This window comes from Schistocerca nitens, chromosome 8 (assembly GCF_023898315.1).
Source record: "Schistocerca nitens isolate TAMUIC-IGC-003100 chromosome 8, iqSchNite1.1, whole genome shotgun sequence".
Classification (NCBI taxonomy): Eukaryota; Metazoa; Arthropoda; class Insecta; order Orthoptera; family Acrididae; genus Schistocerca; species Schistocerca nitens.
This window is the reverse complement of record NC_064621.1, coordinates 634,625,227-634,769,405: the sequence shown is the minus strand read 5'-3', so window position 1 is coordinate 634,769,405 and position 144,179 is coordinate 634,625,227.

Here is a 144,179-nt window from a genome sequence, read left to right as displayed (position 1 = left end):
ATAAATTTTGCTTGTTAATAAACAGTCATAAATTTGCCTGTGATCAGTTGGCTCTTGCAATGAGCAAATACTGGTGAACTCCATAAGGGTAACAACCAGAAATTGTTTTCATATCAATGACACAGGAACCATTGTTTTTACTTGCTGACCGATTTAGGTCTACACGACCTTTTAAATAGGTGTCACAGATTGTGTGTTTTTTTTTCTCTCTTTGAAATTGGTAGATTGTAAAGATGTTTGAAATTATTGTGTTTTAGCAAGTAGCTGGTGACCTTTTGCCTTTTTCTTTACACTTTTGGTTTAAGTAGGGTGTGAGAAGCCTGCTTGGGAATGTCCTAGCATGGCCAGAAAATTCCCTGCACAGTCTTTTCCCGGAGCGTTGGGGTTATGAAAGGTCTCTGTTGGATTCCTTTCATGTTTGATTTCTCAAATTTGTTGTCATTTATGGAGTAAATTCCTCTTCCATATTTACTGTGGCGTTTCTGACTATCTGGGAGGAGACTGAGTAGTGGAACGTGTTACTTTTACACGTAAACAAGAACGATCTCTCACACTACTACACTTTAAAGCACAGTTTATATGTAATTCTTATATGTAATTCATGTCACACAGTCTCATACGGAACCTACATCCGCTTTCTTTTATATACTGTGTATGATAAGATACTGTCATCCCCCTTCCCTTCTGTGTGAGAGGATGAATGATCAAATGTGTTTGTAGCTGCATGCTTGAGGGTAGCAGACAAGGCTGTCTGCTAGAGAACAGTAGGACCAACGTTGAAACAGGTAGCTACGGTTCCTAAAAGCAGAGAGGTTTCCATTCTTAGTATGGTCCGGTCCGTCCCCTGTCATGTTGGTATAGGAAGCTGCCCCTCTGGCGCCTTCCGTTGGTCTTTGTGAGCGACTCTCAGGAGCACGCTGGGGAGTTCGGTGGTAGTTGGCAGTTGGAGAGTTGCACTCCAGCAGTAGGCAGTGGCAGTCTGGCGGTAGCGAGCGTCTGAAATGGTAAGATCTCCGGCTAAGCGCGTGTCTGCTAAGTCCGTAGGACAATGGATTTGTTAAGTTCAGCTTAACTGAGAATTTAATCACTTTTATTTCGGGTTTAGCTCTAAGATATCTAAGGTTATCTTAAATTGCAGCGTAGTGTAATTCTCGTGTGAGGTTCATATTATTTTCCGGGAGTTGCTTTGTTACTACTTTGTGAGTAAAGTGGAACCACGTGTTGATCAGTAACTCTAAGTAAGATCAATCTTAAATGCAAATGCTTGTGTGATTATAACGTCTCGTCTTGACAATATTTTGAATATAGCAACTTTTCTTTATGTTCAACCCACGTGGCATGTACTTTGCGAGACCAGTACCACGTGCTTATATAACTGTTTGACCCGTCAGGTTAACAGTAAGACATTAATAACCAGTTCAAGGTTTTTCTTTTGTCAATTGCTTTTCGAGCTAATTTATTTTATTATCAAAATTATTGTGGAGTTATACGCTTTCTGTAAACCAAGTTGACCACGTGAAGCATGTGGTGTAATCATCTCAAAGTAGCCCTCAGCTATTCTTCTTGGGAAGATTCCACAAAGAGTTAATATGAATTTAGTATACCAGTGTGTGGTAATTACATGACGGACAGGATTGTGCTACGAACTTAAACTCTTTGGGTAAAAATTTGAATCTGTTTGTAGTGATTAACTTTCTCTTGCATGTGTTTGAATGTTCTTTGTGTGTTGTTTTATGAATGCAGTGTTGTATCCAGTCTCCCAATCTTGACTCCATATTTTATGTGTTCAGTAAGATTCCAATCTCACATTTTCACAATCGTAAATAAGGCACCAGCTCAGTTATAACTCACGTATAATATCCTGAAATTTCAATGAACAATCTTTAAAATAAATTTGCAAATATAAACTGAATTCTTTCTTTTTATTTAAATTCTCCCTTTTATAAATATATATTACCGGTTGTTGTATGACTGTAAAAGATTATAATAAATGTTAGTCTGATTGGTAATGTGGTAAACCTCGACAAGATACCCAGTCCTGAAACAGTGTGCCTAGTAAACGCACGGTTAACTTCTCCCCAGACAGCTCACGGCTTGTAACCCGTTTTCATTATCTATTGGCTAGCAGTAACGCTTTTATTCTACTATTAGCATCCGATCTCAGCATACCAAATTCATGTAGCAATATTACACATGGCGACCCTGTTCTGTGATTCCGCTAGACTCTGGAATCTCTGATACGTTAGATTGCGAGCGTGTTATAATCTTAATTTTTTTTCCCTACAGCGCTCAAACAACTTCTGCGTCGTTCTGAGCAGACTTTCAAAAGATTCACGGCGTTGTTGAGCGGCGTTGTGTTGTTTGTCTTGTTGTTTTGTTTTCTATATTCGTGTATTCTATATGTGTGTGTTTAGATGTGTGTTTTTTTTTCTCTCACTTGTAATTGCCACTGTTTCGATCAAAGAAAAAAATTTGTTTCGCGTGTGAAAAAGTGCGTACTAGGTTGAGTATCTTTCGTGTGACTGTCGTAATTTTTGGGGGACACATTTATTGTGATTAGTGTGTTGCGTACTGGGTGTAAATTGCACTAATGCTGACACGTAACCAAGCTAAAAGTAAGCGGTCCGACAACTTAAGCAACATGGACCAAGGGGATAATTTGATTTCCAATATTAATGCGTCGGGCAGTTCCGAAAATACAATGGGAAATACTTCAGACGAAATGCAAAACAGCACGAACGGCCTCACATCAGAGCCACAAATTAATTTGCCTCCAACTAACCAAATTGATTTGGCAGAACTTATGAAAGCCTTATTGCAACAAAATAAAGAATCATCCGAAAAATCGATCCGCGAGCTAGGGGAACAAATGACGCGGAAAGCAGAAGAATCGTTCCGAGAACAAAAAGAATCATCAGAAAAATCGTTCCGAGAACAAAAAGAATCATCCGAAAAATCGATCCGCGAGCTAAGCGAACAAATTGACGAAAAACTAATCCAGCAGACAAATAAAGTCGACAAGTCGATGCAGAGAGTGTCCGATGATATCTCACAAAGAATAAACAATCTGGCAAGTGAAATAAAAAGTGATATTATGAAAGAATTAGGCCGTACATTTGAACAAATCGATGATCGTCTGCAAGCCTTAGAACAGAGTAAGCGGAGTGGCGATTCCGAATCTAAAGAAAGCGAAGAAAGGCTACTTAGGAATTTCCAAGAGCTGAGAGAAGAATGCCAAAGAGATCGCCAGCAGGTACTCTCGAGGGTCCAGGAGGCGGAAACGCATTGTCCCACGGTCGTTAGCAACACAATAGCGGACAACAGTTTAGCGATCCACGCGTTGGAACAGCAGGTCGGACAATTGAAGCAGACTGGGGCGGAGAACAAGAGACAAATAGATGATAAGATCGCGGCATTAGCGGACATTGTAGGCACGATGAAGCTGACGGAAAGCGAGAACAATACTACACCGGCAGCGGCCGCAGAGACCGAAGAAGTGCGTTCGCTTCTTAAATTTCAGAAGGGACAGTTTGAAGTGAACAGACAGCACAAAGCTGTAACAGGCGATTTACAAGAACGCGTGGCGCATCTGGAAAACCGCATGGCGTGTGATTCCGAACTCGCCAATAGCAATAAAAATAGCCGTACGAACAGTGCAGAGAGGGACTCCGGCCACGAGGGAGATTTTGACGACAGGGAAGAATGTAATTTAAGGGGCAGACATGAGACGAATAAAAACATACAAGGGCCTCGCTGGAAGGAAATGCGGGGATTTGATTTCAAACATTTCCTTACGGTAAGAAAGTTTGAGATATTCCGAAATTCTCAAAAAGGCATACATCCACGAGCATGGCTCGAGCAATTTGAGTTCTGTCTTCCTCCCGACTGGGCAAGTTCACATAAGATAGAATATATGTGTGGCTATCTGGAAGGCGAACCGGTGAGTCGCATGAGGTCGGCAGCGCGTCACTGCAACTCCACTCGGGAGTTTCGACAAGCCTTTCTCTCCGCATATTGGTCGGAAGCGGCACAAGATATGGTCAAACATGGCATAATTATGCTGCCAAATTTGAACCAGTCTGGTTTCGGCAGCCCTGCACGCCTATTCGACCACATGCTGCAGGCAAATCAATTTTTATACGACCCATACGGACCTGCGGAACTAATTAGGATATGCATCACCAAATTGCCGATGCACTTGCGGCACGTCATTCTTGCGGGACGATGCAAAGAGGACGTGGAAACGTTTAAAACGCTTCTCCAAGAGATGGAATACAATACAACAGAATGTCCGCCTAATCAGGCACAAAGTTATTACGGGGCACAGCAGCGCGATCGCAGTCGTGGCCGTATTACTAATCAACGGCGTGACTGGTCGTCGCGACGCGAACGAAACAATTATCGGGACAGGCCGTATAGAAACTGGGGTAACACTCGCGAGCACAGGTGGAACAACAGAAATGATCGAGGACGTAGACAAGATCGTGAACGCAACAGGTACGGCAACCAGCATCGTTACTACGATGAACACGGTGGGAGTAGGATTGTAGGCGGAGCCCCACATGATGTTGAAATTCGGCCGGCCAACCCTAGACATAATCCAGTAAATGGAAATGAACGAAACCGGCAATGACAAACGATCAGCCCAGAAGGCGCCAAATCGGAACAAATGAGCGACATGGCAAATGTGTAGAAAGGACAGTGAGAAGTAGAGAGGACGGAGAAGAGAAAGAATTGATTAGTTTAAATTTGTGACGTATGCATTTTGAATAATATGTTAGTAAAAAATAATGATAAAGATGTTTCTATGTGATGTTTCTAGCTTTTTTTTCTTTCCTTGTGCAATTAGGATTTAGGTTGGTTCCAAATGTGAAGATAAAAGGTTTCTTTGTGAACCAGTGAAATGCTGTTTATATATTTTTTGTGTCAATTGAAAAGAGTCGCTCCTGAGAGAAGCAAGATCGTTGCTGAATTAGTGCAAAAACTCAGGGGAATATCCGATCTGTGGGTATTATGGGTCTGGCAAACCCAGGTCCCCAGCTGTTATAGTTGAATTCTTTTATCTTGGCGGCTAGCGCATGCCCGCCCAGACGCGGGAGATTGCTGCGTTGCCAGTTGCACACGACGCACGCGCCAAGAGAAGCAGCGCCATAGTATAGCATAGTTCGTAAACTTACGTTTAGGGGGGAGCGCGCAGTACATGAAGTAAAGCCACCACGACCGCATTAACCCTTTCGCTGCTACAAAGACGTGCTCCCTGCATTCCGCGCTGTGCGCGATTTTATCACTGCACTGCTCGCCTGTGCAGACACATGGTGTTCCGACTGCTTTGACACTCTTATCATTCGATTCCACAAAAACTATTTGGCCCAAAAATTTGATTTTTACACATCTTCTTGACTGATACCTTCCCCCCATAAATGACTTAATTTTGTTTCGATGTTCAACGCAGTTATTATGCAGCATTAAATATAGTTAACCATTGCACGAAATTTTGAAGAGTTTGCAGAGGTAAAAGTTCATAGAGTATACTTTCCGTATGGTCGATTTTAGTTGCCACAATGTTGAGAATGAAATGTGGACAAGATACCCAAATTTCATATAAAATTTGCTGTGTAACAATATCTCATTTAATTTAAGTACCACATAGGTGTCGTATGTAATATTGAGAAATATTCCATCTTTCGCGACTGTAACAAAACTTTTATTTACACCAGGTACGTTTGGCTTTATTTTAAAGCACTTCAATCAATCAAAAGGCAGTACACAAAATACATTAAACAAAACTGTAGACTTACAAAAACATTAGGACTTGAATATACCGTCTATCAGTGAAGTCCCCTGAGCTATGTCAAATATAATTTTTGTGTGTGGCACACACAAACAACATTTATTTGCTAAAACACTGATCAGCCAACACAAACGTTGAATATTGTGTTACCGCAGAGCAAAACTACGAAAGGTGACTTGGCAATGGAGGAGACAAAATACTGTCCACTGAAGATGCTTCAAAAGAGAGATACGCATCTGGTCTAAATAAGTCGCTTATTACAGTTGCAGAAGAGGAATATATTTCAATAGCATTGGTAAAACTGCGACTGTGGAACAAAAATAAGAAAGACAACATGAGTACCATTGTGTATGTGCCATCCTTTCATTGATTGAAGTGCTTTAAAATAAAGCCAAACGCGCCAGGTGTAAATAAAACTTTTATTACAGTCGCGAAAGATGGAATATTTCTCAATATTACATACGACACCTATGTGGTACTTAAATTAAATGAGATGTTGTTATACAGTAAATTTTATATGAAATTTAGGTATCTTATCCACATTTCATTCTCAACACTGTGGCAACTAAAATCGACCATACGGAAAGTATACGCTATGGACTTTTACCTCTGCAAATTCTTCAAAATTTCGTGCAATGGTTTACTACATTTAATGCTGCATAATAACTGCGTTGAACATCGAAACAAAATTAAGTCATTTATGGGGAAAAGGTATCAGTCAAGAAGACGTGTAAAAATCAAATTTTTGGGCCAAATAGTTTTTGTGAAATCGAATGATAAGTGTGTCAAAGCAGTGGGAACACCATGCGTCTGCACAGGCGAGCAGTGCAGTGATGACAAAATCGTGCACAGCGCGGAATGCGGGGAGCACGTGTCTACAGCAGCGAAAGGGTTAATGAAGAGACAAAGCACTAGAAATTTCGAAAAATTGCATTCAAACGAATAAAATTCATTAAGTATGGCACTTCAATATTGTTTTTAAATAAAGAAAATATTACACACCTCACAAGGATTGAACTCATAACCTTTCACATAGAAGTCAAACACCTTCACCATTACACTAACACAGCTCGTCTATGTTACTTCCTACTTGAGAAGTATAACACGTGACGCAAAAATACTGACAAACACCGTTGGTATGACTATGAATATTCACACTTCGTCGAAGTACAATAGGAAATAAACAATTACCGCTGTTCTTTATTGCGAAAAAGCGGTTCGTGAGATTGATACAAACACCTTTCCTTGCTATCGCCTGAATTAGGAGTCTTATTGCTTGTTTTGTTTAATTCATTAATAGAATATGAAGCAAATGGTATAAAGAATGCTTTTTCCAAACTTTCTATAAAAGAAAGTCTGCTATCAAGACATTGCTTTTGTTCTATTACTTTATTTATGACTGAACGTTTCTAAAACTGAAGACACTCGTCCATGCTCTGCACTGCAGTCGAGATCTGGCAACGTCGTTCTCTGTTCATTGGCTGACTGTGTTTTGTGACGTCAGATGCGCAGAACGAACCTAAATTCGGCCGCCAACATAAATGACGCGCACTTTAGTAGCCTTGTTTCCGATTTTCTGCTTTCAGTGCTACTATCTATCTATTACTATTCTATATCTGTCTGTATAAATGAGGATCTCTTACTATAGTATGCGTGCTGTATGAATATTTTAAGATAGGAGAACTCTGAGAAAGGAAGGAGTAAGTTTAGAATCTTGAAAACAGGATGCGATAATACGATTGTTTAACCATTGGCTTCCCAATATGCAATGATTTGTTAATATTGATGATATATGTCTTTTTTTTGTTCTTTATAGCTGAGTACGTAAAGTGCTGTCTGTGGATTGCGTAAGTAGATTGATTCCCTTCAAGGTGAAAGAAGAATTGTGGTTTGTGTAATTTACGTGGCTCTGAAATATTATTGTGGTAGTCAAATACGAGCAGTTTTTCAGCAAATGGAGAATGGAACGGAAATATGGATCCTTTTTGTAGTCTTGATTGATGTTGAGCCAAAGCCTGAAAAATTATTCTGCGTTAATACTTGTCCTAGAAAAGCGACGTTTATGTGTTTTGCTGATGCTGTGACCATTACAGCCTACTGTTTTCGCTGGTGCGGGATGCACTGCAGCCTATATGATTTGTACTGTGGAAGCTTCCCTCTTGAAGGTAGAGGATGATTAAATAATTTTGATTATGGGAACGAAGGAAAGCTTGGTTTAAGGTAATAAGGATGAAGCAAAACATTTGTCATTTAAACTACAGGAGGATTCGGATCTTTTGTGTCTGTTGTAAGTTCAATATGTTAAGATGAAACTGTTTTACAGAATAGAGGTGACCACAATTTTGCCATTCATGAGAAATGAATCCAGAATAACCACCACAGGCGAAATAACTGATTTGGAAGCGAAAGGTAACGTAAGGAAGGAACGAAATCGAAGCAAAATGGGTAAGAAAAGTAGTATAACCTGTATAATGCAAATAATTTAACCTTCTCAGAGCCATCTGTGTGATTAATTCTTGTGATAACGTAATTTTAGATGAAATTTTCTTACTGTGTTATGTGTGAATATATGAGTATGATAAATGTATAATTGCGAGTCTCTTTTCAGGTGTGCGAACTGGTATAAATGTTTTTGCGTGTAAATAACCATTGTTCTTTTTACTGTGTATGTTTAAGGAAAGTTTCTCCATTTATCATGTGACAAGACGTATGCCGCGAGCGTCAAGAAGAGGGCGAATTAGAACATTGCTGTAATGGTGTAAACACTTTGTTGAAGTAGCATTGAAGTGGCTTGTGGGATTAATTAGTAGTGGATAGAAGTAGAATTATGAGTAATGCATGTGTATGGGTAGTTAGTTTGTAGAATAGACAACAGGTGTGCATGTGTGTGTGTAAATAACATGTGAACCCCATGCTCTCCTGACCTATACTTGCGCAAGGCATAACCCTATTCATTTTAGTGAATTAATAAGTAGCGCTTGATTTATTAAAACGTAAGTGAACCACATTAGTGATGTGGATTTAAATATGATATTGTCAGTCCATTTAAATTTTTATTTTACACTGTCAAGTCATTTCACTTTTATTTTTACATTGTCAAGTCATTTAAATTTTATTTTATATTGTCGATTCATCTAATTATTTTTATTAAAAAAATTTATTAAGTCTCACTTTGTTCTTAAAAATTGTGAAAGACAATACTAAGTGGTATTATGTATGACATTGTGTAATCACATAAGGATGATGAAAAATTTCTGTGAATGCAGTTGAGAACGTGAAAGCGAACCGGCAAAACTCTTAAGAGACAGCGGGAGCAGCCGGACTAGTCGTAAACTGGCGGGTTTCCCAGCGGGACACGCTGCCAGCCAGGCCACTTCGGGAGCGCGGCCGACTACAAAAGACGCGGCAAACACTTTCCCTTGTACCTGCTGCTAATGGGGGGCCGCCCCGGGCGACCCTTTCCTCGAGGCGATGACCTGAGATGGGCGAGCGGTCCACCGCGCGGAAAGCCATCTCCTGGCAACGCACCTCACGCACGCGACCGTGACGAGACGGCCGCGGTGTAACAACACAAAGGGCGTGGAGCCTTTCGACAGGTACTGTCCAAAGAAACTTGCAGACGTCAACGACGCCTATCGACATTTCCTGACGGATGCCTACTGTCAAGCGACAGTAAATCATGGTTCGATGTTCTCTGGTCGCTAAGGGTGGCACAAAAGAAGAGCCATTGAAGTGTCATCCTTGCCCAGGAATATCAACCTGGCGTGTCAATCGAGGATACCGCACGAATTTGACAACACAAACATGGAACCAAATCGAGATGTACGTGACACAGACCACCAAGAGAAACTTCATGAGAGGGCAGAGACGGCGGGATCGCACGCAACAGATGGACAAAAATCCCTACTGACAGCTGCGGCGACGAACCCCCTCCCTCACCCTTATATTGTGCCTCGGAACAGTGGAACTAGTGAGTGTATCAGTGAACAGTGATTATACGGTTCTTAGTTCAATGCATATACGTGTGTTTCTGTCACAGAAACTTTGACTCGTGTGTTTTGCAGGGACTCGATTTATTGGTGTTTATTAAACTCTGACTCTTGTATTTTGCAGGTGTTCTATATTTTTTTTAACTTTGACTCTTGTATTTTGCAGGTGTTTTATTTATTGGTGTTTTGTTTTAGATGTTGACTATTGTACTGTTTTATTGATCAATGTTTGTTCTTGTGTGATGTATTAGATTTGTGTTATTTTGTTTAGTAAATTCATTGCTGTGGCACTGCTTCCTTTATCAGTCAGATAGCTTTTCATTCTCATTGGACTGTGATCGATTAGCCTTTGCATGGGGCATATTTATTCTGAGGGACCCCTTAAGGGTAACAATCACATAATTATTGTAGTTTCAGTATAATGACACAGTGCTCATTGTTTGCTAACTAACTGAAATATTGTAGAGTGATTAAATTAGTGCCACATAGTTAGGTTAATTCTACAGATTATTAGTTTTATAAGATATAGAATTTTTTTTGCGATAACCGCTTTGTAAAACATGTTTTTTTCTCTTATATTTTTTTTTGCTTTTGCGGATTGTGCATTCTAATGTTCTGCTTTATGATACAGATGTTATTTCATGTTCTTTTTTAATTGCTGTGGCACCTTTGCTATTTTCATAAATTTTGCTTGTTAATAAACAGTCATAAATTTGCCTGTGATCAGTTGGCTCTTGCAATGAGCAAATACTGGTGAACTCCATAAGGGTAACAACCAGAAATTGTTTTCATATCAATGACACAGGAACCATTGTTTTTACTTGCTGACCGATTTAGGTCTACACGACCTTTTAAATAGGTGTCACAGATTGTGTGTTTTTTTTTCTCTCTTTGAAATTGGTAGATTGTAAAGATGTTTGAAATTATTGTGTTTTAGCAAGTAGCTGGTGACCTTTTGCCTTTTTCTTTACACTTTTGGTTTAAGTAGGGTGTGAGAAGCCTGCTTGGGAATGTCCTAGCATGGCCAGAAAATTCCCTGCACAGTCTTTTCCCGGAGCGTTGGGGTTATGAAAGGTCTCTGTTGGATTCCTTTCATGTTTGATTTCTCAAATTTGTTGTCATTTATGGAGTAAATTCCTCTTCCATATTTACTGTGGCGTTTCTGACTATCTGGGAGGAGACTGAGTAGTGGAACGTGTTACTTTTACACGTAAACAAGAACGATCTCTCACACTACTACACTTTAAAGCACAGTTTATATGTAATTCTTATATGTAATTCATGTCACACAGTCTCATACGGAACCTACATCCGCTTTCTTTTATATACTGTGTATGATAAGATACTGTCATCCCCCTTCCCTTCTGTGTGAGAGGATGAATGATCAAATGTGTTTGTAGCTGCATGCTTGAGGGTAGCAGACAAGGCTGTCTGCTAGAGAACAGTAGGACCAACGTTGAAACAGGTAGCTACGGTTCCTAAAAGCAGAGAGGTTTCCATTCTTAGTATGGTCCGGTCCGTCCCCTGTCATGTTGGTATAGGAAGCTGCCCCTCTGGCGCCTTCCGTTGGTCTTTGTGAGCGACTCTCAGGAGCACGCTGGGGAGTTCGGTGGTAGTTGGCAGTTGGAGAGTTGCACTCCAGCAGTAGGCAGTGGCAGTCTGGCGGTAGCGAGCGTCTGAAATGGTAAGATCTCCGGCTAAGCGCGTGTCTGCTAAGTCCGTAGGACAATGGATTTGTTAAGTTCAGCTTAACTGAGAATTTAATCACTTTTATTTCGGGTTTAGCTCTAAGATATCTAAGGTTATCTTAAATTGCAGCGTAGTGTAATTCTCGTGTGAGGTTCATATTATTTTCCGGGAGTTGCTTTGTTACTACTTTGTGAGTAAAGTGGAACCACGTGTTGATCAGTAACTCTAAGTAAGATCAATCTTAAATGCAAATGCTTGTGTGATTATAACGTCTCGTCTTGACAATATTTTGAATATAGCAACTTTTCTTTATGTTCAACCCACGTGGCATGTACTTTGCGAGACCAGTACCACGTGCTTATATAACTGTTTGACCCGTCAGGTTAACAGTAAGACATTAATAACCAGTTCAAGGTTTTTCTTTTGTCAATTGCTTTTCGAGCTAATTTATTTTATTATCAAAATTATTGTGGAGTTATACGCTTTCTGTAAACCAAGTTGACCACGTGAAGCATGTGGTGTAATCATCTCAAAGTAGCCCTCAGCTATTCTTCTTGGGAAGATTCCACAAAGAGTTAATATGAATTTAGTATACCAGTGTGTGGTAATTACATGACGGACAGGATTGTGCTACGAACTTAAACTCTTTGGGTAAAAATTTGAATCTGTTTGTAGTGATTAACTTTCTCTTGCATGTGTTTGAATGTTCTTTGTGTGTTGTTTTATGAATGCAGTGTTGTATCCAGTCTCCCAATCTTGACTCCATATTTTATGTGTTCAGTAAGATTCCAATCTCACATTTTCACAATCGTAAATAAGGCACCAGCTCAGTTATAACTCACGTATAATATCCTGAAATTTCAATGAACAATCTTTAAAATAAATTTGCAAATATAAACTGAATTCTTTCTTTTTATTTAAATTCTCCCTTTTATAAATATATATTACCGGTTGTTGTATGACTGTAAAAGATTATAATAAATGTTAGTCTGATTGGTAATGTGGTAAACCTCGACAAGATACCCAGTCCTGAAACAGTGTGCCTAGTAAACGCACGGTTAACTTCTCCCCAGACAGCTCACGGCTTGTAACCCGTTTTCATTATCTATTGGCTAGCAGTAACGCTTTTATTCTACTATTAGCATCCGATCTCAGCATACCAAATTCATGTAGCAATATTACACATGGCGACCCTGTTCTGTGATTCCGCTAGACTCTGGAATCTCTGATACGTTAGATTGCGAGCGTGTTATAATCTTAATTTTTTTTCCCTACAGCGCTCAAACAACTTCTGCGTCGTTCTGAGCAGACTTTCAAAAGATTCACGGCGTTGTTGAGCGGCGTTGTGTTGTTTGTCTTGTTGTTTTGTTTTCTATATTCGTGTATTCTATATGTGTGTGTTTAGATGTGTGTTTTTTTTTCTCTCACTTGTAATTGCCACTGTTTCGATCAAAGAAAAAAATTTGTTTCGCGTGTGAAAAAGTGCGTACTAGGTTGAGTATCTTTCGTGTGACTGTCGTAATTTTTGGGGGACACATTTATTGTGATTAGTGTGTTGCGTACTGGGTGTAAATTGCACTAATGCTGACACGTAACCAAGCTAAAAGTAAGCGGTCCGACAACTTAAGCAACATGGACCAAGGGGATAATTTGATTTCCAATATTAATGCGTCGGGCAGTTCCGAAAATACAATGGGAAATACTTCAGACGAAATGCAAAACAGCACGAACGGCCTCACATCAGAGCCACAAATTAATTTGCCTCCAACTAACCAAATTGATTTGGCAGAACTTATGAAAGCCTTATTGCAACAAAATAAAGAATCATCCGAAAAATCGATCCGCGAGCTAGGGGAACAAATGACGCGGAAAGCAGAAGAATCGTTCCGAGAACAAAAAGAATCATCAGAAAAATCGTTCCGAGAACAAAAAGAATCATCCGAAAAATCGATCCGCGAGCTAAGCGAACAAATTGACGAAAAACTAATCCAGCAGACAAATAAAGTCGACAAGTCGATGCAGAGAGTGTCCGATGATATCTCACAAAGAATAAACAATCTGGCAAGTGAAATAAAAAGTGATATTATGAAAGAATTAGGCCGTACATTTGAACAAATCGATGATCGTCTGCAAGCCTTAGAACAGAGTAAGCGGAGTGGCGATTCCGAATCTAAAGAAAGCGAAGAAAGGCTACTTAGGAATTTCCAAGAGCTGAGAGAAGAATGCCAAAGAGATCGCCAGCAGGTACTCTCGAGGGTCCAGGAGGCGGAAACGCATTGTCCCACGGTCGTTAGCAACACAATAGCGGACAACAGTTTAGCGATCCACGCGTTGGAACAGCAGGTCGGACAATTGAAGCAGACTGGGGCGGAGAACAAGAGACAAATAGATGATAAGATCGCGGCATTAGCGGACATTGTAGGCACGATGAAGCTGACGGAAAGCGAGAACAATACTACACCGGCAGCGGCCGCAGAGACCGAAGAAGTGCGTTCGCTTCTTAAATTTCAGAAGGGACAGTTTGAAGTGAACAGACAGCACAAAGCTGTAACAGGCGATTTACAAGAACGCGTGGCGCATCTGGAAAACCGCATGGCGTGTGATTCCGAACTCGCCAATAGCAATAAAAATAGCCGTACGAACAGTGCAGAGAGGGACTCCGGCCACGAGGGAGATTTTGACGACAGGGAAGAATGTAATTTAAGGGGCAGACATGAGACGAATAAAAACATACAAGGGCCTCGCTGGAAGGAAATGCGGGGATTTGATTTCAAACATTTCCTTACGGTAAGAAAGTTTGAGATATTCCGAAATTCTCAAAAAGGCATACATCCACGAGCATGGCTCGAGCAATTTGAGTTCTGTCTTCCTCCCGACTGGGCAAGTTCACATAAGATAGAATATATGTGTGGCTATCTGGAAGGCGAACCGGTGAGTCGCATGAGGTCGGCAGCGCGTCACTGCAACTCCACTCGGGAGTTTCGACAAGCCTTTCTCTCCGCATATTGGTCGGAAGCGGCACAAGATATGGTCAAACATGGCATAATTATGCTGCCAAATTTGAACCAGTCTGGTTTCGGCAGCCCTGCACGCCTATTCGACCACATGCTGCAGGCAAATCAATTTTTATACGACCCATACGGACCTGCGGAACTAATTAGGATATGCATCACCAAATTGCCGATGCACTTGCGGCACGTCATTCTTGCGGGACGATGCAAAGAGGACGTGGAAACGTTTAAAACGCTTCTCCAAGAGATGGAATACAATACAACAGAATGTCCGCCTAATCAGGCACAAAGTTATTACGGGGCACAGCAGCGCGATCGCAGTCGTGGCCGTATTACTAATCAACGGCGTGACTGGTCGTCGCGACGCGAACGAAACAATTATCGGGACAGGCCGTATAGAAACTGGGGTAACACTCGCGAGCACAGGTGGAACAACAGAAATGATCGAGGACGTAGACAAGATCGTGAACGCAACAGGTACGGCAACCAGCATCGTTACTACGATGAACACGGTGGGAGTAGGATTGTAGGCGGAGCCCCACATGATGTTGAAATTCGGCCGGCCAACCCTAGACATAATCCAGTAAATGGAAATGAACGAAACCGGCAATGACAAACGATCAGCCCAGAAGGCGCCAAATCGGAACAAATGAGCGACATGGCAAATGTGTAGAAAGGACAGTGAGAAGTAGAGAGGACGGAGAAGAGAAAGAATTGATTAGTTTAAATTTGTGACGTATGCATTTTGAATAATATGTTAGTAAAAAATAATGATAAAGATGTTTCTATGTGATGTTTCTAGCTTTTTTTTCTTTCCTTGTGCAATTAGGATTTAGGTTGGTTCCAAATGTGAAGATAAAAGGTTTCTTTGTGAACCAGTGAAATGCTGTTTATATATTTTTTGTGTCAATTGAAAAGAGTCGCTCCTGAGAGAAGCAAGATCGTTGCTGAATTAGTGCAAAAACTCAGGGGAATATCCGATCTGTGGGTATTATGGGTCTGGCAAACCCAGGTCCCCAGCTGTTATAGTTGAATTCTTTTATCTTGGCGGCTAGCGCATGCCCGCCCAGACGCGGGAGATTGCTGCGTTGCCAGTTGCACACGACGCACGCGCCAAGAGAAGCAGCGCCATAGTATAGCATAGTTCGTAAACTTACGTTTAGGGGGGAGCGCGCAGTACATGAAGTAAAGCCACCACGACCGCATTAACCCTTTCGCTGCTACAAAGACGTGCTCCCTGCATTCCGCGCTGTGCGCGATTTTATCACTGCACTGCTCGCCTGTGCAGACACATGGTGTTCCGACTGCTTTGACACTCTTATCATTCGATTCCACAAAAACTATTTGGCCCAAAAATTTGATTTTTACACATCTTCTTGACTGATACCTTCCCCCCATAAATGACTTAATTTTGTTTCGATGTTCAACGCAGTTATTATGCAGCATTAAATATAGTTAACCATTGCACGAAATTTTGAAGAGTTTGCAGAGGTAAAAGTTCATAGAGTATACTTTCCGTATGGTCGATTTTAGTTGCCACAATGTTGAGAATGAAATGTGGACAAGATACCCAAATTTCATATAAAATTTGCTGTGTAACAATATCTCATTTAATTTAAGTACCACATAGGTGTCGTATGTAATATTGAGAAATATTCCATCTTTCGCGACTGTAACAAAACTTTTATTTACACCAGGTACGTTTGGCTTTATTTTAAAGCACTTCAATCAATCAAAAGGCAGTACACAAAATACATTAAACAAAACTGTAGACTTACAAAAACATTAGGACTTGAATATACCGTCTATCAGTGAAGTCCCCTGAGCTATGTCAAATATAATTTTTGTGTGTGGCACACACAAACAACATTTATTTGCTAAAACACTGATCAGCCAACACAAACGTTGAATATTGTGTTACCGCAGAGCAAAACTACGAAAGGTGACTTGGCAATGGAGGAGACAAAATACTGTCCACTGAAGATGCTTCAAAAGAGAGATACGCATCTGGTCTAAATAAGTCGCTTATTACAGTTGCAGAAGAGGAATATATTTCAATAGCATTGGTAAAACTGCGACTGTGGAACAAAAATAAGAAAGACAACATGAGTACCATTGTGTATGTGCCATCCTTTCATTGATTGAAGTGCTTTAAAATAAAGCCAAACGCGCCAGGTGTAAATAAAACTTTTATTACAGTCGCGAAAGATGGAATATTTCTCAATATTACATACGACACCTATGTGGTACTTAAATTAAATGAGATGTTGTTATACAGTAAATTTTATATAAAATTTAGGTATCTTATCCACATTTCATTCTCAACACTGTGGCAACTAAAATCGACCATACGGAAAGTATACGCTATGGACTTTTACCTCTGCAAATTCTTCAAAATTTCGTGCAATGGTTTACTACATTTAATGCTGCATAATAACTGCGTTGAACATCGAAACAAAATTAAGTCATTTATGGGGAAAAGGTATCAGTCAAGAAGACGTGTAAAAATCAAATTTTTGGGCCAAATAGTTTTTGTGAAATCGAATGATAAGTGTGTCAAAGCAGTGGGAACACCATGCGTCTGCACAGGCGAGCAGTGCAGTGATGACAAAATCGTGCACAGCGCGGAATGCGGGGAGCACGTGTCTACAGCAGCGAAAGGGTTAATGAAGAGACAAAGCACTAGAAATTTCGAAAAATTGCATTCAAACGAATAAAATTCATTAAGTATGGCACTTCAATATTGTTTTTAAATAAAGAAAATATTACACACCTCACAAGGATTGAACTCATAACCTTTCACATAGAAGTCAAACACCTTCACCATTACACTAACACAGCTCGTCTATGTTACTTCCTACTTGAGAAGTATAACACGTGACGCAAAAATACTGACAAACACCGTTGGTATGACTATGAATATTCACACTTCGTCGAAGTACAATAGGAAATAAACAATTACCGCTGTTCTTTATTGCGAAAAAGCGGTTCGTGAGATTGATACAAACACCTTTCCTTGCTATCGCCTGAATTAGGAGTCTTATTGCTTGTTTTGTTTAATTCATTAATAGAATATGAAGCAAATGGTATAAAGAATGCTTTTTCCAAACTTTCTATAAAAGAAAGTCTGCTATCAAGACATTGCTTTTGTTCTATTACTTTATTTATGACTGAACGTTTCTAAAACTGAAGACACTCGTCCATGCTCTGCACTGCAGTCGAGATCTGGCAACGTCGTTCTCTGTTCATTGGCTGACTGTGTTTTGTGACGTCAGATGCGCAGAACGAACCTAAATTCGGCCGCCAACATAAATGACGCGCACTTTAGTAGCCTTGTTTCCGATTTTCTGCTTTCAGTGCTACTATCTATCTATTACTATTCTATATCTGTCTGTATAAATGAGGATCTCTTACTATAGTATGCGTGCTGTATGAATATTTTAAGATAGGAGAACTCTGACAAAGGAAGGAGTAAGTTTAGAATCTTGAAAACAGGATGCGATAATACGATTGTTTAACCATTGGCTTCCCAATATGCAATGATTTGTTAATATTGATGATATATGTCTTTTTTTTGTTCTTTATAGCTGAGTACGTAAAGTGCTGTCTGTGGATTGCGTAAGTAGATTGATTCCCTTCAAGGTGAAAGAAGAATTGTGGTTTGTGTAATTTACGTGGCTCTGAAATATTATTGTGGTAGTCAAATACGAGCAGTTTTTCAGCAAATGGAGAATGGAACGGAAATATGGATCCTTTTTGTAGTCTTGATTGATGTTGAGCCAAAGCCTGAAAAATTATTCTGCGTTAATACTTGTCCTAGAAAAGCGACGTTTATGTGTTTTGCTGATGCTGTGACCATTACAGCCTACTGTTTTCGCTGGTGCGGGATGCACTGCAGCCTATATGATTTGTACTGTGGAAGCTTCCCTCTTGAAGGTAGAGGATGATTAAATAATTTTGATTATGGGAACGAAGGAAAGCTTGGTTTAAGGTAATAAGGATGAAGCAAAACATTTGTCATTTAAACTACAGGAGGATTCGGATCTTTTGTGTCTGTTGTAAGTTCAATATGTTAAGATGAAACTGTTTTACAGAATAGAGGTGACCACAATTTTGCCATTCATGAGAAATGAATCCAGAATAACCACCACAGGCGAAATAACTGATTTGGAAGCGAAAGGTAACGTAAGGAAGGAACGAAATCGAAGCAAAATGGGTAAGAAAAGTAGTATAACCTGTATAATGCAAATAATTTAACCTTCTCAGAGCCATCTGTGTGATTAATTCTTGTGATAACGTAATTTTAGATGAAATTTTCTTACTGTGTTATGTGTGAATATATGAGTATGATAAATGTATAATTGCGAGTCTCTTTTCAGGTGTGCGAACTGGTATAAATGTTTTTGCGTGTAAATAACCATTGTTCTTTTTACTGTGTATGTTTAAGGAAAGTTTCTCCATTTATCATGTGACAAGACGTATGCCGCGAGCGTCAAGAAGAGGGCGAATTAGAACATTGCTGTAATGGTGTAAACACTTTGTTGAAGTAGCATTGAAGTGGCTTGTGGGATTAATTAGTAGTGGATAGAAGTAGAATTATGAGTAATGCATGTGTATGGGTAGTTAGTTTGTAGAATAGACAACAGGTGTGCATGTGTGTGTGTAAATAACATGTGAACCCCATGCTCTCCTGACCTATACTTGCGCAAGGCATAACCCTATTCATTTTAGTGAATTAATAAGTAGCGCTTGATTTATTAAAACGTAAGTGAACCACATTAGTGATGTGGATTTAAATATGATATTGTCAGTCCATTTAAATTTTTATTTTACACTGTCAAGTCATTTCACTTTTATTTTTACATTGTCAAGTCATTTAAATTTTATTTTATATTGTCGATTCATCTAATTATTTTTATTAAAAAAATTTATTAAGTCTCACTTTGTTCTTAAAAATTGTGAAAGACAATACTAAGTGGTATTATGTATGACATTGTGTAATCACATAAGGATGATGAAAAATTTCTGTGAATGCAGTTGAGAACGTGAAAGCGAACCGGCAAAACTCTTAAGAGACAGCGGGAGCAGCCGGACTAGTCGTAAACTGGCGGGTTTCCCAGCGGGACACGCTGCCAGCCAGGCCACTTCGGGAGCGCGGCCGACTACAAAAGACGCGGCAAACACTTTCCCTTGTACCTGCTGCTAATGGGGGGCCGCCCCGGGCGACCCTTTCCTCGAGGCGATGACCTGAGATGGGCGAGCGGTCCACCGCGCGGAAAGCCATCTCCTGGCAACGCACCTCACGCACGCGACCGTGACGAGACGGCCGCGGTGTAACAACACAAAGGGCGTGGAGCCTTTCGACAGGTACTGTCCAAAGAAACTTGCAGACGTCAACGACGCCTATCGACATTTCCTGACGGATGCCTACTGTCAAGCGACAGTAAATCATGGTTCGATGTTCTCTGGTCGCTAAGGGTGGCACAAAAGAAGAGCCATTGAAGTGTCATCCTTGCCCAGGAATATCAACCTGGCGTGTCAATCGAGGATACCGCACGAATTTGACAACACAAACATGGAACCAAATCGAGATGTACGTGACACAGACCACCAAGAGAAACTTCATGAGAGGGCAGAGACGGCGGGATCGCACGCAACAGATGGACAAAAATCCCTACTGACAGCTGCGGCGACGAACCCCCTCCCTCACCCTTATATTGTGCCTCGGAACAGTGGAACTAGTGAGTGTATCAGTGAACAGTGATTATACGGTTCTTAGTTCAATGCATATACGTGTGTTTCTGTCACAGAAACTTTGACTCGTGTGTTTTGCAGGGACTCGATTTATTGGTGTTTATTAAACTCTGACTCTTGTATTTTGCAGGTGTTCTATATTTTTTTTAACTTTGACTCTTGTATTTTGCAGGTGTTTTATTTATTGGTGTTTTGTTTTAGATGTTGACTATTGTACTGTTTTATTGATCAATGTTTGTTCTTGTGTGATGTATTAGATTTGTGTTATTTTGTTTAGTAAATTCATTGCTGTGGCACTGCTTCCTTTATCAGTCAGATAGCTTTTCATTCTCATTGGACTGTGATCGATTAGCCTTTGCATGGGGCATATTTATTCTGAGGGACCCCTTAAGGGTAACAATCACATAATTATTGTAGTTTCAGTATAATGACACAGTGCTCATTGTTTGCTAACTAACTGAAATATTGTAGAGTGATTAAATTAGTGCCACATAGTTAGGTTAATTCTACAGATTATTAGTTTTATAAGATATAGAATTTTTTTTGCGATAACCGCTTTGTAAAACATGTTTTTTTCTCTTATATTTTTTTTTGCTTTTGCGGATTGTGCATTCTAATGTTCTGCTTTATGATACAGATGTTATTTCATGTTCTTTTTTAATTGCTGTGGCACCTTTGCTATTTTCATAAATTTTGCTTGTTAATAAACAGTCATAAATTTGCCTGTGATCAGTTGGCTCTTGCAATGAGCAAATACTGGTGAACTCCATAAGGGTAACAACCAGAAATTGTTTTCATATCAATGACACAGGAACCATTGTTTTTACTTGCTGACCGATTTAGGTCTACACGACCTTTTAAATAGGTGTCACAGATTGTGTGTTTTTTTTTCTCTCTTTGAAATTGGTAGATTGTAAAGATGTTTGAAATTATTGTGTTTTAGCAAGTAGCTGGTGACCTTTTGCCTTTTTCTTTACACTTTTGGTTTAAGTAGGGTGTGAGAAGCCTGCTTGGGAATGTCCTAGCATGGCCAGAAAATTCCCTGCACAGTCTTTTCCCGGAGCGTTGGGGTTATGAAAGGTCTCTGTTGGATTCCTTTCATGTTTGATTTCTCAAATTTGTTGTCATTTATGGAGTAAATTCCTCTTCCATATTTACTGTGGCGTTTCTGACTATCTGGGAGGAGACTGAGTAGTGGAACGTGTTACTTTTACACGTAAACAAGAACGATCTCTCACACTACTACACTTTAAAGCACAGTTTATATGTAATTCTTATATGTAATTCATGTCACACAGTCTCATACGGAACCTACATCCGCTTTCTTTTATATACTGTGTATGATAAGATACTGTCATCCCCCTTCCCTTCTGTGTGAGAGGATGAATGATCAAATGTGTTTGTAGCTGCATGCTTGAGGGTAGCAGACAAGGCTGTCTGCTAGAGAACAGTAGGACCAACGTTGAAACAGGTAGCTACGGTTCCTAAAAGCAGAGAGGTTTCCATTCTTAGTATGGTCCGGTCCGTCCCCTGTCATGTTGGTATAGGAAGCTGCCCCTCTGGCGCCTTCCGTTGGTCTTTGTGAGCGACTCTCAGGAGCACGCTGGGGAGTTCGGTGGTAGTTGGCAGTTGGAGAGTTGCACTCCAGCAGTAGGCAGTGGCAGTCTGGCGGTAGCGAGCGTCTGAAATGGTAAGATCTCCGGCTAAGCGCGTGTCTGCTAAGTCCGTAGGACAATGGATTTGTTAAGTTCAGCTTAACTGAGAATTTAATCACTTTTATTTCGGGTTTAGCTCTAAGATATCTAAGGTTATCTTAAATTGCAGCGTAGTGTAATTCTCGTGTGAGGTTCATATTATTTTCCGGGAGTTGCTTTGTTACTACTTTGTGAGTAAAGTGGAACCACGTGTTGATCAGTAACTCTAAGTAAGATCAATCTTAAATGCAAATGCTTGTGTGATTATAACGTCTCGTCTTGACAATATTTTGAATATAGCAACTTTTCTTTATGTTCAACCCACGTGGCATGTACTTTGCGAGACCAGTACCACGTGCTTATATAACTGTTTGACCCGTCAGGTTAACAGTAAGACATTAATAACCAGTTCAAGGTTTTTCTTTTGTCAATTGCTTTTCGAGCTAATTTATTTTATTATCAAAATTATTGTGGAGTTATACGCTTTCTGTAAACCAAGTTGACCACGTGAAGCATGTGGTGTAATCATCTCAAAGTAGCCCTCAGCTATTCTTCTTGGGAAGATTCCACAAAGAGTTAATATGAATTTAGTATACCAGTGTGTGGTAATTACATGACGGACAGGATTGTGCTACGAACTTAAACTCTTTGGGTAAAAATTTGAATCTGTTTGTAGTGATTAACTTTCTCTTGCATGTGTTTGAATGTTCTTTGTGTGTTGTTTTATGAATGCAGTGTTGTATCCAGTCTCCCAATCTTGACTCCATATTTTATGTGTTCAGTAAGATTCCAATCTCACATTTTCACAATCGTAAATAAGGCACCAGCTCAGTTATAACTCACGTATAATATCCTGAAATTTCAATGAACAATCTTTAAAATAAATTTGCAAATATAAACTGAATTCTTTCTTTTTATTTAAATTCTCCCTTTTATAAATATATATTACCGGTTGTTGTATGACTGTAAAAGATTATAATAAATGTTAGTCTGATTGGTAATGTGGTAAACCTCGACAAGATACCCAGTCCTGAAACAGTGTGCCTAGTAAACGCACGGTTAACTTCTCCCCAGACAGCTCACGGCTTGTAACCCGTTTTCATTATCTATTGGCTAGCAGTAACGCTTTTATTCTACTATTAGCATCCGATCTCAGCATACCAAATTCATGTAGCAATATTACACATGGCGACCCTGTTCTGTGATTCCGCTAGACTCTGGAATCTCTGATACGTTAGATTGCGAGCGTGTTATAATCTTAATTTTTTTTCCCTACAGCGCTCAAACAACTTCTGCGTCGTTCTGAGCAGACTTTCAAAAGATTCACGGCGTTGTTGAGCGGCGTTGTGTTGTTTGTCTTGTTGTTTTGTTTTCTATATTCGTGTATTCTATATGTGTGTGTTTAGATGTGTGTTTTTTTTTCTCTCACTTGTAATTGCCACTGTTTCGATCAAAGAAAAAAATTTGTTTCGCGTGTGAAAAAGTGCGTACTAGGTTGAGTATCTTTCGTGTGACTGTCGTAATTTTTGGGGGACACATTTATTGTGATTAGTGTGTTGCGTACTGGGTGTAAATTGCACTAATGCTGACACGTAACCAAGCTAAAAGTAAGCGGTCCGACAACTTAAGCAACATGGACCAAGGGGATAATTTGATTTCCAATATTAATGCGTCGGGCAGTTCCGAAAATACAATGGGAAATACTTCAGACGAAATGCAAAACAGCACGAACGGCCTCACATCAGAGCCACAAATTAATTTGCCTCCAACTAACCAAATTGATTTGGCAGAACTTATGAAAGCCTTATTGCAACAAAATAAAGAATCATCCGAAAAATCGATCCGCGAGCTAGGGGAACAAATGACGCGGAAAGCAGAAGAATCGTTCCGAGAACAAAAAGAATCATCAGAAAAATCGTTCCGAGAACAAAAAGAATCATCCGAAAAATCGATCCGCGAGCTAAGCGAACAAATTGACGAAAAACTAATCCAGCAGACAAATAAAGTCGACAAGTCGATGCAGAGAGTGTCCGATGATATCTCACAAAGAATAAACAATCTGGCAAGTGAAATAAAAAGTGATATTATGAAAGAATTAGGCCGTACATTTGAACAAATCGATGATCGTCTGCAAGCCTTAGAACAGAGTAAGCGGAGTGGCGATTCCGAATCTAAAGAAAGCGAAGAAAGGCTACTTAGGAATTTCCAAGAGCTGAGAGAAGAATGCCAAAGAGATCGCCAGCAGGTACTCTCGAGGGTCCAGGAGGCGGAAACGCATTGTCCCACGGTCGTTAGCAACACAATAGCGGACAACAGTTTAGCGATCCACGCGTTGGAACAGCAGGTCGGACAATTGAAGCAGACTGGGGCGGAGAACAAGAGACAAATAGATGATAAGATCGCGGCATTAGCGGACATTGTAGGCACGATGAAGCTGACGGAAAGCGAGAACAATACTACACCGGCAGCGGCCGCAGAGACCGAAGAAGTGCGTTCGCTTCTTAAATTTCAGAAGGGACAGTTTGAAGTGAACAGACAGCACAAAGCTGTAACAGGCGATTTACAAGAACGCGTGGCGCATCTGGAAAACCGCATGGCGTGTGATTCCGAACTCGCCAATAGCAATAAAAATAGCCGTACGAACAGTGCAGAGAGGGACTCCGGCCACGAGGGAGATTTTGACGACAGGGAAGAATGTAATTTAAGGGGCAGACATGAGACGAATAAAAACATACAAGGGCCTCGCCGGAAGGAAATGCGGGGATTTGATTTCAAACATTTCCTTACGGTAAGAAAGTTTGAGATATTCCGAAATTCTCAAAAAGGCATACATCCACGAGCATGGCTCGAGCAATTTGAGTTCTGTCTTCCTCCCGACTGGGCAAGTTCACATAAGATAGAATATATGTGTGGCTATCTGGAAGGCGAACCGGTGAGTCGCATGAGGTCGGCAGCGCGTCACTGCAACTCCACTCGGGAGTTTCGACAAGCCTTTCTCTCCGCATATTGGTCGGAAGCGGCACAAGATATGGTCAAACATGGCATAATTATGCTGCCAAATTTGAACCAGTCTGGTTTCGGCAGCCCTGCACGCCTATTCGACCACATGCTGCAGGCAAATCAATTTTTATACGACCCATACGGACCTGCGGAACTAATTAGGATATGCATCACCAAATTGCCGATGCACTTGCGGCACGTCATTCTTGCGGGACGATGCAAAGAGGACGTGGAAACGTTTAAAACGCTTCTCCAAGAGATGGAATACAATACAACAGAATGTCCGCCTAATCAGGCACAAAGTTATTACGGGGCACAGCAGCGCGATCGCAGTCGTGGCCGTATTACTAATCAACGGCGTGACTGGTCGTCGCGACGCGAACGAAACAATTATCGGGACAGGCCGTATAGAAACTGGGGTAACACTCGCGAGCACAGGTGGAACAACAGAAATGATCGAGGACGTAGACAAGATCGTGAACGCAACAGGTACGGCAACCAGCATCGTTACTACGATGAACACGGTGGGAGTAGGATTGTAGGCGGAGCCCCACATGATGTTGAAATTCGGCCGGCCAACCCTAGACATAATCCAGTAAATGGAAATGAACGAAACCGGCAATGACAAACGATCAGCCCAGAAGGCGCCAAATCGGAACAAATGAGCGACATGGCAAATGTGTAGAAAGGACAGTGAGAAGTAGAGAGGACGGAGAAGAGAAAGAATTGATTAGTTTAAATTTGTGACGTATGCATTTTGAATAATATGTTAGTAAAAAATAATGATAAAGATGTTTCTATGTGATGTTTCTAGCTTTTTTTTCTTTCCTTGTGCAATTAGGATTTAGGTTGGTTCCAAATGTGAAGATAAAAGGTTTCTTTGTGAACCAGTGAAATGCTGTTTATATATTTTTTGTGTCAATTGAAAAGAGTCGCTCCTGAGAGAAGCAAGATCGTTGCTGAATTAGTGCAAAAACTCAGGGGAATATCCGATCTGTGGGTATTATGGGTCTGGCAAACCCAGGTCCCCAGCTGTTATAGTTGAATTCTTTTATCTTGGCGGCTAGCGCATGCCCGCCCAGACGCGGGAGATTGCTGCGTTGCCAGTTGCACACGACGCACGCGCCAAGAGAAGCAGCGCCATAGTATAGCATAGTTCGTAAACTTACGTTTAGGGGGGAGCGCGCAGTACATGAAGTAAAGCCACCACGACCGCATTAACCCTTTCGCTGCTACAAAGACGTGCTCCCTGCATTCCGCGCTGTGCGCGATTTTATCACTGCACTGCTCGCCTGTGCAGACACATGGTGTTCCGACTGCTTTGACACTCTTATCATTCGATTCCACAAAAACTATTTGGCCCAAAAATTTGATTTTTACACATCTTCTTGACTGATACCTTCCCCCCATAAATGACTTAATTTTGTTTCGATGTTCAACGCAGTTATTATGCAGCATTAAATATAGTTAACCATTGCACGAAATTTTGAAGAGTTTGCAGAGGTAAAAGTTCATAGAGTATACTTTCCGTATGGTCGATTTTAGTTGCCACAATGTTGAGAATGAAATGTGGACAAGATACCCAAATTTCATATAAAATTTGCTGTGTAACAATATCTCATTTAATTTAAGTACCACATAGGTGTCGTATGTAATATTGAGAAATATTCCATCTTTCGCGACTGTAACAAAACTTTTATTTACACCAGGTACGTTTGGCTTTATTTTAAAGCACTTCAATCAATCAAAAGGCAGTACACAAAATACATTAAACAAAACTGTAGACTTACAAAAACATTAGGACTTGAATATACCGTCTATCAGTGAAGTCCCCTGAGCTATGTCAAATATAATTTTTGTGTGTGGCACACACAAACAACATTTATTTGCTAAAACACTGATCAGCCAACACAAACGTTGAATATTGTGTTACCGCAGAGCAAAACTACGAAAGGTGACTTGGCAATGGAGGAGACAAAATACTGTCCACTGAAGATGCTTCAAAAGAGAGATACGCATCTGGTCTAAATAAGTCGCTTATTACAGTTGCAGAAGAGGAATATATTTCAATAGCATTGGTAAAACTGCGACTGTGGAACAAAAATAAGAAAGACAACATGAGTACCATTGTGTATGTGCCATCCTTTCATTGATTGAAGTGCTTTAAAATAAAGCCAAACGCGCCAGGTGTAAATAAAACTTTTATTACAGTCGCGAAAGATGGAATATTTCTCAATATTACATACGACACCTATGTGGTACTTAAATTAAATGAGATGTTGTTATACAGTAAATTTTATATGAAATTTAGGTATCTTATCCACATTTCATTCTCAACACTGTGGCAACTAAAATCGACCATACGGAAAGTATACGCTATGGACTTTTACCTCTGCAAATTCTTCAAAATTTCGTGCAATGGTTTACTACATTTAATGCTGCATAATAACTGCGTTGAACATCGAAACAAAATTAAGTCATTTATGGGGAAAAGGTATCAGTCAAGAAGACGTGTAAAAATCAAATTTTTGGGCCAAATAGTTTTTGTGAAATCGAATGATAAGTGTGTCAAAGCAGTGGGAACACCATGCGTCTGCACAGGCGAGCAGTGCAGTGATGACAAAATCGTGCACAGCGCGGAATGCGGGGAGCACGTGTCTACAGCAGCGAAAGGGTTAATGAAGAGACAAAGCACTAGAAATTTCGAAAAATTGCATTCAAACGAATAAAATTCATTAAGTATGGCACTTCAATATTGTTTTTAAATAAAGAAAATATTACACACCTCACAAGGATTGAACTCATAACCTTTCACATAGAAGTCAAACACCTTCACCATTACACTAACACAGCTCGTCTATGTTACTTCCTACTTGAGAAGTATAACACGTGACGCAAAAATACTGACAAACACCGTTGGTATGACTATGAATATTCACACTTCGTCGAAGTACAATAGGAAATAAACAATTACCGCTGTTCTTTATTGCGAAAAAGCGGTTCGTGAGATTGATACAAACACCTTTCCTTGCTATCGCCTGAATTAGGAGTCTTATTGCTTGTTTTGTTTAATTCATTAATAGAATATGAAGCAAATGGTATAAAGAATGCTTTTTCCAAACTTTCTATAAAAGAAAGTCTGCTATCAAGACATTGCTTTTGTTCTATTACTTTATTTATGACTGAACGTTTCTAAAACTGAAGACACTCGTCCATGCTCTGCACTGCAGTCGAGATCTGGCAACGTCGTTCTCTGTTCATTGGCTGACTGTGTTTTGTGACGTCAGATGCGCAGAACGAACCTAAATTCGGCCGCCAACATAAATGACGCGCACTTTAGTAGCCTTGTTTCCGATTTTCTGCTTTCAGTGCTACTATCTATCTATTACTATTCTATATCTGTCTGTATAAATGAGGATCTCTTACTATAGTATGCGTGCTGTATGAATATTTTAAGATAGGAGAACTCTGAGAAAGGAAGGAGTAAGTTTAGAATCTTGAAAACAGGATGCGATAATACGATTGTTTAACCATTGGCTTCCCAATATGCAATGATTTGTTAATATTGATGATATATGTCTTTTTTTTGTTCTTTATAGCTGAGTACGTAAAGTGCTGTCTGTGGATTGCGTAAGTAGATTGATTCCCTTCAAGGTGAAAGAAGAATTGTGGTTTGTGTAATTTACGTGGCTCTGAAATATTATTGTGGTAGTCAAATACGAGCAGTTTTTCAGCAAATGGAGAATGGAACGGAAATATGGATCCTTTTTGTAGTCTTGATTGATGTTGAGCCAAAGCCTGAAAAATTATTCTGCGTTAATACTTGTCCTAGAAAAGCGACGTTTATGTGTTTTGCTGATGCTGTGACCATTACAGCCTACTGTTTTCGCTGGTGCGGGATGCACTGCAGCCTATATGATTTGTACTGTGGAAGCTTCCCTCTTGAAGGTAGAGGATGATTAAATAATTTTGATTATGGGAACGAAGGAAAGCTTGGTTTAAGGTAATAAGGATGAAGCAAAACATTTGTCATTTAAACTACAGGAGGATTCGGATCTTTTGTGTCTGTTGTAAGTTCAATATGTTAAGATGAAACTGTTTTACAGAATAGAGGTGACCACAATTTTGCCATTCATGAGAAATGAATCCAGAATAACCACCACAGGCGAAATAACTGATTTGGAAGCGAAAGGTAACGTAAGGAAGGAACGAAATCGAAGCAAAATGGGTAAGAAAAGTAGTATAACCTGTATAATGCAAATAATTTAACCTTCTCAGAGCCATCTGTGTGATTAATTCTTGTGATAACGTAATTTTAGATGAAATTTTCTTACTGTGTTATGTGTGAATATATGAGTATGATAAATGTATAATTGCGAGTCTCTTTTCAGGTGTGCGAACTGGTATAAATGTTTTTGCGTGTAAATAACCATTGTTCTTTTTACTGTGTATGTTTAAGGAAAGTTTCTCCATTTATCATGTGACAAGACGTATGCCGCGAGCGTCAAGAAGAGGGCGAATTAGAACATTGCTGTAATGGTGTAAACACTTTGTTGAAGTAGCATTGAAGTGGCTTGTGGGATTAATTAGTAGTGGATAGAAGTAGAATTATGAGTAATGCATGTGTATGGGTAGTTAGTTTGTAGAATAGACAACAGGTGTGCATGTGTGTGTGTAAATAACATGTGAACCCCATGCTCTCCTGACCTATACTTGCGCAAGGCATAACCCTATTCATTTTAGTGAATTAATAAGTAGCGCTTGATTTATTAAAACGTAAGTGAACCACATTAGTGATGTGGATTTAAATATGATATTGTCAGTCCATTTAAATTTTTATTTTACACTGTCAAGTCATTTCACTTTTATTTTTACATTGTCAAGTCATTTAAATTTTATTTTATATTGTCGATTCATCTAATTATTTTTATTAAAAAAATTTATTAAGTCTCACTTTGTTCTTAAAAATTGTGAAAGACAATACTAAGTGGTATTATGTATGACATTGTGTAATCACATAAGGATGATGAAAAATTTCTGTGAATGCAGTTGAGAACGTGAAAGCGAACCGGCAAAACTCTTAAGAGACAGCGGGAGCAGCCGGACTAGTCGTAAACTGGCGGGTTTCCCAGCGGGACACGCTGCCAGCCAGGCCACTTCGGGAGCGCGGCCGACTACAAAAGACGCGGCAAACACTTTCCCTTGTACCTGCTGCTAATGGGGGGCCGCCCCGGGCGACCCTTTCCTCGAGGCGATGACCTGAGATGGGCGAGCGGTCCACCGCGCGGAAAGCCATCTCCTGGCAACGCACCTCACGCACGCGACCGTGACGAGACGGCCGCGGTGTAACAACACAAAGGGCGTGGAGCCTTTCGACAGGTACTGTCCAAAGAAACTTGCAGACGTCAACGACGCCTATCGACATTTCCTGACGGATGCCTACTGTCAAGCGACAGTAAATCATGGTTCGATGTTCTCTGGTCGCTAAGGGTGGCACAAAAGAAGAGCCATTGAAGTGTCATCCTTGCCCAGGAATATCAACCTGGCGTGTCAATCGAGGATACCGCACGAATTTGACAACACAAACATGGAACCAAATCGAGATGTACGTGACACAGACCACCAAGAGAAACTTCATGAGAGGGCAGAGACGGCGGGATCGCACGCAACAGATGGACAAAAATCCCTACTGACAGCTGCGGCGACGAACCCCCTCCCTCACCCTTATATTGTGCCTCGGAACAGTGGAACTAGTGAGTGTATCAGTGAACAGTGATTATACGGTTCTTAGTTCAATGCATATACGTGTGTTTCTGTCACAGAAACTTTGACTCGTGTGTTTTGCAGGGACTCGATTTATTGGTGTTTATTAAACTCTGACTCTTGTATTTTGCAGGTGTTCTATATTTTTTTTAACTTTGACTCTTGTATTTTGCAGGTGTTTTATTTATTGGTGTTTTGTTTTAGATGTTGACTATTGTACTGTTTTATTGATCAATGTTTGTTCTTGTGTGATGTATTAGATTTGTGTTATTTTGTTTAGTAAATTCATTGCTGTGGCACTGCTTCCTTTATCAGTCAGATAGCTTTTCATTCTCATTGGACTGTGATCGATTAGCCTTTGCATGGGGCATATTTATTCTGAGGGACCCCTTAAGGGTAACAATCACATAATTATTGTAGTTTCAGTATAATGACACAGTGCTCATTGTTTGCTAACTAACTGAAATATTGTAGAGTGATTAAATTAGTGCCACATAGTTAGGTTAATTCTACAGATTATTAGTTTTATAAGATATAGAATTTTTTTTGCGATAACCGCTTTGTAAAACATGTTTTTTTCTCTTATATTTTTTTTTGCTTTTGCGGATTGTGCATTCTAATGTTCTGCTTTATGATACAGATGTTATTTCATGTTCTTTTTTAATTGCTGTGGCACCTTTGCTATTTTCATAAATTTTGCTTGTTAATAAACAGTCATAAATTTGCCTGTGATCAGTTGGCTCTTGCAATGAGCAAATACTGGTGAACTCCATAAGGGTAACAACCAGAAATTGTTTTCATATCAATGACACAGGAACCATTGTTTTTACTTGCTGACCGATTTAGGTCTACACGACCTTTTAAATAGGTGTCACAGATTGTGTGTTTTTTTTTCTCTCTTTGAAATTGGTAGATTGTAAAGATGTTTGAAATTATTGTGTTTTAGCAAGTAGCTGGTGACCTTTTGCCTTTTTCTTTACACTTTTGGTTTAAGTAGGGTGTGAGAAGCCTGCTTGGGAATGTCCTAGCATGGCCAGAAAATTCCCTGCACAGTCTTTTCCCGGAGCGTTGGGGTTATGAAAGGTCTCTGTTGGATTCCTTTCATGTTTGATTTCTCAAATTTGTTGTCATTTATGGAGTAAATTCCTCTTCCATATTTACTGTGGCGTTTCTGACTATCTGGGAGGAGACTGAGTAGTGGAACGTGTTACTTTTACACGTAAACAAGAACGATCTCTCACACTACTACACTTTAAAGCACAGTTTATATGTAATTCTTATATGTAATTCATGTCACACAGTCTCATACGGAACCTACATCCGCTTTCTTTTATATACTGTGTATGATAAGATACTGTCATCCCCCTTCCCTTCTGTGTGAGAGGATGAATGATCAAATGTGTTTGTAGCTGCATGCTTGAGGGTAGCAGACAAGGCTGTCTGCTAGAGAACAGTAGGACCAACGTTGAAACAGGTAGCTACGGTTCCTAAAAGCAGAGAGGTTTCCATTCTTAGTATGGTCCGGTCCGTCCCCTGTCATGTTGGTATAGGAAGCTGCCCCTCTGGCGCCTTCCGTTGGTCTTTGTGAGCGACTCTCAGGAGCACGCTGGGGAGTTCGGTGGTAGTTGGCAGTTGGAGAGTTGCACTCCAGCAGTAGGCAGTGGCAGTCTGGCGGTAGCGAGCGTCTGAAATGGTAAGATCTCCGGCTAAGCGCGTGTCTGCTAAGTCCGTAGGACAATGGATTTGTTAAGTTCAGCTTAACTGAGAATTTAATCACTTTTATTTCGGGTTTAGCTCTAAGATATCTAAGGTTATCTTAAATTGCAGCGTAGTGTAATTCTCGTGTGAGGTTCATATTATTTTCCGGGAGTTGCTTTGTTACTACTTTGTGAGTAAAGTGGAACCACGTGTTGATCAGTAACTCTAAGTAAGATCAATCTTAAATGCAAATGCTTGTGTGATTATAACGTCTCGTCTTGACAATATTTTGAATATAGCAACTTTTCTTTATGTTCAACCCACGTGGCATGTACTTTGCGAGACCAGTACCACGTGCTTATATAACTGTTTGACCCGTCAGGTTAACAGTAAGACATTAATAACCAGTTCAAGGTTTTTCTTTTGTCAATTGCTTTTCGAGCTAATTTATTTTATTATCAAAATTATTGTGGAGTTATACGCTTTCTGTAAACCAAGTTGACCACGTGAAGCATGTGGTGTAATCATCTCAAAGTAGCCCTCAGCTATTCTTCTTGGGAAGATTCCACAAAGAGTTAATATGAATTTAGTATACCAGTGTGTGGTAATTACATGACGGACAGGATTGTGCTACGAACTTAAACTCTTTGGGTAAAAATTTGAATCTGTTTGTAGTGATTAACTTTCTCTTGCATGTGTTAGAATGTTCTTTGTGTGTTGTTTTATGAATGCAGTGTTGTATCCAGTCTCCCAATCTTGACTCCATATTTTATGTGTTCAGTAAGATTCCAATCTCACATTTTCACAATCGTAAATAAGGCACCAGCTCAGTTATAACTCACGTATAATATCCTGAAATTTCAATGAACAATCTTTAAAATAAATTTGCAAATATAAACTGAATTCTTTCTTTTTATTTAAATTCTCCCTTTTATAAATATATATTACCGGTTGTTGTATGACTGTAAAAGATTATAATAAATGTTAGTCTGATTGGTAATGTGGTAAACCTAGACAAGATACCCAGTCCTGAAACAGTGTGCCTAGTAAACGCACGGTTAACTTCTCCCCAGACAGCTCACGGCTTGTAACCCGTTTTCATTATCTATTGGCTAGCAGTAACGCTTTTATTCTACTATTAGCATCCGATCTCAGCATACCAAATTCATGTAGCAATATTACACATGGCGACCCTGTTCTGTGATTCCGCTAGACTCTGGAATCTCTGATACGTTAGATTGCGAGCGTGTTATAATCTTAATTTTTTTTCCCTACAGCGCTCAAACAACTTCTGCGTCGTTCTGAGCAGACTTTCAAAAGATTCACGGCGTTGTTGAGCGGCGTTGTGTTGTTTGTCTTGTTGTTTTGTTTTCTATATTCGTGTATTCTATATGTGTGTGTTTAGATGTGTGTTTTTTTTTCTCTCGCTTGTAATTGCCACTGTTTCGATCAAAGAAAAAAATTTGTTTCGCGTGTGAAAAAGTGCGTACTAGGTTGAGTATCTTTCGTGTGACTGTCGTAATTTTTGGGGGACACATTTATTGTGATTAGTGTGTTGCGTACTGGGTGTAAATTGCACTAATGCTGACACGTAACCAAGCTAAAAGTAAGCGGTCCGACAACTTAAGCAACATGGACCAAGGGGATAATTTGATTTCCAATATTAATGCGTCGGGCAGTTCCGAAAATACAATGGGAAATACTTCAGACGAAATGCAAAACAGCACGAACGGCCTCACATCAGAGCCACAAATTAATTTGCCTCCAACTAACCAAATTGATTTGGCAGAACTTATGAAAGCCTTATTGCAACAAAATAAAGAATCATCCGAAAAATCGATCCGCGAGCTAGGGGAACAAATGACGCGGAAAGCAGAAGAATCGTTCCGAGAACAAAAAGAATCATCAGAAAAATCGTTCCGAGAACAAAAAGAATCATCCGAAAAATCGATCCGCGAGCTAGGCGAACAAATAGACGAAAAACTAATCCAGCAGACAAATAAAGTCGACAAGTCGATGCAGAGAGTGTCCGATGATATCTCACAAAGAATAAACAATCTGGCAAGTGAAATAAAAAGTGATATTATGAAAGAATTAGGCCGTACATTTGAACAAATCGATGATCGTCTGCAAGCCTTAGAACAGAGTAAGCGGAGTGGCGATTCCGAATCTAAAGAAAGCGAAGAAAGGCTACTTAGGAATTTCCAAGAGCTGAGAGAAGAATGCCAAAGAGATCGCCAGCAGGTACTCTCGAGGGTCCAGGAGGCGGAAACGCATTGTCCCACGGTCGTTAGCAACACAATAGCGGACAACAGTTTAGCGATCCACGCGTTGGAACAGCAGGTCGGACAATTGAAGCAGACTGGGGCGGAGAACAAGAGACAAATAGATGATAAGATCGCGGCATTAGCGGACATTGTAGGCACGATGAAGCTGACGGAAAGCGAGAACAATACTACACCGGCAGCGGCCGCAGAGACCGAAGAAGTGCGTTCGCTTCTTAAATTTCAGAAGGGACAGTTTGAAGTGAACAGACAGCACAAAGCTGTAACAGGCGATTTACAAGAACGCGTGGCGCATCTGGAAAACCGCATGGCGTGTGATTCCGAACTCGCCAATAGCAATAAAAATAGCCGTACGAACAGTGCAGAGAGGGACTCCGGCCACGAGGGAGATTTTGACGACAGGGAAGAATGTAATTTAAGGGGCAGACATGAGACGAATAAAAACATACAAGGGCCTCGCCGGAAGGAAATGCGGGGATTTGATTTCAAACATTTCCTTACGGTAAGAAAGTTTGAGATATTCCGAAATTCTCAAAAAGGCATACATCCACGAGCATGGCTCGAGCAATTTGAGTTCTGTCTTCCTCCCGACTGGGCAAGTTCACATAAGATAGAATATATGTGTGGCTATCTGGAAGGCGAACCGGCGAGTCGCATGAGGTCGGCAGCGCGTCACTGCAACTCCACTCGGGAGTTTCGACAAGCCTTTCTCTCCGCATATTGGTCGGAAGCGGCACAAGATATGGTCAAACATGGCATAATTATGCTGCCAAATTTGAACCAGTCTGGTTTCGGCAGCCCTGCACGCCTATTCGACCACATGCTGCAGGCAAATCAATTTTTATACGACCCATACGGACCTGCGGAACTAATTAGGATATGCATCACCAAATTGCCGATGCACTTGCGGCACGTCATTCTTGCGGGACGATGCAAAGAGGACGTGGAAACGTTTAAAACGCTTCTCCAAGAGATGGAATACAATACAACAGAATGTCCGCCTAATCAGGCACAAAGTTATTACGGGGCACAGCAGCGCGATCGCAGTCGTGGCCGTATTACTAATCAACGGCGTGACTGGTCGTCGCGACGCGAACGAAACAATTATCGGGACAGGCCGTATAGAAACTGGGGTAACACTCGCGAGCACAGGTGGAACAACAGAAATGATCGAGGACGTAGACAAGATCGTGAACGCAACAGGTACGGCAACCAGCATCGTTACTACGATGAACACGGTGGGAGTAGGATTGTAGGCGGAGCCCCACATGATGTTGAAATTCGGCCGGCCAACCCTAGACATAATCCAGTAAATGGAAATGAACGAAACCGGCAATGACAAACGATCAGCCCAGAAGGCGCCAAATCGGAACAAATGAGCGACATGGCAAATGTGTAGAAAGGACAGTGAGAAGTAGAGAGGACGGAGAAGAGAAAGAATTGATTAGTTTAAATTTGTGACGTATGCATTTTGAATAATATGTTAGTAAAAAATAATGATAAAGATGTTTCTATGTGATGTTTCTAGCTTTTTTTTCTTTCCTTGTGCAATTAGGATTTAGGTTGGTTCCAAATGTGAAGATAAAAGGTTTCTTTGTGAACCAGTGAAATGCTGTTTATATATTTTTTGTGTCAATTGAAAAGAGTCGCTCCTGAGAGAAGCAAGATCGTTGCTGAATTAGTGCAAAAACTCAGGGGAATATCCGATCTGTGGGTATTATGGGTCTGGCAAACCCAGGTCCCCAGCTGTTAGTAGCCTTGTTTCCGATTTTCTGCTTTCAGTGCTACTATCTATCTATTACTATTCTATATCTGTCTGTATAAATGAGGATCTCTTACTATAGTATGCGTGCTGTATGAATATTTTAAGATAGGAGAACTCTGAGAAAGGAAGGAGTAAGTTTAGAATCTTGAAAACAGGATGCGATAATACGATTGTTTAACCATTGGCTTCCCAATATGCAATGATTTGTTAATATTGATGATATATGTCTTTTTTTTGTTCTTTATAGCTGAGTACGTAAAGTGCTGTCTGTGGATTGCGTAAGTAGATTGATTCCCTTCAAGGTGAAAGAAGAATTGTGGTTTGTGTAATTTACGTGGCTCTGAAATATTATTGTGGTAGTCAAATACGAGCAGTTTTTCAGCAAATGGAGAATGGAACGGAAATATGGATCCTTTTTGTAGTCTTGATTGATGTTGAGCCAAAGCCTGAAAAATTATTCTGCGTTAATACTTGTCCTAGAAAAGCGACGTTTATGTGTTTTGCTGATGCTGTGACCATTACAGCCTACTGTTTTCGCTGGTGCGGGATGCACTGCAGCCTATATGATTTGTACTGTGGAAGCTTCCCTCTTGAAGGTAGAGGATGATTAAATAATTTTGATTATGGGAACGAAGGAAAGCTTGGTTTAAGGTAATAAGGATGAAGCAAAACATTTGTCATTTAAACTACAGGAGGATTCGGATCTTTTGTGTCTGTTGTAAGTTCAATATGTTAAGATGAAACTGTTTTACAGAATAGAGGTGACCACAATTTTGCCATTCATGAGAAATGAATCCAGAATAACCACCACAGGCGAAATAACTGATTTGGAAGCGAAAGGTAACGTAAGGAAGGAACGAAATCGAAGCAAAATGGGTAAGAAAAGTAGTATAACCTGTATAATGCAAATAATTTAACCTTCTCAGAGCCATCTGTGTGATTAATTCTTGTGATAACGTAATTTTAGATGAAATTTTCTTACTGTGTTATGTGTGAATATATGAGTATGATAAATGTATAATTGCGAGTCTCTTTTCAGGTGTGCGAACTGGTATAAATGTTTTTGCGTGTAAATAACCATTGTTCTTTTTACTGTGTATGTTTAAGGAAAGTTTCTCCATTTATCATGTGACAAGACGTATGCCGCGAGCGTCAAGAAGAGGGCGAATTAGAACATTGCTGTAATGGTGTAAACACTTTGTTGAAGTAGCATTGAAGTGGCTTGTGGGATTAATTAGTAGTGGATAGAAGTAGAATTATGAGTAATGCATGTGTATGGGTAGTTAGTTTGTAGAATAGACAACAGGTGTGCATGTGTGTGTGTAAATAACATGTGAACCCCATGCTCTCCTGACCTATACTTGCGCAAGGCATAACCCTATTCATTTTAGTGAATTAATAAGTAGCACTTGATTTATTAAAACGTAAGTGAACCACATTAGTGATGTGGATTTAAATATGATATTGTCAGTCCATTTAAATTTTTATTTTACACTGTCAAGTCATTTCACTTTTATTTTTACATTGTCAAGTCATTTAAATTTTATTTTATATTGTCGATTCATCTAATTATTTTTATTAAAAAAATTTATTAAGTCTCACTTTGTTCTTAAAAATTGTGAAAGACAATACTAAGTGGTATTATGTATGACATTGTGTAATCACATAAGGATGATGAAAAATTTCTGTGAATGCAGTTGAGAACGTGAAAGCGAACCGGCAAAACTCTTAAGAGACAGCGGGAGCAGCCGGACTAGTCGTAAACTGGCGGGTTTCCCAGCGGGACACGCTGCCAGCCAGGCCACTTCGGGAGCGCGGCCGACTACAAAAGACGCGGCAAACACTTTCCCTTGTACCTGCTGCTAATGGGGGGCCGCCCCGGGCGACCCTTTCCTCGAGGCGATGACCTGAGATGGGCGAGCGGTCCACCGCGCGGAAAGCCATCTCCTGGCAACGCACCTCACGCACGCGACCGTGACGAGACGGCCGCGGTGTAACAACACAAAGGGCGTGGAGCCTTTCGACAGGTACTGTCCAAAGAAACTTGCAGACGTCAACGACGCCTATCGACATTTCCTGACGGATGCCTACTGTCAAGCGACAGTAAATCATGGTTCGATGTTCTCTGGTCGCTAAGGGTGGCACAAAGGAAGAGCCATTGAAGTGTCATCCTTGCCCAGGAATATCAACCTGGCGTGTCAATCGAGGATACCGCACGAATTTGACAACACAAACATGGAACCAAATCGAGATGTACGTGACACAGACCACCAAGAGAAACTTCATGAGAGGGCAGAGACGACGGGATCGCACGCAACAGATGGACAAAAATCCCTACTGACAGCTGCGGCGACGAACCCCCTCCCTCACCCTTATATTGTGCCTCGGAACAGTGGAACTAGTGAGTGTATCAGTGAACAGTGATTATACGGTTCTTAGTTCAATGCATATACGTGTGTTTCTGTCACAGAAACTTTGACTCGTGTGTTTTGCAGGGACTCGATTTATTGGTGTTTATTAAACTCTGACTCTTGTATTTTGCAGGTGTTCTATATTTTTTTTAACTTTGACTCTTGTATTTTGCAGGTGTTTTATTTATTGGTGTTTTGTTTTAGATGTTGACTATTGTACTGTTTTATTGATCAATGTTTGTTCTTGTGTGATGTATTAGATTTGTGTTATTTTGTTTAGTAAATTCATTGCTGTGGCACTGCTTCCTTTATCAGTCAGATAGCTTTTCATTCTCATTGGACTGTGATCGATTAGCCTTTGCATGGGGCATATTTATTCTGAGGGACCCCTTAAGGGTAACAATCACATAATTATTGTAGTTTCAGTATAATGACACAGTGCTCATTGTTTGCTAACTAACTGAAATATTGTAGAGTGATTAAATTAGTGCCACATAGTTAGGTTAATTCTACAGATTATTAGTTTTATAAGATATAGAATTTTTTTTGCGATAACCGCTTTGTAAAACATGTTTTTTTCTCTTATATTTTTTTTTGCTTTTGCGGATTGTGCATTCTAATGTTCTGCTTTATGATACAGATGTTATTTCATGTTCTTTTTTAATTGCTGTGGCACCTTTGCTATTTTCATAAATTTTGCTTGTTAATAAACAGTCATAAATTTGCCTGTGATCAGTTGGCTCTTGCAATGAGCAAATACTGGTGAACTCCATAAGGGTAACAACCAGAAATTGTTTTCATATCAATGACACAGGAACCATTGTTTTTACTTGCTGACCGATTTAGGTCTACACGACCTTTTAAATAGGTGTCACAGATTGTGTGTTTTTTTTTCTCTCTTTGAAATTGGTAGATTGTAAAGATGTTTGAAATTATTGTGTTTTAGCAAGTAGCTGGTGACCTTTTGCCTTTTTCTTTACACTTTTGGTTTAAGTAGGGTGTGAGAAGCCTGCTTGGGAATGTCCTAGCATGGCCAGAAAATTCCCTGCACAGTCTTTTCCCGGAGCGTTGGGGTTATGAAAGGTCTCTGTTGGATTCCTTTCATGTTTGATTTCTCAAATTTGTTGTCATTTATGGAGTAAATTCCTCTTCCATATTTACTGTGGCGTTTCTGACTATCTGGGAGGAGACTGAGTAGTGGAACGTGTTACTTTTACACGTAAACAAGAACGATCTCTCACACTACTACACTTTAAAGCACAGTTTATATGTAATTCTTATATGTAATTCATGTCACACAGTCTCATACGGAACCTACATCCGCTTTCTTTTATATACTGTGTATGATAAGATACTGTCATCCCCCTTCCCTTCTGTGTGAGAGGATGAATGATCAAATGTGTTTGTAGCTGCATGCTTGAGGGTAGCAGACAAGGCTGTCTGCTAGAGAACAGTAGGACCAACGTTGAAACAGGTAGCTACGGTTCCTAAAAGCAGAGAGGTTTCCATTCTTAGTATGGTCCGGTCCGTCCCCTGTCATGTTGGTATAGGAAGCTGCCCCTCTGGCGCCTTCCGTTGGTCTTTGTGAGCGACTCTCAGGAGCACGCTGGGGAGTTCGGTGGTAGTTGGCAGTTGGAGAGTTGCACTCCAGCAGTAGGCAGTGGCAGTCTGGCGGTAGCGAGCGTCTGAAATGGTAAGATCTCCGGCTAAGCGCGTGTCTGCTAAGTCCGTAGGACAATGGATTTGTTAAGTTCAGCTTAACTGAGAATTTAATCACTTTTATTTCGGGTTTAGCTCTAAGATATCTAAGGTTATCTTAAATTGCAGCGTAGTGTAATTCTCGTGTGAGGTTCATATTATTTTCCGGGAGTTGCTTTGTTACTACTTTGTGAGTAAAGTGGAACCACGTGTTGATCAGTAACTCTAAGTAAGATCAATCTTAAATGCAAATGCTTGTGTGATTATAACGTCTCGTCTTGACAATATTTTGAATATAGCAACTTTTCTTTATGTTCAACCCACGTGGCATGTACTTTGCGAGACCAGTACCACGTGCTTATATAACTGTTTGACCCGTCAGGTTAACAGTAAGACATTAATAACCAGTTCAAGGTTTTTCTTTTGTCAATTGCTTTTCGAGCTAATTTATTTTATTATCAAAATTATTGTGGAGTTATACGCTTTCTGTAAACCAAGTTGACCACGTGAAGCATGTGGTGTAATCATCTCAAAGTAGCCCTCAGCTATTCTTCTTGGGAAGATTCCACAAAGAGTTAATATGAATTTAGTATACCAGTGTGTGGTAATTACATGATGGACAGGATTGTGCTACGAACTTAAACTCTTTGGGTAAAAATTTGAATCTGTTTGTAGTGATTAACTTTCTCTTGCATGTGTTAGAATGTTCTTTGTGTGTTGTTTTATGAATGCAGTGTTGTATCCAGTCTCCCAATCTTGACTCCATATTTTATGTGTTCAGTAAGATTCCAATCTCACATTTTCACAATCGTAAATAAGGCACCAGCTCAGTTATAACTCACGTATAATATCCTGAAATTTCAATGAACAATCTTTAAAATAAATTTGCAAATATAAACTGAATTCTTTCTTTTTATTTAAATTCTCCCTTTTATAAATATATATTACCGGTTGTTGTATGACTGTAAAAGATTATAATAAATGTTAGTCTGATTGGTAATGTGGTAAACCTAGACAAGATACCCAGTCCTGAAACAGTGTGCCTAGTAAACGCACGGTTAACTTCTCCCCAGACAGCTCACGGCTTGTAACCCGTTTTCATTATCTATTGGCTAGCAGTAACGCTTTTATTCTACTATTAGCATCCGATCTCAGCATACCAAATTCATGTAGCAATATTACACATGGCGACCCTGTTCTGTGATTCCGCTAGACTCTGGAATCTCTGATACGTTAGATTGCGAGCGTGTTATAATCTTAATTTTTTTTCCCTACAGCGCTCAAACAACTTCTGCGTCGTTCTGAGCAGACTTTCAAAAGATTCACGGCGTTGTTGAGCGGCGTTGTGTTGTTTGTCTTGTTGTTTTGTTTTCTATATTCGTGTATTCTATATGTGTGTGTTTAGATGTGTGTTTTTTTTTCTCTCGCTTGTAATTGCCACTGTTTCGATCAAAGAAAAAAATTTGTTTCGCGTGTGAAAAAGTGCGTACTAGGTTGAGTATCTTTCGTGTGACTGTCGTAATTTTTGGGGGACACATTTATTGTGATTAGTGTGTTGCGTACTGGGTGTAAATTGCACTAATGCTGACACGTAACCAAGCTAAAAGTAAGCGGTCCGACAACTTAAGCAACATGGACCAAGGGGATAATTTGATTTCCAATATTAATGCGTCGGGCAGTTCCGAAAATACAATGGGAAATACTTCAGACGAAATGCAAAACAGCACGAACGGCCTCACATCAGAGCCACAAATTAATTTGCCTCCAACTAACCAAATTGATTTGGCAGAACTTATGAAAGCCTTATTGCAACAAAATAAAGAATCATCCGAAAAATCGATCCGCGAGCTAGGGGAACAAATGACGCGGAAAGCAGAAGAATCGTTCCGAGAACAAAAAGAATCATCAGAAAAATCGTTCCGAGAACAAAAAGAATCATCCGAAAAATCGATCCGCGAGCTAGGCGAACAAATAGACGAAAAACTAATCCAGCAGACAAATAAAGTCGACAAGTCGATGCAGAGAGTGTCCGATGATATCTCACAAAGAATAAACAATCTGGCAAGTGAAATAAAAAGTGATATTATGAAAGAATTAGGCCGTACATTTGAACAAATCGATGATCGTCTGCAAGCCTTAGAACAGAGTAAGCGGAGTGGCGATTCCGAATCTAAAGAAAGCGAAGAAAGGCTACTTAGGAATTTCCAAGAGCTGAGAGAAGAATGCCAAAGAGATCGCCAGCAGGTACTCTCGAGGGTCCAGGAGGCGGAAACGCATTGTCCCACGGTCGTTAGCAACACAATAGCGGACAACAGTTTAGCGATCCACGCGTTGGAACAGCAGGTCGGACAATTGAAGCAGACTGGGGCGGAGAACAAGAGACAAATAGATGATAAGATCGCGGCATTAGCGGACATTGTAGGCACGATGAAGCTGACGGAAAGCGAGAACAATACTACACCGGCAGCGGCCGCAGAGACCGAAGAAGTGCGTTCGCTTCTTAAATTTCAGAAGGGACAGTTTGAAGTGAACAGACAGCACAAAGCTGTAACAGGCGATTTACAAGAACGCGTGGCGCATCTGGAAAACCGCATGGCGTGTGATTCCGAACTCGCCAATAGCAATAAAAATAGCCGTACGAACAGTGCAGAGAGGGACTCCGGCCACGAGGGAGATTTTGACGACAGGGAAGAATGTAATTTAAGGGGCAGACATGAGACGAATAAAAACATACAAGGGCCTCGCCGGAAGGAAATGCGGGGATTTGATTTCAAACATTTCCTTACGGTAAGAAAGTTTGAGATATTCCGAAATTCTCAAAAAGGCATACATCCACGAGCATGGCTCGAGCAATTTGAGTTCTGTCTTCCTCCCGACTGGGCAAGTTCACATAAGATAGAATATATGTGTGGCTATCTGGAAGGCGAACCGGCGAGTCGCATGAGGTCGGCAGCGCGTCACTGCAACTCCACTCGGGAGTTTCGACAAGCCTTTCTCTCCGCATATTGGTCGGAAGCGGCACAAGATATGGTCAAACATGGCATAATTATGCTGCCAAATTTGAACCAGTCTGGTTTCGGCAGCCCTGCACGCCTATTCGACCACATGCTGCAGGCAAATCAATTTTTATACGACCCATACGGACCTGCGGAACTAATTAGGATATGCATCACCAAATTGCCGATGCACTTGCGGCACGTCATTCTTGCGGGACGATGCAAAGAGGACGTGGAAACGTTTAAAACGCTTCTCCAAGAGATGGAATACAATACAACAGAATGTCCGCCTAATCAGGCACAAAGTTATTACGGGGCACAGCAGCGCGATCGCAGTCGTGGCCGTATTACTAATCAACGGCGTGACTGGTCGTCGCGACGCGAACGAAACAATTATCGGGACAGGCCGTATAGAAACTGGGGTAACACTCGCGAGCACAGGTGGAACAACAGAAATGATCGAGGACGTAGACAAGATCGTGAACGCAACAGGTACGGCAACCAGCATCGTTACTACGATGAACACGGTGGGAGTAGGATTGTAGGCGGAGCCCCACATGATGTTGAAATTCGGCCGGCCAACCCTAGACATAATCCAGTAAATGGAAATGAACGAAACCGGCAATGACAAACGATCAGCCCAGAAGGCGCCAAATCGGAACAAATGAGCGACATGGCAAATGTGTAGAAAGGACAGTGAGAAGTAGAGAGGACGGAGAAGAGAAAGAATTGATTAGTTTAAATTTGTGACGTATGCATTTTGAATAATATGTTAGTAAAAAATAATGATAAAGATGTTTCTATGTGATGTTTCTAGCTTTTTTTTCTTTCCTTGTGCAATTAGGATTTAGGTTGGTTCCAAATGTGAAGATAAAAGGTTTCTTTGTGAACCAGTGAAATGCTGTTTATATATTTTTTGTGTCAATTGAAAAGAGTCGCTCCTGAGAGAAGCAAGATCGTTGCTGAATTAGTGCAAAAACTCAGGGGAATATCCGATCTGTGGGTATTATGGGTCTGGCAAACCCAGGTCCCCAGCTGTTAGTAGCCTTGTTTCCGATTTTCTGCTTTCAGTGCTACTATCTATCTATTACTATTCTATATCTGTCTGTATAAATGAGGATCTCTTACTATAGTATGCGTGCTGTATGAATATTTTAAGATAGGAGAACTCTGACAAAGGAAGGAGTAAGTTTAGAATCTTGAAAACAGGATGCGATAATACGATTGTTTAACCATTGGCTTCCCAATATGCAATGATTTGTTAATATTGATGATATATGTCTTTTTTTTGTTCTTTATAGCTGAGTACGTAAAGTGCTGTCTGTGGATTGCGTAAGTAGATTGATTCCCTTCAAGGTGAAAGAAGAATTGTGGTTTGTGTAATTTACGTGGCTCTGAAATATTATTGTGGTAGTCAAATACGAGCAGTTTTTCAGCAAATGGAGAATGGAACGGAAATATGGATCCTTTTTGTAGTCTTGATTGATGTTGAGCCAAAGCCTGAAAAATTATTCTGCGTTAATACTTGTCCTAGAAAAGCGACGTTTATGTGTTTTGCTGATGCTGTGACCATTACAGCCTACTGTTTTCGCTGGTGCGGGATGCACTGCAGCCTATATGATTTGTACTGTGGAAGCTTCCCTCTTGAAGGTAGAGGATGATTAAATAATTTTGATTATGGGAACGAAGGAAAGCTTGGTTTAAGGTAATAAGGATGAAGCAAAACATTTGTCATTTAAACTACAGGAGGATTCGGATCTTTTGTGTCTGTTGTAAGTTCAATATGTTAAGATGAAACTGTTTTACAGAATAGAGGTGACCACAATTTTGCCATTCATGAGAAATGAATCCAGAATAACCACCACAGGCGAAATAACTGATTTGGAAGCGAAAGGTAACGTAAGGAAGGAACGAAATCGAAGCAAAATGGGTAAGAAAAGTAGTATAACCTGTATAATGCAAATAATTTAACCTTCTCAGAGCCATCTGTGTGATTAATTCTTGTGATAACGTAATTTTAGATGAAATTTTCTTACTGTGTTATGTGTGAATATATGAGTATGATAAATGTATAATTGCGAGTCTCTTTTCAGGTGTGCGAACTGGTATAAATGTTTTTGCGTGTAAATAACCATTGTTCTTTTTACTGTGTATGTTTAAGGAAAGTTTCTCCATTTATCATGTGACAAGACGTATGCCGCGAGCGTCAAGAAGAGGGCGAATTAGAACATTGCTGTAATGGTGTAAACACTTTGTTGAAGTAGCATTGAAGTGGCTTGTGGGATTAATTAGTAGTGGATAGAAGTAGAATTATGAGTAATGCATGTGTATGGGTAGTTAGTTTGTAGAATAGACAACAGGTGTGCATGTGTGTGTGTAAATAACATGTGAACCCCATGCTCTCCTGACCTATACTTGCGCAAGGCATAACCCTATTCATTTTAGTGAATTAATAAGTAGCACTTGATTTATTAAAACGTAAGTGAACCACATTAGTGATGTGGATTTAAATATGATATTGTCAGTCCATTTAAATTTTTATTTTACACTGTCAAGTCATTTCACTTTTATTTTTACATTGTCAAGTCATTTAAATTTTATTTTATATTGTCGATTCATCTAATTATTTTTATTAAAAAAATTTATTAAGTCTCACTTTGTTCTTAAAAATTGTGAAAGACAATACTAAGTGGTATTATGTATGACATTGTGTAATCACATAAGGATGATGAAAAATTTCTGTGAATGCAGTTGAGAACGTGAAAGCGAACCGGCAAAACTCTTAAGAGACAGCGGGAGCAGCCGGACTAGTCGTAAACTGGCGGGTTTCCCAGCGGGACACGCTGCCAGCCAGGCCACTTCGGGAGCGCGGCCGACTACAAAAGACGCGGCAAACACTTTCCCTTGTACCTGCTGCTAATGGGGGGCCGCCCCGGGCGACCCTTTCCTCGAGGCGATGACCTGAGATGGGCGAGCGGTCCACCGCGCGGAAAGCCATCTCCTGGCAACGCACCTCACGCACGCGACCGTGACGAGACGGCCGCGGTGTAACAACACAAAGGGCGTGGAGCCTTTCGACAGGTACTGTCCAAAGAAACTTGCAGACGTCAACGACGCCTATCGACATTTCCTGACGGATGCCTACTGTCAAGCGACAGTAAATCATGGTTCGATGTTCTCTGGTCGCTAAGGGTGGCACAAAGGAAGAGCCATTGAAGTGTCATCCTTGCCCAGGAATATCAACCTGGCGTGTCAATCGAGGATACCGCACGAATTTGACAACACAAACATGGAACCAAATCGAGATGTACGTGACACAGACCACCAAGAGAAACTTCATGAGAGGGCAGAGACGACGGGATCGCACGCAACAGATGGACAAAAATCCCTACTGACAGCTGCGGCGACGAACCCCCTCCCTCACCCTTATATTGTGCCTCGGAACAGTGGAACTAGTGAGTGTATCAGTGAACAGTGATTATACGGTTCTTAGTTCAATGCATATACGTGTGTTTCTGTCACAGAAACTTTGACTCGTGTGTTTTGCAGGGACTCGATTTATTGGTGTTTATTAAACTCTGACTCTTGTATTTTGCAGGTGTTCTATATTTTTTTTAACTTTGACTCTTGTATTTTGCAGGTGTTTTATTTATTGGTGTTTTGTTTTAGATGTTGACTATTGTACTGTTTTATTGATCAATGTTTGTTCTTGTGTGATGTATTAGATTTGTGTTATTTTGTTTAGTAAATTCATTGCTGTGGCACTGCTTCCTTTATCAGTCAGATAGCTTTTCATTCTCATTGGACTGTGATCGATTAGCCTTTGCATGGGGCATATTTATTCTGAGGGACCCCTTAAGGGTAACAATCACATAATTATTGTAGTTTCAGTATAATGACACAGTGCTCATTGTTTGCTAACTAACTGAAATATTGTAGAGTGATTAAATTAGTGCCACATAGTTAGGTTAATTCTACAGATTATTAGTTTTATAAGATATAGAATTTTTTTTGCGATAACCGCTTTGTAAAACATGTTTTTTTCTCTTATATTTTTTTTTGCTTTTGCGGATTGTGCATTCTAATGTTCTGCTTTATGATACAGATGTTATTTCATGTTCTTTTTTAATTGCTGTGGCACCTTTGCTATTTTCATAAATTTTGCTTGTTAATAAACAGTCATAAATTTGCCTGTGATCAGTTGGCTCTTGCAATGAGCAAATACTGGTGAACTCCATAAGGGTAACAACCAGAAATTGTTTTCATATCAATGACACAGGAACCATTGTTTTTACTTGCTGACCGATTTAGGTCTACACGACCTTTTAAATAGGTGTCACAGATTGTGTGTTTTTTTTTCTCTCTTTGAAATTGGTAGATTGTAAAGATGTTTGAAATTATTGTGTTTTAGCAAGTAGCTGGTGACCTTTTGCCTTTTTCTTTACACTTTTGGTTTAAGTAGGGTGTGAGAAGCCTGCTTGGGAATGTCCTAGCATGGCCAGAAAATTCCCTGCACAGTCTTTTCCCGGAGCGTTGGGGTTATGAAAGGTCTCTGTTGGATTCCTTTCATGTTTGATTTCTCAAATTTGTTGTCATTTATGGAGTAAATTCCTCTTCCATATTTACTGTGGCGTTTCTGACTATCTGGGAGGAGACTGAGTAGTGGAACGTGTTACTTTTACACGTAAACAAGAACGATCTCTCACACTACTACACTTTAAAGCACAGTTTATATGTAATTCTTATATGTAATTCATGTCACACAGTCTCATACGGAACCTACATCCGCTTTCTTTTATATACTGTGTATGATAAGATACTGTCATCCCCCTTCCCTTCTGTGTGAGAGGATGAATGATCAAATGTGTTTGTAGCTGCATGCTTGAGGGTAGCAGACAAGGCTGTCTGCTAGAGAACAGTAGGACCAACGTTGAAACAGGTAGCTACGGTTCCTAAAAGCAGAGAGGTTTCCATTCTTAGTATGGTCCGGTCCGTCCCCTGTCATGTTGGTATAGGAAGCTGCCCCTCTGGCGCCTTCCGTTGGTCTTTGTGAGCGACTCTCAGGAGCACGCTGGGGAGTTCGGTGGTAGTTGGCAGTTGGAGAGTTGCACTCCAGCAGTAGGCAGTGGCAGTCTGGCGGTAGCGAGCGTCTGAAATGGTAAGATCTCTGGCTAAGCGCGTGTCTGCTAAGTCCGTAGGACAATGGATTTGTTAAGTTCAGCTTAACTGAGAATTTAATCACTTTTATTTCGGGTTTAGCTCTAAGATATCTAAGGTTATCTTAAATTGCAGCGTAGTGTAATTCTCGTGTGAGGTTCATATTATTTTCCGGGAGTTGCTTTGTTACTACTTTGTGAGTAAAGTGGAACCACGTGTTGATCAGTAACTCTAAGTAAGATCAATCTTAAATGCAAATGCTTGTGTGATTATAACGTCTCGTCTTGACAATATTTTGAATATAGCAACTTTTCTTTATGTTCAACCCACGTGGCATGTACTTTGCGAGACCAGTACCACGTGCTTATATAACTGTTTGACCCGTCAGGTTAACAGTAAGACATTAATAACCAGTTCAAGGTTTTTCTTTTGTCAATTGCTTTTCGAGCTAATTTATTTTATTATCAAAATTATTGTGGAGTTATACGCTTTCTGTAAACCAAGTTGACCACGTGAAGCATGTGGTGTAATCATCTCAAAGTAGCCCTCAGCTATTCTTCTTGGGAAGATTCCACAAAGAGTTAATATGAATTTAGTATACCAGTGTGTGGTAATTACATGATGGACAGGATTGTGCTACGAACTTAAACTCTTTGGGTAAAAATTTGAATCTGTTTGTAGTGATTAACTTTCTCTTGCATGTGTTAGAATGTTCTTTGTGTGTTGTTTTATGAATGCAGTGTTGTATCCAGTCTCCCAATCTTGACTCCATATTTTATGTGTTCAGTAAGATTCCAATCTCACATTTTCACAATCGTAAATAAGGCACCAGCTCAGTTATAACTCACGTATAATATCCTGAAATTTCAATGAACAATCTTTAAAATAAATTTGCAAATATAAACTGAATTCTTTCTTTTTATTTAAATTCTCCCTTTTATAAATATATATTACCGGTTGTTGTATGACTGTAAAAGATTATAATAAATGTTAGTCTGATTGGTAATGTGGTAAACCTAGACAAGATACCCAGTCCTGAAACAGTGTGCCTAGTAAACGCACGGTTAACTTCTCCCCAGACAGCTCACGGCTTGTAACCCGTTTTCATTATCTATTGGCTAGCAGTAACGCTTTTATTCTACTATTAGCATCCGATCTCAGCATACCAAATTCATGTAGCAATATTACACATGGCGACCCTGTTCTGTGATTCCGCTAGACTCTGGAATCTCTGATACGTTAGATTGCGAGCGTGTTATAATCTTAATTTTTTTTCCCTACAGCGCTCAAACAACTTCTGCGTCGTTCTGAGCAGACTTTCAAAAGATTCACGGCGTTGTTGAGCGGCGTTGTGTTGTTTGTCTTGTTGTTTTGTTTTCTATATTCGTGTATTCTATATGTGTGTGTTTAGATGTGTGTTTTTTTTTCTCTCGCTTGTAATTGCCACTGTTTCGATCAAAGAAAAAAATTTGTTTCGCGTGTGAAAAAGTGCGTACTAGGTTGAGTATCTTTCGTGTGACTGTCGTAATTTTTGGGGGACACATTTATTGTGATTAGTGTGTTGCGTACTGGGTGTAAATTGCACTAATGCTGACACGTAACCAAGCTAAAAGTAAGCGGTCCGACAACTTAAGCAACATGGACCAAGGGGATAATTTGATTTCCAATATTAATGCGTCGGGCAGTTCCGAAAATACAATGGGAAATACTTCAGACGAAATGCAAAACAGCACGAACGGCCTCACATCAGAGCCACAAATTAATTTGCCTCCAACTAACCAAATTGATTTGGCAGAACTTATGAAAGCCTTATTGCAACAAAATAAAGAATCATCCGAAAAATCGATCCGCGAGCTAGGGGAACAAATGACGCGGAAAGCAGAAGAATCGTTCCGAGAACAAAAAGAATCATCAGAAAAATCGTTCCGAGAACAAAAAGAATCATCCGAAAAATCGATCCGCGAGCTAGGCGAACAAATAGACGAAAAACTAATCCAGCAGACAAATAAAGTCGACAAGTCGATGCAGAGAGTGTCCGATGATATCTCACAAAGAATAAACAATCTGGCAAGTGAAATAAAAAGTGATATTATGAAAGAATTAGGCCGTACATTTGAACAAATCGATGATCGTCTGCAAGCCTTAGAACAGAGTAAGCGGAGTGGCGATTCCGAATCTAAAGAAAGCGAAGAAAGGCTACTTAGGAATTTCCAAGAGCTGAGAGAAGAATGCCAAAGAGATCGCCAGCAGGTACTCTCGAGGGTCCAGGAGGCGGAAACGCATTGTCCCACGGTCGTTAGCAACACAATAGCGGACAACAGTTTAGCGATCCACGCGTTGGAACAGCAGGTCGGACAATTGAAGCAGACTGGGGCGGAGAACAAGAGACAAATAGATGATAAGATCGCGGCATTAGCGGACATTGTAGGCACGATGAAGCTGACGGAAAGCGAGAACAATACTACACCGGCAGCGGCCGCAGAGACCGAAGAAGTGCGTTCGCTTCTTAAATTTCAGAAGGGACAGTTTGAAGTGAACAGACAGCACAAAGCTGTAACAGGCGATTTACAAGAACGCGTGGCGCATCTGGAAAACCGCATGGCGTGTGATTCCGAACTCGCCAATAGCAATAAAAATAGCCGTACGAACAGTGCAGAGAGGGACTCCGGCCACGAGGGAGATTTTGACGACAGGGAAGAATGTAATTTAAGGGGCAGACATGAGACGAATAAAAACATACAAGGGCCTCGCCGGAAGGAAATGCGGGGATTTGATTTCAAACATTTCCTTACGGTAAGAAAGTTTGAGATATTCCGAAATTCTCAAAAAGGCATACATCCACGAGCATGGCTCGAGCAATTTGAGTTCTGTCTTCCTCCCGACTGGGCAAGTTCACATAAGATAGAATATATGTGTGGCTATCTGGAAGGCGAACCGGCGAGTCGCATGAGGTCGGCAGCGCGTCACTGCAACTCCACTCGGGAGTTTCGACAAGCCTTTCTCTCCGCATATTGGTCGGAAGCGGCACAAGATATGGTCAAACATGGCATAATTATGCTGCCAAATTTGAACCAGTCTGGTTTCGGCAGCCCTGCACGCCTATTCGACCACATGCTGCAGGCAAATCAATTTTTATACGACCCATACGGACCTGCGGAACTAATTAGGATATGCATCACCAAATTGCCGATGCACTTGCGGCACGTCATTCTTGCGGGACGATGCAAAGAGGACGTGGAAACGTTTAAAACGCTTCTCCAAGAGATGGAATACAATACAACAGAATGTCCGCCTAATCAGGCACAAAGTTATTACGGGGCACAGCAGCGCGATCGCAGTCGTGGCCGTATTACTAATCAACGGCGTGACTGGTCGTCGCGACGCGAACGAAACAATTATCGGGACAGGCCGTATAGAAACTGGGGTAACACTCGCGAGCACAGGTGGAACAACAGAAATGATCGAGGACGTAGACAAGATCGTGAACGCAACAGGTACGGCAACCAGCATCGTTACTACGATGAACACGGTGGGAGTAGGATTGTAGGCGGAGCCCCACATGATGTTGAAATTCGGCCGGCCAACCCTAGACATAATCCAGTAAATGGAAATGAACGAAACCGGCAATGACAAACGATCAGCCCAGAAGGCGCCAAATCGGAACAAATGAGCGACATGGCAAATGTGTAGAAAGGACAGTGAGAAGTAGAGAGGACGGAGAAGAGAAAGAATTGATTAGTTTAAATTTGTGACGTATGCATTTTGAATAATATGTTAGTAAAAAATAATGATAAAGATGTTTCTATGTGATGTTTCTAGCTTTTTTTTCTTTCCTTGTGCAATTAGGATTTAGGTTGGTTCCAAATGTGAAGATAAAAGGTTTCTTTGTGAACCAGTGAAATGCTGTTTATATATTTTTTGTGTCAATTGAAAAGAGTCGCTCCTGAGAGAAGCAAGATCGTTGCTGAATTAGTGCAAAAACTCAGGGGAATATCCGATCTGTGGGTATTATGGGTCTGGCAAACCCAGGTCCCCAGCTGTTAGTAGCCTTGTTTCCGATTTTCTGCTTTCAGTGCTACTATCTATCTATTACTATTCTATATCTGTCTGTATAAATGAGGATCTCTTACTATAGTATGCGTGCTGTATGAATATTTTAAGATAGGAGAACTCTGACAAAGGAAGGAGTAAGTTTAGAATCTTGAAAACAGGATGCGATAATACGATTGTTTAACCATTGGCTTCCCAATATGCAATGATTTGTTAATATTGATGATATATGTCTTTTTTTTGTTCTTTATAGCTGAGTACGTAAAGTGCTGTCTGTGGATTGCGTAAGTAGATTGATTCCCTTCAAGGTGAAAGAAGAATTGTGGTTTGTGTAATTTACGTGGCTCTGAAATATTATTGTGGTAGTCAAATACGAGCAGTTTTTCAGCAAATGGAGAATGGAACGGAAATATGGATCCTTTTTGTAGTCTTGATTGATGTTGAGCCAAAGCCTGAAAAATTATTCTGCGTTAATACTTGTCCTAGAAAAGCGACGTTTATGTGTTTTGCTGATGCTGTGACCATTACAGCCTACTGTTTTCGCTGGTGCGGGATGCACTGCAGCCTATATGATTTGTACTGTGGAAGCTTCCCTCTTGAAGGTAGAGGATGATTAAATAATTTTGATTATGGGAACGAAGGAAAGCTTGGTTTAAGGTAATAAGGATGAAGCAAAACATTTGTCATTTAAACTACAGGAGGATTCGGATCTTTTGTGTCTGTTGTAAGTTCAATATGTTAAGATGAAACTGTTTTACAGAATAGAGGTGACCACAATTTTGCCATTCATGAGAAATGAATCCAGAATAACCACCACAGGCGAAATAACTGATTTGGAAGCGAAAGGTAACGTAAGGAAGGAACGAAATCGAAGCAAAATGGGTAAGAAAAGTAGTATAACCTGTATAATGCAAATAATTTAACCTTCTCAGAGCCATCTGTGTGATTAATTCTTGTGATAACGTAATTTTAGATGAAATTTTCTTACTGTGTTATGTGTGAATATATGAGTATGATAAATGTATAATTGCGAATCTCTTTTCAGGTGTGCGAACTGGTATAAATGTTTTTGCGTGTAAATAACCATTGTTCTTTTTACTGTGTATGTTTAAGGAAAGTTTCTCCATTTATCATGTGACAAGACGTATGCCGCGAGCGTCAAGAAGAGGGCGAATTAGAACATTGCTGTAATGGTGTAAACACTTTGTTGAAGTAGCATTGAAGTGGCTTGTGGGATTAATTAGTAGTGGATAGAAGTAGAATTATGAGTAATGCATGTGTATGGGTAGTTAGTTTGTAGAATAGACAACAGGTGTGCATGTGTGTGTGTAAATAACATGTGAACCCCATGCTCTCCTGACCTATACTTGCGCAAGGCATAACCCTATTCATTTTAGTGAATTAATAAGTAGCACTTGATTTATTAAAACGTAAGTGAACCACATTAGTGATGTGGATTTAAATATGATATTGTCAGTCCATTTAAATTTTTATTTTACACTGTCAAGTCATTTCACTTTTATTTTTACATTGTCAAGTCATTTAAATTTTATTTTATATTGTCGATTCATCTAATTATTTTTATTAAAAAAATTTATTAAGTCTCACTTTGTTCTTAAAAATTGTGAAAGACAATACTAAGTGGTATTATGTATGACATTGTGTAATCACATAAGGATGATGAAAAATTTCTGTGAATGCAGTTGAGAACGTGAAAGCGAACCGGCAAAACTCTTAAGAGACAGCGGGAGCAGCCGGACTAGTCGTAAACTGGCGGGTTTCCCAGCGGGACACGCTGCCAGCCAGGCCACTTCGGGAGCGCGGCCGACTACAAAAGACGCGGCAAACACTTTCCCTTGTACCTGCTGCTAATGGGGGGCCGCCCCGGGCGACCCTTTCCTCGAGGCGATGACCTGAGATGGGCGAGCGGTCCACCGCGCGGAAAGCCATCTCCTGGCAACGCACCTCACGCACGCGACCGTGACGAGACGGCCGCGGTGTAACAACACAAAGGGCGTGGAGCCTTTCGACAGGTACTGTCCAAAGAAACTTGCAGACGTCAACGACGCCTATCGACATTTCCTGACGGATGCCTACTGTCAAGCGACAGTAAATCATGGTTCGATGTTCTCTGGTCGCTAAGGGTGGCACAAAGGAAGAGCCATTGAAGTGTCATCCTTGCCCAGGAATATCAACCTGGCGTGTCAATCGAGGATACCGCACGAATTTGACAACACAAACATGGAACCAAATCGAGATGTACGTGACACAGACCACCAAGAGAAACTTCATGAGAGGGCAGAGACGGCGGGATCGCACGCAACAGATGGACAAAAATCCCTACTGACAGCTGCGGCGACGAACCCCCTCCCTCACCCTTATATTGTGCCTCGGAACAGTGGAACTAGTGAGTGTATCAGTGAACAGTGATTATACGGTTCTTAGTTCAATGCATATACGTGTGTTTCTGTCACAGAAACTTTGACTCGTGTGTTTTGCAGGGACTCGATTTATTGGTGTTTATTAAACTCTGACTCTTGTATTTTGCAGGTGTTCTATATTTTTTTTAACTTTGACTCTTGTATTTTGCAGGTGTTTTATTTATTGGTGTTTTGTTTTAGATGTTGACTATTGTACTGTTTTATTGATCAATGTTTGTTCTTGTGTGATGTATTAGATTTGTGTTATTTTGTTTAGTAAATTCATTGCTGTGGCACTGCTTCCTTTATCAGTCAGATAGCTTTTCATTCTCATTGGACTGTGATCGATTAGCCTTTGCATGGGGCATATTTATTCTGAGGGACCCCTTAAGGGTAACAATCACATAATTATTGTAGTTTCAGTATAATGACACAGTGCTCATTGTTTGCTAACTAACTGAAATATTGTAGAGTGATTAAATTAGTGCCACATAGTTAGGTTAATTCTACAGATTATTAGTTTTATAAGATATAGAATTTTTTTTGCGATAACCGCTTTGTAAAACATGTTTTTTTCTCTTATATTTTTTTTTGCTTTTGCGGATTGTGCATTCTAATGTTCTGCTTTATGATACAGATGTTATTTCATGTTCTTTTTTAATTGCTGTGGCACCTTTGCTATTTTCATAAATTTTGCTTGTTAATAAACAGTCATAAATTTGCCTGTGATCAGTTGGCTCTTGCAATGAGCAAATACTGGTGAACTCCATAAGGGTAACAACCAGAAATTGTTTTCATATCAATGACACAGGAACCATTGTTTTTACTTGCTGACCGATTTAGGTCTACACGACCTTTTAAATAGGTGTCACAGATTGTGTGTTTTTTTTTCTCTCTTTGAAATTGGTAGATTGTAAAGATGTTTGAAATTATTGTGTTTTAGCAAGTAGCTGGTGACCTTTTGCCTTTTTCTTTACACTTTTGGTTTAAGTAGGGTGTGAGAAGCCTGCTTGGGAATGTCCTAGCATGGCCAGAAAATTCCCTGCACAGTCTTTTCCCGGAGCGTTGGGGTTATGAAAGGTCTCTGTTGGATTCCTTTCATGTTTGATTTCTCAAATTTGTTGTCATTTATGGAGTAAATTCCTCTTCCATATTTACTGTGGCGTTTCTGACTATCTGGGAGGAGACTGAGTAGTGGAACGTGTTACTTTTACACGTAAACAAGAACGATCTCTCACACTACTACACTTTAAAGCACAGTTTATATGTAATTCTTATATGTAATTCATGTCACACAGTCTCATACGGAACCTACATCCGCTTTCTTTTATATACTGTGTATGATAAGATACTGTCATCCCCCTTCCCTTCTGTGTGAGAGGATGAATGATCAAATGTGTTTGTAGCTGCATGCTTGAGGGTAGCAGACAAGGCTGTCTGCTAGAGAACAGTAGGACCAACGTTGAAACAGGTAGCTACGGTTCCTAAAAGCAGAGAGGTTTCCATTCTTAGTATGGTCCGGTCCGTCCCCTGTCATGTTGGTATAGGAAGCTGCCCCTCTGGCGCCTTCCGTTGGTCTTTGTGAGCGACTCTCAGGAGCACGCTGGGGAGTTCGGTGGTAGTTGGCAGTTGGAGAGTTGCACTCCAGCAGTAGGCAGTGGCAGTCTGGCGGTAGCGAGCGTCTGAAATGGTAAGATCTCCGGCTAAGCGCGTGTCTGCTAAGTCCGTAGGACAATGGATTTGTTAAGTTCAGCTTAACTGAGAATTTAATCACTTTTATTTCGGGTTTAGCTCTAAGATATCTAAGGTTATCTTAAATTGCAGCGTAGTGTAATTCTCGTGTGAGGTTCATATTATTTTCCGGGAGTTGCTTTGTTACTACTTTGTGAGTAAAGTGGAACCACGTGTTGATCAGTAACTCTAAGTAAGATCAATCTTAAATGCAAATGCTTGTGTGATTATAACGTCTCGTCTTGACAATATTTTGAATATAGCAACTTTTCTTTATGTTCAACCCACGTGGCATGTACTTTGCGAGACCAGTACCACGTGCTTATATAACTGTTTGACCCGTCAGGTTAACAGTAAGACATTAATAACCAGTTCAAGGTTTTTCTTTTGTCAATTGCTTTTCGAGCTAATTTATTTTATTATCAAAATTATTGTGGAGTTATACGCTTTCTGTAAACCAAGTTGACCACGTGAAGCATGTGGTGTAATCATCTCAAAGTAGCCCTCAGCTATTCTTCTTGGGAAGATTCCACAAAGAGTTAATATGAATTTAGTATACCAGTGTGTGGTAATTACATGATGGACAGGATTGTGCTACGAACTTAAACTCTTTGGGTAAAAATTTGAATCTGTTTGTAGTGATTAACTTTCTCTTGCATGTGTTAGAATGTTCTTTGTGTGTTGTTTTATGAATGCAGTGTTGTATCCAGTCTCCCAATCTTGACTCCATATTTTATGTGTTCAGTAAGATTCCAATCTCACATTTTCACAATCGTAAATAAGGCACCAGCTCAGTTATAACTCACGTATAATATCCTGAAATTTCAATGAACAATCTTTAAAATAAATTTGCAAATATAAACTGAATTCTTTCTTTTTATTTAAATTCTCCCTTTTATAAATATATATTACCGGTTGTTGTATGACTGTAAAAGATTATAATAAATGTTAGTCTGATTGGTAATGTGGTAAACCTAGACAAGATACCCAGTCCTGAAACAGTGTGCCTAGTAAACGCACGGTTAACTTCTCCCCAGACAGCTCACGGCTTGTAACCCGTTTTCATTATCTATTGGCTAGCAGTAACGCTTTTATTCTACTATTAGCATCCGATCTCAGCATACCAAATTCATGTAGCAATATTACACATGGCGACCCTGTTCTGTGATTCCGCTAGACTCTGGAATCTCTGATACGTTAGATTGCGAGCGTGTTATAATCTTAATTTTTTTTCCCTACAGCGCTCAAACAACTTCTGCGTCGTTCTGAGCAGACTTTCAAAAGATTCACGGCGTTGTTGAGCGGCGTTGTGTTGTTTGTCTTGTTGTTTTGTTTTCTATATTCGTGTATTCTATATGTGTGTGTTTAGATGTGTGTTTTTTTTTCTCTCGCTTGTAATTGCCACTGTTTCGATCAAAGAAAAAAATTTGTTTCGCGTGTGAAAAAGTGCGTACTAGGTTGAGTATCTTTCGTGTGACTGTCGTAATTTTTGGGGGACACATTTATTGTGATTAGTGTGTTGCGTACTGGGTGTAAATTGCACTAATGCTGACACGTAACCAAGCTAAAAGTAAGCGGTCCGACAACTTAAGCAACATGGACCAAGGGGATAATTTGATTTCCAATATTAATGCGTCGGGCAGTTCCGAAAATACAATGGGAAATACTTCAGACGAAATGCAAAACAGCACGAACGGCCTCACATCAGAGCCACAAATTAATTTGCCTCCAACTAACCAAATTGATTTGGCAGAACTTATGAAAGCCTTATTGCAACAAAATAAAGAATCATCCGAAAAATCGATCCGCGAGCTAGGGGAACAAATGACGCGGAAAGCAGAAGAATCGTTCCGAGAACAAAAAGAATCATCAGAAAAATCGTTCCGAGAACAAAAAGAATCATCCGAAAAATCGATCCGCGAGCTAGGCGAACAAATAGACGAAAAACTAATCCAGCAGACAAATAAAGTCGACAAGTCGATGCAGAGAGTGTCCGATGATATCTCACAAAGAATAAACAATCTGGCAAGTGAAATAAAAAGTGATATTATGAAAGAATTAGGCCGTACATTTGAACAAATCGATGATCGTCTGCAAGCCTTAGAACAGAGTAAGCGGAGTGGCGATTCCGAATCTAAAGAAAGCGAAGAAAGGCTACTTAGGAATTTCCAAGAGCTGAGAGAAGAATGCCAAAGAGATCGCCAGCAGGTACTCTCGAGGGTCCAGGAGGCGGAAACGCATTGTCCCACGGTCGTTAGCAACACAATAGCGGACAACAGTTTAGCGATCCACGCGTTGGAACAGCAGGTCGGACAATTGAAGCAGACTGGGGCGGAGAACAAGAGACAAATAGATGATAAGATCGCGGCATTAGCGGACATTGTAGGCACGATGAAGCTGACGGAAAGCGAGAACAATACTACACCGGCAGCGGCCGCAGAGACCGAAGAAGTGCGTTCGCTTCTTAAATTTCAGAAGGGACAGTTTGAAGTGAACAGACAGCACAAAGCTGTAACAGGCGATTTACAAGAACGCGTGGCGCATCTGGAAAACCGCATGGCGTGTGATTCCGAACTCGCCAATAGCAATAAAAATAGCCGTACGAACAGTGCAGAGAGGGACTCCGGCCACGAGGGAGATTTTGACGACAGGGAAGAATGTAATTTAAGGGGCAGACATGAGACGAATAAAAACATACAAGGGCCTCGCCGGAAGGAAATGCGGGGATTTGATTTCAAACATTTCCTTACGGTAAGAAAGTTTGAGATATTCCGAAATTCTCAAAAAGGCATACATCCACGAGCATGGCTCGAGCAATTTGAGTTCTGTCTTCCTCCCGACTGGGCAAGTTCACATAAGATAGAATATATGTGTGGCTATCTGGAAGGCGAACCGGCGAGTCGCATGAGGTCGGCAGCGCGTCACTGCAACTCCACTCGGGAGTTTCGACAAGCCTTTCTCTCCGCATATTGGTCGGAAGCGGCACAAGATATGGTCAAACATGGCATAATTATGCTGCCAAATTTGAACCAGTCTGGTTTCGGCAGCCCTGCACGCCTATTCGACCACATGCTGCAGGCAAATCAATTTTTATACGACCCATACGGACCTGCGGAACTAATTAGGATATGCATCACCAAATTGCCGATGCACTTGCGGCACGTCATTCTTGCGGGACGATGCAAAGAGGACGTGGAAACGTTTAAAACGCTTCTCCAAGAGATGGAATACAATACAACAGAATGTCCGCCTAATCAGGCACAAAGTTATTACGGGGCACAGCAGCGCGATCGCAGTCGTGGCCGTATTACTAATCAACGGCGTGACTGGTCGTCGCGACGCGAACGAAACAATTATCGGGACAGGCCGTATAGAAACTGGGGTAACACTCGCGAGCACAGGTGGAACAACAGAAATGATCGAGGACGTAGACAAGATCGTGAACGCAACAGGTACGGCAACCAGCATCGTTACTACGATGAACACGGTGGGAGTAGGATTGTAGGCGGAGCCCCACATGATGTTGAAATTCGGCCGGCCAACCCTAGACATAATCCAGTAAATGGAAATGAACGAAACCGGCAATGACAAACGATCAGCCCAGAAGGCGCCAAATCGGAACAAATGAGCGACATGGCAAATGTGTAGAAAGGACAGTGAGAAGTAGAGAGGACGGAGAAGAGAAAGAATTGATTAGTTTAAATTTGTGACGTATGCATTTTGAATAATATGTTAGTAAAAAATAATGATAAAGATGTTTCTATGTGATGTTTCTAGCTTTTTTTTCTTTCCTTGTGCAATTAGGATTTAGGTTGGTTCCAAATGTGAAGATAAAAGGTTTCTTTGTGAACCAGTGAAATGCTGTTTATATATTTTTTGTGTCAATTGAAAAGAGTCGCTCCTGAGAGAAGCAAGATCGTTGCTGAATTAGTGCAAAAACTCAGGGGAATATCCGATCTGTGGGTATTATGGGTCTGGCAAACCCAGGTCCCCAGCTGTTAGTAGCCTTGTTTCCGATTTTCTGCTTTCAGTGCTACTATCTATCTATTACTATTCTATATCTGTCTGTATAAATGAGGATCTCTTACTATAGTATGCGTGCTGTATGAATATTTTAAGATAGGAGAACTCTGACAAAGGAAGGAGTAAGTTTAGAATCTTGAAAACAGGATGCGATAATACGATTGTTTAACCATTGGCTTCCCAATATGCAATGATTTGTTAATATTGATGATATATGTCTTTTTTTTGTTCTTTATAGCTGAGTACGTAAAGTGCTGTCTGTGGATTGCGTAAGTAGATTGATTCCCTTCAAGGTGAAAGAAGAATTGTGGTTTGTGTAATTTACGTGGCTCTGAAATATTATTGTGGTAGTCAAATACGAGCAGTTTTTCAGCAAATGGAGAATGGAACGGAAATATGGATCCTTTTTGTAGTCTTGATTGATGTTGAGCCAAAGCCTGAAAAATTATTCTGCGTTAATACTTGTCCTAGAAAAGCGACGTTTATGTGTTTTGCTGATGCTGTGACCATTACAGCCTACTGTTTTCGCTGGTGCGGGATGCACTGCAGCCTATATGATTTGTACTGTGGAAGCTTCCCTCTTGAAGGTAGAGGATGATTAAATAATTTTGATTATGGGAACGAAGGAAAGCTTGGTTTAAGGTAATAAGGATGAAGCAAAACATTTGTCATTTAAACTACAGGAGGATTCGGATCTTTTGTGTCTGTTGTAAGTTCAATATGTTAAGATGAAACTGTTTTACAGAATAGAGGTGACCACAATTTTGCCATTCATGAGAAATGAATCCAGAATAACCACCACAGGCGAAATAACTGATTTGGAAGCGAAAGGTAACGTAAGGAAGGAACGAAATCGAAGCAAAATGGGTAAGAAAAGTAGTATAACCTGTATAATGCAAATAATTTAACCTTCTCAGAGCCATCTGTGTGATTAATTCTTGTGATAACGTAATTTTAGATGAAATTTTCTTACTGTGTTATGTGTGAATATATGAGTATGATAAATGTATAATTGCGAATCTCTTTTCAGGTGTGCGAACTGGTATAAATGTTTTTGCGTGTAAATAACCATTGTTCTTTTTACTGTGTATGTTTAAGGAAAGTTTCTCCATTTATCATGTGACAAGACGTATGCCGCGAGCGTCAAGAAGAGGGCGAATTAGAACATTGCTGTAATGGTGTAAACACTTTGTTGAAGTAGCATTGAAGTGGCTTGTGGGATTAATTAGTAGTGGATAGAAGTAGAATTATGAGTAATGCATGTGTATGGGTAGTTAGTTTGTAGAATAGACAACAGGTGTGCATGTGTGTGTGTAAATAACATGTGAACCCCATGCTCTCCTGACCTATACTTGCGCAAGGCATAACCCTATTCATTTTAGTGAATTAATAAGTAGCACTTGATTTATTAAAACGTAAGTGAACCACATTAGTGATGTGGATTTAAATATGATATTGTCAGTCCATTTAAATTTTTATTTTACACTGTCAAGTCATTTCACTTTTATTTTTACATTGTCAAGTCATTTAAATTTTATTTTATATTGTCGATTCATCTAATTATTTTTATTAAAAAAATTTATTAAGTCTCACTTTGTTCTTAAAAATTGTGAAAGACAATACTAAGTGGTATTATGTATGACATTGTGTAATCACATAAGGATGATGAAAAATTTCTGTGAATGCAGTTGAGAACGTGAAAGCGAACCGGCAAAACTCTTAAGAGACAGCGGGAGCAGCCGGACTAGTCGTAAACTGGCGGGTTTCCCAGCGGGACACGCTGCCAGCCAGGCCACTTCGGGAGCGCGGCCGACTACAAAAGACGCGGCAAACACTTTCCCTTGTACCTGCTGCTAATGGGGGGCCGCCCCGGGCGACCCTTTCCTCGAGGCGATGACCTGAGATGGGCGAGCGGTCCACCGCGCGGAAAGCCATCTCCTGGCAACGCACCTCACGCACGCGACCGTGACGAGACGGCCGCGGTGTAACAACACAAAGGGCGTGGAGCCTTTCGACAGGTACTGTCCAAAGAAACTTGCAGACGTCAACGACGCCTATCGACATTTCCTGACGGATGCCTACTGTCAAGCGACAGTAAATCATGGTTCGATGTTCTCTGGTCGCTAAGGGTGGCACAAAGGAAGAGCCATTGAAGTGTCATCCTTGCCCAGGAATATCAACCTGGCGTGTCAATCGAGGATACCGCACGAATTTGACAACACAAACATGGAACCAAATCGAGATGTACGTGACACAGACCACCAAGAGAAACTTCATGAGAGGGCAGAGACGGCGGGATCGCACGCAACAGATGGACAAAAATCCCTACTGACAGCTGCGGCGACGAACCCCCTCCCTCACCCTTATATTGTGCCTCGGAACAGTGGAACTAGTGAGTGTATCAGTGAACAGTGATTATACGGTTCTTAGTTCAATGCATATACGTGTGTTTCTGTCACAGAAACTTTGACTCGTGTGTTTTGCAGGGACTCGATTTATTGGTGTTTATTAAACTCTGACTCTTGTATTTTGCAGGTGTTCTATATTTTTTTTAACTTTGACTCTTGTATTTTGCAGGTGTTTTATTTATTGGTGTTTTGTTTTAGATGTTGACTATTGTACTGTTTTATTGATCAATGTTTGTTCTTGTGTGATGTATTAGATTTGTGTTATTTTGTTTAGTAAATTCATTGCTGTGGCACTGCTTCCTTTATCAGTCAGATAGCTTTTCATTCTCATTGGACTGTGATCGATTAGCCTTTGCATGGGGCATATTTATTCTGAGGGACCCCTTAAGGGTAACAATCACATAATTATTGTAGTTTCAGTATAATGACACAGTGCTCATTGTTTGCTAACTAACTGAAATATTGTAGAGTGATTAAATTAGTGCCACATAGTTAGGTTAATTCTACAGATTATTAGTTTTATAAGATATAGAATTTTTTTTGCGATAACCGCTTTGTAAAACATGTTTTTTTCTCTTATATTTTTTTTTGCTTTTGCGGATTGTGCATTCTAATGTTCTGCTTTATGATACAGATGTTATTTCATGTTCTTTTTTAATTGCTGTGGCACCTTTGCTATTTTCATAAATTTTGCTTGTTAATAAACAGTCATAAATTTGCCTGTGATCAGTTGGCTCTTGCAATGAGCAAATACTGGTGAACTCCATAAGGGTAACAACCAGAAATTGTTTTCATATCAATGACACAGGAACCATTGTTTTTACTTGCTGACCGATTTAGGTCTACACGACCTTTTAAATAGGTGTCACAGATTGTGTGTTTTTTTTTCTCTCTTTGAAATTGGTAGATTGTAAAGATGTTTGAAATTATTGTGTTTTAGCAAGTAGCTGGTGACCTTTTGCCTTTTTCTTTACACTTTTGGTTTAAGTAGGGTGTGAGAAGCCTGCTTGGGAATGTCCTAGCATGGCCAGAAAATTCCCTGCACAGTCTTTTCCCGGAGCGTTGGGGTTATGAAAGGTCTCTGTTGGATTCCTTTCATGTTTGATTTCTCAAATTTGTTGTCATTTATGGAGTAAATTCCTCTTCCATATTTACTGTGGCGTTTCTGACTATCTGGGAGGAGACTGAGTAGTGGAACGTGTTACTTTTACACGTAAACAAGAACGATCTCTCACACTACTACACTTTAAAGCACAGTTTATATGTAATTCTTATATGTAATTCATGTCACACAGTCTCATACGGAACCTACATCCGCTTTCTTTTATATACTGTGTATGATAAGATACTGTCATCCCCCTTCCCTTCTGTGTGAGAGGATGAATGATCAAATGTGTTTGTAGCTGCATGCTTGAGGGTAGCAGACAAGGCTGTCTGCTAGAGAACAGTAGGACCAACGTTGAAACAGGTAGCTACGGTTCCTAAAAGCAGAGAGGTTTCCATTCTTAGTATGGTCCGGTCCGTCCCCTGTCATGTTGGTATAGGAAGCTGCCCCTCTGGCGCCTTCCGTTGGTCTTTGTGAGCGACTCTCAGGAGCACGCTGGGGAGTTCGGTGGTAGTTGGCAGTTGGAGAGTTGCACTCCAGCAGTAGGCAGTGGCAGTCTGGCGGTAGCGAGCGTCTGAAATGGTAAGATCTCCGGCTAAGCGCGTGTCTGCTAAGTCCGTAGGACAATGGATTTGTTAAGTTCAGCTTAACTGAGAATTTAATCACTTTTATTTCGGGTTTAGCTCTAAGATATCTAAGGTTATCTTAAATTGCAGCGTAGTGTAATTCTCGTGTGAGGTTCATATTATTTTCCGGGAGTTGCTTTGTTACTACTTTGTGAGTAAAGTGGAACCACGTGTTGATCAGTAACTCTAAGTAAGATCAATCTTAAATGCAAATGCTTGTGTGATTATAACGTCTCGTCTTGACAATATTTTGAATATAGCAACTTTTCTTTATGTTCAACCCACGTGGCATGTACTTTGCGAGACCAGTACCACGTGCTTATATAACTGTTTGACCCGTCAGGTTAACAGTAAGACATTAATAACCAGTTCAAGGTTTTTCTTTTGTCAATTGCTTTTCGAGCTAATTTATTTTATTATCAAAATTATTGTGGAGTTATACGCTTTCTGTAAACCAAGTTGACCACGTGAAGCATGTGGTGTAATCATCTCAAAGTAGCCCTCAGCTATTCTTCTTGGGAAGATTCCACAAAGAGTTAATATGAATTTAGTATACCAGTGTGTGGTAATTACATGACGGACAGGATTGTGCTACGAACTTAAACTCTTTGGGTAAAAATTTGAATCTGTTTGTAGTGATTAACTTTCTCTTGCATGTGTTTGAATGTTCTTTGTGTGTTGTTTTATGAATGCAGTGTTGTATCCAGTCTCCCAATCTTGACTCCATATTTTATGTGTTCAGTAAGATTCCAATCTCACATTTTCACAATCGTAAATAAGGCACCAGCTCAGTTATAACTCACGTATAATATCCTGAAATTTCAATGAACAATCTTTAAAATAAATTTGCAAATATAAACTGAATTCTTTCTTTTTATTTAAATTCTCCCTTTTATAAATATATATTACCGGTTGTTGTATGACTGTAAAAGATTATAATAAATGTTAGTCTGATTGGTAATGTGGTAAACCTAGACAAGATACCCAGTCCTGAAACAGTGTGCCTAGTAAACGCACGGTTAACTTCTCCCCAGACAGCTCACGGCTTGTAACCCGTTTTCATTATCTATTGGCTAGCAGTAACGCTTTTATTCTACTATTAGCATCCGATCTCAGCATACCAAATTCATGTAGCAATATTACACATGGCGACCCTGTTCTGTGATTCCGCTAGACTCTGGAATCTCTGATACGTTAGATTGCGAGCGTGTTATAATCTTAATTTTTTTTCCCTACAGCGCTCAAACAACTTCTGCGTCGTTCTGAGCAGACTTTCAAAAGATTCACGGCGTTGTTGAGCGGCGTTGTGTTGTTTGTCTTGTTGTTTTGTTTTCTATATTCGTGTATTCTATATGTGTGTGTTTAGATGTGTGTTTTTTTTTCTCTCGCTTGTAATTGCCACTGTTTCGATCAAAGAAAAAAATTTGTTTCGCGTGTGAAAAAGTGCGTACTAGGTTGAGTATCTTCCGTGTGACTGTCGTAATTTTTGGGGGACACATTTATTGTGATTAGTGTGTTGCGTACTGGGTGTAAATTGCACTAATGCTGACACGTAACCAAGCTAAAAGTAAGCGGTCCGACAACTTAAGCAACATGGACCAAGGGGATAATTTGATTTCCAATATTAATGCGTCGGGCAGTTCCGAAAATACAATGGGAAATACTTCAGACGAAATGCAAAACAGCACGAACGGCCTCACATCAGAGCCACAAATTAATTTGCCTCCAACTAACCAAATTGATTTGGCAGAACTTATGAAAGCCTTATTGCAACAAAATAAAGAATCATCCGAAAAATCGATCCGCGAGCTAGGGGAACAAATGACGCGGAAAGCAGAAGAATCGTTCCGAGAACAAAAAGAATCATCCGAAAAATCGATCCGCGAGCTAGGCGAACAAATAGACGAAAAACTAATCCAGCAGACAAATAAAGTCGACAAGTCGATGCAGAGAGTGTCCGATGATATCTCACAAAGAATAAACAATCTGGCAAGTGAAATAAAAAGTGATATTATGAAAGAATTAGGCCGTACATTTGAACAAATCGATGATCGTCTGCAAGCCTTAGAACAGAGTAAGCGGAGTGGCGATTCCGAATCTAAAGAAAGCGAAGAAAGGCTACTTAGGAATTTCCAAGAGCTGAGAGAAGAATGCCAAAGAGATCGCCAGCAGGTACTCTCGAGGGTCCAGGAGGCGGAAACGCATTGTCCCACGGTCGTTAGCAACACAATAGCGGACAACAGTTTAGCGATCCACGCGTTGGAACAGCAGGTCGGACAATTGAAGCAGACTGGGGCGGAGAACAAGAGACAAATAGATGATAAGATCGCGGCATTAGCGGACATTGTAGGCACGATGAAGCTGACGGAAAGCGAGAACAATACTACACCGGCAGCGGCCGCAGAGACCGAAGAAGTGCGTTCGCTTCTTAAATTTCAGAAGGGACAGTTTGAAGTGAACAGACAGCACAAAGCTGTAACAGGCGATTTACAAGAACGCGTGGCGCATCTGGAAAACCGCATGGCGTGTGATTCCGAACTCGCCAATAGCAATAAAAATAGCTGTACGAACAGTGCAGAGAGGGACTCCGGCCACGAGGGAGATTTTGACGACAGGGAAGAATGTAATTTAAGGGGCAGACATGAGACGAATAAAAACATACAAGGGCCTCGCCGGAAGGAAATGCGGGGATTTGATTTCAAACATTTCCTTACGGTAAGAAAGTTTGAGATATTCCGAAATTCTCAAAAAGGCATACATCCACGAGCATGGCTCGAGCAATTTGAGTTCTGTCTTCCTCCCGACTGGGCAAGTTCACATAAGATAGAATATATGTGTGGCTATCTGGAAGGCGAACCGGCGAGTCGCATGAGGTCGGCAGCGCGTCACTGCAACTCCACTCGGGAGTTTCGACAAGCCTTTCTCTCCGCATATTGGTCGGAAGCGGCACAAGATATGGTCAAACATGGCATAATTATGCTGCCAAATTTGAACCAGTCTGGTTTCGGCAGCCCTGCACGCCTATTCGACCACATGCTGCAGGCAAATCAATTTTTATACGACCCATACGGACCTGCGGAACTAATTAGGATATGCATCACCAAATTGCCGATGCACTTGCGGCACGTCATTCTTGCGGGACGATGCAAAGAGGACGTGGAAACGTTTAAAACGCTTCTCCAAGAGATGGAATACAATACAACAGAATGTCCGCCTAATCAGGCACAAAGTTATTACGGGGCACAGCAGCGCGATCGCAGTCGTGGCCGTATTACTAATCAACGGCGTGACTGGTCGTCGCGACGCGAACGAAACAATTATCGGGACAGGCCGTATAGAAACTGGGGTAACACTCGCGAGCACAGGTGGAACAACAGAAATGATCGAGGACGTAGACAAGATCGTGAACGCAACAGGTACGGCAACCAGCATCGTTACTACGATGAACACGGTGGGAGTAGGATTGTAGGCGGAGCCCCACATGATGTTGAAATTCGGCCGGCCAACCCTAGACATAATCCAGTAAATGGAAATGAACGAAACCGGCAATGACAAACGATCAGCCCAGAAGGCGCCAAATCGGAACAAATGAGCGACATGGCAAATGTGTAGAAAGGACAGTGAGAAGTAGAGAGGACGGAGAAGAGAAAGAATTGATTAGTTTAAATTTGTGACGTATGCATTTTGAATAATATGTTAGTAAAAAATAATGATAAAGATGTTTCTATGTGATGTTTCTAGCTTTTTTTTCTTTCCTTGTGCAATTAGGATTTAGGTTGGTTCCAAATGTGAAGATAAAAGGTTTCTTTGTGAACCAGTGAAATGCTGTTTATATATTTTTTGTGTCAATTGAAAAGAGTCGCTCCTGAGAGAAGCAAGATCGTTGCTGAATTAGTGCAAAAACTCAGGGGAATATCCGATCTGTGGGTATTATGGGTCTGGCAAACCCAGGTCCCCAGCTGTTAGTAGCCTTGTTTCCGATTTTCTGCTTTCAGTGCTACTATCTATCTATTACTATTCTATATCTGTCTGTATAAATGAGGATCTCTTACTATAGTATGCGTGCTGTATGAATATTTTAAGATAGGAGAACTCTGAGAAAGGAAGGAGTAAGTTTAGAATCTTGAAAACAGGATGCGATAATACGATTGTTTAACCATTGGCTTCCCAATATGCAATGATTTGTTAATATTGATGATATATGTCTTTTTTTTGTTCTTTATAGCTGAGTACGTAAAGTGCTGTCTGTGGATTGCGTAAGTAGATTGATTCCCTTCAAGGTGAAAGAAGAATTGTGGTTTGTGTAATTTACGTGGCTCTGAAATATTATTGTGGTAGTCAAATACGAGCAGTTTTTCAGCAAATGGAGAATGGAACGGAAATATGGATCCTTTTTGTAGTCTTGATTGATGTTGAGCCAAAGCCTGAAAAATTATTCTGCGTTAATACTTGTCCTAGAAAAGCGACGTTTATGTGTTTTGCTGATGCTGTGACCATTACAGCCTACTGTTTTCGCTGGTGCGGGATGCACTGCAGCCTATATGATTTGTACTGTGGAAGCTTCCCTCTTGAAGGTAGAGGATGATTAAATAATTTTGATTATGGGAACGAAGGAAAGCTTGGTTTAAGGTAATAAGGATGAAGCAAAACATTTGTCATTTAAACTACAGGAGGATTCGGATCTTTTGTGTCTGTTGTAAGTTCAATATGTTAAGATGAAACTGTTTTACAGAATAGAGGTGACCACAATTTTGCCATTCATGAGAAATGAATCCAGAATAACCACCACAGGCGAAATAACTGATTTGGAAGCGAAAGGTAACGTAAGGAAGGAACGAAATCGAAGCAAAATGGGTAAGAAAAGTAGTATAACCTGTATAATGCAAATAATTTAACCTTCTCAGAGCCATCTGTGTGATTAATTCTTGTGATAACGTAATTTTAGATGAAATTTTCTTACTGTGTTATGTGTGAATATATGAGTATGATAAATGTATAATTGCGAGTCTCTTTTCAGGTGTGCGAACTGGTATAAATGTTTTTGCGTGTAAATAACCATTGTTCTTTTTACTGTGTATGTTTAAGGAAAGTTTCTCCATTTATCATGTGACAAGACGTATGCCGCGAGCGTCAAGAAGAGGGCGAATTAGAACATTGCTGTAATGGTGTAAACACTTTGTTGAAGTAGCATTGAAGTGGCTTGTGGGATTAATTAGTAGTGGATAGAAGTAGAATTATGAGTAATGCATGTGTATGGGTAGTTAGTTTGTAGAATAGACAACAGGTGTGCATGTGTGTGTGTAAATAACATGTGAACCCCATGCTCTCCTGACCTATACTTGCGCAAGGCATAACCCTATTCATTTTAGTGAATTAATAAGTAGCACTTGATTTATTAAAACGTAAGTGAACCACATTAGTGATGTGGATTTAAATATGATATTGTCAGTCCATTTAAATTTTTATTTTACACTGTCAAGTCATTTCACTTTTATTTTTACATTGTCAAGTCATTTAAATTTTATTTTATATTGTCGATTCATCTAATTATTTTTATTAAAAAAATTTATTAAGTCTCACTTTGTTCTTAAAAATTGTGAAAGACAATACTAAGTGGTATTATGTATGACATTGTGTAATCACATAAGGATGATGAAAAATTTCTGTGAATGCAGTTGAGAACGTGAAAGCGAACCGGCAAAACTCTTAAGAGACAGCGGGAGCAGCCGGACTAGTCGTAAACTGGCGGGTTTCCCAGCGGGACACGCTGCCAGCCAGGCCACTTCGGGAGCGCGGCCGACTACAAAAGACGCGGCAAACACTTTCCCTTGTACCTGCTGCTAATGGGGGGCCGCCCCGGGCGACCCTTTCCTCGAGGCGATGACCTGAGATGGGCGAGCGGTCCACCGCGCGGAAAGCCATCTCCTGGCAACGCACCTCACGCACGCGACCGTGACGAGACGGCCGCGGTGTAACAACACAAAGGGCGTGGAGCCTTTCGACAGGTACTGTCCAAAGAAACTTGCAGACGTCAACGACGCCTATCGACATTTCCTGACGGATGCCTACTGTCAAGCGACAGTAAATCATGGTTCGATGTTCTCTGGTCGCTAAGGGTGGCACAAAGGAAGAGCCATTGAAGTGTCATCCTTGCCCAGGAATATCAACCTGGCGTGTCAATCGAGGATACCGCACGAATTTGACAACACAAACATGGAACCAAATCGAGATGTACGTGACACAGACCACCAAGAGAAACTTCATGAGAGGGCAGAGACGGCGGGATCGCACGCAACAGATGGACAAAAATCCCTACTGACAGCTGCGGCGACGAACCCCCTCCCTCACCCTTATATTGTGCCTCGGAACAGTGGAACTAGTGAGTGTATCAGTGAACAGTGATTATACGGTTCTTAGTTCAATGCATATACGTGTGTTTCTGTCACAGAAACTTTGACTCGTGTGTTTTGCAGGGACTCGATTTATTGGTGTTTATTAAACTCTGACTCTTGTATTTTGCAGGTGTTCTATATTTTTTTTAACTTTGACTCTTGTATTTTGCAGGTGTTTTATTTATTGGTGTTTTGTTTTAGATGTTGACTATTGTACTGTTTTATTGATCAATGTTTGTTCTTGTGTGATGTATTAGATTTGTGTTATTTTGTTTAGTAAATTCATTGCTGTGGCACTGCTTCCTTTATCAGTCAGATAGCTTTTCATTCTCATTGGACTGTGATCGATTAGCCTTTGCATGGGGCATATTTATTCTGAGGGACCCCTTAAGGGTAACAATCACATAATTATTGTAGTTTCAGTATAATGACACAGTGCTCATTGTTTGCTAACTAACTGAAATATTGTAGAGTGATTAAATTAGTGCCACATAGTTAGGTTAATTCTACAGATTATTAGTTTTATAAGATATAGAATTTTTTTTGCGATAACCGCTTTGTAAAACATGTTTTTTTCTCTTATTTTTTTTTTTGCTTTTGCGGATTGTGCATTCTAATTCTGCTTTATGATACAGATGTTATTTCATGTTCTTTTTTAATTGCTGTGGCACCTTTGCTATTTTCATAAATTTTGCTTGTTAATAAACAGTCATAAATTTGCCTGTGATCAGTTGGCTCTTGCAATGAGCAAATACTGGTGAACTCCATAAGGGTAACAACCAGAAATTGTTTTCATATCAATGACACAGGAACCATTGTTTTTACTTGCTGACCGATTTAGGTCTACACGACCTTTTAAATAGGTGTCACAGATTGTGTGTTTTTTTTTCTCTCTTTGAAATTGGTAGATTGTAAAGATGTTTGAAATTATTGTGTTTTAGCAAGTAGCTGGTGACCTTTTGCCTTTTTCTTTACACTTTTGGTTTAAGTAGGGTGTGAGAAGCCTGCTTGGGAATGTCCTAGCATGGCCAGAAAATTCCCTGCACAGTCTTTTCCCGGAGCGTTGGGGTTATGAAAGGTCTCTGTTGGATTCCTTTCATGTTTGATTTCTCAAATTTGTTGTCATTTATGGAGTAAATTCCTCTTCCATATTTACTGTGGCGTTTCTGACTATCTGGGAGGAGACTGAGTAGTGGAACGTGTTACTTTTACACGTAAACAAGAACGATCTCTCACACTACTACACTTTAAAGCACAGTTTATATGTAATTCTTATATGTAATTCATGTCACACAGTCTCATACGGAACCTACATCCGCTTTCTTTTATATACTGTGTATGATAAGATACTGTCATCCCCCTTCCCTTCTGTGTGAGAGGATGAATGATCAAATGTGTTTGTAGCTGCATGCTTGAGGGTAGCAGACAAGGCTGTCTGCTAGAGAACAGTAGGACCAACGTTGAAACAGGTAGCTACGGTTCCTAAAAGCAGAGAGGTTTCCATTCTTAGTATGGTCCGGTCCGTCCCCTGTCATGTTGGTATAGGAAGCTGCCCCTCTGGCGCCTTCCGTTGGTCTTTGTGAGCGACTCTCAGGAGCACGCTGGGGAGTTCGGTGGTAGTTGGCAGTTGGAGAGTTGCACTCCAGCAGTAGGCAGTGGCAGTCTGGCGGTAGCGAGCGTCTGAAATGGTAAGATCTCCGGCTAAGCGCGTGTCTGCTAAGTCCGTAGGACAATGGATTTGTTAAGTTCAGCTTAACTGAGAATTTAATCACTTTTATTTCGGGTTTAGCTCTAAGATATCTAAGGTTATCTTAAATTGCAGCGTAGTGTAATTCTCGTGTGAGGTTCATATTATTTTCCGGGAGTTGCTTTGTTACTACTTTGTGAGTAAAGTGGAACCACGTGTTGATCAGTAACTCTAAGTAAGATCAATCTTAAATGCAAATGCTTGTGTGATTATAACGTCTCGTCTTGACAATATTTTGAATATAGCAACTTTTCTTTATGTTCAACCCACGTGGCATGTACTTTGCGAGACCAGTACCACGTGCTTATATAACTGTTTGACCCGTCAGGTTAACAGTAAGACATTAATAACCAGTTCAAGGTTTTTCTTTTGTCAATTGCTTTTCGAGCTAATTTATTTTATTATCAAAATTATTGTGGAGTTATACGCTTTCTGTAAACCAAGTTGACCACGTGAAGCATGTGGTGTAATCATCTCAAAGTAGCCCTCAGCTATTCTTCTTGGGAAGATTCCACAAAGAGTTAATATGAATTTAGTATACCAGTGTGTGGTAATTACATGACGGACAGGATTGTGCTACGAACTTAAACTCTTTGGGTAAAAATTTGAATCTGTTTGTAGTGATTAACTTTCTCTTGCATGTGTTTGAATGTTCTTTGTGTGTTGTTTTATGAATGCAGTGTTGTATCCAGTCTCCCAATCTTGACTCCATATTTTATGTGTTCAGTAAGATTCCAATCTCACATTTTCACAATCGTAAATAAGGCACCAGCTCAGTTATAACTCACGTATAATATCCTGAAATTTCAATGAACAATCTTTAAAATAAATTTGCAAATATAAACTGAATTCTTTCTTTTTATTTAAATTCTCCCTTTTATAAATATATATTACCGGTTGTTGTATGACTGTAAAAGATTATAATAAATGTTAGTCTGATTGGTAATGTGGTAAACCTAGACAAGATACCCAGTCCTGAAACAGTGTGCCTAGTAAACGCACGGTTAACTTCTCCCCAGACAGCTCACGGCTTGTAACCCGTTTTCATTATCTATTGGCTAGCAGTAACGCTTTTATTCTACTATTAGCATCCGATCTCAGCATACCAAATTCATGTAGCAATATTACACATGGCGACCCTGTTCTGTGATTCCGCTAGACTCTGGAATCTCTGATACGTTAGATTGCGAGCGTGTTATAATCTTAATTTTTTTTCCCTACAGCGCTCAAACAACTTCTGCGTCGTTCTGAGCAGACTTTCAAAAGATTCACGGCGTTGTTGAGCGGCGTTGTGTTGTTTGTCTTGTTGTTTTGTTTTCTATATTCGTGTATTCTATATGTGTGTGTTTAGATGTGTGTTTTTTTTTCTCTCGCTTGTAATTGCCACTGTTTCGATCAAAGAAAAAAATTTGTTTCGCGTGTGAAAAAGTGCGTACTAGGTTGAGTATCTTCCGTGTGACTGTCGTAATTTTTGGGGGACACATTTATTGTGATTAGTGTGTTGCGTACTGGGTGTAAATTGCACTAATGCTGACACGTAACCAAGCTAAAAGTAAGCGGTCCGACAACTTAAGCAACATGGACCAAGGGGATAATTTGATTTCCAATATTAATGCGTCGGGCAGTTCCGAAAATACAATGGGAAATACTTCAGACGAAATGCAAAACAGCACGAACGGCCTCACATCAGAGCCACAAATTAATTTGCCTCCAACTAACCAAATTGATTTGGCAGAACTTATGAAAGCCTTATTGCAACAAAATAAAGAATCATCCGAAAAATCGATCCGCGAGCTAGGGGAACAAATGACGCGGAAAGCAGAAGAATCGTTCCGAGAACAAAAAGAATCATCAGAAAAATCGTTCCGAGAACAAAAAGAATCATCCGAAAAATCGATCCACGAGCTAGGCGAACAAATAGACGAAAAACTAATCCAGCAGACAAATAAAGTCGACAAGTCGATGCAGAGAGTGTCCGATGATATCTCACAAAGAATAAACAATCTGGCAAGTGAAATAAAAAGTGATATTATGAAAGAATTAGGCCGTACATTTGAACAAATCGATGATCGTCTGCAAGCCTTAGAACAGAGTAAGCGGAGTGGCGATTCCGAATCTAAAGAAAGCGAAGAAAGGCTACTTAGGAATTTCCAAGAGCTGAGAGAAGAATGCCAAAGAGATCGCCAGCAGGTACTCTCGAGGGTCCAGGAGGTGGAAACGCATTGTCCCACGGTCGTTAGCAACACAATAGCGGACAACAGTTTAGCGATCCACGCGTTGGAACAGCAGGTCGGACAATTGAAGCAGACTGGGGCGGAGAACAAGAGACAAATAGATGATAAGATCGCGGCATTAGCGGACATTGTAGGCACGATGAAGCTGACGGAAAGCGAGAACAATACTACACCGGCAGCGGCCGCAGAGACCGAAGAAGTGCGTTCGCTTCTTAAATTTCAGAAGGGACAGTTTGAAGTGAACAGACAGCACAAAGCTGTAACAGGCGATTTACAAGAACGCGTGGCGCATCTGGAAAACCGCATGGCGTGTGATTCCGAACTCGCCAATAGCAATAAAAATAGCCGTACGAACAGTGCAGAGAGGGACTCCGGCCACGAGGGAGATTTTGACGACAGGGAAGAATGTAATTTAAGGGGCAGACATGAGACGAATAAAAACATACAAGGGCCTCGCCGGAAGGAAATGCGGGGATTTGATTTCAAACATTTCCTTACGGTAAGAAAGTTTGAGATATTCCGAAATTCTCAAAAAGGCATACATCCACGAGCATGGCTCGAGCAATTTGAGTTCTGTCTTCCTCCCGACTGGGCAAGTTCACATAAGATAGAATATATGTGTGGCTATCTGGAAGGCGAACCGGCGAGTCGCATGAGGTCGGCAGCGCGTCACTGCAACTCCACTCGGGAGTTTCGACAAGCCTTTCTCTCCGCATATTGGTCGGAAGCGGCACAAGATATGGTCAAACATGGCATAATTATGCTGCCAAATTTGAACCAGTCTGGTTTCGGCAGCCCTGCACGCCTATTCGACCACATGCTGCAGGCAAATCAATTTTTATACGACCCATACGGACCTGCGGAACTAATTAGGATATGCATCACCAAATTGCCGATGCACTTGCGGCACGTCATTCTTGCGGGACGATGCAAAGAGGACGTGGAAACGTTTAAAACGCTTCTCCAAGAGATGGAATACAATACAACAGAATGTCCGCCTAATCAGGCACAAAGTTATTACGGGGCACAGCAGCGCGATCGCAGTCGTGGCCGTATTACTAATCAACGGCGTGACTGGTCGTCGCGACGCGAACGAAACAATTATCGGGACAGGCCGTATAGAAACTGGGGTAACACTCGCGAGCACAGGTGGAACAACAGAAATGATCGAGGACGTAGACAAGATCGTGAACGCAACAGGTACGGCAACCAGCATCGTTACTACGATGAACACGGTGGGAGTAGGATTGTAGGCGGAGCCCCACATGATGTTGAAATTCGGCCGGCCAACCCTAGACATAATCCAGTAAATGGAAATGAACGAAACCGGCAATGACAAACGATCAGCCCAGAAGGCGCCAAATCGGAACAAATGAGCGACATGGCAAATGTGTAGAAAGGACAGTGAGAAGTAGAGAGGACGGAGAAGAGAAAGAATTGATTAGTTTAAATTTGTGACGTATGCATTTTGAATAATATGTTAGTAAAAAATAATGATAAAGATGTTTCTATGTGATGTTTCTAGCTTTTTTTTCTTTCCTTGTGCAATTAGGATTTAGGTTGGTTCCAAATGTGAAGATAAAAGGTTTCTTTGTGAACCAGTGAAATGCTGTTTATATATTTTTTGTGTCAATTGAAAAGAGTCGCTCCTGAGAGAAGCAAGATCGTTGCTGAATTGGTGCAAAAACTCAGGGGAATATCCGATCTGTGGGTATTATGGGTCTGGCAAACCCAGGTCCCCAGCTGTTATAGTTGAATTCTTTTATCTTGGCGGCTAGCGCATGCCCGCCCAGACGCGGGAGATTGCTGCGTTGCCAGTTGCACACGACGCACGCGCCAAGAGAAGCAGCGCCATAGTATAGCATAGTTCGTAAACTTACGTTTAGGGGGGAGCGCGCAGTACATGAAGTAAAGCCACCACGACCGCATTAACCCTTTCGCTGCTACAAAGACGTGCTCCCTGCATTCCGCGCTGTGCGCGATTTTATCACTGCACTGCTCGCCTGTGCAGACACATGGTGTTCCGACTGCTTTGACACTCTTATCATTCGATTCCACAAAAACTATTTGGCCCAAAAATTTGATTTTTACACATCTTCTTGACTGATACCTTCCCCCCATAAATGACTTAATTTTGTTTCGATGTTCAACGCAGTTATTATGCAGCATTAAATATAGTTAACCATTGCACGAAATTTTGAAGAGTTTGCAGAGTTAAAAGTTCATAGAGTATACTTTCCGTATGGTCGATTTTAGTTGCCACAATGTTGAGAATGAAATGTGGACAAGATACCCAAATTTCATATAAAATTTGCTGTGTAACAATATCTCATTTAATTTAAGTACCACATAGGTGTCGTATGTAATATTGAGAAATATTCCATCTTTCGCGACTGTAACAAAACTTTTATTTACACCAGGTACGTTTGGCTTTATTTTAAAGCACTTCAATCAATCAAAAGGCAGTACACAAAATACATTAAACAAAACTGTAGACTTACAAAAACATTAGGACTTGAATATACCGTCTATCAGTGAAGTCCCCTGAGCTATGTCAAATATAATTTTTGTGTGTGGCACACACAAACAACATTTATTTGCTAAAACACTGATCAGCCAACACAAACGTTGAATATTGTGTTACCGCAGAGCAAAACTACGAAAGGTGACTTGGCAATGGAGGAGACAAAATACTGTCCACTGAAGATGCTTCAAAAGAGAGATACGCATCTGGTCTAAATAAGTCGCTTATTACAGTTGCAGAAGAGGAATATATTTCAATAGCATTGGTAAAACTGCGACTGTGGAACAAAAATAAGAAAGACAACATGAGTACCATTGTGTATGTGCCATCCTTTCATTGATTGAAGTGCTTTAAAATAAAGCCAAACGCGCCAGGTGTAAATAAAACTTTTATTACAGTCGCGAAAGATGGAATATTTCTCAATATTACATACGACACCTATGTGGTACTTAAATTAAATGAGATGTTGTTATACAGTAAATTTTATATGAAATTTAGGTATCTTATCCACATTTCATTCTCAACACTGTGGCAACTAAAATCGACCATACGGAAAGTATACGCTATGGACTTTTACCTCTGCAAATTCTTCAAAATTTCGTGCAATGGTTTACTACATTTAATGCTGCATAATAACTGCGTTGAACATCGAAACAAAATTAAGTCATTTATGGGGAAAAGGTATCAGTCAAGAAGACGTGTAAAAATCAAATTTTTGGGCCAAATAGTTTTTGTGAAATCGAATGATAAGTGTGTCAAAGCAGTGGGAACACCATGCGTCTGCACAGGCGAGCAGTGCAGTGATGACAAAATCGTGCACAGCGCGGAATGCGGGGAGCACGTGTCTACAGCAGCGAAAGGGTTAATGAAGAGACAAAGCACTAGAAATTTCGAAAAATTGCATTCAAACGAATAAAATTCATTAAGTATGGCACTTCAATATTGTTTTTAAATAAAGAAAATATTACACACCTCACAAGGATTGAACTCATAACCTTTCACATAGAAGTCAAACACCTTCACCATTACACTAACACAGCTCGTCTATGTTACTTCCTACTTGAGAAGTATAACACGTGACGCAAAAATACTGACAAACACCGTTGGTATGACTATGAATATTCACACTTCGTCGAAGTACAATAGGAAATAAACAATTACCGCTGTTCTTTATTGCGAAAAAGCGGTTCGTGAGATTGATACAAACACCTTTCCTTGCTATCGCCTGAATTAGGAGTCTTATTGCTTGTTTTGTTTAATTCATTAATAGAATATGAAGCAAATGGTATAAAGAATGCTTTTTCCAAACTTTCTATAAAAGAAAGTCTGCTATCAAGACATTGCTTTTGTTCTATTACTTTATTTATGACTGAACGTTTCTAAAACTGAAGACACTCGTCCATGCTCTGCACTGCAGTCGAGATCTGGCAACGTCGTTCTCTGTTCATTGGCTGACTGTGTTTTGTGACGTCAGATGCGCAGAACGAACCTAAATTCGGCCGCCAACATAAATGACGCGCACTTTAGTAGCCTTGTTTCCGATTTTCTGCTTTCAGTGCTACTATCTATCTATTACTATTCTATATCTGTCTGTATAAATGAGGATCTCTTACTATAGTATGCGTGCTGTATGAATATTTTAAGATAGGAGAACTCTGACAAAGGAAGGAGTAAGTTTAGAATCTTGAAAACAGGATGCGATAATACGATTGTTTAACCATTGGCTTCCCAATATGCAATGATTTGTTAATATTGATGATATATGTCTTTTTTTTGTTCTTTATAGCTGAGTACGTAAAGTGCTGTCTGTGGATTGCGTAAGTAGATTGATTCCCTTCAAGGTGAAAGAAGAATTGTGGTTTGTGTAATTTACGTGGCTCTGAAATATTATTGTGGTAGTCAAATACGAGCAGTTTTTCAGCAAATGGAGAATGGAACGGAAATATGGATCCTTTTTGTAGTCTTGATTGATGTTGAGCCAAAGCCTGAAAAATTATTCTGCGTTAATACTTGTCCTAGAAAAGCGACGTTTATGTGTTTTGCTGATGCTGTGACCATTACAGCCTACTGTTTTCGCTGGTGCGGGATGCACTGCAGCCTATATGATTTGTACTGTGGAAGCTTCCCTCTTGAAGGTAGAGGATGATTAAATAATTTTGATTATGGGAACGAAGGAAAGCTTGGTTTAAGGTAATAAGGATGAAGCAAAACATTTGTCATTTAAACTACAGGAGGATTCGGATCTTTTGTGTCTGTTGTAAGTTCAATATGTTAAGAGGTGACCACAATTTTGCCATTCATGAGAAATGAATCCAGAATAACCACCACAGGCGAAATAACTGATTTGGAAGCGAAAGGTAACGTAAGGAAGGAACGAAATCGAAGCAAAATGGGTAAGAAAAGTAGTATAACCTGTATAATGCAAATAATTTAACCTTCTCAGAGCCATCTGTGTGATTAATTCTTGTGATAACGTAATTTTAGATGAAATTTTCTTACTGTGTTATGTGTGAATATATGAGTATGATAAATGTATAATTGCGAGTCTCTTTTCAGGTGTGCGAACTGGTATAAATGTTTTTGCGTGTAAATAACCATTGTTCTTTTTACTGTGTATGTTTAAGGAAAGTTTCTCCATTTATCATGTGACAAGACGTATGCCGCGAGCGTCAAGAAGAGGGCGAATTAGAACATTGCTGTAATGGTGTAAACACTTTGTTGAAGTAGCATTGAAGTGGCTTGTGGGATTAATTAGTAGTGGATAGAAGTAGAATTATGAGTAATGCATGTGTATGGGTAGTTAGTTTGTAGAATAGACAACAGGTGTGCATGTGTGTGTGTAAATAACATGTGAACCCCATGCTCTCCTGACCTATACTTGCGCAAGGCATAACCCTATTCATTTTAGTGAATTAATAAGTAGCACTTGATTTATTAAAACGTAAGTGAACCACATTAGTGATGTGGATTTAAATATGATATTGTCAGTCCATTTAAATTTTTATTTTACACTGTCAAGTCATTTCACTTTTATTTTTACATTGTCAAGTCATTTAAATTTTATTTTATATTGTCGATTCATCTAATTATTTTTATTAAAAAAATTTATTAAGTCTCACTTTGTTCTTAAAAATTGTGAAAGACAATACTAAGTGGTATTATGTATGACATTGTGTAATCACATAAGGATGATGAAAAATTTCTGTGAATGCAGTTGAGAACGTGAAAGCGAACCGGCAAAACTCTTAAGAGACAGCGGGAGCAGCCGGACTAGTCGTAAACTGGCGGGTTTCCCAGCGGGACACGCTGCCAGCCAGGCCACTTCGGGAGCGCGGCCGACTACAAAAGACGCGGCAAACACTTTCCCTTGTACCTGCTGCTAATGGGGGGCCGCCCCGGGCGACCCTTTCCTCGAGGCGATGACCTGAGATGGGCGAGCGGTCCACCGCGCGGAAAGCCATCTCCTGGCAACGCACCTCACGCACGCGACCGTGACGAGACGGCCGCGGTGTAACAACACAAAGGGCGTGGAGCCTTTCGACAGGTACTGTCCAAAGAAACTTGCAGACGTCAACGACGCCTATCGACATTTCCTGACGGATGCCTACTGTCAAGCGACAGTAAATCATGGTTCGATGTTCTCTGGTCGCTAAGGGTGGCACAAAAGAAGAGCCATTGGAGTGTCATCCTTGCCCAGGAATATCAACCTGGCGTGTCAATCGAGGATACCGCACGAATTTGACAACACAAACATGGAACCAAATCGAGATGTACGTGACACAGACCACCAAGAGAAACTTCATGAGAGGGCAGAGACGGCGGGATCGCACGCAACAGATGGACAAAAATCCCTACTGACAGCTGCGGCGACGAACCCCCTCCCTCACCCTTATATTGTGCCTCGGAACAGTGGAACTAGTGAGTGTATCAGTGAACAGTGATTATACGGTTCTTAGTTCAATGCATATACGTATGTTTCTGTCACAGAAACTTTGACTCGTGTGTTTTGCAGGGACTCGATTTATTGGTGTTTATTAAACTCTGACTCTTGTATTTTGCAGGTGTTCTATATTTTTTTTAACTTTGACTCTTGTATTTTGCAGGTGTTTTATTTATTGGTGTTTTGTTTTAGATGTTGACTATTGTACTGTTTTATTGATCAATGTTTGTTCTTGTGTGATGTATTAGATTTGTGTTATTTTGTTTAGTAAATTCATTGCTGTGGCACTGCTTCCTTTATCAGTCAGATAGCTTTTCATTCTCATTGGACTGTGATCGATTAGCCTTTGCATGGGGCATATTTATTCTGAGGGACCCCTTAAGGGTAACAATCACATAATTATTGTAGTTTCAGTATAATGACACAGTGCTCATTGTTTGCTAACTAACTGAAATATTGTAGAGTGATTAAATTAGTGCCACATAGTTAGGTTAATTCTACAGATTATTAGTTTTATAAGATATAGAATTTTTTTTGCGATAACCGCTTTGTAAAACATGTTTTTTTCTCTTATATTTTTTTTGCTTTTGCGGATTGTGCATTCTAATGTTCTGCTTTATGATACAGATGTTATTTCATGTTCTTTTTTAATTGCTGTGGCACCTTTGCTATTTTCATAAATTTTGCTTGTTAATAAACAGTCATAAATTTGCCTGTGATCAGTTGGCTCTTGCAATGAGCAAATACTGGTGAACTCCATAAGGGTAACAACCAGAAATTGTTTTCATATCAATGACACAGGAACCATTGTTTTTACTTGCTGACCGATTTAGGTCTACACGACCTTTTAAATAGGTGTCACAGATTGTGTGTTTTTTTTTCTCTCTTTGAAATTGGTAGATTGTAAAGATGTTTGAAATTATTGTGTTTTAGCAAGTAGCTGGTGACCTTTTGCCTTTTTCTTTACACTTTTGGTTTAAGTAGGGTGTGAGAAGCCTGCTTGGGAATGTCCTAGCATGGCCAGAAAATTCCCTGCACAGTCTTTTCCCGGAGCGTTGGGGTTATGAAAGGTCTCTGTTGGATTCCTTTCATGTTTGATTTCTCAAATTTGTTGTCATTTATGGAGTAAATTCCTCTTCCATATTTACTGTGGCGTTTCTGACTATCTGGGAGGAGACTGAGTAGTGGAACGTGTTACTTTTACACGTAAACAAGAACGATCTCTCACACTACTACACTTTAAAGCACAGTTTATATGTAATTCTTATATGTAATTCATGTCACACAGTCTCATACGGAACCTACATCCGCTTTCTTTTATATACTGTGTATGATAAGATACTGTCATCCCCCTTCCCTTCTGTGTGAGAGGATGAATGATCAAATGTGTTTGTAGCTGCATGCTTGAGGGTAGCAGACAAGGCTGTCTGCTAGAGAACAGTAGGACCAACGTTGAAACAGGTAGCTACGGTTCCTAAAAGCAGAGAGGTTTCCATTCTTAGTATGGTCCGGTCCGTCCCCTGTCATGTTGGTATAGGAAGCTGCCCCTCTGGCGCCTTCCGTTGGTCTTTGTGAGCGACTCTCAGGAGCACGCTGGGGAGTTCGGTGGTAGTTGGCAGTTGGAGAGTTGCACTCCAGCAGTAGGCAGTGGCAGTCTGGCGGTAGCGAGCGTCTGAAATGGTAAGATCTCCGGCTAAGCGCGTGTCTGCTAAGTCCGTAGGACAATGGATTTGTTAAGTTCAGCTTAACTGAGAATTTAATCACTTTTATTTCGGGTTTAGCTCTAAGATATCTAAGGTTATCTTAAATTGCAGCGTAGTGTAATTCTCGTGTGAGGTTCATATTATTTTCCGGGAGTTGCTTTGTTACTACTTTGTGAGTAAAGTGGAACCACGTGTTGATCAGTAACTCTAAGTAAGATCAATCTTAAATGCAAATGCTTGTGTGATTATAACGTCTCGTCTTGACAATATTTTGAATATAGCAACTTTTCTTTATGTTCAACCCACGTGGCATGTACTTTGCGAGACCAGTACCACGTGCTTATATAACTGTTTGACCCGTCAGGTTAACAGTAAGACATTAATAACCAGTTCAAGGTTTTTCTTTTGTCAATTGCTTTTCGAGCTAATTTATTTTATTATCAAAATTATTGTGGAGTTATACGCTTTCTGTAAACCAAGTTGACCACGTGAAGCATGTGGTGTAATCATCTCAAAGTAGCCCTCAGCTATTCTTCTTGGGAAGATTCCACAAAGAGTTAATATGAATTTAGTATACCAGTGTGTGGTAATTACATGACGGACAGGATTGTGCTACGAACTTAAACTCTTTGGGTAAAAATTTGAATCTGTTTGTAGTGATTAACTTTCTCTTGCATGTGTTAGAATGTTCTTTGTGTGTTGTTTTATGAATGCAGTGTTGTATCCAGTCTCCCAATCTTGACTCCATATTTTATGTGTTCAGTAAGATTCCAATCTCACATTTTCACAATCGTAAATAAGGCACCAGCTCAGTTATAACTCACGTATAATATCCTGAAATTTCAATGAACAATCTTTAAAATAAATTTGCAAATATAAACTGAATTCTTTCTTTTTATTTAAATTCTCCCTTTTATAAATATATATTACCGGTTGTTGTATGACTGTAAAAGATTATAATAAATGTTAGTCTGATTGGTAATGTGGTAAACCTAGACAAGATACCCAGTCCTGAAACAGTGTGCCTAGTAAACGCACGGTTAACTTCTCCCCAGACAGCTCACGGCTTGTAACCCGTTTTCATTATCTATTGGCTAGCAGTAACGCTTTTATTCTACTATTAGCATCCGATCTCAGCATACCAAATTCATGTAGCAATATTACACATGGCGACCCTGTTCTGTGATTCCGCTAGACTCTGGAATCTCTGATACGTTAGATTGCGAGCGTGTTATAATCTTAATTTTTTTTCCCTACAGCGCTCAAACAACTTCTGCGTCGTTCTGAGCAGACTTTCAAAAGATTCACGGCGTTGTTGAGCGGCGTTGTGTTGTTTGTCTTGTTGTTTTGTTTTCTATATTCGTGTATTCTATATGTGTGTGTTTAGATGTGTGTTTTTTTTCTCTCGCTTGTAATTGCCACTGTTTCGATCAAAGAAAAAAATTTGTTTCGCGTGTGAAAAAGTGCGTACTAGGTTGAGTATCTTTCGTGTGACTGTCGTAATTTTTGGGGGACACATTTATTGTGATTAGTGTGTTGCGTACTGGGTGTAAATTGCACTAATGCTGACACGTAACCAAGCTAAAAGTAAGCGGTCCGACAACTTAAGCAACATGGACCAAGGGGATAATTTGATTTCCAATATTAATGCGTCGGGCAGTTCCGAAAATACAATGGGAAATACTTCAGACGAAATGCAAAACAGCACGAACGGCCTCACATCAGAGCCACAAATTAATTTGCCTCCAACTAACCAAATTGATTTGGCAGAACTTATGAAAGCCTTATTGCAACAAAATAAAGAATCATCCGAAAAATCGATCCGCGAGCTAGGGGAACAAATGACGCGGAAAGCAGAAGAATCGTTCCGAGAACAAAAAGAATCATCAGAAAAATCGTTCCGAGAACAAAAAGAATCATCCGAAAAATCGATCCACGAGCTAGGCGAACAAATAGACGAAAAACTAATCCAGCAGACAAATAAAGTCGACAAGTCGATGCAGAGAGTGTCCGATGATATCTCACAAAGAATAAACAATCTGGCAAGTGAAATAAAAAGTGATATTATGAAAGAATTAGGCCGTACATTTGAACAAATCGATGATCGTCTGCAAGCCTTAGAACAGAGTAAGCGGAGTGGCGATTCCGAATCTAAAGAAAGCGAAGAAAGGCTACTTAGGAATTTCCAAGAGCTGAGAGAAGAATGCCAAAGAGATCGCCAGCAGGTACTCTCGAGGGTCCAGGAGGCGGAAACGCATTGTCCCACGGTCGTTAGCAACACAATAGCGGACAACAGTTTAGCGATCCACGCGTTGGAACAGCAGGTCGGACAATTGAAGCAGACTGGGGCGGAGAACAAGAGACAAATAGATGATAAGATCGCGGCATTAGCGGACATTGTAGGCACGATGAAGCTGACGGAAAGCGAGAACAATACTACACCGGCAGCGGCCGCAGAGACCGAAGAAGTGCGTTCGCTTCTTAAATTTCAGAAGGGACAGTTTGAAGTGAACAGACAGCACAAAGCTGTAACAGGCGATTTACAAGAACGCGTGGCGCATCTGGAAAACCGCATGGCGTGTGATTCCGAACTCGCCAATAGCAATAAAAATAGCCGTACGAACAGTGCAGAGAGGGACTCCGGCCACGAGGGAGATTTTGACGACAGGGAAGAATGTAATTTAAGGGGCAGACATGAGACGAATAAAAACATACAAGGGCCTCGCCGGAAGGAAATGCGGGGATTTGATTTCAAACATTTCCTTACGGTAAGAAAGTTTGAGATATTCCGAAATTCTCAAAAAGGCATACATCCACGAGCATGGCTCGAGCAATTTGAGTTCTGTCTTCCTCCCGACTGGGCAAGTTCACATAAGATAGAATATATGTGTGGCTATCTGGAAGGCGAACCGGCGAGTCGCATGAGGTCGGCAGCGCGTCACTGCAACTCCACTCGGGAGTTTCGACAAGCCTTTCTCTCCGCATATTGGTCGGAAGCGGCACAAGATATGGTCAAACATGGCATAATTATGCTGCCAAATTTGAACCAGTCTGGTTTCGGCAGCCCTGCACGCCTATTCGACCACATGCTGCAGGCAAATCAATTTTTATACGACCCATACGGACCTGCGGAACTAATTAGGATATGCATCACCAAATTGCCGATACACTTGCGGCACGTCATTCTTGCGGGACGATGCAAAGAGGACGTGGAAACGTTTAAAACGCTTCTCCAAGAGATGGAATACAATACAACAGAATGTCCGCCTAATCAGGCACAAAGTTATTACGGGGCACAGCAGCGCGATCGCAGTCGTGGCCGTATTACTAATCAACGGCGTGACTGGTCGTCGCGACGCGAACGAAACAATTATCGGGACAGGCCGTATAGAAACTGGGGTAACACTCGCGAGCACAGGTGGAACAACAGAAATGATCGAGGACGTAGACAAGATCGTGAACGCAACAGGTACGGCAACCAGCATCGTTACTACGATGAACACGGTGGGAGTAGGATTGTAGGCGGAGCCCCACATGATGTTGAAATTCGGCCGGCCAACCCTAGACATAATCCAGTAAATGGAAATGAACGAAACCGGCAATGACAAACGATCAGCCCAGAAGGCGCCAAATCGGAACAAATGAGCGACATGGCAAATGTGTAGAAAGGACAGTGAGAAGTAGAGAGGACGGAGAAGAGAAAGAATTGATTAGTTTAAATTTGTGACGTATGCATTTTGAATATGTTAGTAAAAAATAATGATAAAGATGTTTCTATGTGATGTTTCTAGCTTTTTTTTCTTTCCTTGTGCAATTAGGATTTAGGTTGGTTCCAAATGTGAAGATAAAAGGTTTCTTTGTGAACCAGTGAAATGCTGTTTATATATTTTTTGTGTCAATTGAAAAGAGTCGCTCCTGAGAGAAGCAAGATCGTTGCTGAATTAGTGCAAAAACTCAGGGGAATATCCGATCTGTGGGTATTATGGGTCTGGCAAACCCAGGTCCCCAGCTGTTAGTAGCCTTGTTTCCGATTTTCTGCTTTCAGTGCTACTATCTATCTATTACTATTCTATATCTGTCTGTATAAATGAGGATCTCTTACTATAGTATGCGTGCTGTATGAATATTTTAAGATAGGAGAACTCTGACAAAGGAAGGAGTAAGTTTAGAATCTTGAAAACAGGATGCGATAATACGATTGTTTAACCATTGGCTTCCCAATATGCAATGATTTGTTAATATTGATGATATATGTCTTTTTTTTGTTCTTTATAGCTGAGTACGTAAAGTGCTGTCTGTGGATTGCGTAAGTAGATTGATTCCCTTCAAGGTGAAAGAAGAATTGTGGTTTGTGTAATTTACGTGGCTCTGAAATATTATTGTGGTAGTCAAATACGAGCAGTTTTTCAGCAAATGGAGAATGGAACGGAAATATGGATCCTTTTTGTAGTCTTGATTGATGTTGAGCCAAAGCCTGAAAAATTATTCTGCGTTAATACTTGTCCTAGAAAAGCGACGTTTATGTGTTTTGCTGATGCTGTGACCATTACAGCCTACTGTTTTCGCTGGTGCGGGATGCACTGCAGCCTATATGATTTGTACTGTGGAAGCTTCCCTCTTGAAGGTAGAGGATGATTAAATAATTTTGATTATGGGAACGAAGGAAAGCTTGGTTTAAGGTAATAAGGATGAAGCAAAACATTTGTCATTTAAACTACAGGAGGATTCGGATCTTTTGTGTCTGTTGTAAGTTCAATATGTTAAGATGAAACTGTTTTACAGAATAGAGGTGACCACAATTTTGCCATTCATGAGAAATGAATCCAGAATAACCACCACAGGCGAAATAACTGATTTGGAAGCGAAAGGTAACGTAAGGAAGGAACGAAATCGAAGCAAAATGGGTAAGAAAAGTAGTATAACCTGTATAATGCAAATAATTTAACCTTCTCAGAGCCATCTGTGTGATTAATTCTTGTGATAACGTAATTTTAGATGAAATTTTCTTACTGTGTTATGTGTGAATATATGAGTATGATAAATGTATAATTGCGAGTCTCTTTTCAGGTGTGCGAACTGGTATAAATGTTTTTGCGTGTAAATAACCATTGTTCTTTTTACTGTGTATGTTTAAGGAAAGTTTCTCCATTTATCATGTGACAAGACGTATGCCGCGAGCGTCAAGAAGAGGGCGAATTAGAACATTGCTGTAATGGTGTAAACACTTTGTTGAAGTAGCATTGAAGTGGCTTGTGGGATTAATTAGTAGTGGATAGAAGTAGAATTATGAGTAATGCATGTGTATGGGTAGTTAGTTTGTAGAATAGACAACAGGTGTGCATGTGTGTGTGTAAATAACATGTGAACCCCATGCTCTCCTGACCTATACTTGCGCAAGGCATAACCCTATTCATTTTAGTGAATTAATAAGTAGCACTTGATTTATTAAAACGTAAGTGAACCACATTAGTGATGTGGATTTAAATATGATATTGTCAGTCCATTTAAATTTTTATTTTACACTGTCAAGTCATTTCACTTTTATTTTTACATTGTCAAGTCATTTAAATTTTATTTTATATTGTCGATTCATCTAATTATTTTTATTAAAAAAATTTATTAAGTCTCACTTTGTTCTTAAAAATTGTGAAAGACAATACTAAGTGGTATTATGTATGACATTGTGTAATCACATAAGGATGATGAAAAATTTCTGTGAATGCAGTTGAGAACGTGAAAGCGAACCGGCAAAACTCTTAAGAGACAGCGGGAGCAGCCGGACTAGTCGTAAACTGGCGGGTTTCCCAGCGGGACACGCTGCCAGCCAGGCCACTTCGGGAGCGCGGCCGACTACAAAAGACGGGGCAAACACTTTCCCTTGTACCTGCTGCTAATGGGGGGCCGCCCCGGGCGACCCTTTCCTCGAGGCGATGACCTGAGATGGGCGAGCGGTCCACCGCGCGGAAAGCCATCTCCTGGCAACGCACCTCACGCACGTGACCGTGACGAGACGGCCGCGGTGTAACAACACAAAGGGCGTGGAGCCTTTCGACAGGTACTGTCCAAAGAAACTTGCAGACGTCAACGACGCCTATCGACATTTCCTGACGGATGCCTACTGTCAAGCGACAGTAAATCATGGTTCAATGTTCTCTGGTCGCTAAGGGTGGCACAAAGGAAGAGCCATTGAAGTGTCATCCTTGCCCAGGAATATCAACCTGGCGTGTCAATCGAGGATACCGCACGAATTTGACAACACAAACATGGAACCAAATCGAGATGTACGTGACACAGACCACCAAGAGAAACTTCATGAGAGGGCAGAGACGGCGGGATCGCACGCAACAGATGGACAAAAATCCCTACTGACAGCTGCGGCGACGAACCCCCTCCCTCACCCTTATATTGTGCCTCGGAACAGTGGAACTAGTGAGTGTATCAGTGAACAGTGATTATACGGTTCTTAGTTCAATGCATATACGTGTGTTTCTGTCACAGAAACTTTGACTCGTGTGTTTTGCAGGGACTCGATTTATTGGTGTTTATTAAACTCTGACTCTTGTATTTTGCAGGTGTTCTATATTTTTTTTAACTTTGACTCTTGTATTTTGCAGGTGTTTTATTTATTGGTGTTTTGTTTTAGATGTTGACTATTGTACTGTTTTATTGATCAATGTTTGTTCTTGTGTGATGTATTAGATTTGTGTTATTTTGTTTAGTAAATTCATTGCTGTGGCACTGCTTCCTTTATCAGTCAGATAGCTTTTCATTCTCATTGGACTGTGATCGATTAGCCTTTGCATGGGGCATATTTATTCTGAGGGACCCCTTAAGGGTAACAATCACATAATTATTGTAGTTTCAGTATAATGACACAGTGCTCATTGTTTGCTAACTAACTGAAATATTGTAGAGTGATTAAATTAGTGCCACATAGTTAGGTTAATTCTACAGATTATTTGTTTTATAAGATATAGAATTTTTTTTGCGATAACCGCTTTGTAAAACATGTTTTTTTCTCTTATTTGTGAACCTTTTAATGAAATTAAATTAAAAAAAATAAATATAAAATGAAATGATTTTGTTTTCAAATGTTACCCTTTTTTAAATTTGTTTTTTGTTATTTCTTATTTGCTCCTTCTTTCTTTCTGTGCAAACTTTGTTGTAGAACCCCTTATTTACGTGTGGTAATAAAAATTCATTTAGACAGAATTAAGTACATTTAAAATTACGTGAACTTGGTCAACCCTCTCATGCTGATAAATTCATATTAACTGATTAAGAATATTTAGTTGAGAATTATATCTTTTACATAATTCGGCCTTGGCACACATTTTCTAAATGCAGTGGGTTTTTTTTAAATATTTACTGAATTCCTTCCCGGCGTTAGCTATGGAACACAAGACTGTCTCTATTAGCAGAAAATGGTTAAATATTGCCAAGCCGACGTTTAGTTATCATTGATAAAACACACTTCACTATACATTTAAGTTACTTGAAAGAACCAACAAATTGTTAAATTTCGACGTTAACTATCCGCCTATGAATGCACAAATGTGAAACTAGTAATAAATTCCGTCAGTCTCTGGATCGCTGTAAAAGAAAAACATTTTCTTAATTCACTGCTAATTTTTATCTGCTCCCGATTTACGGGTTTGGTTAATTTTTCTTAGCGGAACAATTTTTTAAATGTGCCGCCGCTGCAAATCGTTCGGTCGCGGCACAGCCCAGCAACACCGCTAAAAATGCTGAAAATTCTTTAAAGAAATATTATAGATGACATGGGCAAGCTAATTTACATTAGTAATACACATTTTTGATAAATTATAATGTATTTAGACCACAACAATAATTCAACTTACATTAGTTTGTAATTTCTCCTCTAATGGCGGCTAAATCTAGATACAGACAAATGAAGTCTACCCATTCATAAAATGCTACGTCACAGGTTCCTCTCTCTCTCAGCTCTCGAGGAAGACGACAAAGAATGCACACTATGTATTCCTATTTATACGACTATCAACCGTTAATGTCTCTTTGCAATCTGCGGCTGTATTTTACATTTTTGTTATCGCAGATATTGACACATTTCGTAATTACATTATGAGTATAGAAATATTACAATCATAAATACATCGAGAATATTACTACAGAAAATATTACAATAATAACGAATGTCCTTTACACAAAATTAAATAACATTTTTTGTTAAATAATTACAGTATATACAAATTGCTTCATAGCGGCGTATATAGTACAATTAAATTTTAGTTTATTAATAGTGTGTGTTTTGCCAGGGAACGTTACAACCTGATACTCGATTTGCTCTGCCAGTTTCTTCAACTTTTTCGAATCATGCCTGGCTCGAGCTCCGAACCAAATGTTGGCAGGCGAGGATACTCTGCATAGGCGGCTCAGAGAACCACGAGGGAACAGGCTGAGCCTTCTGGAATAGTTGTGCGTAAGTACGATTTAAACACACGCTGTCAAAGGAAATGACAATAATGACGGCAGAGCTTACAACGATCTAGGAAGTCCTAAGTACTGCTGTGCGGCCTCGGGAGGAAAAAATTGTTACCTTTTTAGGCTATCAATCTGCGCTCACTCTCCTCAAATGTTTTCAGAGAGGCCACGCAAACCACACGACAGCCCACGAGTTAACAGCGTACGTAGACAAACTGGAAGGGAATTGCTCGCCGGACCTCCATATATTGGATTGAAGCACATAGCGTCTCTTGCTACGAAAGCGTTGGCTTCAGGTATACAGACATTCCAGCAGAAGATCTCTTACGTATTTGCAGGAGGAATGTTAGGGCCGAGTGGGACGAAGAATGGCAAAGCTTCTTAGACAACTAAAGGGAAATGCGATACGTACATAACTCCAGTCCTACCAAACAGGCCTTGATAGCACAGACTTTACGTATTCACGGAAATTTGCAGTTACCATAGCACGGCTCAAGTCCAAAAGTCCAAACCCTGTCGATCTGCACAGCACCTACACCGTACAAGCGTGGCATCAAAATTGTCACTGCTAATAAGTGGAAACTAGGAATCGCATATTTCTGGGCGCATCAGTCGGTGGGATCTCACATCAGCTTTGCTAAGAAATCTTGTTAGCAAGAAGTAACAGTTACTATCATCTGTGCCAACATTATTGGCAACCAAAGACTTTGTAGTGTACGAAGAACTTTACTTCTTTCTAACTGATGCGAAAAGAGAGATAGGCACTAACTCACGTAAACGAAATAACTCTGTTTAATTTCAGTATGTTATTTCGAGTTGCTTTTGACTTTGTTTTGAGACTTGAGTCATCATAATTAGTGTATGTTTTTATCGAAGTGCTTTTGTACAGGGTGATTCAAAAAGAATACCACAACTTTAAAAATGTGTATTTAATGAAAGAAACATAATATAACCTTCTGTTATACATCATTACAAAGAGTATTTAAAAAGGTTTTTTTTAACTCAAAAACAAGTTCAGAGATGTTCAATATTTTCCTGGGCTGCGAACAAATGCTTGCTGGATGCGTGCTACATTTTCATCACTCGTTCTCGGCCGTCCAGAACTTTTCCCTTTGCACAAACACCCATTCTCTGTAAACTGTTTATACCAACGTTTAATACACCACCTATCAGGAGGTTTAACACCATACTTCGTTCGAAATGCACGCTGAACAACTGTCGTCGATTCACTTCTGCCGTACTCAATAACACAAAAAGCTTTCTGTTGAGCGGTCGCCATCATAGCATCAAGTGACGCTGACGCCTAGTCAACAGCGCCTCAAGCGAACAAATGTACAACTAAATGAAACTTCATAGCTCCCTTAATTCGCCGTCAGATAGTGCTTAGCTCTGCCTTTTGTCGTTGCAGAGTTTTAAATTCCTAAAGTTGTGGTATTCTTTTTGAATCACCCTGCATATTTATCGGTTGTATGTGGTCATAAATTCCTTACGTAGACGACTGTCTGGGAAATACTAAAACACCAGTAAAAAGATTTTTAATATAGGTCAGCCTGTGCGAAGTACAGAAACCGAACGCTAAACAACAGTAGAAAAGCTCAGGTCACGGAAACAGAGTTTCTGAGAGGAATCAGTGGTTGTAGCAAACTGGAACACATTAAGAACGACGACCTAAAAAGGGGATACTAAACATCTATACTTCATACTGTTGTATAAAGATAAGTCGTTGTTTAATGTTGTTACTAAAAACCTCGAAAAGTTCTTGACCGATTTAATTTCATTTTGACACAAGACCCTAATGAACTTGTGGACGGACATAAGGTATATATATATATATATATATATATATATATATATATATATATATATATATATAGTATATAATTATATATATCTAATATATAAAGAGGTGGCATTGTTCAAAAAAGCTCGAAAAGTCCTTTATCGATTTCCTTCAAATTTTTATACTTTACTCTAAATGACCATTTGGACGGACATAGGCTGTATAGGTATTTTAATATATACAGGGTGGTCCATTGATAGTGACCGGGCCAAATGTCTGACGAAAGAAGCATCAAACAAAAATGTGAAACTTCAACCACGACCTGCAGCAAATGATGATGCCCAAGTAGGTGTTTTAGCTGCTGTCGCGGCTAATCAGCACATCAGTAGCAGACAAATTGCGTGACAAACGGGAATCTAAAAAATGTCGGTGTTGAGAATGCTACATCAACATCGATTGCACCCGTACCGTATTTCTATGCATCAGGAATTGCATGGCGACGGCTCTGAACGTCGTGTACAGTTCTGCCACTGGCCATAGAGAAATTACGGGACGATGACAGATTTTTTGCACGCGTTCTATTTAGCGACGAAGCGTCATTCACCAACAGCGGTAACGTAAACCGGCATAATATGCACTATTGGGCAACGGAAAATCCACGATGGCTGCGACAAGTGGAACATCAGCGACCTTGGCAGGTTAATGTATGGTGCGGCATTATGGGAGGAAGGATAATTGGCAACCATTTTATCGATGGCAATCTAAATGGTGCAATGTATGCTGATTTCCTGCGTCATGTTCTACCGATGTTACTACAAGATGTTTCACTGCACGACAGAATGGCGATGTACTTCCAACATGATGGATGTTCGGCACATAGCTCGCGTGCGGTTGAAGCGGTATTGAATAGCACATTTCATGACAGTGGATTGGTCGTCGAAGCACCATACCACGGCCCGAACGTTCACCGGATCTGACGTCCCCAGATTTCTTTCTGTGGGGAAATTGCTGTCGTGATCCACCGACAACGCCTGACAACATGCGTCAGCGCATTGTCAATGCATGTGCGAACATTACGGAAGGCGAACTACACGCTGTTGAGAGGAATGTCGTTACACGTATTGCCAAATGCATTGAGGTTTACGGACATCATTTTGGGCATTTATTGCATTAATGTGGTATTTACAAATAATCAGGCTGTAACAGCATGCATTCTCAGAAATGATAAGTTCACAAAGGTACATGTATCACATTGGAACAACCGAAATGTTCAAACGTACCTACGTTCTGTATTTTAATTTAAAAATCCTACCTGTTACCAACTGGTCGTCTAAAATTGTGAGCCATATGTTTGTGACTATTACAGCGCCATCTACCACAAGGCGAAGAAAGTGGTCCAACTAAAACATTGATATTTCTTTACGTACGACACGAATATGTAATAAAAAATGGGGGTTCCTATTTTAAAAAGCGCAGTTGATATCCGTTTGACCTATGGCAGCGCCATCTAGCGGGCCAACCATAGCGCCATCTGGTTTCCCCCTTCAAGCTAGACAAGTTTCGTTCTTTGTAATTTTTTCGTTTGACGCTTATTTCGTGAGATATTTGGCCCGGTCACGATTAATGAACCACCCTGTATAGTAAATAACTATGTATGTAATAATATACAAAGCATTAATGTTGTTACCAAAAAACTCGAAAAGTCCTTGATCGATTTGCTTCCGATTTTTACATGTTCCTCTAAATGGATGTTCAGACGGACGTAGGCTGTGCTGAAGACTAAGAATTTCCCGTGAGGAACTAGAAATGAGAGAGGAATTTACTGATACCTCCTGGCAGATTAAAACTGTGCGCCCGACCGAGCCTCGAGCTTTTTAACTGGTGACGTGTGGGACAATGAAGCTTCTGTCCACTGTCACAGGAAAACACTGTCATAAAGCCGGAAGCAGACTCGGCATAGGCTCAGAGGTATCTTCACCAGCTGGCGTGCCAGCGTGACCTATCTCGAGACTCTGCCTGCGGTTCCAAGGGGCGGGTGACTTAAGCCCACTTCAGCAGGACGTCGGCCAAGAATCACAAACTGCCCGCTGGATAGGTATCAGCACAAGCTGCCGCCCGAGGCAGAACAATACCTGCCTGCAGGCTGCGCTAGTTTAAAAGACTGCATATACCGACACATCCAGTTTGGGAAGCATGAGTGTAATTATCAGTGGGAACAACACTTACTAAAAATCGTTGCTGTCCCCGTTTCTATACAGTGATGAAAGTATTATTTTTCTCTATACTGTATTTTTTTTCGTTTTACTGTAATAATGGTGCCCAGTGCGACGTATTTTTCACCTCAGTGTACGAAATCAATTAGGGTGCTACCTTGTTAGATGCTGTGGTATTTTGATTCACTGGATCATATCCATGTGACAAGCAGTTGTCCAGTAGTTGTTCCTCGCAAAATCAGAGCTCTCATCTTTGTGGAACGTGGGCAAAAGTCTATTTTGTGGTGTTATTATCTGTGTAAGGAATAAGAGTACTTCTACCGTTATTAGATTGATCACTTAGTTATATGTTTCATAGATCATTTGAACGATTCTTTTATCATATTGTTCAGGAATGAGATAGATGTCCCTGTGATACTGGAAGGAGCGCCAAACTACACTTACATTCAAACTATATCGTACCAAAGATTAGAATTGTACAAATGGTTCAAATGGCTCTGAGCACTATGGGAGTTAACATCTGAGGTCATCAGTCCCCTAGAACTTAGACTACTTAAACCTAACTAACCTAAGGACATCACAAACATCCATGCCCGAGGCAGGATTCGAACCTGCGAACGTAGCGATCGCGCGGTTCCGGACTGAAGCGCCTAGAGCCGCTAGGCCACCGCGGCCGGCAGAATTCTATAATAAATTTACCAAGTGCAATAAAGATATGTAAGAAACCACTAAAGATACTTATGGTATACCTTTTAAATAATGCGTATTATACAGTCGTTGATTATTTAGACAGTTAAGAGTGGGGGCTGGTAAAAATATAACTCAAATTAAGAACTGAAAGGCTCTAAACTTCAAAAATATCTTTCATAATACAACGCAACTTGTCAGAGACTCTAATGCTCGCGATCTCTCATAAATAATGATAATATCCAGTTGTCATTCTGAGCTGCACATTCATCCATTATCGAGGGATGCTGATAAGTTTTTTTTTTTTTTTTTTTTTTTTTTTTTTTTTTTTTTTCCAAACAGACAAGACAGACAAGCGGGTCAACAAGAAGAATGTAATGGAAGTGTAGCACTATCGACACGGCCTGATATCAGCGGATGTCTCTCTCTGTTTCTGTGTGCCTGTGTGTGTGTGTGTGTGTGTGTGTGTGCAATGTTTACAGGAGGTGCTACAACTAGTGATGAGATATGGCGATATGAAAGAATACCATAATATCACTCTTGATATTATCAGCCAACTTCTTTTCGAGAATGTATATAAAGAAAATATCTTTGTACACAAGATATAAATCGTTATCAAAGTAAATTAACAAGTAATTACATACCAGTATCTATGAGTTATTCAACTTTGTAATGCACCGGTCCAGGCTTTACGTTTCTGAGTTACTCAATGCATAAAAAAATTTTAATTTTAGGATAGTTCATTTGTATAGGGTTAGTTAATGGTGGACGGGAGAGGGGAGGGGAGGGAGCGGTCGAGAGGGAGAACCTGCCCCCTCTTGCAGTCTAAATACAGACTTGAAATACATTACAAAATTTCACTCTAATTTAAAGCAACCATTCTCTGCCTCTCCGCCGAATCGCTGATTGAACATTGCCAACAGCGACGAAAATACTGCAGCGTTAGCAACAGTTGTACAGGCTGAAGAAAAAAAATGTCGCACTTGGCGGTGGCCATACGATTCCTCATCCAAATTCAAGACAGAAGTGTATCTAGCAAAACCCAGTTTCGCCAACAGGTTTAACAGAAATGCGATTTAGAAAACGACGCTCTGGCAATGCTGTAATTGCGTGCAGCGTGGCCAAGAACAGGTAGCATGAACCCTGTAACCCAGTACTGTGCCCGAGCTATCCCATTAGCTCGGTGAGACGAGGCAATGCCGTGAGGAACGCGCGCGCAGATTCGCCGATATTCCAGTCGCGTTCGCTTAAATTCTTTTTTTTTTTAATTAAAGCACCAAGTGGTATGCACGCGAGCTATTGGGTCGTGAACATCCATGAGCGGAGTACCATTAACTTCTTCCTTTAAGTGTCTCCACAAACAAAAAATGGCTCTGAGCACTATGGGACTTAACATCTATGGTCATCAGTCCCCTAGAACTTAGAACTACTTACACCCAAACTAACCTAAGGACATCACACAACACCCAGTCATCACGAGGCAGAGAAAATCCCTGACCCCACCGGGAATCGAACCCGGGAACCCGGGCGTGGGAAGCGAGAACGCTACCGCACGACCACGAGCTGCGGACCACAAACAAAAATCTAGTGAACTTAGGTCCGGGGAACATGGAGGCAATAACAGTGAACTCCACGACCAGTCCATTAACCTGGAAACGATTTATTTAAATAGTTACGCACATCCATACCAAAGTGTGACGGTGCACCATCGTGCTGAAATCGTAACTGCCCCGAACACCAAGTACATTGTTTTATAATGTGTCAGGCAAAGTATTGCAAGGAAACGTACGATAAAGGGGCGCATTCAATTTGTCCGGCAACAGGAAAGGGCCGAAAAACATTCCTCCCACGATTCCAGCCCACAGGTTTATGCGAAAGCGCGCCTGAAAGCCACATTCACAGGTAACATGGGGCTTGTTTCCGACCAATAATGGCTGTTGTGAAGGTCGAAAATACCTTCACGAGTGCAATAAGAATTGTCAGTCCATATCACGTTGTTTATAAAATTTTCGTTGTCTACGACTTGGTGCAAAAGCCATTCATAAAACTGTACACGTCGAATGCGGTCTTCTGGCCGCTTGCGTCGAGTTAACGTGGAGCGATAGGAATGCAATTGTTCATCATGCAACACTTAAACAACCAGTATTTGAAATATCTGGAACTGCCTTGTAATACCACGGGTACTTCACCGAGGTGACTGGTGAACGGTTTCGAGAATCACGTCCTCTGTCTGTGCAGTACGTCTAGTCCTTGTACCACCTCTGTTCGTTACTTGTGGACGAAGATTACCGATTTCCCGAAGACGTTGCTCCAGCATTGTTAGCGGGATGGCATCTTTGAGAGTAATGTGTGGCATACGCACGAGCAGCAGAAGCAGCTTGGTTATCGGACGCACCCGGCACCGAAAGCACATCGACTTATCCGTCGGGAAGGCGCTCTACATGAACTTGACAGGACCAGATCCGGTTGTGCACTGCGCGCTTAGTAGACCATAAGCGCGGTTTAATGGAATCCACTGTCATTTGATAGGCTATTTTCATGTGACAAAATGGTGTCCTGCTTATATATGACGAAAACTAGGGAACGCACGTCTAAAAGATGAGAAAATGATTCGAACCATAGCTCCATGGTGGATGTGGGTTTGATGTCCCAGCAATCTACTCAGACAGGTACGACGGTTGGTACAGTATGTTGGGTGAAACGTGTATTTCTGTACATTCTGATGCGCTGGACGATGCGACAGTGTTGCCAACTACTCGAACTCTGGACCTTTACCTTTTGCAGGCAAGTGCTCTACCATCTGAGCCACCCATGCACGACTCACGACCCGCCCTCACAGCATTAATTCCTCCAGTACCTCATTTCGTACCTTCCAAACTTCACAGAAGGTCTCCTGCAGACCTCAGATGGTAGAGCTCTTGCCCACGAAAGCAAAGGGTCCGAGTTCGAATCTCGGTCCAGCACACAGTTTTAATCTACCAGGAAGTTTCATATCAAAGCACACTCTGCTGTAGAGTGAAAATTTCATTCTGGAGTAATGTATGTGAAAGTCACCTGTCTTCCTATTGAGCTGCCTTCAGATCTGTTTGCAGGTGAATCTGTACTTTCGATTCTGGGGAGAAGGATGAACAGTAGAGTGTTTCATTAGACAGCCACAGCGGAACTTTAGTAATCATATACTGCATTCCCTAAACTAATATTTTACGATTCACACATCTATGGTTAAATTATCTAAATATTTATCTGTGCCTATAACCATGTTTAGTATGTATCAGTAGGGGAACAAAGTTATTTCTGGCCCATTTTGTTAGTGCAGGTTGCCTACATCAGGGGCAGGTATGCACTCAGGGAAAAACCTATTGTTCTCCTTTGATTGACAGGTACTTCAAATATTGTTCTCCTTTCATCGGCAGGTACTTAACCTATTGTTCTCCTTTGATTGACAGGTCCTTAACCTATTGCTCTGCTAAAAGGGTCCTTCCTTTTGATTGACAGGTACTTAACCTATTGTTCTCCTTTGATTGACAGGTCCTTAACCTATTGCTCTGCTAAAAGGATCCTTCCTTTTGATTGACAGGTACTTAACCTATTGTTCTCCTTTGATTCACATGTCCTTAGCCCATTGTTCTGCTAAAAGGATCCTTCCTTTTGATTGACAGGCACTTCACCTATTGTTCCCCCACCCCCCACTCCCTTCCCCTTCAGGGAACTTCCCCCCTCACTGCTACAGGTACACTTTCAGGTCTGAGCTATTGAAATAGTCCCTCTCACTCTTATCAATTTGATTGACTGCTTAATTAAATTCATCAATTAATTAACCCCTCCCCTTCTTCTAAATCGCCTCCCCTCCCATCCTCCCTCCCGGAAATTGGCGGGGAAAAACTCGGTCATTTGGAGGAAATTCGATTTTATTTTATGGAATACTGTTTACACAATTTAGACAATGTGTGGAATATTGTTTATTTAAACAACTTTAGGGGGTTCAAGGCAATGTAAGGAATATATAGAAACTGGTGGCTCTGTGGGGGAGAGGAAAGATCTTGTAACAGGAAATTCAAGGGTATATTGTTTATTTATAAAAAATTCAGTTTCCAAAGGTTGGAAATCTCTTGCTCATCATTCTCGGCTGTTTGGAAAAATGTAGGTCTTGTAAGAAGTAATTACATGGGGTAAACATGTTGCATAACTTAATGTTCGGCACTACACTCTGGGTGTCTTAACCAAATATTTGGCCCTTTGTCGGCAATTAACCTAGTGTTCTGTTAAGTGGCTTTCCATGTCACCTATTGTACCGCCTTTGATACCAAATTAAGTTAGTAGTTATGTCCTCCCACCATTTTCTGGTACACTTTTTGAATTTCACACGCTTTTGAACGCCATTTCTGGCGCACTCTTCTTTGTCACCCACCCCTGCCATCTTAAACCACATGTTACATAAAAATTATGCATATTAGTTATGCAAATTAACCTAGTGTTCTGCACTTAACCTGCTGCTCTGTTCCATGTCACCCATCCACCCACACCCTCCCCTTAACTATTGTACTGCCAACACCAGGCTGATATAAAAAAATTATGAAAATTAATTAAATTGATATCCTTCACATGCATAGGGCAGTTTTATTTCATTCTGAGCATTTTATTTGTAGAGAAAATGGATGGAATATAGTTTAAACAAGAGGTCGCTAGTAAAAAACACATCCCACCAGCCAACACCCTCGCCAGTGCTGCCAACTCCGCCCACACTGCCATGAGTCGGGAAGCACTGGTGGACCCCGTGAAGTGACGAACGCCGGGGCGCGAGCCACCGCCCTCACGCCGCTATCGCCTACAGCCAGCAGGTGAAAGTCGCGTCTGTTTTCGGGTATACAGTTAGAGTTCTTTGAGTGTTATACTGACGTCACATGTCCATGTAAATGAGAGCCAAGTCACCTTCTGGACTGCGTGTGTGTGTTTACCATTCCTGGTGCGAAACCTCTCTACCTATGGATACTGACGTAATGGGTCGTGCTATTGAAATCTGTTCCAATGCTTCCCAGAATAGCACAGTCCGCATTGTTCCTAGCGATCCTAGTGGGACATACGAGCCGCCTCTAGCCGTGCATGCGTGTATACCTGCCCAGCGTTACTGACACATTGCCACAAAACGTTCGAGTGCCGACTCACCATCTAAAAGTTTCTCAATGTTATACGGACATCAGATGACTATGTAAATTAAGAGCTAAGTCGACCTCTGGGAAATTGTCAAGTGCTGCAGAAATAGTTAACGATCACTTTTGTAAGAGCTTTCGTGATGTCTCAGCTTGTCTGAGTGGAAATTCTTGTCCTAACAGGACCTGTTGACGAAAATAGCCCGGATAACACCAGTTGCTTCTTCCTGATGGTGCTAGAGGCACCCCGTCCAGTCACGTGCTACCCTTCCCGGAAATCGTTAAGTCCTGCTTTCAACAAACGTCTCTGAAACGCAAACGTTCCCACCACTATGTAGAGGATACTGTGCCCCAGCACAAAGGATGTCTTGTGAATGAAACCCACCAAATTACTGATGCTGCCGGAGCGGAAGCACTGTGTGCCTTTTTTTTACTTCAGGCGAGACATTCAGCAGTAAAAAACCATTTTGTACAGATCGCCATATTGCACTGACATGGCGTCAGGAAGGCCATCCGGCCAGAAAAAACCGTGCCAAAACCAAAACAATGATGGATACTTCTCAAAGTAAATGTTCTGGAGTAATAGTCTCCCAATTGGATCTCTGGGGGAGACGTTTTGTAAAGAATCCAACAAAGGAAGAAGGCGTAAAGGAAGGAATGAAATGCAAAATCAGAGTCGGAACTTTTAACACTGGGACATTGAAGGGAAAGAGTCGAGAGATTGTAGACATGATGCAGTGAAGGAAGGTAAATATCCTGTGCTTACAAGAGACCAAGTGGAAGGGTGACAAAGCCAATCTATTGGCAGAAGGATACAAGTTGTTCTATAGCAGTGCAGACAAAGAGTCCAGAAATGGAGTAGGGATTATTGTGGATAAAGATCTAAAAGAGTGGACAGAATCAATGACAGAATGATGAGTGTAAAACTTACTATTGGAGGAGACGTCATCACAGTGTGTATGCATCCCAGACAGGGTGTTCAGAGGAAGAGAAGGACGAATTTTGGAAAATTCTAGATGGAGTAACAATGGAAATACCAGACAATGAAAGAGTGATAATTGGGGTAGATTTAAATGGACATGTTGGAGAGAGGAGGATTCGAGAAGACGGAATTCATGGTGGATGGAGTTATGGAGAAAGAAATGCAGCAGGGCACAAGATTGCAGAACACGCTGTATCTTTTGGCCTAATGATCGCCAATACCTACTTCAATCGCAGAAGAAGACAACTTATAACGTACAGGAGCGGAGATCATAAAAGTCAGTTACACTCCTTGTTATCCAGAAGGAAACACATAAATGAAATAAAGAATACCAAAGTTATATACAGTGAAAGTGTGGCTGCGCAAACTTGTAGTGGCCGATTAGGAAATGGTAGTGGGAAAAAGGTGTAAATGTATCAAGCGAGGAGAACAAAGAATAAAGTGGGGGAAACTGAAAGAAGAGGTTTTGCGAGAAAAATTCAACGAAACAGTATTAAGAGAAGTGAAATTATCAGAGGATGTACAGGAGTGGTGGAATTACAACAGCAATGTAATTACAAAAGCTGGAAAAGACGTGCTGGGTGTAACAACAGGAAAGGGACGACCAGAAGATAAGGGGGCATGATGATGAGGGAGGAAGTTCAGAAAGAGATAAAACTGAAGAAAGAAGCAAAAAAAAAAAAAACAAACAGTGGAACTTAAACAGAAGACAGGAAAGTAGGGAAGCCTACAAGACTGGAAAAAAGATGGCAAAAACAGCAGTGGTAAAAGCAAAGGCTGAGGCAATGGAGGAGGTGTACGAAGAGCTGGAAATAAGACAGGATGGCAGGCAACTCCTACGGATTGCTAAAGCAAGAGATAAGGCGACCAAGGACATAACATCACTGAGGCAGATAAAGGATGAATCAGGTGTAGTATTACACGACCTTGAGAAAATCCTGAATTGGTGGTGGGAATATTTTGAAAGGCTATTGAATGAGGAAAATGTATGAGAGAAGTATGACAATGGAGATATAAATGATGGACTGACCGAAAGTATAAGTAGGGAAGAAGTCGAACACGCAATGAAGAAAATGAAAAATGGGAAGGCCCTAGGGGCAGACCAAAACCCAATAGAAGCATGGAAAAGTCTGGGAGAACAGGGAACTGATGTTCTCTGGGATCTAATGCAGAGGATCTGGAAAGGAGAAAGAATGCCGCATGCATGGAGGAGCAGTATACTGGTTCCCATATACAGGGGGAAAGGGGATATTCAAAACTGTGGCAGTTATAGAGGGATAAAACTGATGACTCACACAAAAAAGATCTGGGAAAGGATAATTGAGAAGAGGTTGCATCTAGAAACTGAAGTATGTGAAGAACAAATTGGGTTTATGCCAAGAAGAGGAACAACCGACGCGATATTTACACTAAGGCAACTGATGGCAAGGCACAGAGAAGTACAAGCCGAATTGCATATGGCTTTTATCGATGTTGAGAAGGCGTATGACAGAGTGCCAAGGCAAGAGATATGGAGAAAAAAAAATGTTCAAATGTGTGTGAAATCTTATGGGACATAACTGCTAAGGTCATCAGTCCCTAAGCTTACACACTACTTAACCTAAATTATACTAAGGACAATCACACACACCCATGCCTGAGGGAGGACTCGAACCTCCGCCGGGACCAGCCACACAGTCCACGACTGCAGCGGCCCAGACCGTTCGGCTAATCCCGCGCGGCTGAGGTATGGAGATGTCTGAGAAGTAAATGCCTGCCAGAAAAATATATCAGGGTGGTAGAAGACATGTATGAAGGTACAGTGACACAGGTCAGGAGCAGTGCAGGTGCAACGAATACATTTTCAGTGAGAATAGGACTACATCAGGGATGTGCCCTCAGCCCATATCTCTTTGACCTTGTCATGGATGTTCTAGTCAAAGATGTGAAAAAAGAGACACCTTGGAGCATGATGTTTGACGATGGTGTTGTAATCTATGAACCCACTCAGGAGGCACTTCAAGACAAGCTTGACCAGTGGAGAAAAGCTCTAGAGGAAAGGGGAATGAGAATTGGCCATTGGCAGAAATATACTTATCTGCAAGGAGAACAACTGACGCTAGTCAAGAAATTTAAATGCCTAGGCTCTTACATGCAAAGTGATGGAGGACTGGAGGCCGAAATACAGCACAGGATAAATAGTGGATAGATGAACTGGAGGAAACTGAGCGGAGCACTGTGTGATAAGAAGGTTAGCTGCAGAATGAAAGGAAAGCTTTACATGTCTGTGGTGAGGCCTGCGATGCTGTATAGCACAGAAACTTGGCCAATTACAAAAGCCAAAGAGAAAAAGATGGAAGTGGCAGAAATGAGAATGTGAAGATGGATGAGTGGGCTGACACGAAAGGTTAGACTGAGGAATGAGTACATCAGGGGAACAGTGAAAGTTGGGCCCATAGGGAAGAAGATCCAAGAAAGTAGGCTAAGATGGTATGGACATGTGCAGAGAAGAGGGGAGTACTATGTGGGGAGAAGAATTGAAGACCTAGAAAGCGAAGGACCAAGGAGAAGAGGAAGACCGAAACTGAGATGGAAGGACAAGGTAGCAGGGGACCTAAGAGAGAAAGGATGGCTCAGAGAAGAAGCACTGGACAGAAATTTATGGAAGAGAAGGATCCAGCGAAGCAACATCGACTACACATGACGTGAGAAAAGGCTGAGATGATGATGATGGTGATGAGGCCATATTGCACTGACACTTAAACCCTGCAAAAGTGAACTTCTGATCGTCGAATACATCCCACGCCTTCACCGTGCCGCTGTGCAGCCGTGACGGCGGAAACCAGTAGCACTGTAAACGCGGCCCATGACAGCAGCCGCGGAAGAGCGTGTCAACCAGGGTGAGAGGCCAGTCGGCCATGGACGACCCCACATCCTGGGACAACGCTATCAATGCACCCAGAACAAACACTCGTCGTATTGAATCTTCTTAAATTTCCGCAGAGTATACACGCAACACATGCTATCCCGAAGGCAACTCAACGCCAACTGGACACTAGTTCACTATTCACCAAGCCCCACCTTGGAACAAAGGCGTTACTGTTTCTGGTCCCGACCTGCCTGTTTGCTTGCTTTTCTACATCCATCTCCAGACTCTGGGAGTACCAAGAACATATGTATTTTCGCATGGTTTGCCAGAATATCATACCATTTTCACGATACTTTTCGATATCAAGCACATAGCAATATCGCGTGCATAGCAGTATCGCTCGCACAGCATAATTCCGAAGATATAGCCTGGAAATTATTTCTCTAGAAACCTGAAACTTTAGCAAGGTGGAGCGTGCTGTAAACCACTGAGTAACTAGAAACTTATCCTGTCTGCAAAGACCTCTACGAGGGGCCTTTGAAAAGTCCGTGCATAAATAAAAACTGCTTACGTGTTTGGGGTAAACCTTTTTTATTTTTTCGATATAGTCTCCTTTTAGACTTATACACTTCTTCCAACGCTGTTCTAATTTGTTGATCCCTTCCGAATAATATTAATTGTCCAAGTCTGCAAAATAACTATTAGTTGCTGCAATCACCTCATCATTTGAATGAAATCTTTGTCCCGCCAGCCATTTCTTCAAATTGGGGAACAAATAGTAGCCCGAGTGAGCCAAGTCTGGAGAATACGGGGGATATGAAACGAGTTGGAATCCTATTTCCATTAATTTTGTGACCACAACTGCTGAGGTATGTGCTGGTGCATTGTCGTGATGGAAAAGGACTTTTTTGTGATCCAATCGCCGGCGTTTTTCTTGCAGCTCGGTTTTCAAACGGTCCAATAACGATGAATAATATGCACCTGTAATAGTTTTACCCTTTTCCAGATAGTCGATGAGGATTATCCTTTGCGAAACCCAAAATACAGTCGCCATAACCTTTCGAGCCGAAGGAATGGTTTCACATTTTTTGGTGCAGATTCTCCCTTGGTAATCCATTGTTTAGATTGTTCTTTGGCCTCAGGAGTATAGTAATGTATCTATGTTTCATCCACAGTGATAAAACGACGCTTTCAGATCGTAATGGTTTCGTAGTACTTCCGCCAGTCCGCGTCCGTGGCTATCTGCGTAGGTATTTAACTCAATGAGATTTCCTGAAGATTTCTTATTTATTCTTCGAGACAAATATTTCACTTGGGCACAGATTTTCGCTTCGCTGGTATGCATTTTCTGTTGAAATTCATCGATCTCAGCGTGTTTTCTATGTGAGGCCTGTCTTTGTAGTTTATTAGTTAATGAACTTATTATTATTTTTGCTTCTTCCAGTTCGCTTTTATATTTTAATATATCAGGCTGTAGGTCTTCTTGTGTTAAGGCGTCATTTTTACGTTTTAAAATGCCGATCTCAGTCAGCAACGTTGCAGTCACTTCACTTTTGCATTCTGCACTGATCAGTTTTTTTTTTTTTTTTCTTTCTTTTTCAATGTCGTCTACATAACATTCCCGACAAGTCCAGAATTTTTGTTTCGGATTAGCACTTGCACAACTGTAATGGTGTAAATTTTTGCATTTAACACACATAATGCCTTTCGCCGCTCGCTTGTTGCAGTAGCACTTGTCTGAGTATACACGATAATGTCCACCACGAGGTTGATGGGAAAACGATGTGGACGCTATACTCGCGATTGCGTTAACGAAATCTGTCGATTTTCCCATCCTGACATTTTTACAATCATATGGCATGTAACACATTTCTCTTCACTATAAATGTTTTGTTTTTTACATTTTGCACACTTTTTACCTCTGTTTTTTATTCACATTAGAGGAGCTAACACACACTACATCTACACTTTCCGCCATCTTGGATACTCACACGCTTAAAGTCCTGCGGATTCTTCCTGAACAGCTGCAAACCATCCTTGCAACACTTCACACGATTTTGTTTTTGGTCAAGCGTGAGCAATCGCGGAACCCATCTTGCGGGTAACTTTCTCATGTCCAAATGTTTATGCGAAATATTATGTACCCGTTCATTCGAGATGCCCACAGCACTAGCAATATCACTCACCTTAACTCTTCTGTCATCCATCACCATATCATGGATTTTATCAATGACTTCTGGAGTCGTAACCTCCACAGGGCGTCCAGAACGTCCAGCATCACTTGTGCCCATATGGCCACTCCGAAAATTTTGAAACCACTTATAAACTGTTATAACCGAAGGTACAGAGTCACCGTAATGTCTTTCAATCTTCTCTTTTTAGTCTCCTGATGCGTTTTGCCTTTCATAGATTAATGTTTAATCACCACACGAAATTCTTTTTCGTCCATTTTTTGACAATCACTCGACTTCCTTGATACACAAATGCCAAACACAAAGAAATAGACCAATATGGCTGAAACTTGGTCTACGTTCTTTCCAAAATTTCTACTAACTAAACATGACCTCGATACGTGCCGGTGGTGACATCTCTCGGACTTTACACGGACTTTTCAAACGCCCCTCGTACATCAAAACTCGAAAAAAATACCGATGTCGGTGATGTAACAGATTCCAAATCATCCCCATAATTTACAAAGTCGACTAAGGTGTTTCTCATGTCTAGAGAACCAACAAACGTGTCTTCCACCTGTCCTTCACCTGCTAGATGCACACATCATAATCGATGTTCCCTCAACTAAATAAAGGAGCGAAATCTGCAGAAGCAGTCAACCGGACAATTTACATGGGAGGGAATAATGGCCCAGAGCAAACACACGTCCATATTGAATCTTCTCAAATTTCCATGGAATCACGAAAGCTGTCCAACACATACTAAGTATTAGTTCGCTATTCGGCCATCTAGAGAACGACACGGTTAAGTCAGCTACATTTCTGCATCCCAATAGGCCTTTCCATTTGGACAGCTCCTGCCGTTAACGGGAAACGCCGGTGCGCCACACACACCTAGACAGAATTATCCTAGGAAATCGCTCACAAACATATTTGATCGCTATACTTACAATTAAATGTTATGATCGCGGTATCAATTGAACGACATTCGACAGTGAAATTCATCGATCTCAGCGTGGTTTCTATGTGAGGCCTGTCTTTGTAGTTTATTAGTTAATGAACTTAGTTAATGAACTTATCACCAATCACAGCTGTCAATTATAAATTTTCACCGATCACCAGAAATTTTATCTCCACCAAGTTGTATCTCAGTCCTAGGTAATTGCATTGATGAATTAAAGTCACCCAACCCAGTTGACATAATTTGCCTCTCTGAACACCATGTGACCACTGGTATAGGTTCAAAATGGTTCAAATGGCTCTGAGCACTATGGGACTCAACTGCTGTGGTCATCAGTCCCCTAGAACTTAGAACTACTTAAACCTAACTAACCTAAGGACATCACACACATCCATGCCCGAGGCAGGATTCGAACCTGCGACCGTAGCAGTCGCACGGTTCCTGACTGCGCGCCTAGAACCGCGAGACCACCGCGGCCGGCCACTGGTATAGGAACTAGGCCTAAGCACAATGAGAAACTCAGACAGGAGAGTACTGCAAATGTTAGAATAAGGAAAGGTTCTCATAAAAGTATAATTAAAAATAATGTAAGTATATTTCATCAAAATATTGGGAGTTTAAAGAATAAAGTAGATGAGCTTCTGGTTTGTTTAGAAGATTAAGAAGCTGAGAATGAAATAGATATACTATGCCTGTCTGAGCATCACATTGTTACTGATATGGATTATGTAAATGTAAGTGGATATAAGCTCTCTGCACATGTAATGAGAGAAAATATGGAGAAAGGAGGAGTTGCCATATATGTCAAAAGTTATCATTGTGCAAAAAGTATAGAAACAAAAAAGTTTTGTGTAGAGAAACATATAGAAGCATGTGCCTGTGAGCTTAAATTAAATAAAGGCACATTTATAATTGTAACTGTATATAGGTCCCCATCAGGAAATTTTCATCTATTTCTGAAAAATTTGGACTCCTTGTTGTGCTATCTGTCAGACAGAGGGAAGCAAATTATTATTTGTGGGGACTTCAATGTAGATTCTCTTAAAGAGGGTAATAGGAAAAATGACCTTGAAGTATTACTTGGTTCTTTCAATTTGACACCCGTTATTGATTTTCCTACTCGGGTGGTAAAGGATAGCAGCTCACTGATAGATAACTTCTTTATAGACCAAGATAAGTTTAACCAGATAAATGCTCAGCCTGTAGAGAATGGTCTTTCTGACCATGGTGCACAGCTAGTTACAATATATGACATAGCTCCATTCAGCAATACTAAACAGTCATCCAAAGTAGTCAACGATTTAACAATTGCAAATTTCAGGGAAAGCCTACTGCAGTTAGACTGGGATGAGGTGTACTGTGAACCTGATGCCAATTTAAAATATAATTTATTTCATGACATTTTTGTAAATGCATTTGAAAACTGCTTCCCCAAGAAAATAAATATACTCATAAGAAACCTTGTAACAAACCATGGCTTACTAAGGGTATAAAAATATCTTGTAACCGGAAAAGGGAAATGTATCTGACAGCAAGAAAGAGTAGTACCCAGAAACTATCAAAAATTATAAAAACTACTGTGTTATATTAAGAAAAGTTATTAAAAAATCAAGGAGTATGTGTATCATGTCTGAAATCAGCAACTCTGATAATAAAATTAAAACAATTTGGAATATTATTAAACGAGAAACAGGTCAACCAAGAGCAGAGGAAGACAGTATTACCATCAAATTGAATGAAAACTTTACGAACAAAAAGTCAGAAGTTGAAAATATTTTTAATAATCATTTTCTAAATGTTGTGGATATAGTAGGATCCAGGTGTTCATTAGAAGATGCTAGGCTGTTAATGGAAGAGGCCATACCTATGCAATTTGATACAATTGAAATTCACCCACTTCTCCCTCTGAAATTAGGAAAATAATAAACTTGCTTAAAAGCAAAAACTCACATGGAATTGATGGCATTTCCAGCAAAATACTAAAAGCTTGTTCTCAACAGATAAGTAAGATTCTCAGCCACCTGTGTAATAGCTCTCTGGAACAGGGCATTTTCCCTGATAGACTGAAATATGCTATTGTTATACCTTTGCATAAAAAGGGGGATAGATCTGATGTCAACAATTACCGTCCAATCTCCCTTCTAACAGCTTTATCCAAAATTTTTGAGAAAGTGATGTATTCAAGAGTAGCTTCACATATCTGTAAAAATGAAGTACTAACAAAATGTCAGTTTGGTTTCCAGAAAGGTTTTTCAACAGAAAATGCCATATATGCTTTCACCAGTCAAATTTTGAATGATATGAATAACCGAACACCACCCATTGGGATTTTTTGTGATCTCTCAAAGGCTTTTGATTGTGTAAATCATGAAATTCTGCTAGACAAGCTCAAGTATTGTGGCATGAGTGGGACAGTGCACAAATGGTTTACTTCATACCTAACTGGAATAGTGCAGAAAGTTGAAGTAAGTAGTTCTCATAACATGCAAAGATCAGCACATTCCTCAAACTGGGGAACTATCAAGAATGGGGTTCCACAAGGGTCGGTCTTGGGTCCTTTGTTGTTCTTATTATATATTAATGACTTGCCATTCTATATTCATGAAGAGGCAAAGTTAGTTCTCTTTGCTGATGATACAAGTATAGTAATCACACCTGACAAACAAGAATTAACTGATGAAATTGTCAATACTGTCTTTCAGAAAATTACGAAGTGGTTCCTTGTAAACGGACTCTCACTGAATTTTGATAAGACACAGTACATACAGTTCCGTACAGTGAATGGTATGACGCCATTAATAAATATAGACCTTAATCAGAAGCATATAGCTAAGGTAGAATATTCCAAATTTTTAGGTGTGTCCATTGATGAGAGATTAAATTGGAAGAAACATATTGATGATCTGCTGAAACGTTTGAGTTCAGCTACTTATGGAATAAGGGTCATTGCAAATTTTGGTGATAAACATCTTAGTAAATTAGCTTATTACGCCTATTTTCACTCATTGCTTTCATATGGCATCATATTTTGGGGTAATTAATCAATGAGGAATAAAGTATTTATTGCACAAAAGCGTGTAATCAGAATAATAGCTGGAGTCCACCCAAGATCATCCTGCAGACATTTATTTAAGGATCTAGGGATATTCACAGTAGCTTCTCAGTATATATACTCTCTTATGAAATTTGTTATTAACAACCAAACCCAGTTCAAAAGTAATAGCAGTGTGCATAACTACAATACTAGGAGAAAGGATGATCTTCACTATTCAAGATTAAATCTAACTTTGGCACAGAAAGGGGTGAATTATACTGGCACTAAAGTCTTTGGTCACTTACCAAATAGTATCAAAAGTCTGACAGATAACCAACAAGTATTTAAGAAGAAATTAAAAGAATTTCTGAATGACAACTCCTTCTACTCCATAGAGGAATTTTTAGATATAAATTAAGAAAAAAAAATATTAAAAAAAATAAAAATAAAAAATAAAGAAAAACAAAAAACACAAAAAAATAAAGTTGTTATATTAACTTAAGTATGTTGTTAAATTAACCTAATTATGTCATGTATTGGAAAATTCGACTCGTTCCACATCATTACGAAATATCGTATTCATGATCCGTGGAACTTGTATTAATCTAATCTAATCTGAGCGAGGTTATGAAAACACACCCTGCTGACGGCTGTGGCTCTGGAAATAGAAATATCTCTACCATTCTTATGACCTGACATTCTCTTCCCTTTGCTATCACAGTATTCCACATCAAATCCACACCTTCCTTACGCCTGGACATAGTCGTTTCCTTCGCACATGTCGGAACACAAACACATATTTTACAAGGCTAACGCTCAAGATTTGAGAAGATTCAATACGGGCGTGTGTTTGCTCTGGACCATTATTCCTTCCCATGTAAATTGTTCGGTTGACTGCTTCTGCAGATTTCGCACCTCTATTTAGTTGAGGGAACATCGAGTGTGGTGTGTGGCTGTGTGCATCTAGCGACGACGTCCAGCTGTCTGTGCGGAACTGGTTAACATCGCAGCCCCGGGAATTTTATGAGACAACCATTCACCGCCTTGCTTCACAGTGGACAAGTGTCTCAACAGCCAGAATCAATACTTCTAACATACGGGTACTGGTTGCTGTAATTATGCCTCTGGCTCTTTTCTTTCTGAACGCCCCTTATATTTATTTACAGTAATACACTTTCTTCATGACAACAATGGACTGTTACATATGTAATTTATGTGAATCTTCATGACAATCCATTTTTTTTCTACCTTTTCTTCTATTTTGAACATTGAACTAAGTTCATAGTGTCTATCTTACAATTTTTCCTTTTTTTTTTTTCTTTCGAATAACCCATTTGGAGGGTACGATGAATCAACTTTGGCTACTCTTCGTTGTATTAGATTTCTTCAGTTTCCAAATTTCCTTCATCCTTTTAGAGTGTTGTTCCCTTTCTTCTTGAGTCCACTTTCGTCTAGTTATTTTCTTTCTCTCCTGAAATTCTGCCTTTTGAACTGCCTTTCTGAAATGTGTTCTGTTTTCTATTGTGTCTATTGTAACTCCAGCATTTTCAATGTCCTTTTCAGTCTCTATGAACCATGCTGGCTTGGATTTGTAGCTATTGAGTAATGTGAATATCCGCTTGGTTAGTCTGTTGTTATCCGTTCTGAATATATGTCTAAAAAACTGTAGTCTCCTCTTCCTCATTACATCAGTTAGTTTCTCCGTTTTCAGATATAACTCTCTGTTTGGTCTTAACCTGTATTCAGCATTATCGTTTCTTTTAGCTCCCAGTATTGTCCTTAAAATTCTTCTTTCGACCTTCTCTAGTTTCTTAAGATCTCCATTTCTTGTTAGTTTAAGTGTTTCTGCCGCATAGAGAGCTTCAGGTCTGGGCACTGTTTGGTAGTGTCTTAATTTCGTGTTCCAGGACAAGGATTTTTGATTATAAACGTTTTTGGTCATATGTTTATTTCTTGCTACTACCATCGCTCCAACATTTTGATGGCAACCTAATTACATTTTTGTTGTCTTTATGGGATATTGTCGAGAAAGCCACTAACCATAATGAAACAGTATTACAACCTTAGCGACAAGTCGAAGTGTGAATTGGAACTGTTTGCTCTTTCTGAATTGCTGAACGGTAGCCATTCTTTTACTATTGACTATCTGAATTGAAATGAATAACGACTGAACCGCATGTCAACCGAAAGCAGACTGGAGTGGGCACTAGGCGCGCTGTCACAGCTTCTAGTGTTTACCTGTACGTCAGCTGCCCTTCCAACTAAACTAATTTCGACTGCGTTCAATTAAATTTCCGACCGAAAATGTCTGTGGCGTCTCTGGCGTTTGTACTGCCATGTTGTATTCACTAAATAAATGTATATTCGACGACTAAATAACGTGTGTTATTACCGCCCTACGACACGTAATAGCTACATGCCCTTAAATTATACGATTCACTGTCTTACACTGAAATAAAATAAATGCACATGCCTGTCTAAATTCCATATTTTAGTGACCCTCGAGGTACCTGGTACACGACTGATGGAATAACACCGGTCACAGGGTGTGAAAGGTGTTATTTGCTAAGTCGGGTGTTGTGAATTCTGAAATTAAATCAATTTTTGGCTATTAGGCTCAGTATTCTGGGAATAGGCTTCCATCTATTGACTGAAAACCTTGAAAATAGATAGTGTAGGAAGTTCCATGTGGCTTTTCGCGGATGATGCTGCAGTATACAGAGAAGTTGCAGCAGTAGAAAATTGCAGCGAAATGCAGGAAGATCTGCAGCGGATAGACACTTGGTGCAGAGAGCGGCAACTGACCCTTAACATAGACAAATGTACTGTATTGCGAATACATAGAAAGAAGGATCCTTTATTGTATGATTATATGATAGCGGAACAAATACTGGTAGCAGTTACTTCTGTAAAATATCTGGGAGTATGCGTACGGAACGATTTGAAGTGGAATGATCATATAAAATTAATTGTTGGTAAGGCGGGTGCTAGGTTGAGATTCATTGGGAGAGTCCTCAGAAAATGTAGTCCATCAACAAAGGAGGTGGCTTACAAAACACTCGTTCGACCTATACTTGAGTATTGCTCATCAGTGTGGGATCCGTACCAGGTCGGGTTGACGGAGGAGATAGAGAAGATCCAAAGAAGAGCGGCGCGTTTCGTCACAGGGTTATTTGGTAACCATGATAGCGTTACGGAGATGTTTAGCAAACTCAAGTGGCAGACTCTGCAAGAGAGGCGCTCTGCATCGCGGTGTAGCTTGCTCGCCAGGTTTCGAGAGGGTGCGTTTCTGGATGAGGTATCGAATATATTGCTTCCCCCTACTTATACCTCCCGAGGAAGTCAGGAATGTAAAATTAGAGAGATTCGAGCGCGCACGGAGGCTTTCCGGCAGACGTTCTTCCCGCGAACCATACGCGACAGGAACAGGAAAGGGAGATAACGACAGTGGTACGTAAAGTGCCCTCCGCCACACACCGTTGGGTGGCTTGCGGAGTGTAAATGTAGATGTAGATGAAAATATGTGTACTGGTCATTCTTCTGTGACTTATCTTAAATATTCTGCATACCGGTATTTAATTGTTGAAATATAATTGAAATATGTACAAGGAATTACTACATAAGACTTTCAGTTCAGATTCTACTTCCAGGAAAAGAAAGCGACAATTGAGCACTATTATGTGCTACTCGCATTCTTCCAGGACGAGTAATGCAAATGACTTGTATGTGAAGATCTCAAGGTGACTGCAATAATACTTCTCGGCACTTGGATTGTGTACGTAAACTATTGATTAAGTGGGACAGCAGAGACAGAGAGAGAGAGAGAAACACTATTTGTGAGGAAAATGGCTTGCTCGGATGAACTACTGCCTGACAGAAGAATATGGTGAACATTTCTCTTGTTGACCTCGAAAATGTGTATCAAACTCTGCTGTACATTAGACTGGGTCTCGTCAAAAGCTTCGTTAAAGCCACGGGCGAAACTTCATGTGGATTCATGTATTTCCAAGAGAAGAATCCAGGGATTTGTGAGCCAAAATTATAGGAATATTTGTAAGACTGGAAATTAGGGAATTAATGTGTGATGAACATTTCTTGATTTGCTGAGTGATTTCGAATGGCTGTCTTTCATGTGTATGCAAGAACTTTTTAGGCCACCATATGGTAAACTACCGATATTATACCACTTTTGCAATGTCGCTTGATACTCAAAATTTCGTTTCTCGAATGACCATTTGGACTTCTTTGCGGATGAACTTGGCACCTTAGTGAGGAATATCGAGAACGGTACCAGCTGGACCTTTCAAAAAGCAAATGGCGTACGGCAATGTAGTCTGACTCAAAAATTGTTCAAATGTGTGTGAAATCTTATGCGATTTAACTGCTAACGTCATCAGTCCCTAAGCTTACACACTACTGAACCTAAATTACCCTAAGGTCAAACACACACACACCCATGCCCGAAGGAGGACTCGAACCTCCACCGGGACCAGCCGCACAGTCCATGACTGCAGCGCCCTAGACCGCTCGGCTAATCCCACGTGGCTGATGGTCCTTGCATGCGATGTTCCTATGGCAAAGTATTGCAGAAAATAGCAAGCGAAATATTTTTAGCTGCGATTCCTTATTTTTTCAGGTATGTCATTAATTTCTTTGATTCCTTTGTGTGCCGGCCGCTGGTGGCCGAGCGGTTCCAGGCGCTTCAGTCTGGAACCGCGCGACCGCTACGGTCGCAGGTTCGAATCCTTCCTCGGGCATGGATGTGTGTGATGTCCTTAGGTTAGTTAGGTTTAAGTAGTTCTAAGTTGTAGGGGACTGATGACCATAGATGTTAAGTCCCATAGTGCTCAGAGCCATTTTTTTTATTCCTTTGTGTACTGACAGATTTTTTTGCTGTTTACATTTGGAAGTCTTGCTGGAAGACCGCGTCATTTTTCCAGGCACATATAATACTCAGGCTGCCAAAGACATGCACAAAAACGATTATTACATGAAAACTGAGGTCGGTACAAACATTTTTAAATAACTGCTACTGCTACTACATGTGGATCCAGGGAGTGAATCATTTTCCAGTGTGGAATGTAACAACATGATCAACTCCCTTCCTGTCCTTGTCCCATCTAGACTTTTGCTTTCTCTCTAACGGTCGAAGTGCAGTTAAAATCCAATCTTTCCTGTTTGACTCTCGGCCGCGTGGTCGTCAACAGCCTGTTTTGCGCACATGCTGCCCACCGAACAAGTACGGACTGTGCCGCACGCAACAACCATTCAGATTCCTCGTGATAGGATATCACACGCGGTGGTCATGTTTGCTTGTGTTATCTCATCTGAAATAACAGTCTGCCTTACCGATTGGCAAATCGAGTGCGACGTTTCACGCATCGTTCACGCTGTTTCCGTGTGTTCCCACGAAACCACAACCAAATCTGGGAACTCAACAGTGACTCTCGAGTAATTACGGAACGTCAACAATGCGAAATAACAGCAGAATTTATTTTGTTGAGCATCTGGAAACATTGCGCCTTGGTTTCGGAAGCAATTTTCCAGGTGCTAACACATCGAACGATTAGTTGAGAGGGACACACACATCTATTTCTATATCCACAATCTGCAAAACCAGCGTGAAGTGCATGGCAGAGGCATGGTCGTCCCCAGAACTTTTACCAGAGAGAGAGAGAGTGGGGGGGGGGGGGGGAGTCAATGTTCTACACTACTTGGCCATTAAAATTGCTACAGCACTAAGATGACGTGCTACAGACGCGAAATTTAACCGACAGGAAGAAGATGCTGTGATATGCAAATCATTGGCTTTTCTGAGCATTGAAACAAGGTTGGCGCCGGTGGCGACACCTACAACATGCTGACATGAGGGAAGTTTCCAACCGATTTCTCATACAAAAACAGCAGTTGACCGGCGTTGCCTGATGAAACGTTGTAATGCCTCGTGTGAGGAGGAGAAATGCGTACCATCACGTTTCCGACTTTGATAAAGGTCGGATTGTAGCCTGTCGCCATTGCGGTTTATCGTACCGCGACATTGCTGCTCGCGTTGCTCGAGATCCAATGTCTGTTAGCAGAATATGGAATTTGTGGGATAGGGAGGGTAATACGGAACGCCGTGCTGGATCCCAACGGCCTCGTATCACTAGCAGTCGATATGAGAGGCATCTTATCCGCGTGGCTGTAACGGATCGTGCAGCCACGTCTCGATCCCTGAGTCAACAGATGGGGACGTTTGCAAAACAACAAACATCTGCACGAACAGTTCGACGACGTTTGCAGCAGCATGGACTATCAGCTCGGAGACCATGGCTGCGGTTACCCTTGACGCTGCATCACAGACAGGAGTGCCTGCGACGGTGTACTCAACGACGAACCTGGGTGCACGAATGGCAAAATGTCATTTTTTCGGATGAATCCAGGTTCTGTTTACAGCATCATGATGATCGCATTCGTGTTTGGCGACATCGCAGCGAACGCACATTGGAAGCGTGTTTTCGTCATCGCCATACTGGCGTATCACCCGGCGTGATGGTATGGGGTGCCAGTGGTTACACGTCTCGGTCACCTCTTGTTAGCATTGACGGCACTTTGAACAGTGGACGTCACATTTCAGATGTGTTACGACCCGTGGCCCTACCCTTCATTTGATCCCTGTGAAACCCTACATTTCAGCAGGATAATGCACGACCGAATGTTGCAGGTCCTGTACGGGCCTTTCTGGATACAGAAAATGTTCGACTGCTGCCCTGGCCAGCACATTCTCCAGATCTCTCACCAATTGAAAACGTCTGGTCAATGGTGGCCGAGCAACTGGCTCGTCACAATACGCCAGTCACTACTCTTGACGAACTGGGGTATCGTGTTGAAGCTGCATGGGCGGCTATACCTGTACACGCCATCGAAGGTCTTTTTGACTCGATGCCCAGGCGTATCGAGGCCTTTGTTACGGACAGAGATGGTTATTATGGGTACTGATTTCTCAGGATCTATGCACCCAAGTTGCGTGAAAATGTATTCACATGTCAGTTCTAGTATAATATATTTGCCCAATGAATACCCGTTTATCATCTGCATTTCATGTTTGTGTAGCAATTTTGATGGCCAGTAGTGTAAATGAGTCGTTCAGTTTCGAGACTTGACACGCCACATGAACTAAACGTTATAGGTGACACAAAAAATCTCATATATCCCAGAGAACTGTTGGTTATCCACTCACTCACTCTACTTCCACCCCATACCGCCCCGTCTTGCAGACGTCTATGCTTCCCGTTAAATATACATATGTTCCTCACGCCACCGTATGGTGTTTGCCGGAAGGTACCTTATATGTCTCCGTACGAGTGCTAATTTCTCTCATCTTCATAGTCCTTAGGCGAAATGTACGTTGGCGGCAGCAGAATAGTTCTGCAAGCAGCTTCAGATTCTGGATCTCTACATTTTCTCAACAGTGTTTCTCGGAAAGAACAGCGTCTTCCTCCCACGGACTTCCACTTTAGTTCAAGGAGCATCGTTGCAAAACTCTCGTGCTGATCGAACCTACCAGCCGGCCTCTGAGTTGCTTTGATGTCTTCCTTTAATCTGGCATGGGGGGGGGGGGGGGACCCCCACACACTCGTGCAGTACTCAAGAATGGGTCGCACTAGTGTTCTATACATGGTCTCCTTTACGGATGTGCCAAACTTCCATAAAATTCTCCCAATAAACTGGAGCCGACCAGTCACCTTGCCTGCTATCGTGCTTGCATGCTCACTTCATTTCATATCCCATTGCAACGTTACGCCTAGATTTCAGTCGACGAATGTATAGCCGGTCACTGCTGATGCTATATTCGAACATGACTGGACTGCTTTTCCTATTCATCTGCATCAACTTAATTTTTTCTACATTTATAGCAAGCTGCTATTGATCACATGTACTTGAGATCTCATCTAAGTCATATTGTGTCCTCCTAGTCACTCTACCAAGATACCTTCCTGTACACCGCAGCGCCGTCAGCAAACAGGCGCAGGTCCTCAAAATCAAAATATCCTTTGTTTTCAGTTCACATACTTCAAGTTTCGCGGATGTGCTATTTTCTGTGATCTGTTCGGTTATTTAACGCACAGACTACAGTCGATTATACCAATGGTGCGTTTGATTGTAGCAAAATCCCTGTCAGGGCAGAAAAGAATGACCTCTGACAGGAAAGAATTGCTCGATTTTTTCTGTTTTAAATCGGCCAGTCTACTAAAAACAGAAGCAGCTTTACCAAAGTACAATCGTCGGAAAACAAATGTAGTTCTATAATTTCAGCAGGAATGTCCTGCAGGTAATTATACAAGAAAGAACACTCCTCATTGTACCGTTTCTTGCCAATTATCTCGTGATAAATGTATATTCTTGCTTTATTTTTCCCAATATCATGAATGCCAAACACATTAGCGTAAGTGAAATGTTTCCTGGACGGGGATAACTGGTAAGTGAATGATTTGCATAAAATCTATTGCCACAGATAATACATGGGGTTACTCTTTCATTATAGTTGTAGTTTCATCCTCAAGTTTCCTACAGAATTTTTCAGCCTTTCTCTTGAACATCATCATCTCAGGCAATGCATAACTTTTTGCCGAATCATTAATATGGAGATTTAGAATCTTAACTTTGAGTTCTTCATACAGGCAGCTTGCATCTACTTAAGATCGCCGAAATGACAAGGAGTAGTTTTCATTGAAAAACAAAGCAAAGGTCTGGTAACAATATTTAAACACTGTTTCTCCTTGAACATTTTATGAAAAAAATTTCTGTTGAGTATTGCGTCTAAATACGAGGGCGGTTTGAAAAGTTCTCGTAACGGAACAGGAAAAAAGTACTTACTTCACTGAAACTTCTTTTGTTTTTCAATGTTGTCTGTTTGCAGATTAATGCACTTGGTCCAACGATCTTCGTTCATTCCATATCGAAAACGATTTTCCTCCAGGCCGGCAAAATTGTTGTCAACTCCGGCAATCAGTTCATCCTCTGAAGTGAATCTTCGTCCACCAAGAAAGATTTTCGGTTTTGGGAAGAGACTGAAGTCTGAAAGAGCCATATCAGGCGAATAAGGCGGGTGTGGCACCAATTCATATCTTAGTTCATGTAATTTTGCCTTGGCGACGGCACATGTGTGCGGGCGCGCATTGTCTTGATGGAAGATGACTTTCTTCCTTGCTAAACCTGGCCTTTTTTCGCGTTCTTTTGTTGCAATTTTCCAGGTGGTTAGCGTATTGTTCTCCAAAAATGGTTCAAATGGCTCTGAGCACTATGGAACTTAACATCTGAGGTCATCAGTCCCCTAGAACTTAGAACTACTTAAACCTAACTAACCTAAGGACATCACACACATCCATGCCCGAGGCGGGATTCGAACCTGCGACCGTAGCGGTCGCGCGGTTCCGGACTGAAGCACCTAGAACCGCTTGGCCACTACGGCCGGCTAGTGTTCTCCAGTAATTGTTTGCTCAGTGGGGAGACATTCTACAAACAGAATCCCCTTCACATCCCAAAACACTGATGCCATGACCTTTCCTGCCGAAGGAACTGTCTTTGCTTTCTTTGGTGGCGGAGAATCAGCATGTTTGCACTGGTTTGACTGTTGTTTTGTCTCTGGGGTATAGTAGTGCACCCAAGTTTCATCTGCAGTCACAAACCGGCGCAAAAAATCTTGTTCGTTTCTCCTAAAACGGCCCAAACATTGTTCCGATATGTCCATTCTCATGCCTTTTTGATCTAGCGTCAAGAGTCGCGGCACCCATGCTGCAGATAATTTTTTCATTTCTAATTCTTCAGTTAAAATGTGATATACCCTTCGATATGACATCTGGCAAGTGTGAGCAATTTCACCTACTTTCAATCGGCCATCCTCCATGACCATTTTGTGCAATTTTGCAGTGACTTCTGGAGTAGTGACACATCTTGGCCGACCACTGCACAGATCAGCATCTAAGCTCTCCGGACTAAATTTAAATTCATTTGCCCACTTCGCAACAGCTGAATATGAAGGAGTAGAGTCCCGCAGTGTATTCTAGAAATCGGCATGAATGTCCTTTGCTTTCATACCTTTCTTTACGAAGTACTTAATAACTGCTTTTTTCCAGCTTCGCAAATCACTACGTGGGAACGACAACAAAGTCGGGTCACCGCCACTGCTCTCTTACAAGAGCGCTGACGTAGCACGTATTTACAGGCAACAGTCCAATGAGTATCACGGGAACGACTCGTTGTGGTAGCGCTGACCTCTCGTGGTGATTCCGAGAAGTTTTCAAACCACCCTCGTAGTTACTTTTGCTCCTAGAGTAGTGACTTTCTGTTACTGGGTAGCTATTTATGTGTTCTCTGTAAAGTTATCTGACTTCGGGTGACAAAGCGTTTTTTACACTGGGAATTTTCTCTCTTTTATCATGTGGACTCTGATCTAATATAGACAGCTTTTCCAGTTGTGTCACTCGCTTGTCAGTTGTAGCTAGAAGAGCCAAAAATGTATTAACATATGTTCCTTTTGTAACATGGTAAGTAAAAACTTTTTCGACTTGTCAAACTGAATCCTCTTTTCCAGGTCGACGTCGCTGGACGTCATTTATGTCTATAAGAGCCTAGATATAAATAACTTGTTCATACTTAGAGGAGAGGTTATTCATTATATATTACAAACATTACTAACAGCGTTCAAGGAACTGTTAGTATCACCCAATATGGTTAAAAATTATCTGCTGTCAGTTCCTGTAAGTTTAGTTGGTATACGTTGTCCTTTTTAGTTAATACATTCGTGGCCTTTTAGCTTTGCTGATTTTGAAACGTTCCTCTTCCATGTTAAAGGATTGCTTTTCCTTTTCTTCCCTTGTCTACTTTCTTCTTGTTCTGATACAGAGCCGCCTTCCACCTCTTTCGGAAATAAAAAACTGGAAATAGTGTGCACAAAAGAAATTCGTCGATCTAGAATGTGTAATAGCAGCTGTTCCCAAAATAAAAAAAATTTCCAGGTTATCCAGTATATTTTGAACTTAACAGAATTTTCCTATGAAGTGTCCAACTTCCCTGTTGAAATGTAGTTTCTTAGAAAAAGAACTTCCGTCGTGACCTGAATTCTTTTCTGCATAGTTTATGTATTTCCAAGTCCTGGAACGAATACCTTTTCGCTCAGAATGATGGAAAAACCAATAAAAATATGATTTTAATCAAAATCTCGTTTTGCAAATTTTGTGACTGAAGCCGTTTTTTCGTGGAGCGATCAAATTACTCTAATCTTGTCCTCGCTTTCCCTGTGGGAGCGATACGTACAGGGTTTTCGTATACTCCTAGAGTCATTACTTGAAGCTGGTTCTTGAAACTTTGTGAGTACGCTCTGTCGGGATAGTTTGCGTCTATCATCAAGCGTCTGCTCTTTCAGTTTCTTCAGCGTCTCTATGAGACTCTCCCACGAGTCGAACAAATGTGTGATAATTTGTGCTGCCCTTCTCTGTATATCTTCAGTATCCTGTGTTATTCCTGTCTGGAACGAGTGACACACACTTGAGGAATATTCTTGGATGGATCGCCTTTGTGGACTAATCGCCTTTGTGGACTAATTGCATTTCCCTAGTTTTCTAGCAATGAACCGAAGTTCGCTACCTACTGCATCTAGGACTGAGCGTTTGTGATTGTTCCAATTCATATCCCTTCAAATTGTTACTCCCACGTGTGTGTTTTAGTTGACCAGTTGTAATTCACTGATATTGTAGTCATAGAATACTACGTTATTTCGTTTTAAAAAGTGCGCACATCTGCATTTCTAAACATGTGAACGAGATTGCCAATTTTTCTATTGAAATAGCAGTAAATGACTCACTAAAAACGTGAATATGAAATAAAAGCTCCTTAATGCGTTTTAGTTGCATCTAGTTGCACCTTTCATCAGCGCCGACACATCTGGTTTTACTCTAGTCGCCAGATTCGAATTTTCTGAAATTTTGGTGTGTTGTATGTAGATGGTCTGTAGTGTAGAATCCAAGCTTCGAACTCGACAACCCTGTCTGACATATCGTGGGACGAGGAGGACGGGGTGGGGGAAAGGGGGGGGACGTGGGGGAGACCGAAGAACCGCCAAATTGTTGATACTTTTTTCAGTATTTTATATAAAACTTTTCCGCCCTGGGTCCCACGACAAAAAACACATGGCCCTTTCTTGTAGAGAGATAAATTTCGTAGTTTTCCCTGGTCAAACGTCTATTTACACCAGTTACTTACCAAGACACAGAGCCTTAAAGTAAGGGCACATTTCTCAAATTATCAAAAAACCTGCAAAACGTCTATCTTTTAGCGTTATAACTTTAATCTTATGACATTTTTGAAAGAGTTATCAATGTTTCTCGACCCCCAAGAAGCCCCCTGCCCCTTATCCCCTGTCAATAGGCTATCATTTCCGTTTGGGTTACTGACGGACTGTGTGCCCTGGTGTCCTTGGGAGACACAAAACAATCGCTACCATCCAAACTCCCGCCACCACCCTCCTTCACTGCGTGAGCTGTTGTTGAAAACGGTAGTTCTACACACAGCATTGTGATCATAATGCTGCGCTGTCGATTCTGTATTTCCGCATATGTACCCTACTGTAAAACGTCATTAGAGCTGAACAAATGTTTGATTGTAACTTGCACGTCAAATTTTTGTAAAAGAGATGCCCTACTTCTATGCAGCAGGTCATTTGAACCTCGCTAAGAATGCACATCTGTACTAAAGTACGTGGTAAGGAATTTCACAAATTCGCCGCTAAAGGCTACTTCAGTATTCGTCGTTCTAAAAAACTGAGGTTGGTTAGGCATCCGATCGGGTACGACCTTCGAGTCGAGCAGGTCCTAACGACAGCGATAAAGAATTGTAGGAGGTTGCCTACGGTCGGTGCCTAATGGGTAGCGTGCTCTCTCGGTGGATTTGGTGTGTCTTTGACTGGTCGTTCTTGGCGTGTTAGAAGCCCCTACCTAAGATTTTCTGCTGTTTTTATGCAGCCTTACAGAAATACGCATTCCCATGGTGGGCAGGGGAAGGAAGGGTTTAATGACGTTAAGCTATTACCATTAGAGGCACCTGCTATTATCCTAAAACGGTTGTACAATTAAAATTCAGATGTGGAGAGTAACGCGTTACTTGTATTGCTCAACAGTTAGTTTTCTGAGCTAAAGTTCGGTAACGGTGTTATTATTTCCGTAAAGTAACTTAACTGTAACAGAGTCACCTTTACCCGTAAAGCTTTAACGAGAGTGTCGTTATTTTTTTTACCATTCGTAATATACACTAAAGGAAAACATCGTAAGAGCAAAAACTAATTAATGTAGAGTAATGAAATTTCGGGACTACATTTGTCTACGAACCATATTTAAGTGATTAACATTACAAGCTCACAGTTTGATGTAAGCACGAGGTAAGCCATTGCAAATGTGAAATGCTGGTACCTTAATAACCGGGGCTACCGGCAGAACATTGAATGCAAGCATGCAGGGGCGATTCTAGAAGTCTGTCAAAGGAGAAGTAGGGCTACCGGGGGGGGGGGGGGGGGGGGGCGAAGAAGGAGTTTGAGGAATGGAATATCGCATATCGCTTAACAAAAGGAGAGTTGGGGTCCTCCACTGACAAATTAGTAAAATTTGGTGTTGCTTATGCTTAAAATAGTTTTCGGTAACTGTTATGGAGTTCAGTGTAAAAAATGTGTAAATAAATAATAAGACGTCCATTTTAAGTTAAATGATATTTATTGTTTTAGATAGTAAGCTATTCACCGCTCTTATCTGTTGTTAAAATGTGGTTGAAATAAATCACAACCTACATTGCTACATAATTATAAAAAAAAGATTGAATCTGTTAGGCTAATACTTTCTCTTATTTCTGAAGTCATTTTATCCAGTGTAATATGATACTCCATTGGGTGGGGGGAGGGGGGGCTATAGCCCTCTCCCCCTTGCCACCGCCCCTGCAAGCATGCAAACGTACATGCTTTGCGTTGTACAAGTACCTGTCAGTTAGCAGGACGTAGTGCCATGCCTGTTGCACGTGGTCGGTCAATACAGGGGCGGCTAATGCTTTTGTGGATGACGCTAAAATTGTCGGTTGATGATGTCACATATGTACTCAACTGGAGACAAATCTGGTGATCGAGCACGCGAACGCAAGATGTCGACAATCTTTAGAGCATGTTGGGCTACAACAGCGGTATGTGGGTGAGCGTTATCCTGTTGGAAAACACCGCTGGAATGCTGTTCATGAATGGCAGCACAACAGGTCGAATCGTCAAATTGGCAAAGAAATTTGCATTCAGAGTGCATGGGATAACTATGAGAGTGCTCCTGCTCTCATATGAAATCGCACCCCAGACTTCTCCGTGTGTAGGTCCAGTGTGTCTAGCACACATGCAGGTTGGTTGCAGGCTCTCCACTGGCCTCCTTATAAACAACACACGGTCATCACTGGCATCGAGGCACAACCAGCTTTCATCAGGAAACACGACAGGTCTCTAACCTGTTGTCCTATGAGCTCTCGCTTGACAACAATGAAGTCGCATATGGTGGTGGTTCGAGTTTAGTGCGACGCACGCTACAGGATGCCTGACTCAGAACTGTCCTTGAAGTAACCGATTTGTAACAGTTCGTTGTGTCACTGTGGCGCCAACAGATGCTCAGATTGCTGCTACAGATGCAGTACGATGTGCCAGCGCCATACGACGAACACGAAGGTCTTCCCTATTCGTAGTGCCACGTGGCCGCCCGGAGCCCGGTCTTCTTGCGAACGCACATTCTCGTGAACACCTCGTCAGCAATCATGTTCGGTGGCCTCATTTCTGTCTAGTTTTTCTGCAGTATCGCAGAAGGAAAATCCAGCTTCTCGTAAACCTATTACACGACCTTGTTCATGGTTCAAAATGGCTCTGAGATTTATGGGACTTAACTTCTGAGGTCATTAGTCGCCTAGAACTTAGAGCTACTTAAACCTAACTAACCGAAGGACATCACATACATCCATGCCCGAGGCAGGATTCGAACCTGCGACCGTAGAGGTCACGCGGTTCCAGACTGTAGCGCCTAGAACCGCTCGGCCACTACGGCCGGCTCCTTGTTCATGCTCAGTGAGGTGTTGATAGTAGCGTCTTTGTTGCCTTGAAGGGCATTCTTGACTAACATTAACTGACCACCAGTGTTGCCAATTCTAAAAACCCAAGTCGCTAGATTCAATATCAAAAGTCGCTAGAAAGTCGCTAAAACTGATTTTACTAGGGATGTACTGAAAATTTCGTGCTGTGAAATGGTGCAATAAGCCAGTGGAGGGGGGAGGGGTAATAAAATATTAATAAAAATTGTCTCATACGTAATTGCTATATTGTCTTAATTAAATGACGCATCGCTTGCAACAACATACATATAAAATACGCTAACGTTTAATTAAACATGTTATCATAATTGACACAACACATACGTAAGTTGTTGTTTCAATCACAGTGGTCAAATATACTAGAAATATACAACTGTATTTGCAACAAAAGAAAGCAAGAACTCAAATTAGGTTACAAAATATATACATACCGGTATGTGAGCTATTCATCGTCGTCACTCAGAAGATCGAATAACTCTTCTGTTTCATGCTCTGATAGAACTGTAGTTGTAGAGGGTTGAACGTCGCCCAAAAGATGATGTTGCAGTTCGACTGGTTTTATCGCAAAAGAGCAACTTTTGTTCGTTCCAATAAGCTCCAATACGTCTGACGGTATGTCAAAAGATGCGCAATCTTTATTTTGTTTCTTCAGCTGGTCTCTCAATATGATCAAAGCATTAATTGTCTTTAGCGATATCTGTTACTTTGTTTAGTTTTTATAATGTTCATAGAACTGAATATTCTTTCCACTTCTGCATTTGAATGCGGTAGACATAGAACAGTCATTACTAGCTGTGAAATAAAAGAAAAAGGATTCTCCCCTGCGGCATTTTTATGCTGCAAAACCTCACTCCAAAATCGAACAGTGCTAGTAGTGTTATTCCAGCTAATGAAGTTGATATTATGCCATTCTTGCAGCATACCGTCTATGAAATCGCCACTAAAACCCAATTCTTTGGCTACATCCGCTACAGCATTATTTTTATTCACTTTTAGTATTTCTTCAACATTCAGCATTGACATTTTTTTCAGGATCATAACGTTACTCGGCAGTCTTTGTTGGATTTCTTTTATGAGTTTCAGACTAAACTGAATGCATCTCTTCTTCAAATAAACTTTATTTTCTTCAGACAAACTTGACTCAGGCAATTTCTGTTCAAACATAAAGCCAAGGTTCGGATTTGCGTACATACATTCGCTTGGAACTGGTGTTGTCAACAAATCAACAGTTGGAAAAATTATGTTTAGTCCGAGTGACTGCATGAGAAATATAAGTGTGTCTAGCAATTTAGTGGGTTCATTGTCTTCTCCTTCAAAAGCTTTTATTGCTATTTGTACGTCTTTTAAAGCATGTTTAAGGTAAAACATGTAAAGATGATTTGAGTCGTCACAATACATCTTGTACAAAAGATCGGCAGTGTAACAATTGTCTTGAACCTGACCAAGTGAAAAATGTAGCATTAGTTCTTCCCACTGCTCCAGAATTCTTCATATTGCTGGTTCAATTGAAAGCCAACGTGTTGCTCAGACCTTCAAAATTTTTATTGGCTGTTTTCCACAATTTATTGTCACATAAACCTTTTTATATTCCTCTTGTCTTTTGGATGAAATGGAGAACGAATGCAACGCATCAATACCAAATGCTTCAAACCATAATGTCTTGAGTTGTTCGAAAAGCCCATTGCTTATTCCAACCATTGCAGAAGCATTATGTGTGCCAATTCCTACCATATTAGCGATTGGAAGTTTGAGATTTTTCAAAGAATTCACAAGGACAGCAGCCAGATTTCTTGCATCTGCAGTTTCTACTACAGCGAGTTTGAGAAATGCTGATCTAATGGTTTTAGATACTGACACGTCTGTGGATTCATCTATTAGTACACTGTACTTTTGGTTACCTATATCTTCAACCGACGATTGTGTAAAATATGGAGCCAAAACTTCAGTTATAATGTTAGTGCACTTTGTACGATGTAATTGCATGTTTTTAGCGCCCTCATCACCGGAAAACACCTTCTTGCACAGTATTCCTAAATGATCTACAGCTAAAATAGAACAATGTTCAGCAATAAATAAAGAAAGGGCGCCTTCCGCTCTGGTTGCTATTCTAACTGTAGTTTTCGGAACAATTTTCACAGGTAAGGTGGTTTGTGTTTTTTTAAATCAATTTTTGTTTATGCGTAATAGTTTTCGAATGCTTTCTAATATCACACAATGTAGCATAAAACTCTGTTGCACATACTTGACATCTTGCCTTGGATAAGTCTTCAATGACTGGTTTCAGCCACCCATTGAATTCAGGTTCTGCTTCCCACGCATCCCGATATTTTTGAGCGTAATGCTTCTTCCTCTGCGGTAAATCCATTATGTAAGCCACCACAACATAAGTTTCACCAATTTATAATCACTGAAAATACATTAAAACTCAGGCGAACTAGAGGTCATGAAACAATCTACTCACTCGGTAACTCGATATCAGTCCTATTGTTCATTGTTTAAAGCGTAATAATGTCTGAGATAACACCACCAAATTGTTCTTGCGTTACCACTGTGCATGTGGTAATAATCTGACTGCGAGTTAAAATTTCGAAAAATTAGAGGTTGCTGGACAGAAATGTATTTTATTATACTTAATATTACGTGTTGTTTGTCAATTCTAAAAATAAAGGGAGTTCAAAAGTTGAATTATAGATCGATACGCTAACGACGATAAAAGGCTAGTGGGTAATGAATAATGAATTGTTCTATAGTCAAGGTTTTCTTACTCTGTAGGCAATTCCCACATTCAGGTTTACTAAATGCTGAACAATGCTACATGATCTGCTAAGAACTTAATTTAACTTAGTAAATCTAGAACTAAGTGTAGTACCCAATCTATAGTTAAAATCTTAGTTTTGTTAATGAAAATACTCGCCCAAAATAGTTTTGATTTGTACTTCAAAAGTCGTCAGTACTCCTAAAGTCGCCAGAATAGTCGCTAAATAGTTTTTGTCGCTAAAAAGTTTTTTTTGTCGCTAAGACGAAGGCAAAAGTCGCCATTTCTAGCGACAAAGTCGCTAAATTGGCAACACTGCTGACCACGTCCACTGTCAGAGGTATCTAACGCACAGAACCGTTACAACATTTATTTAAAGCAAACTTGGTTTGCATCGTTCGGCGCCACTCGTATACGACTGGCGAGAAATTTCAATATAGTTCCTGTTTCAGATGTAGGAAATACGGCTACCAGCTTTCGTCTATGTCGCACAGCTCCTTCTTGGTGTTGAGATTTTTTCCGTCAGTGTATTTTGTTAAGAGAATATCAAGACAGCGTAATATCGCCCTTTATGTTGAAAAAAAACCATTTGCATCGAAATTAAATTTTTTCAACAATGGGCGAGTTCGCTGCAGTCCCCACCTATGTGACATTTCCTCTGCCCATCTAAAAACCGCGCCGTATCGGCGTTTTGCTTCTGTACCTGTTTCTCCATCTCTCTCTTCCCTACGTCGCTTGATCAATAATATGTCTGCTATTTATTATTACCACTAGTGCAGAATACTCTCAAAAGTTTACAGGAAATGTCTGATCACAATTTTAGCGCTTTTGTTGCAATTAATTCTTCTTGATTCATTAATAACCGTTTTATTTGAAAATCATACCAATAACAATGAATATTGCAATCACGCGACCGTGAGACGTGAAAAACGTATCTCTGATATAGCCAGAAGACTGTGATGTTCCATTCGTTTCCAGATCTTTCGGACATGGAGAAGGAAGTAAATACGCGCATGCCTGGCCATCTTATACTGAAGTGTTTGAATTTTTGATGTCGGATGGAAAAAAAAAGAAAAAAAAAGATTCCTCTCCTTGCAAACTGCGCGCTTGTGGAAAAAGAATACAAAGCAGTCTGAACTCCGCAGCGAATTTAAAAACAATATGCACAGGTAAGTTCTTCCCTCGCTGTTAGCGTTAGGTACCGGTATTTAGGTAAAAGTATGTTCGACATCATTGTTTTATTTAAATGCGAAATATTCTCAACATTTGTAACTATAAGCATGAAAAACCTAATGTGTTCAATTAGATCAAGTGTACAAATTCCCTAAACCAAAACCATGAATGTAAAGTGCAAGGCACAAAAACAAAGCACAACAGTATCATTATATGTTAAACCCCAAAATAAACAACATGTAATTCTTCGAGTGAACCTTTAGCTTCACAGTATGTAACCTCAAGTACGCCTATGACTGACAAAGCAGCAATGAACTTTTATCACTAATATCGGTCAGCCATTCCACATAGTACGGTAGATGAGCTTAATTTAATGATCTTGTATGTTTGTGTTTGCCAAAGTCTCTGTCATTTATATCAAGAACTACTGTAAGTGAAAGATTAAGTAAAGAATTTGAGACACTGAAAAATAAAGTCCAAGGCAAACTTCAGAAGGTGGATGTGGTGCCAACTACCAATGATGTATGGAGTAATGGCAAAAGATACACCTACTCTTATAAATCTCCCATGTTTTGGATTACATTATTTTTTTGATTTTATTTATTTTATTAGTCTCATTATAATTTAATGTGGACATTTTTGGTAAACACAATTCGGGACATTTTTTAGAAGTAAGGAAAAATAATGAAAATGCATAGGTGACTTCATTTGATAAGGATATTCAATACATACGAAAAACAATATGAAAGTATTGAAGAGGGAAAAAATCTAAAGTATAAAATGAATGAATTAGTGAAGAAAAAATATAGTTCCCGTCAAATTGCAACCAAAAACTATATGTAGCAAATCAAGTGTGCTTACTTATTACTGTCTATGGCTCATCAAGCTGCCACCAAAAATTTTCTATAAATTTTTGAATTAATTGTGTGTTGAGATACTTAATCAGGTGTTGATAATTCTGTGATTGATTGTAACACAAAGGCACATAAGGATGCAGTTCCTTGTTGATTCACTGGTCATTATATTCACTAAATTTGTCGCACCGAAGAGAATTATTAATTTTACATGAGTTTTAGGATTTTTATACTTTACTACTCTGTAAGTCTATGTAATCTTCTATAGTAAAGCATTTTTTGCTGTTATTAATCAGAAGAATACTTATTTGTAGATTTCATTTTTATGATTTCTGGTGAAGTTATGAGATTTGCCAAGAAACTTTGTGTGATTTGTTTATGACTTACTTGGAAGCAAACACTCTGCTGTGAAAACTTGCAGACACAGCACACACTGTGGTCTCTCTCACCATCGTCACTTGTTCATGTAAACCCAAAATCAAAGGAACTGTCCTAATATAATATTATCATAAAATACTTACGATATGTTGGCTTCCTCAAAATCCTGCCAATGTGTTGTAGTGAATCCTCTCCATTTGCATCTCTATCGCCGGCCATGGTGGCTGAGAGATTCTAGCCACTTCAGTCTGGAACCGCACGACTGCTATGGTCGCAGGTATGAATCCTGCCTCGGGCAAGGATGTGTGTGATGTCCTTAGGTTAGTTAGGTTTAAGTAGTTCTAAGTTCTAGGGGCTGATGACCTCAGATGTTAAATCCCATAGTGGTCAGAGCCATTTGAACCATTTTTGCAGCTCTATCCCTATTATCAGCTTCAATAAAACCATGTCCATTTTTAGAGTGACTAGAGCAACAAATTTTAAGAATGAAGCTAATCACCACACCCTTACACCACAGTGTAGTAAGAGTGATGATTAGAACAGGGATGTCAGCTCTCCAACCCCAATGTTACCTTCTTCTGCACAGCCAGTCGGAAGCTTTTCCATCAGCCATGGGCTATAAGTGCTTGCTGTTTTTACAGAGACATTAGCATGATGGCTACTGTTCATTTAGCATAACAGTGAAACAATGACTACTAATCAAATGCATGTTGCTGTCATGGTTTGTGTAGTAACACTGCACTTGAAGCTTTGTGAAGCTGTATCCAGCAAAGTTGTCTCACACTCAACCGTGGATCTTATGCTGATACTTTTCTACAGTGTTGTTGGATAGCAAAGGACAGTAGTAAAGGGCCAAATGATTTGTCATGGACAGAGGGCAGTTGTCACATTCTGTTTGACATCACATTCTAGACTTTGTGCATCACCTTCTTCAGCTGACAAGCGATGGAGTGCATATGAAACAAGCAGACATATATATCATATATGTGTCTGTTTATGTGTGGATGGATATGTGCGAGTGTATACCCATCCTTTTTTCCCCCTAAGGTAAGTCTTTCCGCTCTCGGGATTGGAATGACTTCTTACCCTCTCCCTTAAAACCCACATCCTTTCGTCTTTCCCTCTCCTTCCCTCTTTGCTGACGAAGCAACCGTCGGTTGCGAAAGCTAGAATTTTGTGTGTATGTTTGTGTTTGTTTGTGTGTCTATCGACCTGCCAGCGCTTTCTTTTGGTAAGTCACATCATCTTTGTTTTTAGATATATTTTTCCCACGTGGAATGTTTCCCTCTATTATATTTAAGTCAATGGATTTGTATTCATGTGTTACTATTGTGGAAGGCGTCTGATACTGGAGTTCTACATCACAAACTGGGATTTTCTGTGATCTCCCAAAGGCTTTTGATTGTGTAAATCATGAAACTCTTCCAGAAAAGCTCAAGATTTCTGATATGAGTGGGACAGTGCACAACTTCATATTTAACTGGAAATGTACAGAATGTTGAAATAAACAGTTCACACACTGTGCAAAGATCAGCAGATTCCTCAAACTGGGTAGGTAACAAGAATGGGGTCCCACAAAGTTCAAACTTGGGTCCACTATTGTTCTTAATATGTATTAATGACTTGCCACTCTATATTCAAGATGATGCAATGCTAGTTCTTTTTTCTGATGATAAAAGTGTAGTAATCACACCCAACAAACAAGAGTTAGCCGAGGAAATGGAAAATTATTAAGTGGTTCTCTGCAAATGGACTCTCATTAAATTTTGATAAAACCCAGTATATACAATTCTGTACAGTAAATGACACACCACCATTAATAAATAGAGAATTTGAACAGAAGTCTGCAGGTAAGACAGAATATTCCAAATTTTGGGTGAGTGCATTGATGAAATATTGATTTGGAAGAAACACATTGATGATCTGCTGAAACATTTGAGTTCAGCTCCTTCTGGTGTTAAGGGCTACTGCAAATTTTGGTGATAAACATATAAGTAAATTAGCTTACTATGCCTAGTTTCATTCATAGCTTTCATATGGCACCATATTTTGGGATAATTCATCTTTAAGGAAAAAAGTATTCATTGCACAAAAGCTTGTAATCAGAATATTAGCTGGTGCCTAGCCAAGATCATCTTGCAGACATTTATTTAAGGTACTAGGGATATTGACAATAGCTTTGCAATATATATATGCATTTATGAAATTTGTTATTAGCCCTAATAAACCATCCTAATTCAAAAGCAGCAGTGATGTGCGTAGCTTCAACATTAAGAGAAAGGATACATTTCAATACTTTGGGTTAAATCTAGCCTTGCCAGAGGAAGGGGTGAATTATACTGCTACAAAAATCTTTGTTCATTTAACAAATACCATCAAAAGTCTGACAGACAGTGAACCAACATTTAAAAACAAATTAAACAAATTCTGAATAATTACTACTTCTACTCAGTAGATTAATTTTTAGATATAAATGAATAATCTTCCAACTAAGAATGAAATCTAAAATACTGGGGAAAATAAAATAAAATTAAAGGCAATTAAAGGTATTCCTCACTCATGGATGTAGTGACATCTTGACAACAGGAAGCAGAAATTCATATTAATGAACCATGGACCTTTCCGTTGGTGGGGAGGCTTGCGTGCCTCAGCGATACAGATAGCCGTACCGTAGGTGCAACCACAAGAGAGGGGTATCTGTTGAGAGGCCAGACAAACGTGTGGTTCTTGAAGAGGGGTAGCAGCCTTTTCAGTAGTTGCAGGGGCAACAGTCTGGATGATTGACTGATCTGGCCTTGTAACACTAACCAAAATGGCCTTGCTGTGCTGGTACTGTGAATGGCTGAAAGCAAGGGGAAACTACAGCCGTAATTTTTCCCGAGGGCATGCAGCTTTACTGTATGGTTAAATGACGATGGTGTTCTCTTGGGTAAAATATTCTGGAGGTAAAATAGTCCCCCATTCGGATCTCCGGGCGGGGAATACTCAAGAGGACGTCGTTATCAGGAGAAAGAAAACTGGCGTTCTACGGATTGGAGTGTGGAATGTCAGATCCATTAATTGGGCAGGTAGGTTAGAAAATTTGAAAAGGGAAATAGATAGGTTAATGTTAGATATGGTGGGAATTAGTGAAGTTCGGTGGCACGAGGAACAAGACTTTTGGTCAGGTGAATACAGAGTTATAAATACAAAATCAAATAGGGTAATGCAGGAGTAGGTTTAATAATGAATAAAAAAAAAAAAATAGGAGTGCGGGTGAGCTACTAAAAACAGCATAGTGAACGCATTATTGTGGCCAAGATAGACACGAAACCCACACCTACTACAGTAGTACAAGTTTATATGCCAACTAGCTCTGCAGATAACGAAGAAATTGATGAAATGTATGATGAGATAAAATAAATTATTCAGATAGTGAAGGGAGACGAAAATTTAATAGTCATGGGTGACTGGAATTCGATAGTAGGAAAAGGACGAGAAGGAAACATAGTAGGTGAATTTGGATTGGCGGTAAGAAATGAAAGAGGAAGCTGCCTGGTAGAATTTTGCACAGAGCATAACTTAAACATAACTAACACTTGGTTCAAGAATCATAAAAGAAGGCTGTATACATGGAAGAAGCCCGGAGATACTAGACGGTATCAGATAGATATTTAACGGTAAGACAGAGATTTAGGAACCAGGTTTTAAATTGTAAGACATTTCCAGGGGCAGATGTGGACTCTGACCACAATCTATTGATTATGAACTGTAGATTAATACTGAAGAAACTGCAAAAAGGTGGGAATTTAAGGAGATGGTACCTGGATAAACCAACTAAACCAGAGGTTGTACAGAGTTTCAGGGAGAGCATAAGGGAACAATTGACAGGAATGGGGGAAAGAAATACAGTAGAAGAGGAATGGGTAGCTTTGAGGGATGAAGTAGTGAAGGCAGCAGAGGATCAAATAGGTAAAAAGACGAGGGCTAGTAGAAATCCTTGGGTAACAGAAGAAATATTGAATTTAATTGATGAAAGGAGAAAATACAAAAATGCAGTACGTGAAGCAGGCAAAAAGGAATACAAACATCTCAAAAATGAGATTGACAGGAAGTGCAAAATGGCTAAGCAGCGATGGCTAGAGGACAAATGTAAGGGTGTAGAGGCTCATCTCACTAGGGATAAGATAGATACTGCCTACAGGAAAATTAAAGAGACCTTTGGAGAAAAGAGGGCCACTTGCATGAATATCAAAAGCTCAGATGGAAACCCAGTTCTATGCAAAGAAGGGAAAGCAGAAAGGTGGAAGGAGTATATAGAGGGTCTATGCAAGGGCTATGTACTTGAGAACAATATTATGGAAATGGAAGAGGATGTAGATGAAGACGAAATGGGAGATATGATACTGCGTGAATAGTTTGACAGAGCACTGAAAGACCTGAATCACAACAAGACCCCAGGAGTAAACAACATTCCATTAGAACTACTGACAGTCTTGGGGGAGCCAGTACTGACAAAACTCTACCATCTGGCGAGCAACATGTATGAGACAGGCGAAATACCCTCATACTTCAAGAAGAATATAATAATTTCAATCCCAAAAATAAAGCAGGTGTTGATAGATGTGAAAATTACCGAACTATCAGTTTAATAAGTCACAGCTGCAAAATACTAATGTGAGTTCTTTACAGACGAATGGAAAAACTGTTAGAAACCGACCTCGGGGAAGATCAGTTTGGATTCTGTAGAAATACTGGAACACGTGAGGCAATACTGACCCTACGACTTATCTTAGAAGATAGATTGAGGAAAGGCAAACCTACGTTTCTGGCATTTGTGGACTTAGAGAAAGCTTTTGACAATGTTGACTGGAATACTCTCTTTCAAATTCAGAAGGTGGCAGGGGTAAAATACAGGGAGTGAAAGGCTATTTACAATTTGTACAGGAACCAGATGGCAGTTATAAGAGTCGAGGGACATGAAAGTGAAGCAGTGGTTGGGAAGGGAGTGAGACAGGGTTGTAGCCTCTCCCCGATGTTATTCAATCTGTATATTGAGCAAGCAGTAAAGGAAACAAAAGAAAAATTCGGAGTAGGTATTAAAATTCATGGAGAAGAAGTAAAAATGTTGAGGTTCGCCGATGACATTGTAATTCTGTCAGAGACAGCAAAGGACTTAGGAAGAGCAGTTGAACGGAATGGACAGTGTCTTGAAAGGAGGATATAAGATGAACATCAACAAAAGCAAAACGAGGATAATGGAATGTAGTCAAATTAAATCGGTTGATGCTGTGAGAATTAGACTAGGAAATGAGACACTTAAAGTAGTAAAGGGGTTTTGCTATTTAGGGAGTAAAATTACTGATGATGGTCGAAGTAGAGAGGATATAAAATGTAGACTGGCAATGGCAAGGAAATCGTTTCTGAAGAAGAGAAATTTGTTAACATCGAGTATAGATTTAAGTGTCAAGAAGTCGTTTCTGAAAGTATTTGTATGGAGTGTAGCCATGTATGGAAGTGAAACATGGACGATAAATAGTTTGGACAAGAAGAGAATAGACGCTTTCGAAATGTGGTGCTACAGAAGAATGCTGAAGTAAGGTGGGTAGATCACGTAACTAATCAGGAGTTATTGAATAGGATTGCGGAGAAGAGAAGTTTGTGGCACAACTTGACTAGAAGAAGGGATCGGTTGGTAGGACATGTTTTGAGGCATCAAGGGGTCACAAATTTAGCATTGGAGGGCACCGTGGAGGGTAAAAATCGTAGAGGGAGACCAAGAGATGAATACACTAAGCAGATTCAGAAGGATGTAGGTTGCAGTAGGTACTGGGAGATGAAGAAGCTTGCACAGGACAGAGTAGCATGGAGAGCCGCATCAAACCAGTCTCAGGACTGAAGACCACAACAACAACAACATGTCGTATTGTATTATATTTTGGGGTAACTGTTCCCATTCTAAAAGGATATTTTTGAGTAAAAAACGGGCGGTTCGGGCAATAGGTGGTGTGAGTTCACGAACGTGTTGTCGACCTCTGTTCACGAGTCTGGGTATTTTGACATTGGCCTCTGAATATGTATATTCCTTATTGTCGTTTCTTGGTACCAATATTAGTTTATTCCCGAGAATAAGCAGCTTTCACTCGGTTAATACTCGGCAGAAATCAAACCTGCATTTGGATCGGACTTCCTTAACTCTTGTGCAAAAAGGTGTGCAGTATACTGCTGCATCCATTTTCAATAAGCTGCCACTCGAATTCAAAAATCTTAGCAGTAATCCACGCGCTTTCAAATCGAAACTGAAGAGTTTCCTCATGGGTCACTCCTTCTATTCTGTCGAGGAGTTCCTTGAAAAATTAAGATGATTCTCATTGTATTGCTGATAGCGTTTGCTTAAACTTATGGACTGATTTTCTTTCAGGTTCATGAACATTTATTTTTATCTGTTATTACTTTTTATGTTGTAAGTTCATGTACTGACACGTTCCATGACCTTGGAGATTTGCTCCTCAATTTGGTCCTACGGAACTTGACATTAAAATAAAATAAAATAAATAAAACATTGTAATTCTGTCAGAGACAGCAAAGGACTTGGAAGCTCGCTGTTGACAGTAGCGAACTGACGAAGGGTCCTAACACAGGCATACCGGACACAGTCAGGAGAATAATGGAACAGGTTTAAAGTGGCTCACAACAAACAAGTTAACTCTCACTCTTACAAAGACTTGTGTTACACAGTCCCAGTCAAATAAAAATAACTCACGGGTACCGGAAGTAGAAATAAGTGGGCACACACTGGTTTCCACCAGTGTGTTAATTTGCTGGGTATGCAAGTGAATAATAAACTTAGGTGGCACCAGCACATGCTAAATTTAGTTTAGCTAACTATGCACTTAGAAATCTTTCTCACTGTACTGACGTTGCTAGCATACCTCCATTCTTTCTCTCAGCACTGTGCTTCGGCATAAAAAAGTTATTTATTCTACAGGAGTGTACAGTAAGAATATTGTGTTAAGTTGATAGCTAGAGATCTGGCAAAAGCCCCTTAAAGGACCTAGGATACTCTTACATGCCCATAACATAATCCCTAATGGAATTTGTGGTTAATAATAAGAGTAAATTAAGGACAAACTGTCAATTCACAATCACACTACCAGAAGTAAAAGTAGTTTCCCTATAGACTATGCATCTTTATCTGGAGTTCAGAATGCAGTTTTATTTTCTCACGCAAAAATATAAATTGGGTTGCTTGTAGATATCAGGTAGGAAATCTCCAAATGTCCAAAGATGAAGTAAAAATGTACCTAATTAGCAGAATACTGGGACACCGGGGGGGAGGGGGGGGGGTTACTCTCCAGAACTCTAATGTTTGTATTAGACAGTCCGCATTTTATTGTATACAGGGTGGTCAGAAACAGTATTTACAATAGTGTGTCATTGCTTGGATAACTTTACGATTCCACGACTGTAATAGTTACGTGGTTTCAAGGTGAAGAACTCATCAAGCCATGCTCAGAGCGCTTTTTCATCCAGAAAGGAAGTTCCTTGAAGGTTGCTTGATAGAGTGCAGAAAAGATGAAGATCTGAGTGTGCAAGATCAGGTGAATAAGATGGACGTGGAATGACTTCCCAACCCGTCGTATTTTCCACTCCTTTACGCCCACACTACTGGTTTATATATGTGGACTGTACATTTACTATATGGACCCACAATGAGACAGAGTTACATAGGTTTCACAGATATTTGAAGAAAAATCACAGGATGACCCAGTTCATGCTCCAAGTAGAGAAGAATGGCGCAGTTCCATTCCTAGATGTGAAAGTATATAGGACAACATTTGCACAGTAGGGCATAGAGTATATCAGAAGCCTATGGATAAGAAAAGGTAACTGCTTGCTGATTCCAACCACCACCAATTACAGAAGAACTCAGCCATCGATCCTATAGCTACCTGCATACAGCAGCTAAATCAGGCCCAGAACATAACACCTGTACTCAATAGGCTGCAAACAGTGTATTTGGCCAATGGTTATAACCATAAGTTGATCCACACAGCCATTTAAACAAACAAAAGAAAGCAAGGTGGATAGTAACTCAATAAACGGCATCCAAAAGGGTGCTTACCCTATGTGAAGAATGTCACTGACCAGTTTGGCATATCGAGTGAACGATACGCTTTGCTTTTGTTGTAAATTAGGTTGCACACTTCAGTTGTCTGTTGCATATCATCACATGATGCAGCTGACAATTTGAGTCCTAGTAATTTAGTCAACTCAGTAAGTTCTGCAGTGCACTCCATTGCAGGATAAACAGTTAGCACCCAGCAACCAATGGCATGATATCATGTCGGCATCAATTTTTAAAAGCTACACTGATGTATCACGACGCAAGGTAGATAACTGCTTTTGCAGTGGTCTTACTTGGTCTTTGCATCACTTCCAAACTGGTCTTGGATTCATTGTCAGTGGAGTTCATGTACAATGAAGCACATCAACGGTCTGGTGAATTTACTGATCCAAGTTCCGTATAGCTATATGATCATGATAAATCAGACTTAATTTATCACCTGAGGGAACACGCATTCACCCTCATCCAGCATCTAGATGTGGAATAGCACCTACTTAATTGCATTGTATTCGCAGACATACATGCATGTAATGTTACCTGTGTCAGGCACAAATACAACCAACCAAAGCAGACTTGCTACTCAAAGGCCAGTCTGGCCTTGGCAGCCAGAGGATGGGATCATATGTATGTGAGTTGTATGTGTTTGTGTTTGTGTGTGTGTGTGTGTGTTGTCTATTCTGATGAAGATCTGTTTGTTTGACAGTCTTTGTTGTGCCTATCTGCAACTCAGCATCTCTGCTATATGGTGAATAGCAACTATCCTTTACATAATACTGCCATTATTGCATCCTGGATTTTCCATTGTTTGCCATTACATAGATAATTTCACCTCACTTTTCATGTAAACCGATTATTTAGATTGTAAACAGGTTATTTAGATTGTAAGCGCCAGGACCATTTACATATGGTTATTACTGTAACAATCTGACAAGTTCTACAGTCTAGCAAAAAACTCACATAAAAGATCCACGGAACCCAAAAATAAGTAAAATAAAAATAAAGATATAAAATATTGTTAATTCCAGTGGTAGTAATTATTGTTTCCCAAGATTAATGGCTTAAACTATGTCATAGCATAGCGTTGTTGTTTGCAGATCATAATCTCTTTTGCTTGTACACTTTATCTGGCTTGAATTTGATGCTGCATTTTAATACATGTATGTGACTTAAATGGTCTGAGTGTTGGCCATTTATTATGTCTGCTGGGATGATATCATAATTTGTTTTAACGTGATCTACTGAACTACTATCTGTGTCATGTATTCTAGTGGATGCCAGTCTAACTAGATCTTTAGTTCCATAAGATCAGAAATCTGTAAAACACATCCTTTGCTGACAGTCACATTAAGTCCGAAGTGATGAGATTTACTCTATTACAGTCTGACATTAATTTACTCAAAACTCCAAAAAAGTGACTTCAACAAAGTATCAAAATGTCCAGAGGGAGATCTATATATGCCTACAGCAAGGTAGGGAACAGTGAAAAATATGAATCTGAGAACTGCAATATTGAAATCTTTGTGATCACAAAACTAGTTCATACGCTCCATGTTTTCTGCAGTGATAATAAGTTTACTTTTTCTCAAGTAAATGGAAATACTGTCACTTTTATTATGTTGTCTGCTATAAGATGTTGTTAGGTTATAACCTTCTAATTTGAAATTGTAATACATGTTATCTAATGATTTTTGGTGTTCTGTCATAGCTACTCCATGTGGACCAATCTGTGATAAATGATTCGAAAGCTTCTAATTTGTTCCCTAAGCCTCGTATGTTATAATGTGAAAATGATAGATTACCTTTGTGTGAGTGTAAGTTTGTGTAAGGCAAAAGTAAATCGAGATGCCGCTGAACTACATCCCTGAACATTAATGTGCTGGTCCTTTCTTATCCCAAAAAGACTCATAGTTGCAGTCTAGGGCTGTTGGATCCTCCTAGTTACAAGCCTCTGTCACATAGTTGTGCACCTAAATCTACATCTATACTCTGCAAACCACTGTGAGGTGCATGGGAGAGGATACTTCCCAGTTAGGGTTTCTTCTCATTCCATTCACGTATTGAATGCAAGGATAATGATTATTTAAATGAATCTGTGTGTGTGTAGTAATTATTCTAGTCTTACCCTCAGGATGCGTATGTGAGTGATACATGCGAGGAAAGTGCAAGCTGTGTTTCACATGATTGATGTTTTCGGAGTCCATGTTGGCTGACATTGAGGAGCTCATTGTGTTCAAAGTACCTCATTATCTTTAAGCTCAGATTCTACAATAAATCGATGTCAAGGATATTGGATGGTAGTTTTGAGGATCACTGCTACTACCCTTCTTGTAGACAGGTCTGACCTGTGCTTTCTTCCAAGGACTGGGCAAATTTTTTGTTTGAGGAATGTATGATAGTTTACAGTTTGAAGAGGGGCTAATTCAGCCACAAATTCAGTATACAGTGTAACAGAGATTCAATCAGAACCTGAAGCTTTCTTCAGTTTTAACGATTTCAGCTGTTTCCTGACATCACTGACACTAATACTTATTTCATTCATCTTTTGTGTGGTATGAGATAAATTGGGAAAATTCTCCCAAGTTTTCCTTAATAAAGGAACATTTGAATACAGAGTTAAACATTTCAGCTTTTTCTTTTCCACCTTCAATTTCAGTTCCTTTTTCATTTGCCAGGGACTGGATACTAACTTTGGTGCCACTAACAGCCTATACATATGACCAGAACTTCTTTGGTTCTGTGAAAGATCACTTGACAATATACGACTATGATTGTCAATGAAGGCATCACACATTGCTCTCTTGACACCCAAATGCATTTCATTCAGCATCTCTCTGTCTCTAGCCCCATGCTTTGTTTTACCCCTATTATTCAGTAATCTCTGTTTCTTTAGAAGTTTCTTTACAGCGACTGTACACCATACAAATTCCCTCTCATTGTGATCTGTTCTGATGGGTACATTTCCATCCAGTGCATGGTCAACTATTCGTTTAAACCTCTATATGCTCCTGTCCTGTGCTGAAAGATTCAAGTTTCTCAATGAAATATGAAACTACTTGATTTTTTTATCTAGGTGTTTGCATATATATATCTTTATGCTTGTTTTTGTTGTCCATTGTAGTGTGGTAATCATTGTTCCCACAACCACATCATGGTCCATGAAACAAGTTTTGATGTTTATATCCTCACAGAGGCAAGATCTATTTGTTGCCATTAGAGCCAATATATTTCCATCACAAGTGGGGTTCCTAACTATCTGTTCTAGGTAGTTTTCAGAGAAGGCTTCAAGTAATGTTTCACAGGATGTCTTATCACGCACGCCAATAACAAAACAGTAATCTTTCCAGTTAATTGTTGGATGATTAAAGTCTCCACTGATGATTACAGTGTGGTGGGGAAGTTACATACAAGTGAGTTGAGGTTTTCTCTAATGTGATGAATCTGATGGGGGATAGAAGGATCCAGTTATCATATTATGCGCACCCCTGACACTGAGTCTTGCCCAAACAATCTCACATGTAGCTGCAATTTCTATCTCAGTGGGTTGAGTTTCTTTTCTTCTATGACAAATACACTACCTCCATTTCCCATTTGCCTATCATTTTGATATACACTCACATGTTCTCCACTGCTATCAGTTTCAGGTTTTAACCAGCTTTCTGTACTAGCATTATGTGAGCTTCACTGCTTTCCATGAGTGCTTCAAACTCTGGCACTCCACGATGAATTCTTTGGAAGTTAACCAGTTAGATTTGAATACTCTCCCCTGTGGGAAGCATTTATTTCGATTTTACATTGATACTTCCATGTTCTTTATAGCTATCATTATCTGTATGGGATGGAGGGTCAGCTAATCTAAGAAAACCTTGTGTCCACCACTCACACAGTCAGCTATC